General features: G+C 46.3%; 2 protein-coding genes across 2 annotated transcripts; both read right to left on the minus strand.

The window, feature by feature from the left end:
* Window positions 1-213: 213 nt before the first annotated feature.
* CLEC19A (C-type lectin domain containing 19A) lies at window positions 214-23,091 on the minus strand. Its single transcript, XM_065920304.1, has 5 exons — window positions 23,004-23,091; window positions 10,451-10,616; window positions 4,840-4,933; window positions 1,502-1,634; window positions 214-293 (listed from the first exon to the last, which is right to left on the minus strand). The coding sequence occupies exons 1-5, from the start codon at window positions 23,089-23,091 to the stop codon at window positions 214-216; spliced, it is 561 nt and encodes a 186-aa protein (XP_065776376.1).
* Window positions 23,092-31,922: 8,831 nt separating this feature from the next.
* SYT17 (synaptotagmin 17) lies at window positions 31,923-114,087 on the minus strand. Its single transcript, XM_065920305.1, has 8 exons — window positions 113,679-114,087; window positions 110,120-110,137; window positions 109,341-109,489; window positions 102,994-103,142; window positions 99,158-99,777; window positions 64,503-64,623; window positions 62,167-62,322; window positions 31,923-33,351 (listed from the first exon to the last, which is right to left on the minus strand). The coding sequence occupies exons 1-8, from the start codon at window positions 113,691-113,693 to the stop codon at window positions 33,155-33,157; spliced, it is 1,425 nt and encodes a 474-aa protein (XP_065776377.1). The 5' UTR covers window positions 113,694-114,087; the 3' UTR covers window positions 31,923-33,154.
* Between the last annotated feature and the right edge of the window lie 30,092 nt (window positions 114,088-144,179).

A 144,179-nucleotide genomic window follows, 5' to 3' on the forward strand; every position in this document is an offset into this window, starting at 1 on the left:
ATCGACCATCCTTCATGTATCAGGCCAGTCTGAGTTGGGTTTCCTGTCACTCATGACCAACTGATTACATTGTATCTTAAGATGTGCTTGTATAAAATCTCTGGGATATTTGTCTTCACTGTGTGTTTGACATTTATTGAGTGTTGACTTTACATCAGGTAGAGCTACAAGTCAATGCTGGAGCTGGGCTCGCGCAGTGAGGGCGAGAATGCATCAGTGAATGGTCAGAGCTGCGATCTTGCAGACAAAAGGGAACTTCCGGCTGCAGGTGTTATCATTCCATGACCTCAGAGCTGTGGTGGGAAAAAGCAGACTCTGTGTGAAGGTACACCTACCACAGTAAAAGTCACCCCACCATCCCGCCAAAGTAAAAGTCCTCTCCCATAAGCCTGGTGTCTACACTGGCATCCCTTTCTTGCTGATGCTTGATGCGGCTGCTGTCCAGCCTTACTCTCTCCTAAGACTAGTGTTGACTTGTTATTGCGGAGAGGCAGGACAAGCCTCACTCAGAGGCTTGACCCAGCTCTGACTCCAAGGCGGCTCCCAGAATAGCAATTTGCTCCCCTAATCAGAAGAAGAAAAAGGAGCCGATCAGTCTTTGGATCTGGAGTAGATATCGAAACCCAGCTCCATAGTTGCTTGCTGTGCAAACTCAAACAAATCACTTAACTTCTCCGAGCCTCAGTTTCTTCATCTATAAAATGGAAATATTAATTTTTATCTCTCATGATTTTTACGAGCAGCGATGATGCTCATGGTGATGGTGATGACTGCTGATAGCACATGCAAACCACTGTAGTCACTTTATGTCCCTTATCTTCTTTTTCCTTCCCATCAACCCTGTGAGTTAAGTGTGACTAGTCCCATTTTATGGATGAAGAATCTGAGGCACCAAGAAGTTGGCTACTCAATTTACAAGCGGTGGAGCTGGAGTTCAGACAAGGATACTCAACTCCAGAGTCCATGCTCTTGCCACTGGGCATATCAGCTGTACCTCCTTCAGGGCTCAGAACAGCCCTGTGGGTGGGACCGATGATTATAGATGAGGAAAGTGCATCTCAGAGAGAATAAGCTATTGCCTCAGGACACAGAGTTAGAACGCAGCAGGACCAGGACTTCAGCCTGGCTGGGTACTCTTCACTACTGCGCCTGCGCACTCTTCCTGGCTTCCTTTGTTCTAATGTCCACGAGCGCAAGCCACATTCAGTGCGTTGCTGAGCTGACATAAAAGCACCATCCTTTGGTCTCTATACAAGTTTCTTGCTTTCTTTCTTTTCATGCTTCTGTCTCTAATGTCTTTTCATCCAAATCACAGTTTGCATGTCAACAACACACCATTAGATATTATTTAAAATGCATCCACCACAGAGAATGGCCACGTCCCTAACACCTCCAAGGGGCCTCTGGCCACTCTCCAAGGTGTTGAATAACTTACAGTGCCTCAACCGTCCCTGGTGCCTTCCAGCACCCCTGCAAGAGCCCTGGTCTCAGGGGCACCTACCGCTGGTGGGCCGGTACCATATCTGCACGCAGTCCTCCTCTTCTGGGTCTGCATGGACGCCGTCGTCCGGCTGGCTCCCATCCCAGTAGCTGTAATCATAGGGTGAGCCATCTGTCCATTCAAACTTCCCTTCCTGGGGGGTCGCACCCAGAGGCAAGGAGCAAGCCAAGGAGAGAAAGATCAGACATGCAAGCCATCTCCAGCTTGGAGTAACATCTAACACCTTCATACCTAACAGTGCAGAAGCCCTCACTTTTATCTGATATACTATTATTACCACCATAACTGGTAAAGGTGAAACCCTGTGGCACAAAAGCCCCTCCATGTCCCCTGCCTCTTGCTTGTAGAAAACCTGTAGTCTCCCAGGCCTCCCGTGAGCCACAAAAGAGCAGGTTCAAACAGTTAATGATTAGGACACTGGAATCACAGAATCTGTAGTTCCCCCCTGAAGATATCGATGACAGTGTCCCATGCACATTCCTGAGTTGTTTTGCGACTACTGTGATTGGCACAGAGGGGAAAAGCTGACTGCATGAATGACCAGACTGCATCCCTGACATAAGCTGCTTCATCTTGTGCAGCACTGGATCTATGCTGGCATAGTACCCAGAACTGGCTTCAAGGAAATGAGGACAAACTGATCCTGGAGTTGAAGGATCAAGATGATGCTGATCTGACCACCGCATGACAAGTTTCATAATGACTGTGGGAGCTGGCTGTGCTGTTCTGCATATATCCCCCTGCCTGTGCACCCCTGAAACTCCCCTTTAAAACCTTTGCCTCCTAACCAGCAACTGGGAGACAGTTTGGGGGACCCATCCACCATCTCCCCAGGTTTTCAAAATGCAGCATCTTTCTTATTCCTTCAACCCTGTCTCTCAAACACTGTCTTTTGAGTTTGGTTCCAGCTCTGGCTGGCAATATTACTAGCTGTTGTTTGTTGAGGGCTTACTATATATCATGCCAGGTGGGCATTTTGTCCTCACCATCCTGCAAAGCAGAAATTGTCATCTCCATTTTATAGATGAAACAACTGAGACTTAGATTAGTCTACCCAAATTCACACAGTTAATAAAGCATTAGTGCCAGGATTTAAACCCAGGTCTATCTGACTCCAGTACTCAAGACCCTAACTATTACATTAAAAATTTTTTTTCTACCAGTGAGTGGAAATCATTCTTCATCTTTTTCTATCTGTCCAAATAGTGTGTATTTTTCTTGCCTGCTGTGGAACCACTCTGACCAATTACAAGAAAAGTCCTGTTGGGAATTTGATCGGTGTTGCAATAAATGTGCAAATTAACTGTGGAAAGAATGACTTCTTTGCAATGCCCTGGAACAGAAGTCATTTCTCCATTTATTCAAGTTTTTAGAAGAGTCTCTCTGGAAGCATCGATGATTATGGAAGCCACGTTGTATAATGGAAATTGAACGCACCTTCTGGGAGAGAGACTAGAGCCTGGGATTCCAGCTCCTCTCACTTCCTAGCTCTGGAGTCTAGACAACTTACTTAACTTCCCTGAGCCTCAGTTTCCACACCTGTAAAATGGAGTGAATATCTCCCTCAGAAGAATTATTGTGAGAATTTAATAAGTTGACAGCACTAGCAGACTTAGCTAGTGCCTTGCATGTGGTACCTAGGACTGAAAAGAAAAGTATAAAAGCAAGTCCTTTTACTGTATCATTTGTTATTATTATTCTTAAGTCTTATGAGTTCCTTAACTAACTGTATTCATAAGCCAATTTTAAAATTACTACTATAATGGGACATTTTGGTTCTTTTTTTAAGTTACAGCTTCTATATAAGTTCTTGCCAGATGAATTCTGCTGATTGTTGTTAAACTATCTTTATTGAGCCTGGCCACTATTGTTACTTCTGCTTCACTAATAGCAAGTTCGACCACACTAAATGAGCTTTCACCGTGTGCCAAGCACAGGCTAAATCCTTCACATATATTGGCCCATTTACTTTGTACAACCAGGCACCATTATGATCACTCCATTTCACAGCTGAGAAAACTGAAGCTCAGAGGTGTAAAAAAAAAAAAAAAATTGTCTCAAAGTCACCTGTGTGTGTGTGCTAAGTTGCTTCAGTCGTGTCTGACTCTTTGTGATGCTGTGGACTCTAACTCACCAGGCTCTTCTGTCCATGGGATTCGCCAGGCAATAATATTTAGTGGGTGGCCAAGCCCTCCTCCAGGGGATCTTCCCAATTCAGGCATTGAGCCCGTGTCTCTTACATCTCCTGCATTGGCAGGTGGGTTCTTTACCACTAGCGCCACCTGGGAAGGCCCCAGAGTCAGCTATTAAAGTAAATGGTAGAACAGGTGCTGGAAATGGAATCCTATTCCCTGCAGTGCTCTGAGGCAGGGTTGGAGGTGTACATATAGGAGAGATGCTCAGGACGCAGCTTGCCTGGGGTAAGTCAGCGGACAAAATCTCCAGGTGGAGTCTGCTGAGATATTGCCAGGTATGAGATCTGGCCCAAGCCAGCCCTCTTTGGCCTTGTTCTCCCACCATCATTCCACCAACTCCTTCCCCACTGCCTCCCAGACACACTGGTCTTTAGTGTTCTTGAGTGTGCTGTGACTCTCGCGCCTCAAGACCTTTGCCCACGCTGTGCTCTCTGCCTGGAATGTTCTTCCTCTGACTGACTCCTATTTGTCCACTGGACATCAGCTTAAATGTCTCTTACTCAGGGAGGCTGAGGCAGCTGTAGATGTGCCCTGCTCAGAGCTCCTTCAGCAGGACCTGCTGGGGGAGCAGGGCTGACTGACAGCTCGTTGGACCCAGAGCTGCATCCACAGGGAGAACGTGCTTCCTCCATGATCACGGGTATTAGTTCTGGACCACTCCTGCACAAGTGGGAGTCCTGGAATGGGCATCCTCTGCCAGGGGATGCCCCATTGGCTTAGCCAAGACTTTCCAGAGTGTTCTGCAATCTGAGGCTCTCCCCATCCCACCCACCCCCATCTCCTTTCACCAGGCTCATTATGGGCTGAAGGTCTTCCCTCCTGCCATATATACCTGCCTTCTTTTTTTCCTTTGCAGATATTTTCCCTCAAAAGCCTCTTACCCATCTAATCAAGTTTTTGTGTCTGTTTTTTGAGAATCCAAACCTAAACAGAGCCCATCACTGGCCATCTGATATGTTTCCATCCTCATCTCTTTCACAACATTTATCATATTCTAACTGGAGTGTCTTGGTGTCTGATTTCTCTGTATGCTGGGCGTGTGGCAGGGACCTGGCACATAGGTCCCATGTGAAAAGCTGGTTAAATCAAAGTGGAACCTTGGCTGGAGCTTCCAAGAGGGCGTGATGGCCAGCACTTGCTCACCTGCCTGTGATCGTGAAGCCCTGTCCAGATGTCAGCTGGAATCCCAGGAACACAGCTGTTCACAAGGTCGTACACAAAGACATTCTCCTCCCAGCTGCAAAGGTAAGAAACCCAGGTGCACATTACTCCTTGCCTCTTGGCGCAGGATTAAGTTGCAAATCAACAGCAACCTTTGCTAATCCTCCTGGATCAAAGTAAATAGAGAATGTGATGCAATCTGGCTTTCTCCTTTTTCTTTTTTGCCTAGGGCACCCACATGGCCTGTCCTGTCAGGGGCATTTCTGCATTTTTTCCATGCCAGTGCAAAGCAGGACTCAGCACTGCTATTTATCCTATAAACTTAAGTCTATCTCAAAAACACTAGCAAATAAGATGGATTATATTGAAGAGACAAAAAAAAAAAAAAAAAAAAAAAAGGAATTGGCATTGTATTGCACACACCAAATAACAAAAATCTCCACTGGATGTTCTTGCTCTTTCTCAAAAGCCCCCCCCCCCCCGACCCCCGCCCCTCTACAGTGCTAGTCCTTACATAGCCTCCTCTCTCCTAATTTTTTTTTCTCACAGAACATCTTCAAAACCTTTGGCTTTGCTGGAAAACTCAACTAGAGGCTTGAACTTGCATAGTCAACTCAGCAAAACCAAATCCTGAAATTAATTATCCACCTTCTTCAACAGGTGTCTTAGGCCATTCAGGCTGCTACAACAAAATACCACAGTCTGGGTGGTTTATGAACTATAGGAATTTATTTCTCACAGTTCTGGAGGCTGGGAAATGCAGGATCAGGGTGCCAGCATGGCCAGGTGAGTGCACCTTCTGGGTGCATACTTCTTGCTGTGCCCTCACATGGCAACAGGGGGCAGGGGGGCTCTGTGGAGCTCCTTTTATAAAGGCACTAATCCTATCCATGAGGGCATCACCCTCAGAGCTTAAGCATCTCCCAAAGGCCCCACTTCCTATCACCATCACATGGGGCATTAGAATTTCAACATATGAATCTTGTGGGGACCAAAACATTCAAAACACAGCAGAAAGCATTAGTGGGATTCTCACCTCCTACTTCAAAGAACTTATAAAGTAATTTACCTAACAAAAGAAATTGGTGGAGGGCCCTGGAAGTAGTCTGCTGCCTAAAAGAACACTTAATCCATAACTCCTTTCGAAACAGGATTATGTTGAGGTATCCTTTATGTTGAAAGAGATTACATCTGCTCCTGATGGCTTCTTCTAAATGACCACTCTATAGACTGCCACCTTGTCTAGAACACCTGCCCATCAATTTCATTTTGCTTAAGGTGTTGGTAGCAAGTCAAAGCACACATAATGCTGTGCCATGCTGTGTGTGTTAAGTTATGTCCGACTCTTGCAACCCCATAGACTGTAGCCCGCCAGGCTCCTCTGTCCATGGGATTCTCCAGGCAAGAATACTGGAGTGGGTTGTCGTGCCCTCCTCCAGGGGATCTTCCTGACCCAGGAGCTGAACCCGGGTCTCCTGCATTGCAGGCAGATTCTTTACCGACTGAGCTATAAAGGAAGCCCTAAGCACACATAATAACTCTCCTTAATTATGTGTTTGTGGAAGACATTACCAACCCATCCCAGAAGCACTCAGAACTCTGGTTCTCAGAATCTTTCTCAACACAGTGCTCTAGGCAGTCACACACTAGGAGTTGCTAATCAAAACTGTTATAAATTGAATGCTTGTGCCCCTCCCTCAAATTCATATATTGAAATGCTAACTCCCGATGTCACTGTATTAAGAGGTGGGGCCCTTGGGAGGTGATTAGTTCATGAGGGTGAAGCCCTCATGAATGGGATTAGTGCCCTTATAAAAGAGGCCCTAGAGAGCGCCCTGGCCCCTTCTGCCTTGTGAGGATACAGCGTGAAGATGACCATCTGCAGACTGGGGGTGAGCCCTCACCAGGACTTTACAACACAAGGCACTCTGATCTTGGGCTCCAGAACCGTGAGAAACACATTTCTGTTGTATATCAGCCACCCAGTCTGATATTTTTGTAACAGCAGCCTAAATGGACCAAGATAGATATTATTAGAAGCAGTGGAGAGGAAAGATGGCGGGTGGGGCAAGGCTTACTTGCCCTCAGAAAGAAGATCTGACATGGGCACACTAAGTGAGTGCTGACCTCTTGAGACACCCATGATTATAATTAATAAAAATAATTAAGAACTCTCACTATGAAGCATTATGTTACCTGAGTGCTTGTGTAAGAACTTCAGATCCATTATCTCCTCTAAAATCCTCAATCTTAAAAAGCTTAGTGTAACTATTGATGTTTCCCAGCTGAGGACTCTGACTCGGAGAGTTTATGTGACTTGGGTAAGATCACCAGGTAGGAAGTGGTGGAGTGGGGACTAGCCTATGGCTGCCTGACTCTAAAGTGCTCTTAATTTCCTCCTTTATAACATCTGCTGTCCCCATCCCCTAAGTTTCCCAAACCTTCAAGATCCTGATCCAGGACTAGTTCTTCCAGGAAACATTCTGTGAGCACCCTCTATATAATCCTTGAACATCTGTAACAGAAAGTTTCCGTGCTCCCCAGGGTGGCTGCTAGGCTTCATTTTCTGCTTCTCAAGATTGTGTGTGCATGCTAAGTCACTTCAGTCCTGTCTGACTCTTTGTGACACTGTGGACTATAGCCTGCCTGGCTCCTCGGTCCATAGGATTCTCCAGGCAAGAATACCGGAGTGGGTTGCCATACCTTCCTCCAGGGGATCTTCCCAAAAGCAGGGATTATACCTGTGCCTCTTATGTCTCCTGCATTGGCAGGCGGGTTCTTTACCTCTAGCGCCACATGGGAAGCCATTTCTCAAGTCTCCTCTCTAAATGGGCTGCAAGGACCACATGGACCAACCTCACACCTTATTTCTATGTGGCATCTCATCTCACACCATCGCCAGGTTCTGTTCAGTGTTGATGTTCCAAGACCATGTGTTTTATCTAACATTAGAGTGGTATGATTTGGTGGGGGGGACAAAGTATTCTCCAGTCCAATGTGTCTTTGCTGTTGGTCCTATCCAGCGAAGCACTGGCATTCCCATGTGCCCCCTCATGCACAATTCGGAATGTCCTACATTAACTACTGAACATGCATGGTGCACGATCGTCTAGGGGAGTGGCTGCCCTGCCATTAAAATGGCACTAGAGTCACCTTTATTCAATGGCACCTGCTTGGAAAACCATTTCAATATTTCATCGTGTTTTCCCCATATGTGGTCAAAATAACTGGGAAATAGAAATGCCCGAGGTGCTACTGTAAGTAATAAGGAGTGAAAATCAAATGAACTTAATTCAATTCAACTGTCACTTGAAGCAAAGATGGAAATTATTAGGTAAGCGGAAAGGCTGAGAAACTTAAACTTTAATTAGATGCTCCATGAACATAAGTTGATTGTGCGTTTAATTATGAAGGAAAAGAACAAAATTACAAAGCATGAAAAAAATGCCAGAATTAGAGAACTGGATTGTGTCTCAGAGACAAGATGTAATTAGAGATTTTATAATATCGTCTAGCTTTATGGGAACTGAACTTGGTTTATAACAGATGAATGTGTTGTGTAAATTCAACTTTCCTACATGTTTTTGGGAAAGTGTCACATGCCAGAGTAGAAAAATACCTGTATAAGAGAGGAGATGCTAGCATAACATTTGGGGAACATTTGTATAAGAGAGAAAAAGAGGGATGTCAGGAGTTGAGAAGAGAAAGGAGGTAAGTTGAGGCAGAAAAGAACAGAATTTGAGTCAGGGGCTGCTGGAAAGCCCCCAAATCTACCTGGAATCCTTCCTAGTGCCTATTAAGCCAAGGGCTCCATGGGGCAGGCTGGGCTGTCCTTCCCGTGGACCGCCAAAGGGAAATCTTCATGTGGAATCACCTTTAAATTTCCTCTTTATTACATATATTTAATTTTCCTCTATAGGCCGGGAGTTTTTGAGAACTTATTTTATCCATTTTTATATGTGCCAGTCATATGCTGTGCTGAGCTCTCTATCACAGGGGATTTGACTCTGAAGACTGCCTTGCCCAGGCTTCCACATCAGGTGCCCTCCACGCAAGGGGAGGCAACTGATGGAGGCTGGGAGGGTGAGAGAAACCAGGGTGTTTCTTTCCCTCTCTGTCTGGGGAGGTGCTGGCAGGGGCTGCCTGGCTTCTGTGGCTCCAGCTCCCATCCGACTGACCTGCCCTCCAGTTAGGGGTGGAGCTGGCTTCCTGCTGGTGTGAATCTCTAGAAAATCTACTGCGTCTTTAAGTTCTCAGAGTCCATCCCTTACGTGTGTATGAAACTCCATGTTAAACATTTGGAGTGATTCCTGTTTTCCTGGTTAGATGTTGATTGCATCACTATATACTTCAGCACCACCAAGGATACAGTGGATACATTGCTAGATGAATCAATGTGAGGATTCAAGAGTTGTTGTTGTTGCTTTTAACTAAGATTGAGGACCCCTTCCCCGTTTGTAACAAAACTCAGCGACTCTAAAGCGTAAAGAACCAACCAGCGTCCTAACTTTAAGTCTCTGAGATCCTTGAAAAATCAGGAAAGACTGTAAATTTGTAGCTTAGGGGCAACGGAACACATCACACCTGGCTTCAAAGAACCCACAAATCAGCAAGGAAATCAGATGTGAAAAGAAGTTACTAAAGTGATGAAGAAAGTGCTCTTTGGGAGGTGGATATGTACAGTCAGGTGCCACCAAGTCTGGAGTGACTTCAATGCAGAGATGGCAGAGCTGGGTCTGGAAGGTTAAGAAAGAGTCTACCTGGAGAAGACGGGATGGGAGTTCCCAGTGGAGGGAACAGAATGTGCAAATATGCAAGAGTAAATGGGCTGGACCACACTGGAGAATGTCAAGATGGTCCGTGTGGCTGGGGCTTGGGAGGCATGGAGTAATGTTGAAGGAAGCTTGGTGGGTGGGCTATGGAAGCCACCTGCTCAGGTTCAAATCCTGGCTCTACCACTTCACAGAAAGATACCTTCTTGGAGCCTTAGGTTCCTGTCTGTGACATGAGGGTACCAACCTAATATGGTTTGCAGGAACTTGATGCTTATACATGCATGCATGCTAAGTCACTTCAGTTGTGTCTACTCTCTGCAACCCCATGGAATGTAGCCTGCCAGGCTCTTCTGTCCATGGGATTCTCCAGGCAAGAATACTAGAGTGGGTTGCCATGCCCTCCTCCAGGGGATCTTCTCGACCCAGGGATCGATTCCATATCTCTTGTGTCTCCTGCATTAGCAGGCGGATTCTTTACCACTAGCGCCACCTGGGAAGCCCAACTCTTAGCAAATAAATGTCAGTTATTATGCCTTATGTTATGCGAGTTACATGTATGTTATGAGTTGTTTCATTGGTTCAAACCCCCTGTGATACTGAACAAGGCATGGCATAAGTTTGGCACTTATAAAAATGGACCTTCCAGCCTGCAGTTTGCAACCCTTGCTAAATGCTTTGTCCTCTACCGCCAGGGCCAGTTTCAATGACAGTAACAGCTGAAATTACCAAAGAAAAACACCAGTGGAAGACACCATTCTATACATCCCTTTCCAAAGGGGTGCTTGACTGGGCTACAAAGGACAGAGGAGTTCACTCACCTGTGGATGGAGGCGAGTTTGGCGGACTTCCTGCCGATGGAGAACTCCGAGCAGTAGAAGTCAGCCTCAGCCCAGGTCTTATTGAGAGGGAAAAATCTGTAGCAGTGGCCTTTGAACTCCATCCAGAAGAGGGGGCACAGGGAAGCCTGGGGCAGCTCTGGCATGGCTGGGGACAGACAGAAACGGGCTGGGAAGAAGGCTGGCCAGCAAACACTGATGCTATGGCTTATGACATCTTTTAAAGTATAAAAGTAAAAAGCGATCCCAGTATGATTAACACATGCCTAAAATTTACAAAATAATAAAAGTAATATGTACTCATTATAGAATCCTTGGAAAATGTTACTGCCTTAGTGTTTTTCTTCTTGTCGTGTTGACGGCAATGATTTTTTTAAATGCAATTGTGGTTATATTGTCCATAAACCCCTATCGGTATTCTGATTTCTAAAAATTAGAGTATAAGCATTTTCCCTCATATTATTATAAATTTTTGTAAACATTGTTTCAAACAGCTGTTGAATACTCCCCTGAGTGGCCACCCCCCCCCCACCAGAGTTTATTTAATCTTTCCCCTATTTTGGTCTAATTAGATTGTTTCCTGTTTTTAAAAAAACAATTAGAAAAAGTGCTGAGATGAAGAGCCTTGTGCACAAAGCTTTTGCAACATTTCTGATTTTATGGGGAGAGATTTTTAAGGCTTTGATACAATTTGCTAAATTGCCTCCTGAAAGCAATTTCTACTCCCACAGTGATGTCTGAGAATGCCCATCTCATCGCGCCCTTGCAGGCACTGTTACCACTTTAATGGAAATCTTTGCAAATTTTATAGTCAAAAAAATGGTATCTTATTTCAATCTGCAATTCTGGGCTCTCTGGCGAAAGCGGATATTTCCCTACATGTTTAATGACAAACAACAGCCAAGACTATTTATATCTTTAGCCCATGACTACTGGGGTTCAGGATGTGTTCTTAATTCTGAAAGGGGACAAATGATAGGCTCATGTTTGAGACAGTAAAGTTCTTCAACATCTCAGCCCCTCTGGGGGGCCTCTTAGTGTGGTTTGGAAAACCAGGATTGAAGAAGACCAAGCTGGGGAGAAAGGCATGCTGAGAACCTGCCTGGAACTTGGATGTGTGGCTCAGCTGTGAGAGCAGGTACCAGGCGGTGGTGAAATTGTTAGACTGGAGTCCAGAAGCCTGGGTCCCAGCCCCAGCTCTGCATCTCACATGCTATATAATGCTAGCACCTTCTTTTCCTTCTCAGCGGTCAGGCTAGCACCTCTTGTGGTATCCGGGGTGTGGATCTCTGCCTTCAAAACCACTCTATTAGCTGGCTAGGCTCATGAATAAAGAAGTAGTGGACCACGTTTACCAAGCATTTATGATGTGCCAGACACTTGCTGGGGCTTCCCTGGTGGCTCAGAGGTAAAGAACCTGCCTGCCAATGTGGGAGATGCAGGTTCAATCCCTGGGTGGTGAAGATCCCCCCTGAGAAGGAAATGGCAAGCCAGTCCAGTAGTCTTGCCTGGGAAATACCAGGGACAGAGGAGCCTGGTGGGCTACAGTCCATGGGGTCACAAAGAGCTGGACGTGACTGAAGCTAATGAGCCCAAGCACGATGTCTGTACACATACAACTCTATGGATATTTCTGGGGAAGGAAAGGGACAGTTATTTTAATCAACAGAGCTGAGTTTCCCTGGTGGCTCAGACAGTAAAGAGTATGCCCACAGTTCAGGAGACCCAGTTCAATCCCTGGGTCAGGAAGATCCCCTGGAGAAGGAAATGGCAACCCACTCCAGTACTCTTGCCTGGAAAATCCCATGGATGGAGGAACCTGGTGGGCTATATAGTCCATGGGGTCACAAAGGGTTGGACAGGACTGAGCGTCTAACCCACACACATGTAAGCAGGGAGCTTCCAGCTGGGGCCTGTCTGTCCCTGATGAAAGCCACTGGGCTTTTCTGTTTGACTAGAACCAGCCCTCGTCCCACCCCAGGCTGCTGTGCTGGTCAATCCTGGCTTGTCCCACCCCTCCCCGCCAGTCCTGGCCAATCGTCTTTCAAAAAGTGCCAGTATCCAAACTGGGGTCAGCTGATCCAAAATCTGCTCTCTTAACCCTCCCTTATATGCAAAAGGGGTTATGGGGTTAGTGAGCTCAGTACCTCTGGCCCTTCCCTGCTCCTCTCTGGACCTCGATCTCCTCCTTTCTCAGCCGAGAGCACTGGTCTAGAGGACATTGCCTCATGCTGAGAGGGCTGAGGGACCCCTCGTGAGGCTGGGTGTTGCTGGGCTCCCTGTGGGCACTTTGCCAGTGCCTTACAGAGAGAGGCAGCAGAATCACTCCCAGGGGTCTCCTTTTGGAGCACTTCCCCCTTTGCATGAATGAGAAGCAGCAAGTCATTTCCATCTGCTTTCCACCCATCACTTATAACCAAGGACACACATTGGGAGAATTTGGCTATGTCTGTGCAGGAGTTAACTGGAACAACTGACCCAAGACGATGATATTTGCTGGTGCTAAACAGTTTTCCCCACTCTTACCCATCCTACAATTATTTTACATCTGACTATGCCAAAGCCTTTGACTGTGTGGAGCACAATAAACTGTGGAAAATTCTGAAAGAGATGGGAATACCAGACCACCTGACCTGCCTCTTGAGAAACCTGTATGCAGGTCAGGAAGCAACAGTTAGAACTGGACATGGAACAACAGACTGGTTCCAAATAGGAAAAGGAGTACGTCAAGGCTGTATATTGTCATCCTGCTTATTTAACTTATATGCAGAGTACATCATGAGAAATGCTGGGCTGGATGAAGCACAAGCTGGAATCAAGATTGCTGGGAGAAATATCAATAACCTCAGATATGCAGATGATACCACCCTTATGGCAGAAAGTGAAGAAGAACTAAAGAAACTCTTGATGAAAGTGAAAGAGGAGAGTGAAAAGTTGGCTTAAAGCTCAACATTCAGAAAACTAAGATCATGGCATCCAGTCCCATCACTTCATGGCAAATAGGTGGGAAAACAGTGGCTGACTTTATTTTTCTGGGCTCCAAAATCACTGCAGATGGTGACTGCAGTCATGAAATTAAAAGACACTTACTCCTTGGAAGGAAAGTTATGACCAACCTAGACAGCATATTAAAAAGCAGACACATCACTTTGTCAACAAAGGTTTGTCTAGTCAAGGCTATGGTTTTTCCAGTGGTCGTGTACGGATGTGAGAGTTGGACTATAAAGAAAGTTGAGTGCTGAAGAATTGATGTGGTGTTGGAGAAGACTCTTGAGAGGCCCTTGGACTGCAAGAAGATCCAACTAGTCCATCCTAAAGGAGATCAAGCCTGGGTGTTCACTGGAAGCACTGATGTTGAAGCTGAAACTCCAATACTTTGGCCACCTCATGTGAAGAGTTGACTCATTTGAAAAGACCCTGATGCTGGGAAAGATTGAGGGCAGGAAGAGAAGGGGATGACAGAGGATGAGATGGTTGAATGGCATCACTGACTCAATGGACATGGGTTTGGGTGGACTCTGGGAGTTGGTGATGGACAGGGAGGCCTGGCGTGCTGCAGTTGATGGGGTCGCAAAGAGTTGGACACGACTGAGTGACTGAACTGAAGTATTCATACTAGAGATGGAAGTGGGGGATATAATCATCCCAGTTTGCCCAGGACTGTCCCAGTTCTAAATCTGAAAGTGGCACATCCCATCCCCCACCCCCACCCCTTAGCTGATCTCCTGGAGCAGTGGTTCTCAACCAGGAGTGATTTCAATTCCCAGGGGATAGGAAGCAATGCCCAGAGACATTCTTGGTGGTGGGCCTATTGGTATCCAATGGGTAGAGGCCAGAAATGCTGCTAAGCATCCTACAATGCCTGGACAGTCCCCACAACAAAGCATTTTCTGGCCTGAAATGTCAATGGGGGACTTCCTGGTGGTCCAGGGGCTAAGATTCCACACCCCTAATGCAGGGAGCCTGGGTTCAGTCCCCACATGCCGCAACTAAATATCCTGCATGACGCAAGCAAGAGCGAAGACCTTGCATGCTGCAACTAAGAGCTGGGGCAGTCAAATAAATAAACAAACATTAAAAAAAAACCCAAACCAACAACAAACTGTCAATAGAATTCCTGCCCTAGATGGAAAGCCGAATTCTAAAACATAAAATAACCCCCTGGAGCCACAACACAAAACATCACAGCAAATGTCCACGTTTCTCAACCCATCTGTAGTTTCTTCGCAAAAATTGCACCAGAAAACTGATTAGAAGTAGAGTTCGGGTTCTTTCTCTAATTTTAGAGTTAAAATGTAAAACTGTCACAAACCCGTGGCTTAAAAGCCCCGGGGCTAGAACACCGTGGTTAAATTTAACCGTACAGACTTCATGGAAGGATGGTGCAGAGGGCAAGTCTTGCTTTTCATCCCGAGTCTGAGATAAAGCAGACCAACTTCTTTGTCATCTCTCACACGAAGGAAGGATTCCCCGCTCCTCATCCGGTGTAATCTTCCCCAGAAGGTGGAACTTTTTAACCTTCTCTCTGTTCCGTGAGAGGTCTCTGCTCTATGAGGGGATTCCGCTCTCAATGCTCTGCTTCAAATGGCTCAGCCGTCATTCCCCCCCATCCTGGGTGGAGGCTAACTCCGCATCCAGAGCGCTGCTGCGCATGTGCTCACTGCTTTGGTTTTCTTCTTTTGTTTCCTGCCCCTGGGCGCCCCCAACACTTTCCTGGAAGCCCGGCTTACTTTTCAGTTTTTTTAAGTTTAAGTGAAGTCGCTCAGTCGTGTCCGACTCTTTGCAACCCCATGGACTGTAGCCTACCGGGCTCCTCCGTCCATGGAATTTTCCAGGCAAGAGTACTGGAGTGGGTTTGCCATTCCCTTCTCCAGAGGATCTTCCCAACCCAGGGATCGAACCTGGGCCTCCCACATTGCAGGCAGACGCTTTACCATCTGAGCCACCAGGGAAGCCGCTACTTTTCAGTGGATGTCTGTAAAAGTTTATCTGCATTTCTAGATGTCTATAGTGGAGCCATTTTCTGCTCTCCGATTTACCAGAAGTTCTGATCTGGAAGTTTCCACCCTCGTTGTCCTCTCTTTTCTCTTCCTTCATTAAAAAAAACCACAACTTTTAATTTTGGAATAAATTTAACTTTATGGGTAAGTTGCAAAAATGGTATACAGAGTCCTTGAATCTACTTCTCTGTTTCCCCTAATGTTACCATCTTAACATTTCCATGGTACTTTTGTCACAACTAAGAAATTAGTATAGGTACATACTCTTCGGGGCTTCCCAGGTGGTGCTAGCGGTAAAGAACCTGCCTGTCAATGCAGGAGACGTGAGAGGCTAGGGTTCGATCCCTGGGTGGAGAGGATCCCCTGGAGGAGGGCTATGGCAACTGGCTCCAGTATTCTTGCCTGGAGAATTCATGGACAGAGGAACCTGGTGGGCTACAGTCCATAGGGTGAAAAAGAGTCAGATGTGACTGAAGCAACTTAGCACGCATGCACTCTTCACTAAACTACAGTTTTATTCAGATTTCACCAGATTTTTCCTTACCTGTTCCCAAATCCAGCCTAGGAAACCCCATTATGTTCACTCTACCTTAGTGTTTTATTTAATATCAACTATCTTTGATATCAAATACTATCACTGTCTTGATTAAAACAATTGTTCCTTTCTTTCCCTAGAAAATGCACAGTGATGTGTATACGCATACACACAGACACACATACTTTCCCCCTATTATTTTTGGCCTCACTGTGTGGCATGTGGGATCTTAGATCCTGACCAGGCATTGAACCCTTGCCTCCTCAGTGAAAGCAAGGAGTCTTAACCACTGGACTCCCAGGCAAGTCCTATACACACACACGTTTGATTAGACAAAACTGACAAGAATTGGCTGGAACTGGCCAGAATTGTCTGGCGTTGTTGGATATTTTCCCCAAATCATCTTTACCTCTTCTCTTTCCCCCTCCTCTTATCCAGTCAATTTTTAAGTCTTGTTTATTCCACCTCCCAGTACCTCTGCAATTCCTTTCTCTCTCTGCTTCTTTTTCTTCCTTCCTCCCTTCCTTCCTTCTTTCCTGTCTTCCTCCCTCCTTCTCCTCCCTTCCTCCTCTCTATCTGTGTCTCTCCCTTCCACATTCTTCCTTCCCCCATAGTCTCTCACAGAAACCTTCTCAATTGCCTTTTGGCTGTTCTTTCTGCCTCATCTCGCCTTGCAGATCCAGAGAGATCCTTCCAATGCCCTGAGTTGGTCCTCACCTACGCCCTCCAGGAATGCCCGTCGCCTTTGGGAACAGCACTCCCTCCTGCCCCTGCAGCTTATCCCATCGCTCACAACATGTTCCAGATTTGCTTCAGCTCTTGTGTGTTCAGTTCTGCAGATACTTGCCTTGGCCTGTCTTCAGCTGATCTTAGTTTCTTCCTTGAGTCTTGACTGTGCCGTGGCTTCTTTAGGGAAGACAAGGTAGGAGCCCCTCTGAGAGCCCCTAGAGCCCCCACACCAACCGTTCACGCATCCCCATGAATTCTTGTTCAGTCTGGCCTCCCCCTGCTCAAGGTCTTCTGTGATCACCCCTCTCCCTGGTGCCTGGCACATAGTAGGTGCACAGTAACTAGTTTTGAATGACTAAATGCATGCCAGGGAATCAAACATTGCTCCTTTGGGTCAACTGCCCCTTTGAGGTGGGCAGGACAGTGGTGAGAAGGGTGTGGGCACTCCCTTCTCTCCCATCATGTGTCCTGATGCCTCCAAACTGGTCTCTCTTGCCTCTAGGATGGCATGCCCAGACTTTTCCAGCTGAGCACTGAGGGCATTGACTGACCCTGGGTTTCCATATTGTTCAGCACAATGGCTGCTGTGAGAAGCAGTGTCAGCATCACCAGGAAGCTGTGAGCAATGCAGAGTCTCAGCCCCCACCTTCCCGCCCTCCTCCCCACTCCTGGTCCCTTTGATTTTCTCCACTGAGCAAGTGGTGGTTATGGATGCCTGGGGTGAAACCGACCAGAAAATGGGGCTGTGACAGGTCACTGCTCAATTAATCCCCTTTCCACCTGGACAGGCAAAAGTCTTTAATTGGGAGGACCTGGGAGGCAAAAAGGAGCTGCTTGCCTACACTGGGATGGTAATAAACTCCACCCGCCTGGCATCCCACTCCCCTCATGCCCCCTCCACCTCCTTTACCTCTGGGATTTTAGAAACAAGCATTAGAAGGATCTCAGAGGACTTTCATCAACCTGTAGCTCAGAGTAAACTCAGCTAAGCTGTGTCTCTTTTGTGAAGAGATGTCTATAGCTTTATCGTTTGACAGGTAGTGATGGTAGCATAAGAACCAGGGCCCACCCTACTGAGCTTCCATCTGAGCCACGCAATGTGTCAGGTGTTTTGTACATAACAATTCATTCAGTCTTCATATATCTTATAAGGTAAGTATCATGATCCCCCAACCCCCACTCCGCCCCCCTCCCCCGCCTTTATAGATGAAGAAATCAAAGCACAGAGAATTTGAATAACTTTCCTGAGGTCACAGCACCTAAGTGGCAGACCTGCATGGCTCCAGACCTAATTTAGAGATTCCTGCTATATTGAAGCCTATTTCCCTGTCTCAAACTTGATGGTCTGGTCATTCGTACGTTCGCTTATTTGTTCAGGAAGTCTTATTTGAGCACCTGTTTGGTCCTAGGTAGTTGGTATGTACTAGAGATACTATGGCATCTTATACAGAGGTGACTTCTGGCCTGATGGATCTTACACTCTATGGAGACTGACATTAAGAAAAATAAGCACAGAAATAAAATGTCATTAATACACAGTTAATATGGATTTGTGTCATGCAGGCAAAAGCTTGAGGGAGCATCTCCAAATTATTTCAGAAACTTGTCATTTGTTTGCCCCTTTTCTCTCCCTAGTTGAACTGGGGGCCGCCCCCGGGTGCCCACTGGGGATTACGATGACACCAGAGTGAGTCCCCTTCCCGGATGGGGAAAATGCAGGGTGTTGTATAACACCCGTTATACAGGATACAGGAGCACCTGAAAGTGGTACATAACCCAGATTCAGGGACCCAGAGAGCTTCCTGGAGGGGGTGATGTGAGACCCCTACTGAGATCTGAGGGGTGAGGAAGAGTCAGCAGAAGAGTGTTCCAAGTGGAGGGCATAGCATGTGCAAAGGCCCAGAGGTATCAGAGAGAAGGGAGCATTTGGAGAATTGCAAATGGTTCAGCCTGCCTGGGAATTTGAGAGAGGGATGAAGCTGGAGGTGGTGGAGAGGAGGGGTGGGATGTGGGGGAGGGATGCACAAAGAAGCTTGTTGCTCTGGAAACCAAGAGGCCAAACTACATGGTATTTTACCTCAATTAGCAGCACCAAAGGCCCCCAAAGTCTCCCAGCTGGGGTGGGAGTCAAAGCTTTTGGAAGCTTTGAGCTTGTTAAGGAAAGAGGACACGCCAGCAGTGTTTGGGGCTCATTTTTTAAATCTCTCTCTCTCTTTTTTTTTAAAGAATAAATTGTCACCTTCCCACACGATCTGGCGGTTTGCTCCTCTGGCCCCAATCCAGCCTCCCACAAACACACTACCCTGCTGCCTGCTACCCAGATGAGCCTTGGGAGCCAGCCGGGAGAGAAGGGGGTTCTGGGGGCCACGTGTGCCCCCTTCCACATCACTACTGGGCCCCAGATGTCCCAGGGGGTCAGAAGTGTCTCCCAGTGTCCAGGAAGGTGGCCCCTGGGAGAGCTCAGTCATCTGCAGCACCTCCCTGGTCCATATACCCCACCCCCAGGGCCTTCCCACTGAGCCCTGGCTGTGATGTGCAGAACTACTGGTCCCAGGCCTCTCATGCCTGAGCATTGCTTTCCCTTCTCCAGGGCTGCTCTTGTGGGCTTATGATACAGAGGAGACAGCACTGGGTGGTTTTTTATTTTGCTCATAACAGTGGCCATTCATTGCATGCTAAGTATACCTGTTGAGACCAAACTGAATCAAGTGGGTACCTGATTCATCCCCCCTTTACAGATGCAGAAACTGAGGCTCAAAGAGGTTAAGCTCCCACAGCTAAAAAGTGGCAGTGTCAGGATGAGACTCAGGTCTGAAGCACTCCAGTGCCTCCAGAAAATATCTTTTTTTGGTCTTGTTTTCTCATTTGTAAGACAAACATATTAAACAACAAATTTAACAGTGTAATGGACTGAACGTTTGCGTCCCACCCGCAGGTTCATATGTTGAAATCCTACCCCCAGTGTGATGGTATTGGGAGCTGGGGGCCTCCAGGAAGAAACTAGGGTCATAAGACGTCATAAGGGTGGACCCCCATGATGGGGTTAGTGCCCTTATGAGAAGAGGAGAGACAGCTCTCCTCTCTGTGGCTATTTGCAAAACAGGAAAAGAGCTCTCACCAGGAAGTGAATTGGTCAACACCTCAATTTTGGAGTTCCCAGGCTTTAGAACTGTGAGAAATAAATCCCAGGGGTTTAAGCCTCCCAGTCTATGGTACTAGGTTGCCAAAAAGTTCTTTTGGGTTTTTCCAAAATGTCTTATGGAAAAACATGAATGAACTTTTTTGGCCAGCCCAATATTGTGTGATAGCAGCCTGAGCTGACTAAGAGCATCATAATTAAGCAAATAATTCAATGTTTCCTGGGTGCTTATTTGGCTTGGGGTCTGTGCTCTCAAGTCACAGGCTGGAGGGAAGAACACATAACACACCTGACCATGAGTCCTTACATGCCAAGGAACATTCTAGAAGTGTGTAGAGGGCTCTCTGACCATACAGGAGGGGTAGGGAATAGGCTAGAGTGTCCAGGTCAGGGGGGGTTACTCTAGGATCCAACTCTATGATCCAGACTAGAGGGCGACTCTCCGTTGCCCAAGCCTCTGTGCTCCAGCCTCAGAGCTTAGACTCTGGAGTTAGATTACTCTGGTTAAAAACTCAGCTCTTTGTGCCTCAGTTTTCTTCTCTGTAAAATGGGCATGATGATAGTGCCTACTTCACAGGTAAGCCAGTGCCTGACTCATAGTAGGCGTTCTAGTAAACATGAGATATTATTACAGCAGGAACAGCCTCGGCCCTGGAATATTCCTGGAGCTGAGAATATTCCTGGTGCAGGAGAAGAAGACGAACCAGGCCCACTCTCAATAAGGTTGGGTTTTGGCTGTGTGCCCATCTTCATGGTCTGCACAGGCTCACCAAGACCCCAGCTAAGCACTCTCTAGTCCCACATCAACACACACACACTCACACTTACAAACCCAAACACTTAGCTCACACATTCTCTTCTGAAATCACTTTGCTCTAGTGGATTTGTCCGCTCAGGCTTGAATTGGGCTTTCCGCTGGGCTGGATGGATGAGGACCTTGGTCAGATTACTTGCCTTCCATAGGCCTCAGTGAGCACAACTGTAATGTGGGAGGATCAGGCTGAGTGGACTTCTGGGACCCGTCCTTCCAGCTCCAACTCTGAGGTCTCTAAAGTTGCTGGGTTGGCAGGGATCTCGGTCTCCCCATCTATATAGTGGGGCTGAGGCATGGGGCTAGATGTCTGGAAGTGCCTTTTTGAAGGCATTTTTGTCACAGCAGAAAACGGTGTCTTCTGGCCAATTCTCTCATAACATCAACAACCACAGTGGCAGAAGTGGTAAGGTAATAAGCCATTTTTCAAGCGCTTATTATGTGCTAAACTCTTCACTTGCATGATCTCATTGAAGATTCTCCAAAACCATTATTATCCCCACTTTCCAGAGGAGGAAACTTGAAGCTCTGAGAAAGGTCTCACGGGCACAAACTGGTGAGAGAGTAGGACTTCCCTAGTTGCTCCCACTCTCAAACTCAGCCTCAGGCTTTTCCACTTAATGTTGGGCAGAAAGGCAAGATCTTGGAACACACAAATATCCTTTGAAGATATTCTGTCCGATTTCTCTCCTGTTCACCCATTGCACAGATGAGAAAATTTAGGCACAAGAACAAGGATGCAAAGACACCATTATGGACTGAATGTCTGCATGCCCTCCCAAATTCCCATGTCAAAGCCCTAAACCCCCAGTGTGATGGTGTTTGCAGGTGGAGCCTTTGGAAGATGATAAAGGTTAGATGGAGTCATGGGGTCCCCATGATGGGATTAGTGGCCTGAGGAAGAGAGACCAGAGCACTCTCTCTCTCTCTCTACCATGTGGCCACTTGCAAGCCAGGAAGAACGCCCTCTCGAGGTAACAGATCAAGTGGCATCTTGATCTTGGACACAAAGCTTCCAGAATGCTTCTTGTAGTTGAAGCCACCCAGCCTGTGGTATTTTGTTATGGCAGCCTGAACTGACTAATACAAATACTCAGAGAGTTTATGGCAGACCAGAGCCCCTGATGCTGGCCCAAATGAACTGACCACCCTTTACATCCCCCATCACTAGGGGTGCTAGATTAAAAAGTGCCCAGTAAAATTTGAATTTCAGATAAACAAGTAATTTTTAGTATAAGGTATGTCCCATGCAATATTTGAGACACACTAAAAAAGGATTTATTTTTTACCTAAAATTCAAGTTTACCTGGACATCTATCTGGTGATCCTATCACCCTTCTATTTAAATTCACCCCAACACTGTAACAGCTCAATAATGTGATCTTATGGGGACCTTACAGATGTTTTAATACAGTATTAGTTCTATTTTAATAGGGACAGAAATAGTATCTATGCCATAGAGTTATTGTGAGGATTAAATAAATCCATATATAAAAAGTGCTTAAAACAGTGCCTGGCATATAGTGAGGGCTACACAAGCATCAGTTGTTGTTATTGGTATTATTAACAGTTTTAAAACGATGTTTGGTGACGGGCGAGATCCTCTGCCTTGAAGGGATTAAAGTACTCAGGACTCTTCCTACCCCAGTCAGCGCCCCGACCTCCCTATTGAGTTGAAGCCCAATGTCCTTCAAGTAGGACACTGGGAGGCCACAGGGCTGTGTCTGATGGGTCCCAATCCCAGGGGATCCAGAAAATTTGCAGAGCTGAGTGTCACTAGGCCAGGTGCCAGGGAGGTCACTAGAGGGACCCCTATGTCCTCACGCATACCCAATGCTACGGCACAGCAGCAAGTCTGAAATCTCCCTGGGAACAGCTATCAGAGCCAAGGTGAGGGTGGGGAGCTCAGATGCCAAATCCCTAACAAAAACATTATTTTCAGATCTTCTTATAGTACCAGGCATTTTCCTCACATTATCTCATCTCCCTTGCACAATAGCCCCAGAGAGGGCCATTGTGACCACTGTTTTCTAAAGGCAACTGAGGCTCAGAGAGGTCAAGAAACTTGTGCCAGGTCACACAGCTTTCAAGATGCAATGCTGGGCTTTATCACCAGGTCTCTTTGGGTCTGGCCCTAGGACAATGTCCATCAGCTAGAGGGATAGGAACTGGCGGGGGGCTGTCAGGAAGCTTGGCTTGGCCCCCCAACATTCCTTGGGTCAGGCAGGCCTGCAGCCTAGTCAGTGAGGCCTCAGTGACAACTCAAGTATTTGCAGATGTCCTCCTCTCCACCTGCTCCTGGCCCTGGCCCCAGTGCTCACCTGGGCTGATGTTGATGTCCGTTTGTGGAAAGGCCTGTGCGGAGAGAACGGTCAGGACGGCCATGGTCCACAGCCCCGACTTCTGCATTCTGGGCCCTGAGACAGCCACCTCCCGGCCTGAGCAGGGGAAAGAGACCCTGCCGGGTCCGACGGCTCTCCTGCCCGGATCTCAGGAGGACTGGGTAGAGAGACCCCAGTCTCCGCCCTCTCCCCTCCCCTCCTTCTCCCACCTCCCTCCTCCCCGCACACCGCGGTCAGCTCAGAGTGACTGCTCGAAGGCTGCCCCTGGCTGGCCCTCTTTGGAGAACTAAGAGGAAGCACAGTCCTGCTTCCAAGCCACGAGTGACCTTGGGTGTGGGTTTTCATCCCTTGAGACTGTAAGATGGGACAATAGCAACATGCCCATCCCAGCCTGGCAGAGGAGACAAAGCTTCTTGGTGCCCTCGGACAAAGTGAAAATATAAGCCAGCATCTAGAATCGAGGTCTCCTTGGGCAACTCACCCGTGGATGTGACTTGTTGGATCTGTGCTGCATGGGCAGCATTAGTGGTAAAGAACCCGCCTGCCAATGCAGGAGACGTAAGAGAGGAGGTTTGATCCCTGGGTTGGGAAGGAAGATCCCCTGGAGGAAGGCATGGCAACCCCCTCCAGTATTCTTGCCTGGAGAATCCCATGGACAGAGGAGCCTGGCAGGCTATAGTCCATGGGGTCGCAAAGAGTGGGACACGACTGAATCGACTTAGCATGCACGCATGTGTGGTGTTTTAAAATTTCTAAAAATTTGTTGTCAGGGTATACAATCAGGAGATTTTAAGTGTAAGTCCAGATTTCTGCGCTCTGTTGAGAATCTGAAGATCTGACAAGACTTAAGCCTCATTTGCTCATGGGAACAATTTTGCGGAGCTCAATGGACATGAGTTTGAGTAAACTCCGGGAGTTGGTGATGGACAGGGAGGCCTGGTGTGCTGCACTCAACAGGGTCGCAAAGAGTCGGACACGACTGAGCAACTGAACTGAACTGAATGAGGGCGCCCCCTTCAGGCAGGGCCTCAGCACTTGGGCTCAGCCTGTCCCTACATCGTCTGAGCGGTGCTGAGCACTGGATTCCCTGCAGGGAATCCTGTAGCGAGGAGGAAGGCTGGGCGTGACATCTCCTCCCGGGTCTTTCAGAGGTTAAAGAAGGCACTGGGCTTTCTATTCTGTTCCATTGATCTATATTTCTGTCTTTGTGCCAGTACCATACTGTCTTGATGACTGTGGCTTTGTAGTAGAGTCTGAAGTCAGGCAGGTTGATTCCTCCAGTTCCATTCTTCTTTCTCAAGATTTCTTTGACTATTCGAGGTTTTTTGTATTTCCATACAAATTGTGAAATTATTTGTTCTAGTTCTGTGAAAAATACCGTTGGTAGCTTGATAGGGATTGCATTGAATCTATAGATTGCTTTGGGTTGTATAGCCATTTTGACAATATTGATTCTTTCAATCCGTGAACACGGTATGTTTCTCCATCTGTTTGTGTCCTCTTTGATTTCTTTCATCAGTGTTTTATAGTTTTCTATGTATAGGTCTTTTGTTTCTTTAGGTAGATATACTCCTAAGTATTTTATTCTTTTTGTTGCAATGGTGAATGGTATTGTTTCCTTAATTTCTCTTTCTGTTTTCTCATTGTTAGTGTATAGGAATCAAGGGATTTCTGTGTGTTATCCTGCAACTTTACTATATTCGTTGACTAGCTGTAGTAATTTTCTGGTAGAGTCTTTAGGGTTTTCTATGTAGAGGATCATGTCATCGGCAAACAGTGAGAGTTTCACTTCTTCTTTTCCTATCTGGATTCCTTTTACTTCTTTTTCTGCTCTGATTGCTGTGGCCAAAACTTCCAAAGCCCAGAGATAAATCCACAAACCTATGGACACCTTATCTTCGACAAAGGAGGCAAGGATATACAATGGAAAAAAGACAACCTCTTTAACAAGTGGTGCTGGGAAAACTGGTCAACCACTTGTAAAAGAATGAAACTAGAACACTTTCTAACACCATACACAAAAATAAACTCAAAATGGATTAAAGATCTAAATGTAAGAATAGAAACTATAAAACTCCTAGAGGAGAACATAGGCAAAACACTCTTCGACATGAATCGCAGCAGGATCCTCTATGACCCACCTCCCAGAATATTGGAAATAAAAGCAAAAATAAACAAATGGGACCTAATGAAACTTAAAAGCTTTTGCACAACAAAGGAAACTAAGCAAAGTGAAAAGATAGCCCTCAGATTGGGAGAAAATAATAGCAAATGAAGAAACAGACAAAGGATTATTCTCAAAAATATACAAGCAACTCCTGAAGCTCAATTCCAGAAAAATAAATGACCCAATCAAAAAATGGGCCAAAGAACTAAACAGACATTTCTCCAAAGAAGACATACAGATGGATAACAAACACATGAAAAGATGCTCCACATCACTCATTATCAGAGAAATGCAAATCAAAACCACAATGAGGTACCATTACACGCCAGTCAGGATGGCTGCTATCCAAAAGTCTACAAGCAATAAATGCTGGAGAGGGTGTGGAGAAAAGGGAACCCTCTTACACTGTTGGTGGGAATGCAAACTAGTACAGCCACTATAGAGAACAGTGTGGAGATTTCTTAAAAAACTGGAAATAAAACTGCCATATGACTCAGCAATACCACTTCTGGGCATACACACTGAGGAATCCAGATCTGAAAGAGACACGTGCACCCCAATGTTCATCGCAGCACTGTTTATAATAGCCAGGACATGGAAGCAACCTAGATGCCCATCAGCAGACGAATGGATAAGGAAGCTGTGGTACATATACACCATGGAATATTACTCAACCGTTAAAAAGAATTCATTTGAATCAGTTCTAATGAGATGGATGAAACTGGAGCCCATCATACAGAGTGAAGTAAGCCAGAAAGATAAAGACCATTACAGCATACTAACACATATATATGGAATTTAGAAAGATGGTAATGATAACCCTATATGCAAAACAGAAAAAGAGACACAGATGTACAGAACAGACTTTTGGACTCTGTGGGAGAAGGTGAGGGTGGGATGTTTCAAGAGAACAGCATCAAAACATGTATATTATCTATAGTGAAACAGATCACCAGCCCAGGTTGGATGCATGAGACAAGTGCTCGGGCCTGGTGCACTGGGAAGACCCAGAGGAATCGGGTGGAGAGGGAGGTGGGGGGGGGATTGGGATGGGGAATACATGTAACTCCATGGCTGAATCATGTCAATGTATGACAAAATCCACTGCAATGTTGTGAAGTAATTAGCCTCCAACTAATAAAAATAAATGAAAAAAAAAAAAGAAGGCACTGGTAGAAGGTTCTTGATGTAGAGGAATTGTTCAACAAAGAGAAGCAAACGTTGTCGTTAGTGTACGGTTCTAGTGTGGTCAAACTTAAAAATGATGGTGTTTCATTGGAATCTCATTGCATTTATGAATGGATACCTCTAAAAATCGGAGTCTTCTTGTATCCTCAGGCAAGTCCCTCTGCCTCTCTGAGCCTCTCTTTCCTCCTTTATAAAATAGGGGATAATAACAGTACCTGAAAGTGTTAGTCGCTCAGTTGTGTCCGACTCTCTGCCACCTTAGGGACTGTAGCCCCCAGGCTCCTCTGTCCATGGGATTCTCCAGGCAAGAATACCGGAGCGGGTTGCCATTTTCTTCTCCAGGGGATCTTTCCGACCCAGGGATCGAACCCAGGTCTCCTGCACTGGCAGGCAGATAATCTTGACCCTCTGAGCCACCAGGGAAGCCCCCAATAACAGTGCCTACCTCACCAAGTTTAAATGTAATCATTTGTCTGTAATACTCACCATAGAAGCTGGCAAATAGCAGGTGTTGAATGCATGATAGCAAATTTTGCTGTGATTGTCATTGCTCCTGTGCAGGTCTTTACCTGGCCTTCTTTGAACACTTCGCCATTTCTCTCCCGAAATACTCAGCCAGGTGCCTTGACATTTCGTGTGGCTGGCATTCACAGGGCAAAAACGTGTCCCAATCGCTCACTTTCTCTCTGCAACAGCCGGCTGTGCCTGCGAGGAATAACTTAACTCGTGCCCACATAGCGTGCTTTGCCAGCCCACGCGGGGCTGAAAGCCTGCCAAGGCCTGACTCATGCTCGGAGCACAGCCCAGGCCCATTTTCAGCCACAGCAGAACTCTACCCCTTGCCTCAAAGCTTTGTGGGGGTGTGCCCCAGAGCATGCACATTTATTCATTTAGAAATGACATGTTTATTATATGTGATATGCACATACAACTTACTGTACTAATATACCGTGTCTGTTACAAAACAGCCCTCCCCCAAATTGACTTATTTAAAAAGTTCATACAAAAATTATAAAAATGGAAGACAGGTGGGAGGCTTTCTTCCCACTCTCCATCATCTGGTGTGCTGACTGTCCTTCAGGGGCCTCTGCTGTTGTGTCAAACACCCTCTGTGTGAATGGACCGGGTGGAGAAGGAGGGTCATCAGACATAGGCCACTGGAAATGCTTTTGAAACGTGGAGGGTCCTTTGATTTGGAAAAAAACCTCCTAGATGATCCGTGTTGATAATAGGTGATGGCTGGAGATTTTGGTAAATGAGATCATGACCCCGCTCTGATGGAAACACGACAAGTATTTGTGACATGCTCGGTCCAGAGTGTGGTTCATGGACGAGCAGCGGCGGCATCTCCTGGGAGCTCATTAAAAGTGCATAATCTCAGGCCCCAACCCTGACCTGCTGAATTGGAATCTGCATTTTGACTAGATCCCCAGGGAATCATATGTACATTCACGTTACCTTGCTCTAGACAGGGGTAAGCAAACTTTCTTAAAAATTCCATTTTTAAGAATTAAGAATTCTTTTAAGAAGAATATATACAAGGTGTACAACATGATGATGTGATATATATGTATATATACACACACATATATATATAGTGAAATGATATGGCAAACTAATTAACGTATCATCTCCTTTTGTGTGTGCTGAGTGCACCTGAAATCTACCCTTTGCAAATTTCCAGCATTCAATACTGTGTTATTAATTATAACTATCATGCTGTACCTTTGATCTCTAGACTTTTTCATCCTACATAACTGCAACTTAATTTTTTTTCTGTAAAGAGCCAGATAGTAGTGGCTTTGCAGGCCACAACTCTGAATCTCAGGAATGAGCCTGACTGGGTTCCAGTAAAACTGTATTTACAAAAAAGAGCAGTGGGTTGGATTTGACCTGCAGGCTATAGTTTGCACCCCCTTGCTCCAGACTTCAAGTTTCCTGTTTAGAACATATACAATTTATTCACTTAACGTATAGGATCTTTGCTGCCATTTGGAGGTTGTAGAGGTCTCTTTGTAACACAATATATATTTTCTGGTTTCTTAGAGACATTACTCTCCTCTCGACCCTATACATGCACACAGACAGCCACTGTGCTCATGGTGGCCTGTGGGTTCAGCAAAGATCTATTTTTTCTTCCTATCATCTATCTATCATCTCCTTTAGTTTCTTACCTTTTAAAAATTGTCATTTATTTACTAGTAAGTAAAATAAAGTTCCCTGTCCCTCACCACTATTATAAAAGGGACAGTAGAGGCTAGTTTATTTCATACTTTCCAATTCAGGCATATCTGTATCTGTGTTCAAATTTCAGACCTGTTTCTGTGTGACCACACACTGATTATTTAATCCCTCTTAACTCCAGTTTCCTCATCTGAAAAATGGGAACAAATCAATACCTTCCCTCATACAAGTGCTTAGAGCAATGCCTGACACTTAAATGTACGACATATGTTAAACTACCATGAGATCACTATAGCACCCTCCAAAACGCTGAATTGGAAGGTATAAAATTGAGTAGCAAAATGACTTCCCAAGAGATAACCCCTGCGACCTTCAGGGCAATGTCTTCCAGTCTTTTTTCTAGGCATAAGTTTAAAACTTTTGCTTAGTGGTGCTCATTCCTAATTATTTTAAATGGTAGTTTTGACCCTGAAAAAAGGAAAGCGATCCCACTGGCAGTAAAAGACAGGGCACCCAGAAAGGAAAGGAATCAGGAGACGTGGACGCCTGTGACACCTGTGCCTCTGCTGTTCTGTCTATAACCAGCAAACACTGCCCGATGCGTGTCCAGTAGGAACAGCCAGCAAGCGTGGTGTGTTAACACCTTGCCGGCACTACCCTCACTCATCCTCACACCACCTGCAGGCTTGCGGGGTAGAAACTGTCATCCTATTTTCAGATGAGACAGTCTAGCACAGTGGTCAGCCACACCGGCTCTGAATAAGTGTGTTAGGGCTGCTGCAACAAAGTTCCTGAGATGGGGTGGCTCAAATAGCACAGTTTCACTGCCTCACAGATCTGGAGGCCGGAAGTCCCAATTCCGGGTGTTGGCAGAAGCGGTTCCTGGGAAGGCGCTGTCCTCGGCCTGGGTCTCCAGGCCTCTCTCCTTGACTTGTAGGTGCCATCTTCTCCCCACGTCTCGGCACGTCATCTTCCCTCAGTGCGTATCTGTCTCTGTGTCCTCCCCTCCCCTTAATGTAAGGACACCAGTTGTATTGGATCAGGGCCCACCCTGATGACTTCATTTAACCTGAATCACCTTTAAAGAGCCCCATCTCTCAACACAGCCACATGCTGAGGTCGTGGGGGTTAAGGCTTCAGTACACGAGCTTGGGGGAGATGCAGTTTAGCTCCCACCAGGCTCTAGAGTCAGCCAGGCCTGGGCTGGCATTCTAGTGCCACTGCTTACTCACCACTTAATCTCATGAAGCCTCAGCTTCCTCATTTATAAGAAGGAACTGACAACATCTCCCACGTGGGTTGCTGCAGGAGGATGAAATGAGACATTTAGCACTTGGCACGGTGCTTGGTCAGCCTTCTGGTTATTGGGAACGAGGGCGCAGTTTCTGGGGATGCCCCACTTGCAACCCTCAGTCACCCGAGTACCCAGGAGGCTGCTGTGGGCTGGACCGCACATGGGGACAGTTCACCTGCTCAAGCACACCCTCCTTCTCTGCCCGGGGAGTTCTCTATGCTACCCAAGTTGGCTCAGCCCAAAAGGACAGTGAGTGCTAAAGTGTTCAACAGTGAATGCCAACGGGGGCACCCCTCAGGCCCTGAGCAATAAGATGCAATAGTTAAAAAGTCCAGTTTCCCTGTAGCAGTCACTCTCAAGTGTATTCTATTAATATGTGGGTCCCCAGCATGACTGAGCCCTAGCTGCCCACAATGCCAGTTAAAGCAGGCTTTGATGGTGTTCCTCCTGCCCCTGACTTATCCTTCTGTTTATGATTTCTGGGGTCACCTCCCAAATAAACCATCACACCTAAGTCCTTGCACCCAAGTCAATCCTAAAGGAAATCAGTCCTGAATATTCATTGGAAGGACTGATGCTGAAGCTGAAACTCTAATACTTTGGTCACCTGATGGGAAGAGCTGCCTCGTTTGAAAAGACCCTGATGCTGGGGAAGATTGAAGGCAGGAGGAAAAGGGGATGACAAAGGACGAGATGGTTGGATGGCATCATAGACTCAATGGACATGAGTTTGAGTAAGCTCCGGGAATTGATGATGGACAGGGAAGCCTGGTGTGCTGCAGTCCATGGGATCGCAGTCAGACACGACTGAGCGATTGAACTGCACTGAACTGAACCCAAGTTGTTGCTTCAACATCAGCTTCTGAAGTGCCCCATGTAAGATAATGAGGAAACTGGGGCCCAGACCAATCACCATGTAACCTCATCTCTAGTCCTGTCTTCCCTCATTCTGTTTATTCTCTCATATTTCTCTCCTCTTCTGTGCAATCATGGGCAGGAAGCCGTTTTAAAAAGTAGGAAAAGCTTCTCCTTTTCTCTCCTTAGAAACATAACCTAAGGCAACCTCCCTATCTATCCTCCTTGACCTTCACGCCACCTCCACTCCAGAGTGGGAGGCACCAGAGGACTCACAAGGGGACTCTGGAAAGCCCAATGAGGCCAGGAGTGGGTCCATCTCAGTCCACAAGGTTTACCTAGGTCAAGCCCCTTTTACTGGGCATGGCCAATAGAAAGCTAAGGAGCCATGGCTCTTGTCCTGAACAGTTTTATAAAAAAAAAAAACCCTCTTACTTTCCACACCTGGAAAATGGAGATAATAATAGCTCCTTTGTCAAGAGGTTGTTGTGAGAATTAAATAAGGCTATGCCAGCATTGGGCTTAGCATGCAGTGAGGCTTCAATTAGAGGTAGTTGTTGTTATAAAAGTTAAACAGAAATAAAAGCTTCTTGTGGGGAGGACAGGAAGGAGATATTATTTCTGTCTTGGCAACTGAAGCTGGGTCTTAATGATGAGTATGAGTTGGAATTATTAAGGTGCTGGTAACCATGATGCTCCCTGAATGGGGAGAGCCTGTCCAGGAGACAGAGTGATAAACAGCCCTGATTACTTCATTTGAGCCCCTGGATCCAGCTATGCCTAAAGCCAGGACTTCCTTTGTTGCTTAAACAATTTGGTGTTAATTTCCTGTTGCTTGCAACAGGAGGGACCTAACATAAATCCTTATCTTCTTTTATACAAGTTCTCCTGTCAGTTGTCAGACGAATATACCTTAACATTTTAACTGTTCTTCCTGCCCAGACTACACACGAGTCTTACCAACAATGTCCAGCATGACTGGCTGTCTGGTTCTACCCACTGTGGCCCTCGAGTGTTGCAGCTGAGACCCTAGGTATCATGGGGCAGGGACAAGCCATCCCTGTGCCTGGTCTGAATTCTGGACGCATGAGATCTGTGAGCACGATAAACACCAGTGCTTTGAGTTTTTACACAGAGATAGTAACTGAAACACCCTCCTACCCTCCATGCCCGTGTTCATGAAGAAAAAGATAACTCAAATGCATGGCACAAATAAATAATCTTTAATTTCAATAAATAGCTCCCCATTATACCAGACAATACACTGTGGGAAAAGATACAGAAGCATCCAACAGAGAGAGAGAGAGAGAGAAAGAGATCTATTCTAACTACACTAATTTCTTAGCACGAGAGAAGTGACTTTGGTTCACACACGAAACACAGCGAGACCCTCAGAGTGACAAGGAGGGAGACTCTTGGAGTGGGGCGTGGTGGGCGTGGTGGCCATTTTATTCCACGTAACCTTCTTCTGCAGGTCTTCTGGGAGTCACAGTCACCATGATTCGGTCAAAAAATGTTACTTCTGCTCTATCATATTCTATTAGCTTGCTATTCACACACGCTACGGTTACTGAGGGTGGGGTCTTGACACACAAGATGTCACTGACAAGCAAGGCAGACAGAAGGAGTGCTCAGGCCTGAGGTCCCGGCCAGCGCCTTGCTCACCAAGGGGACACACAGGTGTGCACACACACACACACGCTCACGTGAGGGCACACACGCCAGAGCATCCACACACACCCCGACGGGGAGTCCCCAGGGAGAAGCTAACACAAGGACGGCTTCAGTGAGGCCAGGAGAGGCTTCTGACACTGGGGTATTTTTTGTTGCCATTTGGTTTCTTCCAATAGTCTAATCTATGTATCACACCCACTAAAGAGAAGACAAAGTACTTACACGTTGGGGGAAAGGTAGCAGGTCTGAGGAACCTCTGGGAACAGCAGACGGTTCGGGAGTCACCCAGTGGGTGTGCATTTTGGGTTTGGGGGGGTCAGGCCTCCCAACACTGGCCAAAGTGAAAGTGAAGTGAAAGTGTCAGTCACTCAGTCGTGTCCGACTCTGAGACACTGGCCAGACTCTTGGAAAATTTCATCTCAGTGGAGGCTGGCACCCTTGGGGAGGTCTTTTCTCTGGCCTGAGGGTTGAAAGTGCATTTTGGGGCGGGAGGATCCACGAGAGCAAGCACTGTCCATAAGTCTCACGGCAGAGCCTGCTCAGCTCGAGGCTGATGGATGGAGGGGGCTTCTGGAAAGTTCTCAGGCCTCGCTCCTCAAGGGCGGCCAGTATGTGATCAACAGTCCGCGTCCTCTCAGTTCTGAGAGGAGTTGGGTGTGTATGGGTGTGTGTTTGTGTGGATGGAACAGTATACACATTGGGCATGTTTTTTTTGTCCTAGGTTTTCTTCCTTTTCTCCACAGACGGCAGCTGCCGTCCCCGCGGCCCTCAGGTCACCTCCAGCGAGGCAGGGGACACGCGGTCGCACTCGGCCCGGGACCGCAGGCTGTGCCACTGCTCCACGGCCGTGCGGTGGGCGCTGAGCATCCGCCGCCAGTGGTTCGATTCCGAGGGGCCGGAGGAGTACTGGCCGATGACGACCCTCCCGATGAAGTCGTTGCTGCTCTTCATGTTGTGGCCGAACACTAGAGGGGCGGGGGGGCAGGACAGAGGCGTTAGTCTCCACACGCCTCCACGGCAGGCGCGAGTCCTTGTTTCCAGGCCACTGTTTCCTTTAACCCGAGAAGCCCCGATTCCCTCCTCCCCCACCCACGAGTCCCTCAGCCTCACCACGCTGCCCTCAGGGCACGACAGCCCGGAAGGCCCGGCAGAACCGCCAGCGGTGGCTGGCGTCCGGCTGAGTGCTTGAACCAGGTTCTGAAGGCCGCACTGCTGACGTGGGGGGCTGGCTAATTCTCTGTGGGGGCAGCCTGTGCGCTGGAGGCTGTCCAGCAGCACCTCAGGCCTCCACCCACCAGCTGCCATTTGCACCCCCAGCCCAGCGGTCACAATCCCCAAATCTCCACACATGGCCCAGTATCTCCGGGGGCTCAATTCACCCCAGATAAGGACCACCCGGTTAAGCTGTAGGCCATGAGAACAGACATCCTAGGTGAATCCGAGGGCTTCCCTCATAGCTCAGTCGGTAAAGAGTCAGCCTGCAATGCAGGAGACCCTGGTTCGATTCCTGGGTTGGGAAGATCCCCTGGAGAAGGGATAGGCTACCCACTCCAGTATTCTTGGGCTTCCCGTGTGGCTCAGCTGGTAAAGAATCCGCCTGCAATGTGGGAGATCTGGGTTCGATCCCTGGGTCAGGAAGATCCCCCGGAGAAGGGAAAGGCTACCCACTCTAGTATTATGGCCTGGAGAATTCCATGGACTATAGAGTCCATGGGGTCGCCAAGAGTGAATCCTGGCTCTCATTCGACAGCTCTCAGACCCCTGAGACAAGCCCCTCATCCTCTGCCACCCTCTTCTTAGTAAGTGCAGCCTTGGGACTTAATACGTGCTCAACAAACACTACACTGCTCTTTCAATCCTCAATTTCTACCTGTTGACCTTTACGAAAGAGACAGGCTGCGGAGGCAAGGTTCCTGAGAGAAAGGGCTCTGGCAATTTCTTCTCCCTTTGTTGCACTGTATGTCCCTTCAGAAGGCTGTTAATTCCCATGCAAGCTTACTTCGTGTCTTTCAAGCCTAATGAGATAGCTTGATTTATCTTCCCAGCCGAGTTCTGCCTAATTCCTTATCTGCATGTGGGGAGTCAGGGCATGCCATCTCGCTGACGGGAAAGCAGGCTGTGTTTGTCTGTGTTATAAATGAAGGGCTACGGAATGGGGACTATCAAAGATTCACCCAGCGTGAGCAGAACGCAGGCGGGCAGATCCCAGAAGGGGTGCCCATTATCAAACAAACCAGCTAAAATATGCAACCCAAAACAGAGACTGAATGCTAACAAATCTCTGTTCTCCTCTGTGGGATTCACATCAAGAATTTCAAATGATAAAAATAAGGGGAAAAAAAGAAAAGTGGAAAAACAAAAACTCTATCCATTGTTTTAAGCCACAAAAGATGAAGAGTGAACTGGGCTAAGTGACCTCTCCATCAACAGTGTCCCATACCTATCAGCTCCGTGAACAAAAACTGGACCATGTTCATTTTTTGTACATCTGATAAAGTGGTCACTATGCATAGGTAGACCTTATTTATAGGGAAACCCCCTACAGAAGAGAAAAATTAGGAATAGAATCTTTGCTTAATAAAGGATTGCTGAGAAGCTGATGCATCTGAATAAACAAAGAAGCACAACTTTTTTGAATAGGCAACATGCAGGACTCTTGAACCACACCTCGTGGAGAATGGAAGGTTAAATTTTCACCAAATGAGAACACGTTACCAGTGTCCCTTTCCCTGTAGGTCTCACATCTAAAGCAAGATATCAGGAGACCATTTCAGACCCCATTTGGAATTTCTCCTTGGGGATAAAATGTTCTATCTTCCTCTGCCTCTCCAAAACTTAAGAATGAAAATGGAGAAACAGCCTAGTAAGTGAGTATTGGTTTTGCTTCTTTGGGAAGTGGTTTTAAGAAAAGAAATCTCAAATGTTCTCAGGTACTGTTGGTGAAAGAGGAAGCAGTTTCATCTTTTGGGCAGAGTATCTGCTCAAAATAAGAATGTCATTGCTTAAGACCCAGCAATTCTACCTCCAGAGATCTGTCCTGTAGAATTACCTGCATGAAGGGATAAAGATACACATAAAAGAATTATCCACCATACGAGCCCTCAAGCCAAACCTGGTCTGTACCTGTTTTCTGTAAATAAAGTTTTACTGGAACCCAGTCAAATCCGTTTGTTCACACAATGCCTGCAGCTGCTTTTGTGCTATCGCAGCAGAGTTGAGTAGCTGCAAGAGGGACTGTGTGGCCTTCAAAGCTGAAAATACTTACTAACTGGTCCTTTACAAAGATGTTTGCCAACCCCTCTTCTAGAACATCATTTGTGAGCATGAAAAATGGAAACAACAAAAACATTTCATGAGGAAATATGACTGAGGCTGTTGATATCCTGCCCACCCTGGAGGCTACCCGTAGCCTTTGTTGCTGGCATCCTACCATAAGCACCCACGGCTCTCTGCCTGGGACATGCCAGTGTATGCTGACCACGTGACTTTTGTAGGGGCCTTGGGCCACACAAGAGCAACTTGACCTCAGAAAAGGCTGGGGACTAGGGTCAGCCACCCAGACTGTCAGCCATGCTTGCACGACTGAGCCCTAATCCAAATTCTAGACACGGAGGCTTCAGTGAGCCTCCCTGGTTGGTGATCCTCCGAGCATGTTGCCACATGTCATTATTGGGAGGATGAAATGCTGTCCACTGACATTTGTAACTCATGCCTGGTCTCTCCTGGACTCTGCCTTTTGCTGATTTGAGTCTGTATCTTTTCACTGCAATGAACTGTAACCATGAGTGTAAAAGCCTTTCCGAGTTCTGTGAGTCCTGGAGAATCGGTGAACCTGATGGTGGTCCTGCCTCCCAAGCTCCAGTTACCCACTCATGGACCATCCTTCACTGGCCTGCCTCCCTTTCTGGTCTCACTTGCCCAATCTCTTACAGTATTTCCTGGGATCACCTTCCTAGTAGCCTGCTTGCATCCAAGTCTTGTCTTAGGATCAGCTTTGGGAGCACCCAGCCGAAGAATGGAGAAGACTAATTAAATAATTTCTGATGTGACAATACCATGGAAACCAGCACCATGGTTAAAAATGAGATAGACCTATATATACAAGATGGAAACGTCTCCAAGACATATTGCTAGGAGACAAACCTAGTTGCAAAACAGTATATATAAACACAATCTCTTTTTGCTTTAAAAAAAAAAAAAAAAAAAAAAAAAAGTGATACTGGGTTGGCCAAAAAGTTCTTTCAGCTTTTTCCATAAGATCGTATGGAAAAACCCAAATGAACATTTTGGTCAACCCAATATACAGACTAGAAAACAATATCTGGAAGACTATTCACAAAATTGTTAAGAGTAGCTCTCTCTAGGGAGGGGAAACAGAGAGAACTTTCTACTTTCTGTATTTATTATATAAGTGTGTATAGTTTGAGCTTCTAACAAGAATATATACTTTTGGGGAAAAGAAATAAAGGAAAAAATAAGCCTCTATTAGAGAATCTACAGCAAAATCAGCAGAAGGGGCAGAAGTATGAACGGAAATCTGATAGCCTACGCTTCTTATCCCAATGTGCAAAGTAGTTTGGCTTGGTGAATCATTCAGCTCCTGAAGGGTGGTCGTTCCTCAGTGATTCAGCCTTTCTGACGGGAAGCAGTCGTTGCTTCGGCCATCTGAGCTAATTGGCAGACTTCGGGACTTGCAAATCACTTGGAAAAGTTATGGCAATCTTACCAGTCTTTTAAAAGCCAAACATTTAAAATGCAAATTATAATACCCTGAATAAAACTAATGACTTCTATCATAAACGTTGCCTGGGAGAACATCAAGTTTGCCATCTCTGTCAATCTAGGGATTGTGTCGGTGGAGAGCATAGGGAATTATACTGGATATTGACTAAATCCAGAGAGCAGCTCAGAGACAGGAGGCTAGATATCCCTGCCCCCCTCCACCCTGTACATAAGGAAGCCAAGTCACTGAATGAGCTGGTGGTAACATGCAGTATTTGCAGTACAAAAAACCAAAAACCAAAAAAAAACCACCCTGTACGTGAAGTGCATTCCTCATAACTAGATCCCCATATTTCTCCTTTTCAGAAACAATAACATCTAGAAATTTTATTGTGAGGCACCCCAAATATCCACACTGACTGTTATGGGGGACTCATTTTTAGTGCCATCATTAGTATACATCTGCACAATGGATATGCTCTAATTTATCCTCATCGTCTGGAGGGATTTTCTGAACAACCTGAATAATCCAAAGAGTGACAGACAGGCACAGATGTCAACAAGGACCTATTGTATAGCACAGGGAACTATACTCAATATCTTGTAATAACCTATAACAGAAAATAATCGAAATGAATGTGTATGTGTATAACTGAATCACTTTGCTATACACTTGAAATTAACACAATATTGCAAATTAACTATATTCAATTTTTAAAAAGGTATAGATGTCACAAAGTCCTTGCACAAAACCTGTGCAGAGGGGGCCTCACGTTTTCTCTTAGATCTTATTTACTACTCATGAATTTAGACATAATTCAAATATATTTGGTCATCTGCTTTCCCCATCTGGAGTAATTTTAATCAATTTAGTGGACTGTGACTATCAGACAGACACCAGAACTTAAAAAAGTACAGAACAGGACCATTTGGTGAAGGCGCAAACAATCCTTTCCTCCTTCATAGAGCCTGGGGATGGTCACTGTGTGATCATTTATTTATTTATTCGAACTTTTTATTTTGTATTGGGGTATAGCCAATTAACAATGTTGTAGCAGTTTCAGGTGAATAAGGAATAGACTTAGTCATACATATACATGTATCCATTCTCCCCCAAACCCACCTCCCATCCAGGCTGCCACGTAACACTAAGCAGAGTTCCATGTGCTATATTAATATAATATGTCCTTGTTGGTTATCCATTTTAAATACAGCTGTGTGTACATGTCCATCCCAAACTCTCTAACCATCCCTTCCACCTGGAAACTGTAAGTTCATTTTCTAAGTTTGTGAGTCTATTTCTGTTTCATTTTCTGTAAGTTCATTTGTATCACTTTTTAGATTTCACAGATAAGGGATGTCCTGTGATATTTCTCCTTCTCTGTTTGACTTACTTCACTCAGTATGACGCTCTCTGATGGTTCGTTGTTATGGGGGGCTGCTCTGAGCCCCTAGGGCCATCCATGTTGCTGCAAATGGTGTTATTTCATTCCTTTTAATGGCTAAGTAATATTCCATTGAAAGTCTTCCTAAGAGAACAATGCAAAGAAATAGAGGAAAACAATAGAATGGGAAGGACTAGAGATCTCGTCAAGGAAATTAGAGATACCAAGGGAACACTTCACATAAAAATGTGCACAATAAAGGACAAAAATGGTATGGACCTAACAGAAGCAAAAGATATTAAGAAGAGGTGGAAAGGATACCCAGAAGAACTATACAAAAAAGATCTTAATGACCCAGATAACCACGATGGTGTGATTACTCACATAAAGCCAGACATCCTGGAGTGTGAAGTCACATTAGGCCTTAGGAAGCATCACTATGAACAAAAGCTAATGGAGGTGATAGCATTCCAGCTGAGCTATTCCAGAATCCTAAAAGATGATTCTTTTAAAGTGCTGTAGTTAATATGTCAGCAAATTTTGAAAACTTAGCAGTAGCCACAGAACTGGAAAAGGTCAGTTTTCAATCCAATCTCAAAGAAAGGCAATGCCAAAGAATGTTCAGACTACTGCACAATTGCACTTATTTCACATGCTAGCAAGGTCATGCTCAAAATCCTCCAAGCCAGGCTTCAACAGTATGTGAACAGAGAAATTCCAGATGTACAAGCTGGGTTTAGAAAAGGCGGAGGAACCAGAGATCAAATTGCCAACATCTGTTCGATCATAGAAAAAGCAAGAGATTCCAGAAAAACATCTGCTTCATTGACTGTGCTAAAGCCTTTAATGGTGTGAATCACAACAAACTGTGGAAAATTCTCCAAGAGATGAGAGTACTAGACCACTTTATCTGTCTCCTGAGAAACCTGTATGCAGGTTAAGAAGCAACAGTTAGAACCGAACATGGAACAGCTGACTAGTTCAAAACTGGGAAAGAAGTACGTCAAGGCTGTATATTGTCATTCTGTTTATTTAACTTACATGCATATAGTACATTTTGTAAAATGCTGGGCTGGATGAAGCACAAGCTGGAATCAAGATTTCTGGGAGAAATATCAATAAGCTCAGATATGCAGATGACACCACCCTGTGGCAGAAAGTAAGAGGAACTAAAGAGCCTCTTGATGAAAGTGAAAGAGGAGAGTGAAAAAGTTGGCCTAAAACTCAACATTCAGAAAACTAATATCATGGCATCTGGTCCCATCACTTCATGGCAAATAGATGGGGAAACAATGGAAACAGTGACAGACTTTATTTTCTGGGGCTCCAAAATCACTGCAGATGGTGACTGCAGCCATGAAATTAAAAGATGCTTGTTCCTTGGAAGAAAAGCTATGACAATCCTAGACAGCACATTAAAAGGCAGAGATGTTATTTTGCCAATAAAAGTCCATATAGTCCAAGCTATGGTTTTTCCAGTAGTCATGTATGGACCATAAAGAAGGCCGAGCATCGAAGAATTGATGCTTTTGAACTGTGGTGTTGGAGAAGAGTCTTGAGAGTCCCTTGGACTGCAAGATCATACCAGTCAATCCTAAAGGAGATCAGTCCTGGGTGTTCATTGGAAGGACTGATGCTGAATCTGAAGCTCCAACACTTTGCCCACCTGATGCAAAGAGCTGACTCTTTTGAAAAGACCCTGATGCTGGGAAAGATTGAGGGCAGGAGGAGAAGAGGACGACAGAGGACGAGATGGTTGGATGGCATCATCGACTCAATGGAAAAAAGTTTGAGCAAGCTCCAGGACATGATGAAGGACAGGGAGGCCTGGCGTGCTGCAGTCCATGGGGTCGCAAAGAGTTGGACATGACTGAGCAACTGAACAACAACAAATATTCCACTGTATATATATGTGCTACATCATCTTTACCCATCCCTCTGTTGATGGACATCTAGGCTGCTTCCATGTCTTGGCTATTGTAAACAGTGCTGCAATGAGCATTGAGATGCCTGTATCCTTTCAGATCATGTTTTTCTCTGACATATGCCCAGGAGTATGGTAGCACTGTTTTTAGTTTTTTAGGAAACCTTCATGCTGTTCTCCATAGTGGCTGTACCAGTTTACACTCCCACCAACAGTGAAGGAGGGTTCCCTTCTGTCCACACCCTCTCCAGCATTTATAATTTGTGGCTTTTTTAATGTTAGCCACTCGTGCTTGTGTGAGGTGATATCTCATTGTAGCTCTGATTTGCATTTCTCTAATAATTAGCGATGTTAACATTTTTTTCCTGTGCCTATTGGTCATCTGTATGTCTTCTTTGGAGAAATATCTGTTTATGTCTTCTGCCCACTTTCTGAGTGGGTTATTTGTTTTAATGATGTTAAGCATCATGTGATCATTTATTTTTATAATTTAAGATTCTGAATCTGTAAGAAAGCTCAGTGTGCGGGTTAATGGGTCAAATGAAGTACAAACAGTTTTCTATCAAACAGTTAAAATTTTAAAACCTTTTTTAAAGTGTAAATGGAAAGCATTTGGGAAGTAGAAAATTTACTCAAACCCCTTTACTTCTCCTCCCTGCCTGATTACAGGAGAGCACCAGCTGTGCCAGGAACACGCTCTGAGCTATGACACTTTTCTCCCTCCAACCTCAACAGACCTCCAACACTCTGACAGCCACAGTCTCTGAGCATCGCCCTCTGTGTGGACCGGTGAGTCACTCAAGTCCATCTCTCTCCATCCTCAGATGGGGAGTGGACACAAACGGCACATTACACTTTCTGGAATTTCTCTCTACAAAATCACCAACACATGTGCCTCTGTGGTGCCAGTCACCACGGCCATGCAGGTGAGGAAGTCCCAAGAGGCAAAACCAAAGCAGGATGAGAGGCTCAAGGCTCTGAAGGAGCGTGGAGAGCACCACTCCTCTACGAAGCACCTACTATGTATACGGCCCAGGACTAAGCACATCACCTGGATTAACTCACTTAAGCTTCACACCAACCCTCTAGGGTGGCATTTCTCATCCTGTGCACTGCTGACATTTGGGGCCAGATCACTCTCTGTGATGGGGGCTGTTCTGAGCATGGCAGGATGCCCTGGAGTGCCCCGGCCACTGCCCACTGGACACCACTAGCAGTCCTCTCCCAGGTGTGACAACCCAAAGCAACTCCAGACACGGCCAAACGTAATCCACCCCCTCCCCTTCCACTGAGAACCACTGCTCTAAGGCAGCTGCTGTCATCAGCCCATTTTACAGCTGGGGAGACTGAGGCCCAGAGGTGTAGGGAGATTCCTGCTCCAATCAACATCTAGGTGCCCCGAGTGAGTCAGGGGCAAGATGAGGCTTGCACATGCTGATATTTGCTATAAAAATGACTTTGTTCTTTCCTGAAAGAGCTAAACTCTTGGTTGCTAATTTAGTTTGCCAAGGCAGACGGTTCTGGAAGGGAAGCTGGATGACTTAAGAGTGTAGGTGTGATAAACACTGCAAATGGAAAAAAAAAAAAAAAACTTTTTTGATCTTTTACCAGCAGGAGCAGGCTTGGCCGCTCCCCACTTCGCATGCTTGGTTCACAAGGTGATGCCCCCATAAGCTGGGAGGGCCCCACTCATGGAACCTCATCTGTCACTGTTCCCTGAAAGCCACCTCTTGGGTGCTGAGTGGAGTTGCTCCCCCGTTTTTGAAAAAACTGCACTAAGCGACCAAAACCCATCCTTGCTGTTCCACAGTCCTCCCAAACTCTTCACTGGAAAGGGATCCCCACGCTTCATCAGGCTGATGTGACTTAGCTCTTGGGGGAACCCAAAGCAGTCTACATGTCCCTGCTTCCTCTCCTTCCCCCTCCTCACAGGGCAGCACTGACACGCCCCAAATGTGGTACCCATTCAGCTTCTGCAAAACCTCCTCAAACTTCAGTTGGTCCCCTGTGTTTGTGGACATGGAGGCTGAGCGTACACCACCATTTGGTATAAGGGGCCTGAGCATCCACACAGTTTGGGATTGGAAGTGAACCTGGAACCAACAGCCTGCAAATACCTCTTTTTTCTTCTCCCTGAGACCTAGAAGCAGTTTCAGGTTTTTCTTTAAAATCAGGTAGATCATATTCTTTTCCAGGGCTTTGGTTTCTCCATTCACACAATAAGTCGGGGTTTAAGGTCCCTTTCAGCTTTGAGATGTCTTTGGTTCGAAGATGTTTCATCCATGACTTAAGGATGATGTTTTTTTTTACCATTTCCTGGCTCATTCTGTGATTCACGGCAGCTGCTTGGACAGAACTTTTTCTCCATGTTTTCCCTTCTAACATCATCATGACAATTTAGGTAACAGTATTACAGTAATTTAAAATCAGCAACGCTGAATCCTGACTTCTTTTTACTAGGCACTGAGTAAATATCTATACCTTACTGACATTTCTGACTTAACACCACCATCCTGTTAGGGAAGGTGGTATTTATACCCCCATCTTACAGATGGGGAATTAGAGGCTCAGAGGGCTTAGGAGGTTGGGTGTTCAAGCATGGGCACAGAGGGAAGTGAAACTCAAAGCTCATTTCTTCTCCTCCCATCTCAGAAAGAAGAGACGTCTCACCCATTCCTCCCTTCCACGGACCCTGACACAAGATAAACACAAGATGAGGAGTAAAAATATTCACAACAGGTCCTCAAGCCAGCATGTCAAGGCCAGAGGTGCTGAGAGTCAGAATGGCCCTAAATCCCCTCGTGATGGTGCCTGGTTGGAGACCTTCATACTGCCTCTCCGAGGCCCAGCAGGGCCAGGTTCATCTCCAACATCTGAATGGATGGCTGCTTCTTCAGGGGCACAGAAGCCAAGGAAGTTGTCTCATGCTTAGGGACTACTGAAAAGTATAATAGCAGTTAACGCTTATATAGAGCTTATCATGGGCCAACCCTGTTCTACAGACTATCGATACACTAAATTATTTTGTCCACACAACTCTAGTTACAAAGAAAGGACTATTATTATCTGCTCGGGTCTAGAGGTCACACACTGGCATCATGGCCTGCCTCCCAGAAGATGGACCTGGAGAAAGCCTTAAGCAGGTTGGGGTCATTTGGGTGCAAAATTCGGGGATACCAGTACTCTGAATTGATCTAGAAAGGGAGATGTAGATACCAGGTGGGGACATCTCCTGGACTTCTTAGACTCCTTGCCTTCATACCTGTCACCCCATTTAAAGTACAAGGCCTAGGAGAGAGGCTCCTTTTGCCCAGGTCTGCAGGCGATGCTGGCTTGAAGTGTTGGATTCCTTTAATGCAGCTGTTCTCAGCTGAGGCCAATTCTGTCCCCCAAATTTGGCACTGTCAGGAGACATCCGGTTGTCACAATTAGGGGTGAGGGGTAGCCGCTGGCATCTAGAGGGTAGAAGCCAGGGATGCTCCTAACCATCCTACAGTGCACAGGACAACCCCCCAACAAAGAATTCTGGGCCAGAAGCTGGCCCAAAATGTCAACAAGTGCAGGGGTTAAGAAACTCTGCCTTAAGGGAAAAGCATGTGTTTTGGGTTTCTTTTCTTTAAGACCGAATCCATCAACATCAAAGGAAAGTCACTGAGACCCAAGAAGCTACAGAGATCTGCAGGTAAAAAGAGCTGGGAGCAGAGATGGAGGGAGAGAAGCCACCTCACTGAGCTCAAGAGGCTTTGGGAGCTCAGCAGGGAAGAAATTTCAGACTAAATTCAGGGAAAGAGGAAACTGGGGTGAAGGGGAAGATGCTGCTGAGAATGTCGCCGTGGCTTATGAATCAGATCATCCTCCTTTCCCAAGAGAAAGAAGTCAAGATTGAGACTTGTTTTACAATTCCGTCCGACCACGGCTGGACCACTTCTTTGTGCCTATGTGGAAACTGAGCCATGCGGAGTCTGCATTTACAGGGACAACACATGGGTTGAAGAATCACATTCAGATCTGTGTGTGAATCACACCGTCTAGGAGGAAGCATTTAAAAGTGTGACTATAATGTAATGTGCTTGTTTTTACATGAACAACCAAAACTTACACATCTGAATGAGGATCATTTTTGTACATTTGTCTCAGAGATGCTGGCCCTGCTTTGGGAGAAAATGTTCTCGGCAAACTGTCTTCTGAGCTAGTTACAAGACACCTGTTAAAGCTTTAGAAGATGCTCCTTGTCTTCTAAAATAATTGAGGAAATAAAAGGAGAAATACCATGAACATGGTAATCACTTGGAAGACTTTTAAAGAGACCAGTGCCTGGGCCTCACCCCAAGAGATTCTGTTGACTGGTTCAGGGGTAGGAGACTGGATGCCTGTGTTCTAGAACTGCTCCCCAGGGAATTCCCATGTGTGGTCAGATTAGACACTCTGCATTAGAAGCAGATCAAAATATCCATTGGATTGGTAGCTGAACTGGGAAAAAAAAAATCCCACATGTTTGGTGTCAGAAATGTTGTAAGTAGTGAAAGACAGATTTTTGTTTTCACTGTGTTCCAATAAAACTTTATTTATAAGAGCAGGAAGTGGGCCAGATTTGACCTAGGGCCTGTGATTTGCCCATTCCTGATCTATATGAAACAGTGATGCTCAAAGTATGGTCCCCGGACCAGCAGCTTCATCATCACCTGGAGCCTGTTAAAAATGCAAGTTCTGAATCGGGTGGAGAGGGAGGTGGGATGGGGGAACGGGATGGGGAATACGTGTAACTCTATGGCTGATTCATATCAATGTATGACAAAACCCACTGAAAAATAAAAGATTTTTTAAAAAAAAGAACAAAAAGCAAGTTCTCAGGCCCCATCATGGATCTACTGCATCAGACCCTTGTCCTATATAATTTTTCTTATTTCCCAACAGGCAGTTGTCCTTAACCTGCAATGTGGGTCAATGCAGCACGTGTCTTAAATCCTAGAGCAAGACAAGGTATCAAATCTTAGTGACAGGTAGAGGCCCAGGTGGGATCCAGCCATCATGACTGTGGTAGAGCTGGGGGTGAACTCAGGTTCTAATGACCTCCTGGGTCTCTACTCTTAACTTCTCTTGGCACTTAAACAACATCCCAAATTATGCTTTGAAAGCCATGACATTAATTTGAATAGGCACATTCCTTTTTGTGCCACATCCTGGCATGTGGGATCTTAAGTTTTCTGACCAGGGATTGAAGACACGCCCCCTATATTGGAAGCACAGAGTCTTATCCACTGGACCACCAGGGAAGTCCTAAGGGCACATTCTAGGATGTTTAAATATCACTCTACTTTTAGGATAAATATATAAATTGTTGTATAGTTACACACTGAACTACTATATTGAAAATGTGATAAAAAGCTATAAGTACACATAATTATATGAATAAATTTCATAAGGATAATGCTGAGTGAAAGAAGTGGTATGATTCCATTTCCATAAGCATCAAAAAGAAGCAAAATGAATGTATGGTAAGAGAAGTCAGCACAGTGGTTCCCCTGGGGGAGGAAGCAGTAACTGAAAGGGGCCCAAGAAAATGTCTGGGAATGTTCTCTTTCTTGGTCTGAGAGCCAGTCACATGGGTGTGTTCATTTTACAAAAATTCATGAATTGCATGCTTAAGACTGATGCACTTGGAGGGAGCAGGACAAGACGCCCTGGGGAGGCCGGGAAGAGCCCCCAGTGGGTCCTGCCAGCTGGTCCCAAAGACCACAGTAACCAGACCACACTCTGCCAGAAACACTGTCCTGCGCCTGAAATGAGGGTCTCGCCCCCTAAGGATCTGTCCGCTCACACCACCAAACAAAATTCAGGTCGACTCTGGACCACGGACCACAGGGCACACCCCTGCCTTCAGTGTCCTCCTCCTTCCACATGGAAAGCTGATCCACACCATGCGTCACTGGGGAACTGCAAATTAAAATCACAGCCACTTGTTTCATTCAAAAAAATTACCTATGTAGAATAAAATTCATCCATTTTAAGTATGTCAAGTTTTCTCCCCAGCACTTAACATCATTTCTACTTGGCATAATTCAGACATTTTGTTTACTGCCTGTTTTGTTTACAACATTCAAGCATTCACCTGGTGAAACTCAGATTATATGTATGTATAAATGTATATATGTATGTATAAATGTATTATATGTATGTATAAATGTATACAGACATATATTATATGTATGCATAATACATATGTGTATATAATACAAACATACAGGAGAGAATAGAATAAAAAATGAAAATCCCTCAGTCCCCTTACTTAAAGGTCACAACTCTTAACAACTTATTGTAGCCTTCTTTCCAGGAATGTGTGCACCTATGTGTGTGTGTATGTGATATGTGTGCACGTGTGTGTGTACAGATCTCCATCCTCTATTGTTAACATCCAATATATATAAATATATTTCTGTCTGACCCAGTGCTGATGGGCAGAAACAGGAAAGCTGTTTGCAACTGCACAGATGAGCATGAATTCGGCCAACATGCTCTGCCTCGGCACTCTTCACACTCAGATGGCTAAAGCAAAAGCTCTAAGAATGATGGGAGGCCACAAGGCTGTAAGGAGAAGAAACACGCCCCAAACAGGTGCATTACAGGAGTGGACCGGCTCCGAGTCCATGCCAACCTGCCCTTCATAGCTCCTGGATGCCACGACCCCACCCACAAACCCCAAGGAGACCCACAGAGTCACTGCCCTTCGCTCAGGGTGTCCCAACCTCAGCACCCCTGATGTCCTCCTCTGTTCTGGGCACTCTAGGATGTTGAGAAGAATCCATGGCCTCTGCCCCCTAGATGCCAACAGCTTCCCCCAAGTTATGACCACCAAAACTGCCTCTGGACAGCACCACAAGTCCCCTCAGTGACAAAAATTAGCTCAGCTGAGAACCACCAATCTAACTGCTTTTCTATGTCAGCAGGTGCCCAGGGCTAGCCAACCAAAATGTATTTGGTGAATTCAGTGCAAGAACTGCTGCTCTTGTTAGGCTGAATTCCCCAAGGCTGGAACTTGGTGGTGTGAGATCTCCTGCTGACAGTGACCCTGAACCTAGAAGTAACATGTGCTTAGGGAGGCAGAGGAGCAGCTGGTTCAGGGTCTGGCTCGCTCTGTTGTTTGCCTCTTGGGCGCCTGTGGCAGAGACAGCCGTGTGGTCTCCAAAGCCTTTTCTTCCTGGACAAGCAACTGGACTACATTTCCCAGACCCCTCTGCAGGGAGCTGCAGCCAAAAGAGTCTGAGTGGAAGTGGAAGTGATAGTCGTAACTTCCAGGTCAGCCTCATAAAAACGTCCCACGCAAAGCGCAATCCTCAATTCTCTCTCCGTCAACCACCAGCTGGAGATGAAACCCTCCAAGGCCTGAGAAGATGGCAGAGCCACAAGATGGAAGGGGTCTGGGTTGCTGAATCACTGCATGGAAGGCCACGTGAGAGAAGACCCACAAAGGACTTGCAAGCGAGAAATAAGGATCACAAAACCTTGGCGGCTGATCTATTGCAGCTGTTGCCTGTAAGTAATAACGGCGCCTTTTGAGCAGGTCACTTGAGCTCTCCAAGCTTCAGTTTCCTCCTCTGTAAAATGTGGATAATACCAGTACCTTCCTCATTTGGTTGTTGTGAAGATCAGCTGAGACAGCACTTGGGGCAGTGCCTGGAGCACAATAAGCCTTGATGGGTGCGTGCTCAGTCGTGTCCGATTCTTTGCAACCCCAAGGACTGTAGCCCGCCAGGCTCCTCTGTTCATGGGGATTTCCCAGGCAAGAATACCATAGTGGGTTGCCATGCCTCCTCCAGGGGATATTCCCAATCCAGCGATCAAACCCATGTCTCCTGTGGCTCCTGCATTGGCAGATGAATTCTTTACCACTAAGCCACCTGGGAAGCCTGAGTCTAATGATTAGTGCGGAGAAGAGCCACAACTGAATTCTTGCCCCTTGCATTATCCCTTCCAGGACTTCTTTTCCAAGTCACACCCCAGATCACTGGAGAATGATCTGCCCCATCTTCAAACACCTTAGGGACACTTTGGCATTTTAGGGATAATCCTTGGGCTTCCCTTGTGACCCAGCTGGTAAAGAATCTGCCTGTAATGCAGGAGACCTGGGTTCAATCCTTGGGTTGGGAAGATCCCTGGGAGAAGGGAAAGGCTACCCACTCCAGTATCCTGGCCTGGAGAATTCAATGGACTGTATAGTCCATGGGGTCACAAAGAGTTGGACATGACTAAGCGACTTTCAGTTTCACTTTTCTTGTAATGAGGCTGTTGCTGCTGCTGCTAAGTCACGTCAGTCATGTCCAACTCTCTGCGACCCCAGAGATGGCAGCCCACCAGGCTCCCCCGTCCCTGGGATTCTCCAGGCAAGAACACTGGAGTGGGTTGCCATTTCCTTCTCCAATGCATGAAAGTGAAAAGTGAAAGTGAAGTCGCTCAGTTGTGTCTGACTCTTACCGACACCATGGCCTGCAGCCCACCAGACTTCTCAAGAGTACTGGAGTGGGGTGCCATCGCCATCTCTGTGTAATGAGGCTGGGGCCCTCATTTTATCCTGTGGTTGTCCAGGCATTTCCTAAGCTTCTTGGCCCTTGTGTACCAAAGGGGCCACTGACAAGTCAACGTGACCCTGAACAAGGATGGAAAAGGATCCCACCCATGAATCATCCACAGGATGTCTCTCCTCTGCTTCTCCAGCCCCAACAAAATAAGGCAGAATAAAATCTGAAAGCAGACACATAATGGGATCTTTGGCACCAAGCCAACGGACACGCTTCCTGGACATCTGTAACTTGGGATCCTAAGGGGAGTGGCTGAGAGTTAAGCCCCAAAGACACCCCTCCCCACTCTGCTCCTCCCCCTCTCCAGCCAGTGTAGACACCAGCTCCTGGAGACAGAGGGAAGGCTGAGCCCTTCTGCCCACTCTGCCTATTCTTCACCCACTTGTGTGAATTTTTTTCTCCTGGTAAATAATGTCCTTGCCTAAGGCCATCTCTAGACATTATGGCCATTATAAGTCAACTACATTCTGTCCTGATTTAATGCAGGGGGTGGGGGGCAGGCAGACACCCAGAGGGGCAGTTTTCATGTCAACTTACAAACAGGGAGAGAAGATTACACCCCCTGTGCATCTGCTGTGTGCTGCGTGTCCTGCACCCATGGCAGCTCACCCATCCTTCGTGAAGGCAGGAGCCATATCTGCCTTGCTCACCTCTGTCTCCAGTGCTACACAGTCTTGGGCAGGCGGGAGGTGGTCAGTAAGTACTTATCCCCTAAGCCCCCTCCCACGGCCCCTACTCATCACTGACCTCACTGCCTGAGTTACTCCCCTCATTAATATGCTCTGGTCACTTTACTTTCCTTCTTTTCCTTGAGCAAGGTCATTGTTACCCCAGGGCCTTTGCATATGCCGTTTCTTCTGCCTAGCATGTCCCTCTCTCCCATCTCTGCAGGGCTGGTCCTCTCTCAGCTTCCCTGGTGGTCTAGTGGCTAAGACTCCGTGGCTTCCAAAACAGGGGGTCCAGCTTCAATTCCTGGTCAGGGAACTAGATCCCACATGTCACAACTAAAGATCCCACTTGCTGCAACTAAGACTCAGCTCAGCCAACTAAATAAAAAGAAATATTAAAAAAATAATAATAAAGTAATGCTCCAGGTCCCCTCTGTTGCCTTCCTTTATTCTTCTTTAGGTGTTTTTTTCCTTGCTTATCTCACCCCAACTAGAATGCCAGCCATGAAAGGATGGACTATTTCTATCCTTCTGTTATTTCTCTTGTAACTAAGTACAGCACCATAGCACCGTAGGGGCTTGATAAATATTTAAGGCTCTATAAGCCGGCAGTGGAGAGCCCAGATTCTGGATCCAGACACCCCGAGTCTGTATGCTGGCTCCAGGGTCTTGAACCCGGTGTCCATCCTATCATTCAGTCTCCTCATTAGCATGATGACGACACCCACATCACAGTGTTACCGTGAGGACCAAATAAGTTAACTCATGTGAAAACAGTTGGAGTAGCTCCTGGCATATAGGAGATGCTATATATGCCATTATCCTTGTTAAAAACTGAACGAACAGGGTGAGGGACGGGAGGGAGCGAGGAAGAAGGCAGCAAAAGGTACAAACTTCCAGCTATAAGATAAATAAGTCCTGGGCATGTAACGGACAACATGATGACTACAGTTAACACAGTATGATACACAGGAAAGTTAAGAGTTCTCTTCACAGGGGGGAACTTTTTGTCTTTTATAAAATTGTATCTGTAGGAGATGATAGATGTTAGAAGCCTATTGTGGCGATCGTTCCACAATTTATATGTAAATCAAACCATCCTGCTGTATGTCTTAAACATGCGCACTGATGTATGTCAATTACTTCCTAATAAAACTGGGGAAAAAAAGAAATTTAAAATAAGAAACCAGAGGGGAAAAACGAACAACTCCAAGATAGTTTCTATATGCGTCTGGAAAATGAAGGATGGAGGCTCAAAGATATTAAAAGTGATACAGCGACCAAACTCTGGAATCTGGTTTTCTGATTTTGAAGACACAGCTATCTCCACTACAGCAAAGGCTTTCCTTGAAATATAGAGAGACAGAGAACACTCCAGCTTGTGCCCTGAAGGCCCTGGCATTTTAAAGGTTAAGCCTTCTCCAGCTGACTGGCAGCTCTGGGTTGGCAGGGCCAGGACGAGGCAATGGACAGAACGGATGTCTGGAAAGGGTGCTCTCGATTTCTGCCTTTTTTCCACACTCAAGCCCGCCCCCTTTCCCAGTTGCTGGCCTCGGCTGCCGAGCCTGACCGCTTGCAGCCAGCACTGATGTACAGGCAAGGCCGAACCTGGCCTCCACTGGCTCCCTTTTCTCACTCCACGTAGCTCGGGCCCTGAGGGACACGAATGGCTGGATAAATCCCCAGCCCCCTGATGGTGGTCCTCACGGGGACTCGCCCAGAATGAGGCTTCATCCAAAGGCACCAAAATCATTAAACAGCCAGGCAAGTGGAATAAAGGTCCCCAGGAACCCGGGCAGCTGGCCTGGTCTTCAAAGGCTGCCACTGCAACCCAAAATGAATGTTTAAGATCCAGCCAAGTTTTACCTGCTGAGTGAACTCTGGCCGCCTTAAAGAGCTCTCTGGAGAAGAGGTGAGGTGGGGGTGCTGCTGGGGGCTCATTATTCTGCCAGGGGAGCCCCACTATGACAGATCTCCATCTCCACCTCCTGATGACTTGGCCTCTGCCTGCATGCAAGGTCAAAGCCACAATCCACAAAACCCCCACCAAACGCTGTGCCAAGCATGTTGCAAACACGATTTCCTTTGGTCCCTGCAACACCCAGTGAGGTGGCCGCTGAGATCTACAAATAAGGAAATCCTAGTTCAGAGTAAAGTAACTTGCCAAGATAGGGAATTGTCCTTTACATCTAATCCACCAGCATGTTTTGTTGTCTCTGCCGACATAATTATATCCCATTGCATCATTTCTCTGAAACCCTTCTGCCACCTCCCTGGCCCAAGCCACCTTCATCTCTCCCCTGGATCACTAGCATACAGCTTCACACATGGACTTCTGACTCCCCTACAGCTCCCTGACAGCCCATTCTCCACTCAACAGTTGCAATGAAACTTTAGAACATTATCCAAATCCCATCACTTCCTGGTCAAACCCCCCCCCCCCCCCCAAAGTGTCTCAAAGCACCTGGAAAAAGTTGCAAGCTTCTGGCCCTACAGGTTCTATTTGATCTGCCCCCTGCTGCTTCTCCAAGTATTGGAGTAACACAGCAGAACAGAATAGCAAGAGGGTCTTCTTGCTATTCAAACTGTGGTCCTCACACCAGCACTGGTGCCATCCAGCATATTAGAAATATAGATGCTCAAGTGTCATCTCAGACTGACTGGGAATCTGCATTTTAACAAGATTCCCCCAGGTGATTCATACACACACATAAGTGTATGCTGAAGAGTCAGTTGGAACCAAACAGACTGAGTGGGAAGCTTGGCTCAGCCACTCACCAGCTGGGTGACTTGGCACAAATGACTAGTTACTTGCTGTGCAATGAAGAATTCACTTACCCAAAGCGAGGTCTAGTGTACACCCTTGGATCCCGGGAGGTGATCTCCAAGACCCTGGAATGTCTGGCAGGCATGCCTTTGTGTGCCTGGGGACTCTGGTCGTGGGACTAACAATGAGATTTATGATGGGAGCTTGCAGTCACTCAGGTCAGTTCAGACCCCTGATGATTGAGGCACAAGTTGGACCTCCAGGCGGCACTGGAGACGGAAGGTTGGCCATTGGACAGAGTGGGATCAAGCCCCAGTCATCACTCCAGCTATCAAAGGCTCCTGGGTTGGCAATACTCTGCGCACACTGTCACCCCCTTGTGACCAGGAGGAGGTACTGCCACCCATGACTCCACAGGAAGAGGATGACCCGACCCTCTGGACTCTGCCCTGAGCGTCTCTTTCCTGGAGGGATTTTAATTTGTATCCTTTCGCTATCATAAAACTGTAGTCATAAGTAGTGTCTTCCTGAGTCCTGTGTGTTGTTCCGGTAAATGATTAAACCTGAGTGTGGTCACAGGGCTTGTGAGTTTGTAGCCAACTGGCCTGAAGTGAAGGTGGTTCTGGGGATCCCCGAGCTGGGTGTCTGAATCCAAGACAGCTTTGTGGGGATGCTCCCTCAGTCTTTGCAGTTGATTCAACTCACTGCATTTCCCTTCTCTGAGCTTCAGTTTCCCCAACTGCAAAACAGCCATCAAAGAGATCATACCTTATACGGTGTTGAAAGATAAGTGAGATAATGAGTACATAGGAGGCTCACGGTAACTGCAAACATTACTGTTCCCATTGTTCAGACAAGAAAACTGAGGCTCGGAGAGGTAAAGCAACTTGCCTGCAGTCACACCGAGTGTGAAGCTAGATCTAGCGGACCTTGTCCGCATGCAATACTGTCTACTCATGATATGTTGATGCTTTCTGGGAAGGGAAGGACAGTACTGGTTCTATTGAGCTGGAGTCATTCACCCCCATCCCAATGCTCCCCACTGTTTCTCTTCTCTCCTGAGATTCATGTGACATGAATATTAGACTTTTTAATATTTCTCCATAGGTCTTTTTTCTATTCTTTCCCTCTCCCCTGCCACCACTCAGAGAATTTTTTCTGTTATTCAGATTGCCTAATTTCTCCTGATCTTGCTTCAAGTTCACAAACTCTTCCCTCTGTTATTTCCATTCTGCTACCGAGTCCATCCAATGAATATTTTATTTCAGTTATTGTACTTTTCAGCTCTAAATTTTCCATTTGGTTCTTTTTTATACCTTCTATTCCTGTATCTGCTGATCTGCTGATCTTCTCTATCTTATCGTTCTTTTCAAGATGGTTCACCCTTACTTTCTGAAGCATGGTTATAATAGCTGTTTTACTGTCTTTGTCTGATAATTTCAATATCTGGGTCATCTTGTGGTTAATGTTTGTTGATTATATTAACTCTAGGAATGTGTCAAATTTTGCTCGGTCTTCATACATCAGCTAATTTGGGATTGCAACCTGGGAATTTCAAATCTTATGACAGCATAGGTCTTGTCCTAATTCTACTGAATATGTTGATCTTTTTTACTTGTAGCAGGTGACTGACCACAGGTTAGGCTCAGAGCACAAGCTCTAAACTGCCTTCATGTGCTGCTACTCCAATGACAGGTCAGTTTTCAAAGTCTTGGCAGTGTTATTACTATCTGCCCATCACATGCATCCCCCAGGGGCCAGCTCAGGACCGGGGTGGTGGTCTACCCTGCGGTTCTGGTTTCAGTCTCTGATACACTGTGTGGGGTCATCTCCACTCCTGCACAGCCTGAGGATGAGTTTAGGAGTTTGCACACAAGCTCACTGGATCCCTTCTGGAGCTGCGTCCTCTCTGCATCTTTCCCACTCTGGCTCCCAGGGATGCACTTTCATGCCCTCTGGCTGGAAAGCCGAGGCTCCAGTTTCCCCACTCTGCTGCTCACTGCCCGTGACCGGGTCTGGATGGAGCCCAGTGCCCGCTGCCAGCTCCTCACATGCTTCTACCCTCAGGGCACCGCAGGCAGCACAAGCCGGCCTGGTTCTGGTGCTGAGTCCACACAGCTTTAGTGTCCAGCCCTGGCTCCCAGACACTGTAGCAGCTGGCAGATGGGGGATGATGGTTTGTAGATGAGGAGTCAGATGCTGGGCTGAGCGGCTAACCTCAAAAGTGTCAACGTTTTGATTCTCATGCACTTTGCAATGATTAGAACAGCAGGTATGAATTTCCAAGCGGTCATTTCTGGATGGACAGGTCCACAAGCTGACCTGTGTTTAATTCCTGTAATAAGAATGATTTGCTAGGTTTTGCACAAGAGAAAGCTGGAATTCAAGGAGGTGGAATAATTCTCTTGAAGTCACACAGTTGGTTCACAGTGGGGCCAAGGTTCAAACCCAAGTCTGGGTCATTCCAGGATCCACTCCTCTATGGCAGGTCCATCTATCTCACCATCATCATCATAATCAATCCAGTATTTAATGGGCACCAACTATGAACATGGCACTGCCCAAAGCTTTTTACCTGAATTGTTGAGACTGGAAGAAACAGGAGGAACCTGAGGCTCAGAAGAGAGATCTCAATCACCCAAGGTCACGTGCACTTGCTGAGTGGTAAAGGTGACATCTGAACCCAATTGCACACTTCAATCCATACTCTGAGCAACTCTCTCTCTAGGAGGCAGCGATGAACCTTCTGCCCATTGAGCAGGTCTGGGAGGGGAAAAGTCAGAGCATGCAGGAGGCTGCAGAGAGGAGGCAGAGCGTAGGCGGGCCAAGGCCAGATGCTGGGGAACATCTGTACCCTGGAACAAATCCACAGCATCTTGATCTCAAGGGAGTTTCTGGCTCTAACAGACTGGTTATGCCCCTCTCAGACTGGCTTGCCCTCCTCTCCTCCGCTGGAAAACCGCTGCTCCAAGTCCCAAACCCTGACATTTTTCCAGCATGTCCTCCAGTGCCCATTCAACTCTGCGGTCTTTCCAGGCAAGAGGCCGGCACACTGTGCCCCAGACCTCCCTTCTCATTCTCCTCCACGCCTCTCTACCCCTCTCATCTCACCAGCAGATTCAATTAACCAATTTGATGCTACAGCCGCAGAAAGCCAAGCAATTATGGAAAACAGACCAGGTGCCTTGGAACTCACTCTCAGAGAGGGGTCTGGGAGGCCTCCAAGCAGACAGCGGGATGGGGAGGGAGGCAGAACAGGAAGGCAAATGCTTGCCAGTCCAGACTGCACGAGAGATCCACTTGGGGCGCTTTGAAAGACATACCCGCCCCCTCCAAGATACAGGTGCTCTGGCTGATGCAGTTGCTCCGAACCTGGGCATCAGGATATTTTTAAGATCCATGTAATACTAACATACAGATGGGGTTAGGAAATCTAATGATGTGTAGAGGTTAGGATCACTGCTGGAGAGTTTGAATCTTTCGAATACAGGCAGAAAGTCTGTCACTCACCCTGGCTGTCACTCATCCTGGGTCTCTAGGTATCCGTTCCCCAAAGCGTGGTCTGCAGACCTCAGCATCTGCATCACTTGGGTGTTGTCAGAACTGCGGGATCCTAGGTCCCACCCCAGACTGAGTCAGTATCTGCATCTTAACAAACCCCTGGGGGATGCCTATGCATGTGAAAGTTTGAGGCACCAAATTTTCTAGTTCTAAAGAGAGACACTGAGAGTTGGAAAAACCTAGGAGTGTCAGTCATTGCCTGGTTTCCCTTCCCACTGCTCTGCAGCTGCTCAGAGCTGGTTATCACTAAAGGCTCCCTTTCTAAGCCTATGCACAGGTCAATTCTTGCAGCAGCTGCCTTGAGAAACTCTAGCAGGTTTGTGGGTTCAGCAGGGCATGGGTCTTCCCTGCTGACCCCTGGCAGCCCTTGAGCACCAGGCTGAAGTCTGAAGTCAGGCTCGGTTTCTCTTCCAGCCCTGCCTGACCTCACCTCCCTCCCTACACCCTTCAGTTCCCAGCCCCCACGTGGCCTCCTCTCACTCCCCAGACTGGCTCCGGCACTCTGCAACAGGCCCTGCTCTCCACCTCATAACCCTCAGACCAATTCACAATTAGTTTGTTACTGCTGTGGAATTTGATCGATGTTCCTCTGCTAGAAGTAAGCTCCGTGAGAACATGTTTCATGAACGTCTGGTGGTCTACTGAGTAAGGAGCATCTAGTGGCAGAGGATGAGATGGTTGGATGGCATCACCGACTCAGTGGACATGAATCTGAGCAAACTCCGGGAGATAGTGAAAGGCAGGGAAGCCTGGTATGCTGCAGTCCATGGGGTCACAAAGAATCGGACGTGATGTACCGACTGAACAACAGTACATAGTATTTGCTCAAAACAAGTCATTCAGTGGGGACTGATGCCTAGTTGGCTCCTGGCCCAGGGAGCTGGACCCTGCCTGCCCCCAGCTCTGCCATCAGAGGCCACCTGTAGGCAGTGATCCCCAGTCCTGTTGCTCCCAGGTGCTGGGAACCTTTTCTAAGCTAACTGCCTCTTGATTACGGTCACCAGATGAGGTCGAGCTTTGAATGCTTTTCAGAAGGCCAAGACGCCCAGGATCCTCAGGTCAGAGGATCAGGACATGAACTTCACTCAGTTCCTTCTAATCTAGCAAGCGCCCTAAAACTTCACCTCCAAGCAGACAGATGGTCTTCTTCTGACACCAGGAAGGAGAGTGACTGGAAGAGGAGAAAATACCCCACCCAGGTAAGTCTATAAAATAAGTGCTTCCCTCCCTTTTCGTGCTTTCCACAAAATCTCACACTACAAACTGACAAAGTGGCTAGAACAAAGTATTTACTTACATATAATAACCCATCTTCCTTCAGAAGCTTTAAGATGGCATCTAGCTGCATAAATTTGGTGTCTGTCTAGTAGTAATAACAGTAGCCAATACTTAAGGAGCACTTTCTCTGAGCCGAGAACCATTCTAAGCCTTCATATATATTAATTCATTTTCAGCTTCACCACAATCTACTGAAGTCAGGACCATTGTCCCCATTTTACAGATAAGGAAGCGAGGCAAAGAGAAGCTGAGAAAAGTGCCAAGATCACGGAGTGAACCCTGGGAATCTTGCTCAAGGATCTGGCCCCTAACCACTGTTCTTAACCCCTCAGAGAGAAAAGTCTGTGAGCGTCCGGCCTCAGCCTCCAGGAACTACTCGGAAACCCTGGGGTTCTATGGAGCTTAAGCTGCATTTCTTCTCTTTCTCTTACTTTTTAAAATTGTGGTAAAATGCATGTGACATAAAATTTACCATTTTAACCATTTTAAGGTATGCGTGCATGCACAGTTGTTTCAGTCAAGTCTGACTCTGTGCAACCCTAAGGACTGCAGCCCAGCAGCCTCCTCTGTTCATGGGATTCTACAGGCAAGAATACTGGAGTGAGTTGCCATGCCCTCATATAAGGGGAATGATACAGTATTTGTCCTTTGGTATCTGGCTTATTACTTAGCATAATGTCCTCTAGGCTCATCCAGGCTGGAGCACGTATCAGTTTCCTTTCTTTTAAGGCTGAGCATCATGCCATTGTATGTATACACCACGTTGTTTATCCATTTATGCATCCATCAGTGGACACTTAGGTTGCCCACTCCTCAACTCCCACCCCTTCTCCTCCACTCTTTTTAGCTGTTATGAATAAGGCTCCTATGAATACAAGTGTGCAAATGTCTTGAATTCTGCTTTCAATTCTTTTGGGCATATACCCAGAAGCAGAAATGCTGGATCATATGGCAATTCTATTTTTAATTTTTCAAAGAGCTGTTATCAAGCTACATTTCTTTTTTTCTTTCCTTTCTTTTTAGTGCCTACTTCCAATAACAGCCCAATAACCTCAGTGGCCAACTCCACTTTACTTTCTAGAAGGTCTCTGGACCGCACGCTGCTGTCTCAGGAATCAAAAAGCCATTTTCCCCCTCTTTTCTTTTAAACTTCAGCTGCAAAAATTACCTGATTGAAAACTGCTGAAGAACCTCATCCCACACAGGAATGAACTGCTCAGAAAGCCCAGCCCACCGGCTAATTACAGGCTTTTACCAGGATTCTCAGCAAATGTTAAATTGCAGATCAACCTTCCCTTTGTTAGGAAGTGTTTGGAAACATGCTAATGGGCTGGGTTTCAGATCCTTAGCCTGGAGGTGACAGCTCTTTCCCCCAGCTGATAAATAAAGCAAGTTAGAACCTCAAGGATTTGAATTCAGGAGAGTCACAGTTTTGCTGAGATAGCTCCCAGCTCAATCCACATTTCTCTATTAATCCAGCCAGTGGTCTTTCTGCAAATGCCACCCCAGCAGGGATTTTCACTCAAAGCTGTGGTTCGGAACCCTGACTGAGCATTAGAAATATCTGGGGTGCTTTAAAATACAGATATTTCTAAAGAGCCCAGGACCCTGGCTAACCGAGCTGAACCAGAGTCTCTGTGGTGGGATCTGGCCACTGGCAGCAGGTAAAAACTCCCAGCTGATTCCAAAGTGCAGCCAGGCTTGAGACTCCCTCGCTTAGGGGGACACAGAAGTCTGCAATCCTTCTTACTCTACAAAGAACATTTTCAATGGGCTTTTAACCTGAAAAACCTGAGCTAAGGCCTTTAAAGGAGAGAAGCAGGTCTTCCACGAATGGAGAGCACAGGCCTTGTCAGATGGCCACAGCCGACAACTGCCCCCTGGAGCTGGGGGTGGGGAGTGTCAAAAGAGGGATGCAGGGTGTGAGCTGGGGTGGGGGATGGGAGTGCCGCTATGGTTTGCGACTTTGGCCATATGGGTTTCACATATGGGATCCAAAGTGGTTCAAAAAATAAATAAGTAAACTCCGAACTCTATGCAATATTTTCTGTCCTGTGTATTTTTCCGGGGAAGGTCCTCCAGAGTTCCTATCATGGGCTCTGATGCTCTGTCACACACTTCCACCCCTGCCCCTTGGCTTTTTATCATAGTCTGCCACATGATGGTATATGATGCAGTTACTAAAAATAAGGACTTAGATCCATCCATTTCTGCATTGACCTGGAGCAACTGAACACATTCACTGTTCCTGAAACAGGAGCAAGTTTCAGAATGATGTCCACAGAATGGTCCAGAAACCTCCACAAGAGAGCAGGGATTGCTACATACACAGTTTTGGAATTAATGAATAGCTCTTTAAAAGAACTGACTCTTCCATATGTGGATGACATTTGTGTGAACAAGGAGAAAAGTGTGGAGTGGGACACACCAGGGCATTCAAGGTGGTGACTTCAGGGAGAAGGGCCTGGAAGGAGGTGGGGAAGACAGAGTAATTTCCTGAGGGCTGGGGGCTTGCTCTGTGCTTGACACAGTGTTCAGCACGATTATGAACGGATTTCTTTTAACCGAGGGAACAGTCCTTTGAGGTCTCCTTGTAGGGCTTCCCTGTTACACAGACCAGAGAACTGAAGCACATGGATCTTGCCCAAGGCCACAAAGTTAGGACCCAGGCTATGCAGTGAACCCCTCTATTCTTCTGATTCTCCAATCATACACTTCCTTCAGTTGTATCACTCACAAGCATGTGACACTTCGGTCATAAAATTTTAAGTAAAACATAAAAGTGTCAGGACTTTCCGCATGGGCTCTCTCAATGCCCCCCTCCCCCAATCCCTTCCTGATCTAAACATGCAATAAGTCCTTTATTCTCAGGGGGGAGGTAGGAATTGTATTCCATGCTTGGATCCAGTCTTGGTTCAATAAGGCTCCCACTGCCTGCCGGCCACCTTTACAGAGCCATTGGAATCCCTGTCTTCTGTCTTGACCTGAAACACTGTGGTGAGCAGGGTCCCTGTCTGCTGGTAACTCAATCTGGACAGAAGCCATCACACGTTCTATCAGAAATCATTACCTCTGCTAGGGTAGGCGGCTCTGATTGGATGCAGACTTTCAGGGTGACAGGTCTTGAGAAACCCCAGACCAGTCTGCCTGGAGGGGTCTTGGAGCATGGAACATCTGCAGTCTTGTGGATGAGAGGCAATAAGGTGTGCAGTGGAAGGAGTGCATGCAAGGATTTTTCAGTTATGGCCTGCTTTCCTGGGAGACCTGTAAGCCAAGGATTCTAGACTTGATCTAAACAGATGGTTTCCAATTGCTCTGGAGCAAGACTCCTCAAAATATGAGGTCAGATCCCTAATGCCATCATGACCTTGGTGCTTGAGAAAATGCAGGTCCCTTGATCTTAGGAGCTAGCAAGACCAGACCTTGAATCCTGTATACCAGCTGGAGCCCCAGGGTCAATTGCTCATGTTTTTCTTTTTTTCCTTTTTTTTTTTTTATTAGTTGGAGGCTAATTATTTTACAATATTGTAATGGGTTTTGTCATACATTGACATGAATCGGCCATGGAGTTACATGTATTCCCCATCCCGATCCCCCCTCCCAACTGCTCATGTTTTAAACCTCAGTCCCTTGCCCTGTAAATTGACGAGGATGATGTTAACTTGACAGGCTGGGCTATGATGAATATTAGCAATAATACAGGTGAAGTCTGTGAAAAGGACACAGGAAATAGTAACCATTACTTCTATTAACTCTATGTTGTGGTGGTAGATGAGGGCAGCTCAAAAAATGGCTTCAGTGATCCTTACTGAAGTATCTACACCCTTGTTTAATCCCCTCCTCTTGAATGTGAGAGCTGGACCTAGTGAGTTGCTTCTAATGAATGGAATATGACAAAAGTGATAGGTTGTCACTTCCAAGACTAGGTTACAAAAGGATTATAGCTTTACTCTTGCTCACTCTCTCTTACCCCCTCATTTGCCCACTTTAAGCCAGTTGCCATATTGTAAGATGCCCTATGAAGCAGTCCAAGTGACAAGTAATTGGGCAAGGTCACTGGCCAACATCCAGGAAGGACCAGAGGCCCCAAGCCAACATTCTGCAAGGAACTGAATCCTGCCAACAACTATGTAAAGAAGATTGAAAACAGATCCCCACCCGACCTTCAGGTGAGCCTTCAGATGAGACTGCAGCCCCAGCCAATACCTTAACTGCAGCCAGAAGCACTTAGCAAGGCTATGCCTGAATTCTTGACCCGTAGCAAATATGAGAATAAATACTGATTGTTTTGAACTGCTAAAGTTTGGGGTGATTTTGCAGCAATAGATAACCAATACATCCTGGAAACAGTAGATTAAATTATACTTTGGAAACAATAGATTCAGCCAGAGTGTGGCACCTGAAGCCTTTACTTAAATACCATGTCCTCTGGGAAGACTTTCAAAATCCTCCTGAGTTAGGTGATCGTATTTTCTTATGTTTCCCTATTAGACCATAAGCTACTTGAATCATCATATCATCAAAGCTCACACAGTACTTAGGATTATCTCAAAGTCATAAGTCACTTCATCTTCACAACAAACCTATGAAACAAGTACTATTATTGCCCACATTTTGCAGATGACAGAAACTGAAGCTCAGAGAGGCTAAGTAACTGCCTAAGTCTTTAGTAATTATGTGGAAGTGCCAGGACATCTGGCTTCAAAATTTGCATTTGTAATGATTATACTTTGTGGTTCTATAAATCTTTTCCAAATTCACAAATGGTAAGTCCAAACCCAGGTAGCTAAATACCAGACAGGAAGTTCTTAAATATCACCCTCTCGAGATCATCTTCTATCCCTAGGACAATACGTTGAATATGTCTCACCTGTAGTTCTCAATGTCTGGAACACTACCTACCTGTAAACACTAGGCTGGCATTTTCCAGTTCTTCTTGGGGAACTTTGAAGCTGAAGGATTCATTGTAAAAGGGATCGATTGTGCCTCTTAAGAAGGATGTCTTCTTTGTTTTCACAAGCTTGAGTCCATGTACCAGCTGAATTTTCACAAATGGGTCTGAGAATAGAGTGTTGGAGATCATGAAACCCAATCCATCTGTTCATCTAACTTTCCAACCATTTGACCATTCTTTCATCTTTCATCAGTCCATCCATTCCAGGTTTTCACTCCTTTTTTCATTCATCCATTTCCCCATCTATCCACATATCTTTTTCTTTTTCCCATCCGGCTTCTTCTCTGCTCACCCTTTCTCTCTTTCTCTAGCCATGCAAGATTTACTGAGCTCCCCACATGTGTCAGGCATTGTGTTAATTTTACAGATGAAGAAACTGAGAACTCAAATAGGAAATGATTTGCTTTAAGATAAGGCTAGTGGAAGAATAGCTAGACCCAGAGCCTGTCCTAGTTTTTCTGCCCTTAGAAGCCCATCATCATGTCAGTGAGCCAAAGCCCATATAGGGGGAAACAGAGATGGCAGAATTATAACTATTATTCTTAGATCACTTTACAGCTTATGAAGAAATTCATGTACATTATCTAATTTTATGTTCATCTAAACAACTCAATGAAATAAATACTGTTATCTCAATTTTTCAGACAGAGAATTGAGGTTTATAGAGGTTAAGTAACTTCCCCAAGGCCACATCATTTATAAGAAGTAGAACTAGGATTTGGTTCCAGGCAGTTTTACTCAGGAGCCCTTAATCATCCTATCATATTGACTCTCCCACTGCAGTGAATCTGAAACTCTCCAGCTTTAATACCATTCCCTCCACTGGTCCCTTCAAAATCTGTTTTTAATATGTGGTTTTTGAGAATACAAGTTGTCTTCTAAATTCAGCTGTCACTTTATAGCAAAAGTAATTTATTTTAGCTATTGCACTTAGAAAAGACTATATTTCTACCACTGAGCTGAAGACATCCCAGCAACCACGACTACTTTCATGATAATATCCTTTGCTGTCATGGGAAAGCTACATAAGGAGGGAATGTAATCTGTTATATTTCATTAAAAGTCACGTTCAAATTGGTGTGTTACAGACACTTGAAATACAGCAGGGTTTTCAGAGCTGGGATTTATAAAGATGTATGCTACAAAAAATTGATGCTTTTGAACTGTGGTGTTGGAGAAGACTCTTGAGAGTCCCTTGGACTGCAAGGAGATCCAACCAGTCCATCCTAAAGGAGATCAGTCCTGGGTGTTCATTGGAAGGACTGATGCTGAAGCTGAAACTCCAATACTCTGGCCACCTCATGCGAAGAGCTGACTCATTGGAAAAGACCCTGATGCTGGGAAAGATTGAGGGCAGGAGGAGAAGGGGACGACAGAGGATGAGATGGCTGGATGGCATCACCGACTCGATGGACATGAGTTTGAGTAAACTCCGGGAGTTGGTGATGGACAGGGAGACCTGTCATGCTGCGATTCATGGGGTCGCAAAGAGTCGGACACGACTGAGCGACTGAACTGAACTGATGCTACACTTGAAATGAGCTAGAAAAAGAACCTCAGGGGGTGTCCACTGGTCTCACGGCTAGAAAGCATCGTCAGTGCACACTACCGCCACCTGGGGCATGGTGTCTCCATTGCAGGCATAGCACCTGGAACGTGAAAGTGAAAGTCACTCACTCATGTCCAAGTCTTTGTGACCCCATGGACTATGCAGTCCATGCAATTCTACAGGCAAGAATACTGGAGTGGGTAGCCGTTCCCTTCTCCAGGGGATCTTCCCAACCCAGGGATCAAACCCAGGTCTCCACATTACAGGCAGATTCTTTACCAGCTGAGCCACGAGGGAAGCCCATGAATACTGGAGTGGGTAGCCTATCCCTTTTTCAGAGGATCTTCTTGACCCAGGAAGTGAACTGGGGTCTGCTGCATCGCAGGCGAATTCTTTACCAGCTAAGCTACCAGGGAAGCATAGCATCCGGACAGGCAAGTAACTTTCTCCAGGCCGCATGTGTACAAGGAGGATTTAGATTTCAATAGTTATCACACCTGGTCTCGATCAAACCCCCACTTCAGAGGGAATGGTATCATTTACCTGCTTCATCCTAAGAGACATCTGATCATTTATCTCTTGAACTAACAGACTAGATCTGGATGCTATTTTATCCTCAGAAGGTCCTATGAGTTAACAGCATCCAGGATGTAGAAAAAGAAAATCAGGTCCCTTGTGTAGAACAAACATAGACGCCTTGCTAAAGCAATGACAGAAGGAGGGGCCACACGGTACCTGAACCTTGGCTCACATCTGTCTGAAGAAGTTGCTTGGCTCGAATGACGTCAACGTTCAGCCTCCCAGCACTCGGGAGATAATTCAGTGACAGAAGCAGCTCCCCGAGTTCTACCTCATTCTGTGGAGAAAGGATATAATCAGGAAGTTGCATTTTTCTTGTATTTCTTTTGCACCTCTCATGCAGGAAATTGATTCCAGCAGCTCACAAACGGACTTCTATGGGTGGATCAGCTGACAGAGGGCACCTCTTTTTCTGACTTCTTTTAGCCTCTTTCCCCAATCATTTTCTTCCTTCCATCTCAGAAAGTTTGTTCTGCTTTTAGAATGTGTAAGAGCAGCAACAACATAGTAAGAACAAAAGCATCAGTAACGATAAGAAATAAATGCCACATGCCAAATACTGTGCTAAGTACTTTACATGAAATTATTAGTTCAATCTTCACATTTAACAGAAGAGGAAACTGAGGCTTGGAGGAGACAGAGGCTGAGAAACAGGTCCAAGGCCACACAGCTAGAAAGTGGTAGTGCTGACACGTGGACCTAGGGAGGCTGATTCCAGACTCTCTGACCACTGTGCGATTCTGCCTTCCAGCAGGATACTGTGGAGGCAGCCCGCCCTGCAGGGAAACCATCCCGCAGGCTCTCAAATTGTTCTGAAGTAATCCCAGATATTATACTATTTTATCTGTAATATTTTAGCAGGTTGAGAAATCTGTTCTCAACTTGCAGGCTGAGCCCACAAAAAGCCTGTGCAAAGCCTGTGTTTCTAGCCTCACCACAAAGCTGGGGCTGTGACATCCCTTGTTGAAGAGTATCCGTTCCTTTGCTGTTAATACAATCAAATTGTGGGAAGTTCACATACGCACCCAGTGCATGACTCCATCCTTCCAACAGTACCTAGAAACAAGAGGCCCTCACTTCTTTATCTCTGTAAACATTTTTTTAATTGTAGAAAATTTCAAATACAAATTAAATAGTCCAGTTTCATTAATCTCCATATACCCATCACCCAATTATACCAATTATCAACACGTCGCAACATGTTTCATCTTGTCTGAGACCACACAGGCTGCTATAACAAAAATACCACAGACTGGGAAGCTTATAAACAATAGGAATTTCTCTCTCACAGTTTTGGACACTGGAAGATCAGGGTGCCTGCATGGTTGGGTGAGGGTCCTCTTCAGGGTCGCAGACTCCTTAGCAGAGGGCTGGGAAGCTCTCTGAGTTTTAATAAGGGCACTAATCCCATTCTTGGGGGGCTCCACCTTCATGACAGTCATCTATCCGCATATCTACTTCCCAAAGGCTGCACATTCTAACACCGTTACATTGCATGTGAGGATTCCAACATGTGAACTTCCCAGGGGGTGGGGGAGTGGACCACAAACATTCAAACCATAGCACATCTATACCCTGACTTGTAAAAAACTTTAGCTGCATATTTTAAACCAAGTCCCAGACATGATGTTATTTTCCCTATGTATCTTTTAGAGTGCCTTTCTGATAAGGACATTAAAACAAATATTTTGGACTTCCATGACTTCCATGGTGATTCAGTGGTTGAGAATCTGCCTGCTCATGCAGGGGACACGGGCTCCATCCCTAGTCCAGGAAGATTCCACATGACACAGAGCAACTAAGCCCAAGCACCACAACTGCTGAAGCCTGCGCCCTAGAGTCTGGGCTCCACAATAAAAGACATCGCAATGAAAAGCCCATGTACTGCAATGAAGAGTAGCCCCCGTCTGTCTAAACTAGAGAAAGCCCACGAGCAGCAACGATGACCCCGCACAGCCAGAAATAAATAAATAAGAGCCCAAACATTTTTAGTATGGGAAATTTCCAATCATATTCAAAAGAAAGCAGAAGCATATAAGGAGCTTCCTCATAGCACCATCACTCAGCTTCAACAATTACCATCACATGGCCAATCTTGATTCACCTAAACACTCATCCAACTCCTCATCTTATTCTGAAGTAATTCCCAAACATCATATTATTTTATCTGTAATAGTCTAGCACATATCTCTAAATGATGAGATTGATCTATCTGTCTATCCATCTATCCATCCTTTGTCCACCCACACACTCGCCCACCCATAATCTCTATTCTCTTCTGGTGTCAGTCATTTGAACGAGTCAATACCAAGTGGCAGCTCTAAGAACAATGCTTGGTACATGCAGATACTCAATAAACATTTGTGGACTGAATGAAGAGTCAAACCAAAATATTTCTGAACCCACTGAGTTAGTCACCAAACACGAAACAACCTTGGAAATCAACTCAGAGGATGCTGACTGGCAGCCTGTAGATACGTTTTGTTTGGTTCACATCATGTTTAAACAGATAATCACTTGCTAATATTTATAAAATTCAAGAATCAAGATTTTTCACACACAAAAAAGCCTAGATATCTTGCCTTTCTTGAAAAACAGGAAGGTCTGGCAAGGCTGAGCCCACATCCCCACCTGGCAACATCTGGCTGCAATGCCCTCCAGACAGGATCTGTCTCTTCCTGTCACGGGCTCCACACTTGTCCTCCTTCACCCTTTACATTCTTGCTGTCCAGCTCTGGGCACACAAGCTTGCAGATTTGTCAAGAAAGAAATGGCCAGCTCAGTGTCTTGAGTAATCAGAGAAGTTCAGAGCCCTTTACACATTTGCTAAGGGTTTCCTTCTTGCTCTCGAAGGCCTGGAATACACGTTTGTCCTCAGGCAAGGAATGCTGTGTATCATGCTGGTGCCCAGGCCAGGGAGAAGTCATTCGAAAGTCCCATGGGCTTCGTATCTCCCAGGTTTGTAAGTCAGAGTGACGCCTTCCCTGCTTCTAAAATGAACCAGCGTCTCATCTCATAATGCAACTGTATAAACAGGGACCAGGATTTGTAATTCAGTCAGCTGAGCTGCATAAACAGGACAAAAAAAAAAAAGCCAGATTCACCAATCTAGTCATCGAGGGTAGTTTGTTTAGAGATGGGCTCAACTGAGGAACAATTTAGGATGGCAAGAAATTAGCCTATATACACAGACTAGTGGTTCTCAACTGGGGACACTTTTGTCCCCAGGGCACATTTGCCAATGTCTGAAGACATCTTGGGTTGTCACAGCTACAGTGGGGGATGCTCCTGGTACCCCTCCCTTTGTAGAACACCCAGATCTAGTGGACAGCCACCACCCCAAATAAAGAATGACCCGACCTCAAATGGCAACAGTGTTGAGGTTGAGAAACACTGGAGAGACAAGAGAAAGGGAGACAGCAGTCTCCTTTGTGATAACAAAAGGAGAGTAAATATTCTTTAAGCCAACAGTTCCATCTCCAGCAGACCCTACAGACATCGTCCCACAAAATGTGTCAGGATGTGACCACACAAGGGTAATGAGTACTTATCATGGCTTCCATTGATTGCTTGTGGCCCTACTATGTGCCTGGACTGAAATGAGATATGATGCCTGAATCATGGAATATACATTCTGGAAGCAGAGACAGTAAACAGACTAAAAAAAAAGTCATGAATGAGGTGATTTCCGATAATGCTGAGTACAAGGAAGAAAACTCCGGCAGGGCAAGGAAGATGCAGGGCCTTTCTGGGGAAGACAGAAATATTCTATATCTTGATTATGGTAGTTGTTTCACAGGTGCACTTGCCCCCAAATTAATAAACTATATATTTTAAATGTATGTGTTTACGGCATATGGGCTTCCCTGGTGGCTCAGATGGTAAAAAATCTGCCTGCAATGCAGGAGGCCGGGGTTCAGTCCCTGAGTTAGGAAGATCCCCTGGAGAAGGAAATGGCAACCCATTCTAGTATTCTAACCTGGAAAACTGCATGGACAGAGAAGCCTGGTGGGCTACAGTCCATGGGGCCACAAAGAATTGGACACAACTGAGTGACTAACACTTCCACTTTTCATTTATTGCATATAAATTATACCTCCATAAAGTAGTGGGCGGAAATCTAAAGCACGCAGAATAGAATATTAGCCCTTGTCAAGTCTGGGAGATGGGCAGGTGGGTATTGTATTGTTTTCTGTTAGAAATATTTCATTTAAAAACACAAATAAAAATAAATAGTGAAAAAGAAAGCAAGAAAATCAGGCAGAGAGTGGTGACTGATGGGGCACACATGGGGGCTGCCATGTCAGCCAGGGTGGCTGGCGGGCAAGGCCTCTCTGTGAGGGGAGATTGTTCAGTTCAGCTCATTTCAATTGCTCAGTCGTGTCCGGCTCTTTGCGACCCCATGAACAACAGAACGCCAGGCCTCCCTGTCCATCACCAACTCCCGGAGTTTACCCAAACTCATGTCCATTGAGTCAGTGATGCCATCCAGCCATCTCATCCTCTGTCGTCCCCTTCTCCTCCTGCCTTCAGTCTTTTCCAGCATCAGGGTCTTTTCAAAAGAGTCAGCTCTTCGCATGAGGTGGCCAAAGCACTGGAGTTTCAGCTTCAACATCAGTCCTTCCAATGAACACCCAGGACTGAGCTCCTTTAGGGTGGACTGGTTGGATCTCCTTGCAGTCCAAGGGACTCTCAAGAGTCTTCTCCAACACCACAGTTCAAAAACATCAATTCTTCGGTGCTCAGCTTTCTTTATAGTCCAACTCTCACATCCATACATGAATACTGGAAAAACCATAGCCTTTACTAGACGGATGTTTGTTGACAAAGTAATGTCTCTGCTTTTTAATATGATGTCTAGGTTGGTCGTAACTTTCCTTCCAAGGAGTAAACGTCTTTTAATTTCATGCAATCACCATCTGCAGTAATTTTGGAGCCCCCCAAAATAAAGTCAGCCACTGTTTCCACTGAGGGGAGACTGGAGGCATGTTAAGTGTGGAGGGGGACATGCCAGGCAGAGAGAAGAACAAGTGAAAAGAGGGAGAAACAAAGCCAGTGGGTTTGAGAGCAGAGGGAAGGCCATGGAGGGTGAGAGGAGGTGGATTCTGGAAGGTTCCATGGAGCCAGAGAAAGCTGCCCCATGGCTGACCTAGTGGAAGCCTGCTCACGCCCCAGCTGCCAGTGCAAAGAGATGGATGAAGACAGAGGGACCCGAGGCCAGCTCCCAGCCCTCAGCTCCTAAGAGGCCCTCAAGCCCTCTCTAAGTAGAGTGCTTCCTGGAGAGGGCTGCTCGCCTCCTCCCCAGGGCCATTGAATGAACCCTCAACAAGGCAGCTTCCCGGTGTCATCACCTTTCTGAGAAGGTTGTTTTTCATCTAAAGGGGAAAAAAAGTGAAGCTCTCTTAGCCTTCACTCCATTAGTAGGATACAAGCTGGCAGCCCTCTCCCGATGCCCCCACCACCACCCTACACAAGCACATCAAGATTTTCATGCGCTGTTTTTCCAGGAAAGCAGGTCCATTGATCTAGCCATGCTTTCTGTCTCAGGAGTGATCAACTTGCAAGACAGTCGTCTGGAATTTGGGGAACAGCTGGTAGAAATAAAAAAGGAGACTAACTGAGCAATATCGAAGACTTGATTTATTTAACATTTATTCAACAGTTACTGGGGCCTGGGCCTGGGAAGTCATGAACATGGTAATTACAGCAAATCTTTACGAAGTAAGCACCCTGGACCAGGCACTGATCCTGGCAAGCTAAGGCTCAATCTCATTTCTTCCCCTAATAGCCTAGAGATTTCCATTCCACAGATGAAGAGATTCTAGCTCAGGGACACCAATGAGGAAGCACAGGAGGCAAGCTCAGTCCCTGTATTAACTCTCATGTCATGTTGCTGCTGATTAAAGCATGATCCCAGCCATCAACAAGTCAGTCGGCTGGGGAAGACTAGGGAAAATATGAAAGAAAAAAAAAAAAAAGAAAAGTATAAGTGTTGGCACAGATGTGGAGACATTGGAACCCTGTACACGCTGCTGGGCATGTAAAATGCTATAGCCACTCTTCTACTAAACAGTTTGGCCATTCTATGAAACATACAGATATGGTTATGACCCAGCAATTTCACTCCTAGGTATATACCCAAGAGAACAGAAAAATGTGCACATGAATTTCACAGTTGCACTATCCATAGTAGCCAAAGGGGGAAACAGTTCAAATGTTCAATGGATGAATGGATTAACAAAATATGATATATTCATACAACGCTGTTATTCAGTCATGAAAATGAACAAAGCAGTGATACGTGCTTCAGTATTGTGTAGATGAGCCTCAGAAACATGATGCTAGGTGAAAGAAGCCAGACACAAAATCACACATTGTGTGGTTCCATTTATGAGATACCCAGAATCAGTAAATCCATAGAGACAAAAATCAGATTAGTGGTTCCCAGGATCTGGGAGGAAGGGAAGATGGGAGTGACTGCTTAGAGGGTACAGGGTCCCCCCTGGAGATAGAAATGTTTTGGAATGAAGGGTGACGGTCTTACAACACCGAGAATGTACTAAGTGCCACTGAAATGTACACTTTCAGATGGTTAAACTGATGTTATGTGAATTTCACCTCAATTAAAAAAATATAATATGTCCTAGGTGTTAATAAGCCATATGAACCAGACTGAGTATAAGACTGAAGCACAATCCATTCTGGGAAGGGCTGTGATCAGGGAAGACTTCTTCACTCAGGATGCATTTGAAAATTAATCCCTAACAGACAGGTAGGATGTGTTGATTCAGCTGATCATGGCAGTCACTTCAAAACACATACAAAATACATACAAAATTCTATATATGTCATCACATTGTATACCTTAAACTTACACAGTGTTAGATGTCAATTATATCTCAATAAAGTTAGAAAAAAGAGAAGTAAGATTTTGTCCAGCAAATGTTGCAGGAAGCGGCACCTCTTGCAGATAAAACAGAATGAAGGAGTCCTTCACTGCAGCTGTGGCACCCTTTGCTCCTCTGGTCCTGAACAATCTTGATGTTACTAACATAAAGTCCTGAGTTGTTGCTGTTGTTTCGTTGTTAAGAAGTGTCCAACTCTTTTGCAACCCCATGGACTATGGCCCACCAGGCTCCTCTGTCCTTGGATTTTCAAGTAACTTGCTATTAATAACAAAGTAGCCAAAGAGGATTAATCATTTATATTTCTCAAATAAATTAGTGAGGATTCTCTTTACAAATAAGGGCTTCCCAGGTGGCTCAGTGGGTAAAGAATCCACATGCAATGCAGGAGACAAAGAAGATGCAGGTTTGATCCCTGGGTTGGGAAGATCCTTGGAGAATGAAATAGCAACCCACTCCAGTATTCTTGCCTGGGAAATCTCATAGACAGAAGAGCCTGGCGGGCTACAGCCCATGGGGTCACAAAGAGTTGAACACGACTAAAGCAAATGAGCATTTGTTAGGGCTCATTACAGGTAATATTATCTTCAGTCATTTGCATTCTTGGTTTTTGTCTGTTTCTGTTTTTTAAGTGGGAAAGACAATGCTGGCAGAAGAGGTATACTCTGAGCCCCTACAAGTGGGGAATGCCCCCCATCTCCACTCCAAATAAAAAAGACAAATATATTTTTTGGCAAGAATTTGATATTTCAGAAGTTATCCTGAAGTGCCCCTTGTGGGGAATTTGGACCACTGCTGGGATAAACAGTTGAGAATAACCATGTTGAACAACAAATAATGAGAGGCTCTGTCATTATCTCAAGGTCAAGCCTTAATCCAGCCCTGAAAGTGGAGGGTCTTTACTAGCCTGGGGGCCTCTGCCCGTGAATGTGCCCACATATGGACAACACGTACTGGATGTCAAGACCAAGGGCGGAATGTTCTTGGAGGATTCCTGGAGCCAGTGTCCCCTTAGTCCCTCTTCCCTAGAAGAATAAGTCAGTCAGTCAGTCAGTTCAGTCATTCAGTTGTGTCCGACTCTTTGCGACCCCATGAACTGCAGCACGCCAGGCCTCCCTGTCCATCATCAACTCCCGGAGTTTATCCAAACTCATGTCCATTGAGTTGGTGATGCCATCTAACCATCTCATCCTCTGTCAGCCCCTTCTCCTCCTGCCCTCAATCTTTCCCAACATCAGAGTCTTTTCAAATGAGTCAGCTCTTCGCATCAGGCGGCCAAAATATTGGAGTTTCAGCTTCAGCATCAGTTCTTCCAATGAACACCCAGAACTGATTTCCTTTAGGATGGACTGGTTGGACCTCCTTGCAGTCCAAGGGACTCTCAAGAGTCTTCTCCAACACCATAGTTCAAAAGCATCAATTCTTCTCCACTCAGCTTTTTTTATAGTCCAACTCTCGCATCCATACATGAATACTGGAAAAACCATAGCCTTGACTAAGTACCTGGTGCTAAATTTAAAAGCTGACCAGCAAAGCTGGTAAGGAGCTCAGAACATGGCCACAGAAAAAACAGGACTACCTACTTCAGTAGCTCCCCAACCTGACCCCTGCCCCAAAGGGTCACGGAATTTATAGTGATCTTTGTGGACACCCGTGACATACTGACTCATTAAACTTTCATCAATCTTGGGCAATTATGCCTTCCCTGCAACCTAATTTTGCCATCCCCACAACCTCCAGAGACATTGGCAGTGTCTGGAGACATTTTTGGTTATCACAATTGGGGAAGGGGTTGCTACTGAAACCTAGTGGGTGGAGGCCAGGGATGCAGCTAAATATCCCACATAACACAAGACACCTCAAAAAAAAATAAAAAACCGAACAACAAAAAAAAGACACCTCCCCCTTCCCCTTACCCCAACAAACACACACACACAACACAAAATGATCTGGACCAAAATATCAATAGTGCTGAGGCTGAGAAATTGTAATAAAACCTATGAATCTTGTACTGGTTCAGATTCTTCTCTTATACGCGATTCTAGCCTGAACAAATGTTAATAGCAACTAAAGACTTTGAATTTTACTCCAATGACTAGGAGGAAAGTCCATTCACTGTCTCCACTGAACTTGTCTTGGGCAGTCTCTCCGGACTGGAAGACACCACAGCACCAGCTGTAAGTCAAAGATCAAGCTACAATTCCCATTCTTTTCTTCACTGCAAGCAGAAACCCAAGCACCAGACACCAACTCCTTCTGGGAGATGTGTTCAACCAGCCCAAGGAGAATGGATTGCTTACTGTGAGGGGATCTCCAAGGCTATGGAGTCTTCTTTCTCCAACCCAAATTTCATCTGATGAGGTTGGCATGTCAGAGCTGGAAGAACTGGATTCAGCATTCTAGGTTTATAAAAGAAAAGAGCCAGGCCATTCTCTCACTTCCCTGCTAAATACCCTCCATCACTCTTAAAATGAAATTCAAAATCCTTAGCCTAGTCTTCAACATGATTTGTCAACCTTGGCACTACTACTGCCATTTGGGGAAGGATCATTCTGTGTTGATCTCCAATGCTTTGGCCGCCGCATGCAAAAAGCCGACTCATTGGGAAAGACCCTGATGCTGGGAAAGATCGAGAGCAGGAGGAGAAGAGGATGAGCTGGATGGATGGCATCATCGACTCAATGGACACGAGTGTGAGCAAACTCCGGGAGGTGGTGAAGGACACGGAAGTCTGGCATGCTGCATCCATGGGGTCGCAAAGCGTTGGACGCAACTTAGCAATTCAACAACAACAACATTCTGTGTTGTGGGGCTGTCCCGGCGACTGTAGGATATTTATCAGCATCCCTGGTCCCTACCCTCTAGATGCCAGCGGCACCACCCCTAACTGTGACAACCCGGAATGTCTCTAGATGTTGCCAAAGGTTCCCTTGGGGCAAAATCACCCAGTTGAGGACCTCTTATCTACCAGGATCTAAATAATCCAACCCCTGCTTCCATCTCAGACCTCATCCAGCTACCATGACTGCCTCTGCTCTATTCCTTGAAAACACAAGGCCATTCCTACCCCAAGGCTTGTTGTTCCCTCAGCCTGGGAATATCAACTAAAATGTCACCTCCTCCTCTGGGCTTTCTACGACCACCCAGTGGACAAGAGCCCCTGCCTACACCACTTTCTACCACATCACCTTGCTCTTCATGGCGCTCACCCACGACCATCTCTCCACCACTATCTGCAGAGCACCAGGAAGAACTTCAGGCCGGAGGCCATGAGAACAAGCTATGTGGCCCCAACGGGGAGGCCCCCTGCACCACATCCCGGACAAGAGGGGTCATCGTCACAACGTCTGTCACCGGCCCTACCCAAGAAAATTGAAGCTGAGGTGGGAGAAGGACCGGTGACTGGCACCACACCTGCCTTCTCCCGTTTCAGGGCAACATCACAAACAGGTCTCATTTCCTTTATAAAGGGCCCGATGAACATCATTTGGTTGAACCACGTGGGGTGGGCTTAGGAAAACGGAAATAGTTCATCTGCAAATTACTCAAATGAATCCAGAAGCCACCCTGCCAGCAGCCCTGCTTTCCACCCAGAGAAAAACTCTGCCTGCCTGCAACCTCTGAACACAGCTAAGTCTTCATCAATAAAAGGGAAATCAAAGAAAACCATTTGGGACAAAAGACACTTTCTGGGAAAAAAACAGCAGGCTCTCCTCCTGACAGACTTCCTTTGAAGTGCTTTGAGGGCACCCTTGCTCTCACTCACCTAGCAGAGGGTTTCAGATGTGTGCACACACTTTTAATGATGCCCAAACACAGCTGCTGTGTGCTCATGTCTTTGTTCCCATGAGTCAGGAGAAACCTTTTGTCTCTTAATTTACTGCACGAACAATATTAAATTAGGAATGGATTTTTTCTAAAAAAGCAAAATTCAGCCACAATCCCAGCACATTACACATTTCATCAAAAGCTTTCTTTTCTCCACCGCCACCCTTTCAGATTCTTCTTCCAGTCGCTGTCAATAATCAAAACAATATTTGCATAGTTACATTGACAACACGGGTGAATTCTGAAATATCGTCCCTGGCCTTTTTAAAACTTAAATAGACACACACGTTTTCCAAGTTACTACCTAGACATCACAAATATCCTTTGTAATGTCTACTTAGAATATTCCATTAGGCTGAAACACTGTAATTTACTTTAACCATTTTCTATTGCTAGGTACTTAGGTTATTTTTAACGACCTAAAATAGGGCACTTTGGCACTTTTCCTCTTTTAGATTACATCCCTCTAATAAAACCCAAGGGTGATATCACTGGGTCAAAGAATATATTAAAACATGAAAAACGTCCAGATATTTGTCTGCTGTTCAGTATGAACCACCAGACCGTTTGTCAAAAGGGCTGAACTAACTTCACAGCCACCGGGAAAGGGGGAGGACAGAAGTGTCTCCACAGTATCACCAGCACCGGGTATTAACATGTGACAGTAGTGTGCGGGATCAGTGTGGGGCTAAAACACTTTTTATTTGCGTTTCTTTGAATGAATATCTAGCCACATATTGAATTACATTTCCTTCTCTGCATGGAAACCCTGACTTTCTTTCTGTGTGAGTTCAATGCTCCTCCTTGATACGTTCAAGGCATGATTGACAGCACACATTTTACACTGGATTGCATCTGTTACTGTCAGGCTTCCTAATTATTCCTGTCCACGGGATAGCTTATGATGGATTCGGTCTGTATTTCTCTGCCTGCTAAAAGGACTGAGCATCTTTTCATGTTCATCAGCGAGTCATCTTTTTTTTCCCTCTTCTATGAAGGCTCTGTTCATTTCTTTTGGCCCATTTTTCTATTGGCCACCTACTGATTTATAAGAAGGCCTTCAGATATTTGGAAAACTCAGCAGTGGCAACAGGAATGGAAAAGGTCAGCTTTCATTCCAATCCCAAAGAAAGGCAATGCCAAAGAATGTTCAAACTGCCGCACAATTACACTCATCTCACACGTTAGCAGAGTAATGCTCAAAATTCTCCAAGACAGGCTTCAACAGTATGTGAACCGTAAACTTCCAGATGTTCAACTGGATTTAGAAAAGGCAGAGGAACCAGAGATCAAATTGCCAACATCTGTTCGATCATAGAAAAAGCAAGAAAGAGAGTTCCAGAAAAACATCTACATCTGCTTTATTGACTACACCAAAGCCTTTGACTATGTGGATCACAACAAACTGTGGAAAATTCTTCAAGAGAAGGGAATAGCAGACCACTTTACCTGCCTCCTGAGAAATCTGTATGCAGGTCAAGAAGCAACAGTTAGAACCAGACATGGAATAGCGGACTGGTTCCAAATTGGGAAAGGAGCACATCAAGTCTGTATACTGTCAGCCTGCTTATTTAACTTCTATGCAGAGTACATCATGTGAAAAGTCGGGCTGGCTGAAGCACAAGCTGGAATCAAGATTGCTGGGAGAAATATCAATAACCTCGGATATGCAGATGACACCACCCTTATGGCAGAAAGCAGAGAGGAACTAAAGAGCCTCTTGATGAAGGTGAAAGAAGAGAGTGAAAAAGCTGGCTTAAAACTCAACATTCAAAAAACGAAAATCATGGCATCTGGTTCCATCACTTCATGGCAAATAGATGGGGAAACAATGGAAACAGTGACAGACTTTATTTTCTTGGGCTTCAAAATCACTGCAGATGGTGACTGCAGCCATGAAATTAAAAGACGCTTGCTCCTTGGAAGAAAAGTTATGACCAACCTAGACAGCATATTAAAAAGCAGAGACATTACTTTGCCAACAAAGGTCCATCTAGTCAAAGCTATGGTTGTTCCAGTAATCATGTACGGATGTAAGAGTTGGACCATAAAGAAAGCTGAGTGCCAAAGAATTGATGCTTTTGAACTGTGGTGTTGGAGAAGACTCTTGAAAGTCCCTTGGACTGCAAGGAGATCAAATCAGTCAATCCTAAAGGAAATCAGTCCTGAATACTCATTGGAAGGACTGATGCTGAAACTGAAGCTCCAATACTTTGGCCACCTGATGTGAAGAACTGATTCATTTGAAAAAGACCCTGATGCTGGGAAAGATTGAAGGCAGGAGAAGAAGGGGACAACAGAGGATGAAGTGGTTGGATGGCATCAGCGACTTGATGGACATGAGTTTGAACAAGCTCCAGGAATTGGTGATGGAGAGGAAAGTCTGGCATGCTGCAGTCCATGGCGTCGCAAAGAGTCAGACATGACTGAACGACTGAACTTCACATATTATGATTACAAAATTATTCACCAGTTATGGGTTGAACCATGTCCCTTCCCAAATTCATATGCTTAAGTTCCACTTCTGAGAGCCTGAGAATGTGACATTATTTGAGAATAAAGTGTGAAAGTGTTAGTCTCTCAGCCATGTCCAACTCTGTAACCCACCTGTACCCTGCCAGGCTCCTCCCTCCATGGAACTCTCCAGGCAAGAATACTGGAGTGGGAAGCCAGTCCCTTCTCCAGAGGGTCCTCCCAACCCAGAGATCGAACCCAGGTCTCTTGTGCTGCAGGCAGATCCTTTACCATCTGAATCACAAGAGGAGAACACGGTCACTGCAGAAGTCATTCGTTAAGATGAGGTCGAACAGGAGTAGGGTGGGCCTTTAACCCAATATGACTGGTGTTCTTACAAGGAGGGGAAAGTCTGGACACTGATATGCACACAGGGAGAATGCCACAATTCTCAAGGAACTACCATGAGCCAGGAGAGAGATCTGGAGGAGATCCTTCCTAGAACCTCCAGAGGGAGTGACCCTGTCGACCTCTGGATCTTGAGAACCGTGCTATGGTAAATTTCTATTGTTTAAGCCAGTGCGTGGCACTTTGTTACAACAGCCTTAGCCAACTAATGCATGTGTATAGTTCTCCCAGTTTGTGGTTTGTTTTTAAATTTTTTTCTACCACATTTTCTGATGAGCAGAAGTTCACAGCTCTCAAGTGGCAGAATGCAGTCACCCTTCTCCTCTATGGTTTATACTCTAGGACCTTTTCAGAAATGCTTTGCTCTATGAGGTCATAAAGATACTCTCCTTTTTTTCCTTCTAAAACTTGAAGTTTGGCTTTTCAGAAGTAAGTGCTGGGACCACCTGGACTTGGCTTTGGTGTGTGGTGTGAGGTAAGGCTCTGTTTTCATTTCTGAGGAACTGCCCCTCTTTTCTCCTCTCTCTCTTCCTATGAGGCTGTAAGTTCCTCGAAGGCAGTGATTTTATGTTACCTCCAGTCATCTCCCCAGGTACAGAACAGACCCTGGGTGAATGCGAGCCAAGAGAAACATCTGTTTATATCCTGTGTGTGAAGCTAAACCTTTCAGGGAAGATGAGAGAGAGGCTTAATCTTTTGATGTCTGAAGAATTTAAGGCTCAATGGCCATCCAAATTAGATCAACCTACTTCAGATCCATTCAGGCATCTTGAAAGAATGAGATGCTGACTCTCTTCTAAATTGGGCCCCCAGTGAGTGTCTTGTAGCAGGGACAGCTATTCTAGCAGAGATGGTTCCAGAACATGTAACACTATCAACCCAAACCTGCATGGCAGGCATGAGGCTACCCAGTGTCTATAATGAAGGACCAACAGTGGACAGTTAGGGAGAATGGCCTGTAGTAGAAGCAGCGGCAGCAGCCAGGATAGGCCAGGACACTTAGAAGGAAGTGGCTCTGCCAGCTAGTGGAGGGCCTCCGAGTCAGCAGGGTCCAGCCCCTAGACCTTTCTTCCGTGAATTCATCCCACTTCTGCATAGAAAGCCCCCCTTCGGCTTCTCTGCATCTTAGTCACCTGATTAGACCACCCCTTACCCAACCATCCAGTCCACAGATATTTATAGTGTCGGGCACAGGGCGTGCATACAGTAGGTGCTCAGTAATGACCTGTTGATTGGGTGGTTGTGCTAGACACAAGGGACACAGCAGTAAGCAAGACGTTTAGGTCACTGTAGTTCCTGATACTAAACATTCTTCAACGAATTATTATGTAGAACTAATTCATTATAAGATGATTTAATTAGCAGTGTGGTGAGTGTCATGAAGAATAATAAGGTGCTGTGGGAACCAACCTTCCTAAAACTCTCTGGCAGAAGCAGACAGAGGGCCAAGGGGCAGGCCCACTGAACAGTGGAGAAGGCCAGCATGGACAAGTAAAGGGGGTCCAGGGGAGGCTTGGGGCTGGGGCAAAAACAGGTCAGCTCATGCCTTGCAGACAGGTAAAGAGTCTGGACTTACTCCAAGAAATAGGGAGGCATGGAAGGCTTTAGACAGTCACCTAATTAGATGGAAGATTGCCTGGAGAAGGAAATGGCAACCCACTCCAGTATTCTTGCCTGGAAAATTCCATGGACAGAGGAGCCTGGTAGGCTACAGTCCATGGGGTCACAAAGAGTCAGACACGACTGAGCGACTTCACTTTCACTTTTAAAAAGATCTCTCTGGGGAGCTTCCCTGGTGATCTAGTGGTTAAGACTCCATATTTTCACTGCAGGGCGTGGGTTTACATGCCCCACGGAATGGTCAAAAAAATAATAATAATAATAAAATAAAATACAAGTTCTTTCTGGCTGCACTTCCTGCTTCTTCCAAGAGAAGCTGTTTCTCCTTCTGACTCCCCTTTCCACTCATGCTGTAATTAGTTACTTCTCCGCATCTCCGTAACAAACTCTCTTGTGAGGCTCTTTTACTTTTCATCTGCTATCATTTCTCCAGTGCAAAGACTACACCTTCTATGTTCTCAGTTACTTCTCTTTCCTACTCCAGTATCTGGAGGTACCAGGATTGTAACATGTTTAACTGTATCCCTCCAAAAGATCACAGAACCAAATCTTCCTCAAGGCCTCCAGAAGCAATCTGACTCTGCCGACACCTTGACTTTGGACTTCCAGCCTCCAGAACCAGGGGAGAACACATTCCTCTTGTTTTAAGCTACATGATTTGCTGTCATTTGTCACAGCAGCCTCAGGAGACTGATGCCGTGGTGTGCTAAGCGGACTGAGTCACAGTCCTACATCCCAACGTCCGCTCCATCGTGGACTCACTGTGTGTTCAGACACGCTGCTGAACCCCTCTGAGCCTCATTTCCTTCCCTCCTGGGGAAAATGGTGGGACAAACCACAAAGTTCTAGGGAGAACAGCTCTTCTTTTTTTTCCTTTCCTTATAAACTTTCTTTTTTTGTTTGCTTTAGAGAAATCAACCTGATGGAGTTAATCAGTCACTCCAACAAATTCTCATTTGAAATGTATTTTGAGTAACTGACATAAGCTTGTGATCATTAAATTTCAATCGAGCTTTTTTTGGGCTGTTTAAGTTCTTACAAATTGTCCTTATATTTTTAACCTTGATGACTCACATTTTTTATTTTTATTTTTTAAAGTTTCTATTGGAGTATAGAGACCAGCTCTTCTTGCACTTCTGTTGCCATGCATGACAGGGTTCTCGCCCACCTTCCCTCGCAGTCTAGCTTCTGTCTCCTGGTCCTCGTCGTTCCTAATCCTTTTCCCCTGCCTGCAAATGCAGTTTTTCCAATCAACTTGTGGTCCCCTTTTCTTCTCACATTATATATACAGTGTTTCTTATAAAAGAATACTGTTGATGCCTAGGGTTTCAACTATCACACTTTCTGTGTGTCCCAAACATGCTGATTTCTTTAGAGCTCTAGTCCTGCCTAAGCCTTATATGTTTTCTTTCCTCCTTCTCCTTTTCTTTCTCCCTTACTTGATTCTCTTCTATAAATGCTTTTATTGAACATTTATTATGTACCAGGCACTGAAGAACCAGCAGTGAACAAGACAGAAAAAAAAAAAAATCTCCATCCTCTTGATCTTCACATTGTAGTAGAAGAAAGAGACAATAAAGAAACCAACTGGTAATGTCTGCTAGTGGCAGGTATTGTGAAGAAAAATAAAGCTGCCTAAGGGGATAGAAAGTGACAGGGCTGCTCCTAAAGAGGGAAGTCAATGAGGGCCTCTCTGAGATGGTGACACTGAGGCCAGAACTGAATGAAGAAAGGCGGGAGCCACGCAGGTATCTGGAGAGAGCGCATTCCAGGCAGAGACAGCAAGTGCAAAGGCCCTGAGGCAGGCTCATGCTTGGTGTGCTTAAGAAACCCAACCAAGCTGGTATGGCTGGAGCAGAGTGAAGGAGGCCACCAGTGGGGTTAAAAGGCTGGAGGGAGAAGGGATTGGGCCTTGTTTACATTTTTATCTTCAATGAGATGGGAAACCACGGGAAAGTTAGAAGCAGGAGAAAGACCTAAGCTGATACTCACTTTACTGGCTTCCCCTGGCTGCTGTGTTGTGGATATATGGAGGGAGGCAAAGGGGTGAAGCAGAAAAACTCATAAGGAGAGTTACGATAACCCAGTGAGAGGCGACGGTGGCTTGGACCAGGCGATCGGAGTGGAGGGGACTGGAGTGCTGGGGAGGGCTGGCATGGTTTGCTGATGGGGAGAAGATAAGACTTCTAGGTTTGACAGTAAATGGTGATATCACTGATGGATATGGAGAACATGTAGGCAGAGCAACTTGGGGAGAAATCAACAGCTCAATCTTGAATGTGTTCTGAGTGAGGCACCAGCTACCATCCAGGCAGGGGACAGGCCTATGGTTCCACGTTTCCATAGCCACCCTCCTCAGAAGCATCTCTGAGGATGCTTATAAAACACAGGTATGAGGGGCCTCCTCAACCCTACTTGATCAGATTCTTCAGAGGAGGAGACTGGGAATTCATATTTTAAACAAGTGCTCAAGAAAAGGTGATAACATGGGTATTTCTAGTGATGGGATCAGACCTAAATCAAATCTCTTATGATTATACAGTGGAGGCGACAAATTGATTCAAGGGATTAGATCTGGTAGACGGAGTACTTGAAGAAATATGGACAGAGGTTCATAACATTGTACAGGAGGCGGTGACCAAAACCATCCCAAAGGAAAAGAAATGCAAGAAGGCAAAGCGGTTGTCTATTGAGGCTTTACAAATAGCTGAGGAAAGAAGAGACGTGAAAAGCAAGGAAGAAAGGAAAAGATATACCCAACTGAATGCAGAGTTTCAGAGAATAGCAAGGAGAGATAAGAAGGTTTTTTAAATAACAATGCAAAGAAATAGAGGAAAATGATAGCAAGGGAAAGACTAGAGATCTCTTGAAGAAAACTGGAGTATCAAGGGAATATTACATGCAAGAATGGGCACAGTAAAGGACAGAAATATCAAGGACCTAACAGAAGCAGAAGAGACTAAAAAGAGGTAGCAAGATTACACAGAAGAACTTTGCAAAATAAGGGCCTAATGACTAGAATAACCACGAAGGCATGGTCACTCACCTAGAATCAGAATTCCTGGAGTATGAAGTCAGCTGGGCCTTAGGAAGCATTACTATGTACAAAGCTAGTGAAGGTAATGGAATTCCAGCTGAGCTGTTTAAAATCCTAAAAGATGATTCTCTTAAAGTGCTGAGCTTAATATGTCAGCAGATTTGGAAAACTCAGCAGTAGCCACAGAACTAGAAAAGGTCAGTTTTCATTCCAATCCCAAAGAAGGGCAATGCCAAAGAATGTTCAATCTACCATATAATTGCACTTATTTCACATGTTACTAACGTGCTCCAAATTCTTCAAGATAGGCTTTAGTAGTATGTGAACTGAGAACTTCTAGATGTACAAGCTGGGTTTAGAAAAGGCAGAGGGACCAGAAATCAAATTGCCAACACTCGCTGGATCATAGAGAAAGCAAGGGAATTCCAGAAAAACATCTACTTCTGCTTCATTGGCTATGCTAAAGCCTTTGACTATGTGGATCACAACAAACTGGAAAATTCTTAGAGAGATGGGAATACCTGACCACCTTATCTGTCTCCTGAGAAACCTGTATGCAGGTCAAGAAGCAACAGTTAAAACCAGACATGGAACAACAGACTGGTTCAAAATTGGGAAAGGAATATGTCAAGGCTGTAAATTGTCACCCTGTTTATTTAACTTATATGCAGAGTACATCATGAGAAATGCTGGGCTGGATGAGTCACAGGCTGGAATTAAGATCACCAGGAAAAACATCAACAACCTCAGATATGCAGATGATACCACGCTAAAGGTAGAAAGTGAAGAGGAACTAAAGAGCTTCCTGATATGGATGAAAGAGGAGAGTGAAAAAGTTGGCTTAAAACTCAGCATTCAAAAACCTAAGATTATGGCATCCAACCTCATCATTTCATGGCAAAAAGATGAGGAAAATTCGAAGCAGTAACAGATTTTCCTCTCTTGCGCTTCAAAATCACTGCAGATGGTGCCTGCAGCCATGAAATTAAAAGACGCTTGCTCCTTGGAATAAAAGCTATGACAAACCTAGAGAGAATATTAAAGAGCACAGGCATTACTTTGCTGACAAAGATCTGTATAGTCTAAGCTATGGTTTTTCCAGTAGTTATGTATGGATGTGACAGTTGGACATTAAAGTAGGCTGAACCCTGAAGAATTCATGTTTTTGAATTGTGGTGCTGGAAAAGACTTTTGAGAGTCCCTTTGGACAGCAAGATTAAGCCAGTCAATCCCAAAGGAAATCAACCAGAGTATTCATTGGAAGGACTGATGCTAAAGCTGAAGCTCCAATATTTTGACCACCTGATGCGAGGAGCCAATTCACTGGAAAAGACTCTGATGCTGGGAAAGATTGAGCGCAGCAGGAGAAGGGAGCGACAGAGGATGAGATGGCTGGCATCACTGACTCAATGGACATGAGTTTGAACAAACTCCAGGAGACAGTGAAGGACAAGGAAGCCTGGCATGCTGCAGCCCACAGGGTCACAAAAAGCTGGACAGGACTTAGTGGCTGAACAACAGCAATGGAGTACAGAAAACGAATACCGGGTACCAGGCGGGAGCTGGTGAGTGGTTGTCTAACAATAGTAAGAGTCTATCTGAGTGATGCAGAAAGTGAGAAAGCAGGCCTGAGACAAGGCTTGAGTCCTTGCATCCAGTTGTGCCTGAAGCTCAGGAGACTCCCGGGGTTCTTAGTTCCCTGAACCAGAATCTCTCCTCTCATCTCCTAGAAAGGACACCTGAGTTGGGATTGTGTCCCTGGTGGTCCAAAGGGTCTCAACACACTCCAACAATGTCACAGCAGGCAAGTCCCAGCCCCCATTCCTGCCAGAAGATGGCGGGTGGCTGGTCTCTCTGTGCTGCAGATAAGCAGCCTCCATTAGCACTGTGTTGCCAGTCAGAAATCAATTTCCCGTTTCATGCAAGCTTGAAGTGCAGGTTGTATGGTTACCTGGATCATCCAGGGGTGGTCAGGGCCACGGTGGGCCTGGTGCTGAAGGGGACCTCTGCCATGGGCCCTGAGAACACGGGAGGGGTCAACGAGGGAGCCCTGGATGGTGGGAGTCAGAGCTCTTCTCCAGTGGGTTCCCCCACTGGGATGTGCAGCCTTTCAACCAGATGTTTGCGAGCTGATCTGACCTTCAGCCTCCACAAACTGCCCCATCTGCCTGCCAGTATAGAGCCAAAGGAGCTGGAGCTACCAGCATAGGCAGAAACGCTTCAGGAAGTGAATCATGTGTCCCATCTCTCCTTCCTCCCCAGCACTGGGATGACACACGTCTTGAGGCCAACGCCAGGAGTAACTTTCCAGATCAAACAGGACCATGCCTTCTGGGGGCGGCTGAGCCTCCCCGTATATCAAATGGTGCAGTACAGCTGGGCTCCCGTATCCATGGCTTCTCATCCACAGATTCAACCAAGGGGATCTGGATTCAGAATTCATGTATACGGAGAGTTCACTGTATGGAGTCTTCAAGGCAGGGACCAGGTCTCACTCACATTGGTAGCCCTAGACCCTGACAACCAATTGGGACAGTCATGGAAATTTTCAGCCTCTCCCGCTTTGAACAGAGTCCCAGCATCCTCACTCATCCTCTCTGGAGCTCACCGCCAGATGCCTAGACCACCCACCCTGCTGGCCACTCAGAGCGAGAGCCTCATCTTCTCAACGCCAGCTGGAGAGGATGGATTGTTTGGTTGGCAACAGTTGCTTTAATTTCCTTGGTCAATCTGAGTTGCAGCCCTTTGGCTGGGAAAGTTTTAGCACAGTCTTCATGGTCACAATGGACAGCGACATTCACTCAGTGTTAACCAGCAGTAAATGCCAATTAACCGAGGCCCTGCTGTGTGTGAGCCTGTGTAGACAGCACAGGCGTTATCACATGCCACAATCTCTGAGCTGGGGGTTGCTGTTCCTGCCATATTCCAAAAAAGGAAGGTGAACCTCAATGAGACAGGGTGGCGGCCAAGAGCAGATGCTGGCTTCGGAACGGAGCCTCCTTCCTTCACTAACTGCATGGCCTTGGGCAAGTTACTCAAATTTTGTGTCTTACTTGCTTTAACTGTTAAATGGGGATACTGATAGTCTCTGGTGGTGGTTTTCAAACTTAGATGGAAAGCCCTAGAATGGTATCTGGTCTATGGGAAGCACTCAGGAAGAGTCAGCAATTTCATTACCAGTGACCCTGAGTAACTGCCCAAGGTAACCCCACTGGAAGTGGCGGGACTGACTCCAGCCTGGAGATTTTGGGGACTGCAGGATTGTGCTCTTGACCACAACATGGCACCACTGTATACATATGTCAGCCTCTGTGGTTTGAATCCCACATGAACTAGCTTTTTCGCTGCCCATTAAAACATAGAAGTATTACTATGATCAGTGGTATGCTGGTAAATGTTTAATTCTTTGGGGAGGGGAGTGTGGGGGGGAGGTTCTGATTAAGATGCTACAGTATTTTTCAATTTCATACACAATAGCTGATTTTCAATCTACCAACATGAAGTCAGCTGGCTTGCAAAATTCCTGAAAATTCCTCTATAAGCCAGTGCAGACTAGTTCCAGCATACCACACAATCCCCATTTTATAGACAAAGAAACTGAGGCTTAGAAATGATAAGTTAACTTTCCCAGGCCCCTATCTGTGGAAGGTGGCAAAGATAGGACTTGAACCCAGGTCTGTATGACCTGGGTCTTTATGGCCTGTACTCTTAGCTACCATCTCTTCTCTTTTGGGGTAAAGCAGTATGTGCCGGTGCTAAGACCTCCTGCCTGGTGATCAGGTGACCTAACTCTAGTTTCCTTTCTGTCACTGAGAGCTGTGTGACCTTGGACAAGTCACTTAACCTCTCTGGGCTGCAGTTTTCTCATCTTAAACTAGGATTGGTTCAAATCATCTCTGGCTCCCCTTCTAATTCACATAATAACTAGGAATCAAAAGCTTGTGTTACGGCCTGAAATGTAACCTACATTTCTCTTTTAGGAGGAAGGAACAAGAAGGACCACACAGACAGAAACTTCTAGTTAATGCTACCTTGTAAGGCTCTGGACTGGGCCTAGCCCTGGCTATACAGTGTTGCCAAAATACAGCTGATCACCAAACCTGGGCAGGAAACCCTTTTAACAAACCCACAGAGGCCAGGATTACGCCAAGAGAATCAAGACTGACAATAGCTCCGGGCAAGTTAAAGATGGATTCTCACTAAAAACCTGACATCCGCTTTGTTGAGGGCCTTGCCTGTTAAGATATCAGGCCGTGTGTGTGTGTGTGTGTGTGTGTGTGTGTGTGTGTGTGTGTGTGTGTGTGTGTGTGTGTGTGTGTGTGTGTGTGTGTGTGTGTGTGTGTGTGTGTGTGTGTGTGTGTTCAGTCGTGTCTGACTCTTTGTGACCTCATGGACTGTAGCCCGCCAGGCTCCTCTGTCTATGGGATTCTCCAGGCAAGAATACTGGAGTGGGTTGCCATGCCCTCCTCCAGGGGATCTTTCCGACCCAGGGATCAAACTCTCGTCTTTTATGTCTCCTACATTGGCAGACAGGTTCTTTACCGCTCGCATCATCTGGGAAGCCCCATCAGTGGGTGAGTGATCACCAAATACAGTATGCGACCAGGGGAGGCAGGGGCATGCATGGCCCCCAAGCAGATTCCAGGTACTAGGCCCAATCAACACATGACTCTGGGTGCTTCAAATCATCACCATTTTTGCTATTAAAAGATGTGCTAAATTGGCTGGAACATGGTTAAGACCAAAGTAAATTATATACTGAAACACCAGTTGGGTTCTATGGCCAATTCCTCACAGCTCAATCTCAATTGCTTCCCAACCTCTTCTCCCTCTTGTTTGGCCTGCTCCCTCCCCAGTTCCCTCTCCCAGCCTTCTGGTGCCTGAGTTCCTGGTCACTACTATCCAGTGCAATAATATGTGCCAGGTGCTTTGCCAGCCATATCTTGGTTTATTAAGAGGCAACGTAGTAGAGTAGTTAGGAGCACAGCCTCTGAAGCTGAACCAGCATGGGTTCAAATCCCATTTCTTTGGCCTTGGGCATGTTACTTAATGCATGCCTCAGTTTCCACATCCATAAAATGGGATGACGATAATAGTGACTACAACAGAAGCTTTAGCACTGTGCCTAGCACATAATGAGTGCTCTGGAAGTCAACTCAAATTACTTTTATCTTCATAATACGCCCCCAACTCCCCTCGCAGTAGAATTATTATTCCTAATTTACTGGTGAGAAGCAGGACCCAGGTTTACGCAGCTGGTAAATGGTGAAGCCAGGACTGTAACCAGGTCAGTCTAACTCAAAAGCTAGTACTCTTTACACGATGATATTTATTCAATTCAAAAAACACCTATCGAGTTCCTTCTAAAAAGTGACAAAGATACAAAGAATAAATCACAAAAGCTGATGTTACAGAGGATCTGGCTAAGCCTTTAGCTATACATGGACAGAATGCAGTGGGGGGGTGGATGGACTTTGCCTGCTGAGCACAGAGCTGGCTGCCTGGGCCCAAAGCTGGGGACCAGAGAGAGGCAATGACAGGGCATCAGCTGGACCCAGTGCCTCCCTTTGGGATTTGTAAGAGACAGAGACGGAGTCTAGCAGTTTTCAGAACCATCCCTCTTCCCCACCTCTATGAGCAGAGGGGAGACACTGGCCAAGTGGGGAGGGCTGGTGAATGTCCCTGACCACCCACTCAAAATGGAGAGAGATGGCTGCCAGGAGGGTCATGTGCAAAGGTCAGGTGCCTCCTCAAGGAGGGGAGACCAGAGCCTTTTCCTCCACGGGCATCTGCTTAGCCAGTGGTCTTGCTCACCTGCTTTGCACCTTCCTGCCCAGGGCAAAGGAGAATGGAGAGGGAAGGGGGGACGTGGAAGACCCTACACTCGGAGCCCTCAACATGACAAGGTCAGGTGTGGTGATGCTGTGGGTGCACCATGGCCTCCAGTCCTGACCAGCCCTCAGACTCCCTGCCCGGAGTCTCAGGATGCCACGGACGTCTTGAGACTGAGTCCCCCCTAAAACTGAGTTCCTCTGCTGAGTTTATGATTAACCTCTCTATCCAAAACTTTACTTCCTTTCTTTTCCTGAGCCTGCTCCCCTCAAGATTGTGGGGTGTCAAAGAAAAGGTACTGAAACCACACAGAAGACCCTGTGTCCTTGTCCACTGAAGTCAAAGTCCCTTGCTTTAGTCTACCAGGCCTCCCCTGAGTCTCTAAAGACTGGCTCAGAAGTTGATATAAGGAAACTGAAGATGTAGAAACAAAGAATAGCTACTGGACTCGGAAACTGGTAACAATTTAGACTATAAATCCACAGATCAAAAAACTCCCAATTCCCTGAAAGATATGTAACAGATAAAGATTTGACACACATTCTTAAGTTGTTTTTATGGGAAGTAGACCTCTCCCCACAATAGATGGAAAAAGCTGACCGCAAGAACATAGTTCCTAGACTGGTTGAAACCAGAAGGCCTGATGATGCCTGAAACTTCACCTTGATGCTAACCTATCTGAGAATCGTGCACAAGCTGATTGTGTACCCTGAAGCCCCCTCCTTCACAGCGCCTTTAAAACTCCTTTCCTGAAAGTCATTGGGAAATTTGGGTCTATTGAGCATGAGCTGCCTGTTCTCCTTGTTTCGTGTCCTGAAATAAAGGCTGTACTTTCCTTCACCACAACCTGATGGTAGTAGGCTGGCTTTACTGCTTGAGGGCAAGTGGACCCTAGTTTGGTTCAATAACACACTCTCCTTGGGTATATGGGTTCCTGGAAGCATCCTTCAACCTGTGACTATTGGGCGCCGGTGAACATATGCTCCATCACTCCCACCCCAGGACAACCTATACCAAGAGCCCAAGGATCATGTTCCAGATGCCCACAGTGGTAACTTGCCTGAAAACACTGGTTTTTCCTGACAAGACCCCTCAAATAAAATACTTGCACTTAAAATCTTGGTCACAGGGTCTACTTCTAGGGAACCCAACCTAGCCAACAGATGACTCTCGTAGTGGGTAGTGAGCCCCAGAGAAGGTAGTTGGGATTGGACCATCTGACCAGCGCCCACCTTCCAGGGCTGCCCTTCTAGAGAAGGGAACCCAATAGTAAGAGGCCAGAGGAGACACTCCGAGGGCTAGGAGTCTATCCACTGCCAGGACCTTCCAAACAGCTGACAAGTGCCTGCCATCAGGGCCAGCCTGCCAAGGTCCTTCAGTGGGGACATCGGTCTGAGAAGAGGCAACAATAACAAAGAGAAAACTGTGGTCATGGTTGCAAAGTAAGGAGACAGTCATGCTCCTTCTCTGAAACCACAGTCCTTCTCACTTCAAGGCCTCTAAGGGTTGTGATGAGCCAGCCTCCACTGTGCATGAGGAGGGTGGGGTGAGGGGAGCCAGGCCCCTGAGAATCCTTCCTGGGACTTCTGGAACTTTACACAATTACTGCCTAGCTGGCAGGAGGTAAGCCCGGGGCAACTCAGGGCCACTTTTGCATCCCCAGGGGAAGCGCCTTCCTGAGAAGAAAGACATCAAAGGGCGGCAGGCTGAGGAACATTCCAGCTGTGGGCTCCCAGGACAACCAGACCCCTCAGACTCGGTGGCAGCTGGAGCTCACACAACCAGACTTTCGTCTTTGGCGGAAAGAAGTTTGAGACGGCGTACTGTCAGTTGTAACCAAGATCTGGGGCCACATGAGAAAGTAAATTTACTTACTCCAGAGTCATGCAATTTTGCTTCTATTGCTCAACTGAAACAGAAGTCCCCACACTAGTATTTCTCTCGGTTACCAAATCAGACTGTCCTTCGGCCACTTCCAAAGATCCAATCAGTTTGGTGCCCCTAAGGACGGCCACCAGCTCACTCCTTAGACTCTGAAGACACTTAAGAGGTTCCAAGCAAACACAGAATTTCTTTAAGAAAGAAGCCAGATACATACTGAGATAAAAATCTGGGTATACTTACGAGGAATACAGTCTTATCACATTCAAGTTACACTTATCAAGTTAAGTCAGTTTTGAAAGTCCTCAGCCAGGATTTTCCCCTTAAATAGATTAATTTGTAGTGGTTATGCAAGTGGGCTTGGAGTCAGTCTCAGGTTCAAGTCCCTGCTACAGCTGTGCAATTTGGGGTAAGTTTCTCAATCTCCCCGAGGCCCAGAGAAATGAAAGTAGAAATCGCTCAGTCATGTCCGACTCTTGGTGACCCCATGGACTACACAGTCCATGGAATTCTCCAGGCCAGGATACTGGAGTGGGTAGCCTTTCTCTTCTCCAGGGGATCTTCCCAACCCAGGGAACAAACCCAGGTCTCCCGCATTGCAGGTGGATTCTTTACCAGCTGAGCCATAAGGGAAGCCCTCCCAAGGCTCAGCGCCCCCATCTATAACATGCAGGTGCCAATGGCATCTATCTGGAGGGATAGCATAAGAGTCACACTGAGCCCAGGGTCTGGCACGTGGCAAGAACCAGAACACACTTATTGCTACCACCTCTGACTTTTCTAAGCTCCAATACTTTGGCCACCTAATGAAACTGATTTATTGGAAAAGACCCTGATGCTGGGAAAGATTGAAGGCAGGAGGAGAAAGGGACGACAGAGGATGAGATGGTTGGATGGCATCACCAACTCGATGGACACGAATTTGAGCAAGCTCTGGGAGTTGGTGATGGACAGGAAAGCCTGGCATGCTGCAGCTCATGGGGTCACAAAGAGTCAGACACAACTGAGCGACTGAACTGAACTGAACTGAACTGACTTTTCTGCAGCAAAGGAAACACACACAGACTTCACTTCCAAGGCCATGGGGCTCTGAGTTTAAGGCATCGAAGATCTAAGAAGTGTTCCTTTGGATAAGATAAGTCTCACATTAAAGTAGTTTTCAAAACATAAACACCCAGCGGCCAGGTGTGCAAATATCACTTTTCACTAAGTACATTTTCTTCTGGGCTCAAAGCAAACATTCTTCCTCAGCAGGCAATCTGGCTTCCTAATAAAAGATACCACACCCCACACGAGTCAGAATTATCTCCCAAGAGTGTCTAAGAGCACATCACCCTGAGCCTGCTCGAATGGCTCCATAAAATACAATAGTAACAGCAGCCAGACTGGCTCATTAAACCATCATAGCAGCTGACCAACAAGACCACATGTCAGACATGTCAGTCCAGCTCCAATAGCCAAACCCTTTCTGCCTTTCACCAGCCACCCAAGTGCTTCCCAGAACGAGGTCCGCAGTTCACCTGCATCAGAATCTCCCAGCATGTTCACTCAAGAGCAGGTTCACTCAAGTCTTAGGAAATTGGAATCTGGGAGGCTGAGATCTGGGAGCCCCAGGGCCACAGCTCCTGACTGATTCTGATTGCTTGTGAAGACAACAGTGGCATCCCCTGTTTGAAAATCCCTCCTCTGCTTGAAAGCCCTCAGTAACAGCACCCCTGAAGCTGGAGTGTAAAATCTAAGGGCTGGTTCTGGACATCAAAGATTTTGCCTTCAAACTGTCTCCCAAGCTGGCCACTTGCCTACTCCTCCCTCTGCCCAGGTCCAGCCAGCACCACCTCCCGCCTGGAAGCCCGCAGCATATTACTCTTAACTGGTGCTCCCCAACATTTTCTTATGAACTTTATCAAATACAGAGAAGCTGCAATAACTATACAATGGACCTGTTTAAATACATCACCAAGACACTAAAATGAACAGTTATTAATGTTAATTCTGCAACTAATATTTTAAAAGCATGCTGTAATTGCTTTACTACATATCTATTGATCTTTTTTGAGTGTATTTTAAGGTAAGTTGCAGGCACTAGTGCCCTAAACACTTCAGCAGGCATATCATTAACCAAAATGCAATGTTTATGGCTCTTTCATTTTCCAGATAAAATTTATATGCAACGAAGTCTGCAAACCTTAAGTGACGAGTTTGAAAGTGCATACACCTGTGTATCCAATGCCCTGTCACTATGAATCCAGAAATTCCCCTTTGGCTCCTTTCCAGTCAACCCCCTTCTCTAGTCACAACTACAGTTTGAATTTTTCACCATAGATTAATTTTGTGATTCTTGAACTTTCTATATATGCAACTTTATATATATGCAGTTCTTAAACTTTATATATTTGCAAGTCATACTCTCTTGGGTCTGGCTTCTATTTTGCATAATGGTTGTCAGCAGGATGTTCTACTTAGCATAATGTTTGTGACATTCATCCATGCTGTGTGTATCAATACCTGTGTGTATCCTTTTTCCTTTATTGCTGAATAATTTCCATTATATGAATAAACAATATATTTGTTATCCCTTACTCTGTTGATGAGCACCTGGGCAATTTCTAGTTTGGGGCTATCACATGTAGAGTTTTTCTGAATATGCCTGTACAAGTTTTTGTGTAGATGTAACATTTTCATTTCTCTTCGGAGTGGCACTGCTGGTTCATGGGGTAGATTTCTGTTTAGTTTTACAAGCAACTACTAGAATTTCTTCCTAAGGGGTGACATCACGTGATGCGCCCACAACACTGTCTGGGAGTTCCAGTGGCTCCGCGTGCTCACCAACACTGGATGATGTCAGTCTGTGATTTTCGTCATTCTGATAGGTGTGGTCTCACGAAGGTTTTAACCGGCATCTCTCTAACGGATAATGAAGTTGAGCACTTCTCCATGTGCTTTTAGATCATTTGCATGTGTCTTCCGTGAAACATCTGTTCAAAACTATTGCCCATTTAAAAACTGAATTTTGTCTTCTATTTATGAGTCATTGGAGTACTTTATATATTTTGCAAATAAGTATGGTATCTCCCCCAGTGACAGTTCTCTCCAGGCAGCCTGGCTGGGTCACCCCTCCTTCTCAAAACACTCCAGGGCTTCTCACATCCACGGGAATAAAATCCAAGTCTTTACCTCAGCCTACAAGGTCGATGTGATGTGGCCTTTTTTCCCAGTTCAACCTCACCTCCTGCTGCTCTCCCCTCACTCACTCTCCAGCCTCACACCCTGCCTCACGGCCTTGCACTTTCTGTATTCACTGTTTAAACGCTCTTCCCTGAACATCCCCCAGGCTCACTCCCTCAACCCTCCTGGCTCTCTGCTTAAATGCCATCTCCTCACCCACCTGGAACAGCTTCCCCACTCTCACCACCTGGCCACCCCTCTCCAGCCCCTAACCCTGCTTTACTTTCCTCTTGGCAGAGACAATGCTAAGAGGCATGATGTGTTAACTCATTCGCTCATTGCCTGCCTCCGTGCACTAGAACATAAGCTCCCTAAGGTCAGCAGCTTTGCTTCGCTTTTGCTGCAGAGAACCAGTCTAATGTCTTGGTTATGACACACCCTTTTTTAAGCCAAAGGGCCTCAGTTCTACTACTGAGCATGGACAAATCACTTAACTTTTCTCTGCCCTAAGGGGCTGAGAGAACTTGCTGAGGTCTGGGAGACCCACAGCCCATTTTCCCCTTCTGTAAAATGAATGCTTGTGAGATAAACAAGTGAGCATGTGTGGAACATTGCTTAGCTCATAGCAGACACTCACGAGTGTAGAGTGAAATTAGAAAATGACAAGCCCCTAGAAAATGACAAGCACCCAACAAATACTCATTGACTAAATATATGGATGGTTTGTGTATGTACAATATTTTTACTGCATATTTATAAAGTACAGTCTATTTATAATTTCCCTTAATTTGAGGGGCTTTCACAGTCAGAAGTTGATTTCTCTTGAGAAGAGTTTACATCCTGAGAGATGCACTGCAAGGGAGGGGGGAGTAGGTACCGAGTCTCTACTTGACACGAGCAAACCAAGATCCACGAGGTTACATGACGCCAGCCCCAGTGGAACTAGTGAAAGGGCTGGAACAAGAACTCTGGTTCCTCCCAATGCTCTGTGAGTTTCCAGCACATCCACGGGGCCTCTGTTCTCTCCACCTCCCTCCTCCTTCCTTCCCCAAACAACAAGATCTCTGTAGAAATGAATATCCTTCATCCTGAATTTTTTTCTGACTTAAAAAAACATTAAAGAAATAACTGCACATCCATGTTCAGAGGAGCATTAATCACAGTAACCAAAAGGTAGAAACAACCAAGTTTCCATCAATGGATGTATGAGCAAATAATATGTGATCTAGCCACACAATGGAATACTACTCTGCCTTCAAAAGAAAGGAAATCCTGCCGCAGGTGACAACATGGATGAATCTTGCGAACATTATGCTAAGCGAAATAAGCCAGCCTCAAACAGAAAATATTGTGTCATTCCACTTATAAGAAGTACTCAGAGTAGTCAAACAGAAAGTTGAGTGCTGGCTGCCAGGGGCTGGGGCCAGCGGGGTGTGGGGAGCTGCTGCTTAATGAAGACACAGCTTTGTTTTGTGAGATGAAGAGAGTCCGGATGTGAATGGGGATGACGATGTACGTGTATGTACTCAATACCACTGAACTGTACACTTAAAAATGGATAAGATGGTTAATTTCATGTTACGTGTGTTTTGTCACAATTCTTAACAATTTTTTAAAAATGAGTTGAGACTACCTGGATTTCACCTCTAAATGGCCAAAGCATCAATTCACTTCAATCCACTCGGATGAGAGAATTTCTCTTGGCATCCAGTATAACTTCATACCACATCAATCATCCCACACACTTCATATTCCTATGTCTTCATTTCCACTATCTTTTGAGCCAACCTTCTCAATGAGGCCCAGTCTGCAGAAGTTCCATTAGCTGCTGAGTTCCTGAATGCCAAGATCAAAGACACACTCATGTCTTGTGTTCAAAGGCACAAAACAGCTGAGACATTCTGCCATGAGCCAGAGGATGCCTACATGCTGGTCCTACAACCAGCAACCTATGTCCTCACGGGGCCTCCACAGTGGATACTGCAGGACTAACAGATCCTAGAAGTCACTCTGACCCACAAACTGTCAGGTTGAAACCGAGAAACTGCTTCCACCCCACACACATCTGCATCCTCAAAGCACTTTGTTGAAGACAGACGCCCGCCTCCAGTGGAAATCAGCGGTGATGGCCGTGTGACCGCCTGGGCGCACTGTGTGTGGATTTTAGTTTCTGTCTCCAATGCAGGCCTATTTTGCCTGATGTGGATTTTTGTTCAAAACCAGTATCTCCTTTTCCACATTTGGAATGAAAAGCAAAGCAGCTCCCTGGAGCTCTGCCCTGTGGCCTGACCCTGACCACTGTCTCTCCCTGGAAAACCCTCCTTCTCCAACAGGGAACAGCCCAGCTCCTGTCTCACCTTCTCATGGCAGACCCTGTTCTGTACTCCACCCTCCACCCTCCCCTTCACCACACAACCAGCTTTCTTACCCTCGGCACTATGGACCATCTGGGGCAGATCTTCTGTGTTGTGGGGTCTGTCTTGGGCATTGCAGGCTGTTTAGCAGCATTCCTAATCTCTATCCACCAGAACTATCCCATCCACCAAATCCCAAATTTTTCCCAGCACTGCCAAATGTCCTGGGACCAAAACCATCTCTGTTTAGAACCACTGTTTCAAAGAAACAGAGGCTTCAGGGAGGCCCAGGGCTGACCAGCTAAAAATCAGATTTCCCAGTCTGGTCCCCGCCAAAGATCTGTGATCAGGGCTGGTTGGCTCCCTTGTCTAAAGGAAGAAATGCTGCAGTGAAGTCCAGGATCCAGAGTCCCCTCCCAACCACATACCAGGCAGAGGCTGAGCCTCGATGGGTGGTCACCCTCACCTAGACCACTTCACAGCCTGCCTTGCAGGGTTTTCTCCTGCATCCCCTTGTGGGTTGAATTCTGTCCCCCAAAGGTGACCTGACATCCCAGCCCCCAGGACCTCAGAATGTGACCTTCTTTCAAAACAGAGTTGCTGCAGATGTGATTAGATGAGGTCATCCTGGAGCAGGGTGGCCCCTAATCCAACATGACTGATGTCCTTATAAGAAAAGACACAGAAACACACAGAGAGAAGGCCATGGGAGGAGGGAGGCAGAGCTCAGAGTGATGCAACTGTAATCCAAGATGGCCAACAACCACTAGAAGCTGGAAAGAGACAAGGAAGGATCTCCTCCAGGCTTCAGAGGAAGCACAGCCCCACCAGAACCTTGATCTTGGACTCAGAACCTCCAAATTGTAAGACGATAAACTACAGTTCTAAGCCACCCACTTTGTGGTACTTTATCACAGCAACCCTAAGGAAACCAAGCCACCTCGAAATTTTATCTCAAGCTCTGCTTCTTGACACCCCAACAGACAGCTGACGTGCCCACTCAAAGAGCATATACTCCAGAGCAAGCTTGAGATGGGAGTTGAGACTCTTGCCTCGATTTCCACGAGCCTCTCATTACAAGAGAAGGAAGAAGAAGAAGGAAGGAAGGGAGGAAAGAGGGAGGGAGGGAAGAAGGAAATTCACTTTGGGGATCCTTCCATTCTCCACTCTTTCAGTAAATATTACTGAGCACCATCACCTGCTAGTCACTGGTCACTGTTCCAGGAGCAGGGGAGAAAGTGAACAAAACAGACAAAAGTCACTGCCCTCACTGGGTTCACAAACCAGCAGGGGAGACAGACCATGAAATACACAGTCTGTGGGATGGTAAGTGCCACTGTGGAGAAAATCAAAGCAGGAGAAGGGGACAGCGAGTGTCCAGGCGGGGGTGAAGCGACAGATGCTCCCACAGTCCAGGCTCAGCTCAGGCAGGGAGCAGCACAGCTGGGCTCCTTCTCTTTTCTGCCCCAGCCCTTCTGTGAGGTTTGGGCAGCCCACCTGGCCCCTGGGGCAGGATGGAGTCCACGCCCACCCCTGTGCCAGAATGGCGACCTTCAGAACCACCACTGGCTTTGATGTCCCTCCTCTGTCTCCTCCTCAACCCTTCCTCTTGCTTCCTGGGATCACCTCCTAAATTAACGACCTGCACCCACACCCCCACCCTGGCCCCAGCTTTCAGGAGAACCGCAGCAGGGCAGGTGCACCAGGAACTTTCCATTTCAGCCAAGATAACACTTCAGCCAAGACCTAGAGGGGCCAACCTGTGGGCACATCCAGATCCTCCACCTCCAGGGCTCTGCCCTGACACAAAGAGTGGAATCTGGAATTTATCGTGTTTGGTAGGTCTTCCTTTGGCATCTGTGGATGTCAAGGGTCTCTGTACTCACCAGTGTCACAAGCCAGAAATACCAGGAAATGAACCTCCCCATCCCCCAGCCCTCGTTCAGTGACTGACAGGAGGTGGTGTATTAATACCCCACTCCCTCGCCTCTTGGGAGGAAAGGCTTTTGGGCCTATGTCTGATACTGCCTCCTGGTTCCCCTCGCAGGTTTCTGCTCCAGTCACCACAGCGGTGGCTGGCCTGATATCTGCATCTTTTAAGTGACATTCCTACCTGCTCCTGGTATTTCCTCTGGTCTCACCTCCCTATTAAATGACTCCCTTGCCTGAGGGTACTAAGAGAGTGATAGCTTTGAAGACGTGCTACACACACAGGGTAGCAGCCCCTCCAGTCCTCATGTTTAACATGTGCATCCCAAATGTGATGCTGGATCATCAAATCCCTGACCAGCAAAGTTCAGCTTTAGAAACACCTTGGTGTATTTGATGCAAAGTAATCCCATTTGCATTACAAGGATCACTGTCTGTCACCAACGGTCTTGACCAGCCTCCAACTGGGTCTTTATCCCCTGGACTCCCCCCACATCTTTCCACCCACAGTGGGTGCACTGCTGTCCTCCAGCCCACAGAATGCCCCAGGAAGGGACCCTAAAAGCCCACTGGGGAGAGGGCTTGGTCCATGGGTAGCTCCCCAGGCAGCCCACTGCATGTCACTGGGCTGGAAGAGGGAAGGAAGCTAATCTTACAATTCACCTGAAAAACAACATCCATCATCCCAGTCTTCAGGCCTCATCTTATTTTTCCCAGATCAATTTCTGAAAGTCAAAATGACAGATAGCTTCATACTCTGGACAATAATTCTCCTTAGTAAATAACCCAGCATCAATGACAAAAAGCTCCCAGGGCAGTGCTCGTTACCTGAATCCATACACAATTTCATAGAACCACACACACACACACACATACACACACACACACGCATGCACATGGACACAGAGGATGCTGGTGAAGGGACTTCCCTGGTGGTCCAGTGGCTAGGTCTGCACTCCCAACGCAGGGGACCTGGGTTTGACCCTGGTCAGGGAACTAGATCCCACATGCCACAACTAAAGATCCTGCATGATGTAACAAAGAGTCAAGATCTTGTGTTCCGCAACTAACAGCCAGTGTAGCCAAATTAAAAAAAAAAAAAAAAACTGGTGAAAATTGCATAAGGTCTAGTTTAGCTACCAACAGCAGTTTCTTGGTATCCAAGTGTACACGGATCGTATGAGATTTACCATCCAGGAAGCTGGATGAAGAACACACAGGACCCCCTGTACTGTTCTTGCAACTTCTTGGGAGTCAAAAAATTCTTTCAAAATCAAAAGTTTTTAAAATGCAAAAACACACACACAAAACTTAAATACTGAGATTAAAACTAATAATAATAATAACAATCGTTTTTTACAAAGCTCCCCCAGAAAACACTGCCAACCCACCCCTTACCTGAGAACTGGGAATCAGCGCCTTCCACCAGTGTCCGCCCTTCACCAGGTCGACCTCGCACAAAGGCACAGCCACCTTGCCGATGACGCAGTGGCGCGAGAACTTATCGAAGTCCAGCACGGTCAGGAGCAGGGTCCTCCTCTGAGCCTCCAGGAAGGGGATCTCGAAGGTGTAGCGCTCCTCGAACACGGGCTTCTGGGTCTTGCGTTTGACTCCGGTCTGCTTGGAGTTCTTCTGGTCCGGCAGGAGGCAGATCTTGACGTAAGGGTTGGAGTGCGCCATGTCCTGGCGCGCGCCGTCGTGGGAGATGGGGGGCGGCAGGTCCCTGGCCTCGATCACCCGCACCGTCAGGTGGTTATGCAGCAGGTCGTATTGCGTGCTGAAGTGCAGCATGCCCAGCTGGTACTTGGACAGGATCTCCGCGTCCGTCAGGAAGTCCACGTCGTCACTGTTGGAATCCAGGGAGTACAGGCGGGGCTCGAACTTCCTGAAGTAGTCATCCGGCGTATAGGTCCGTCTGAGCACCGAGGGCTGGATGGGTTCCTTTTTGGCGCTGAGAACGCCAAACTCGATGGGCTTAATATCAATCAGTGGGGAGCTGGGCCGTCTGGAGTCGAGACCTGCACGCCCAGCAGGAATAACAATTAACACCACCAAGTACTGGACTGGATCTGGGCCCATGCGTGAGATCAAGGACCATTTGTGGATTCTCACATTGTTTGCTCTGCTTCATAATGCTCTTTCCACATGCTCTCCACTCCTGGAAATCCTCTTATTTACTCTATGAGAGGAAGGGCAGTGGCACAAACATCCCCATCTCCACGGCGGCTAATTGCCAGGCACTGCTCTAAATGCCCTGCATACATGGAGAAGGGAATGGCTACCCACTCCAGTATTCTGGTCTGGAGAATTCCATGGACAGAGAAGCCTTGCAGGCCACAGTCCATGGGCTTGCAAAGAGCTGGACATTTTGGAGGGCTTCCCTGGTAGCTCAGATGGTAAAGAATCCGCCTGCAATGCAGGAGACCCAGGTTTGATCCCTGGGTTGGGAAGATCCCCTGGAGAAGGGAATAGCTACCCACTCCAGTATTCTTGCCTGGAGAATTCCATGGACAGAGAAGCTTGGCGGGCTACAGTCCATGGGATTGCAAAGAGTTGGACATAACTGAGTGACTAACACTTTCACACTCACAACCTTCACAAGGTATTAGCCAGTGACTATTACCTTCACTTTACAGATGAGGAAACAGAAATTCTAAGTAACTCACCAAAGGGCACAAAACTAGCAAGAGGAGGAGCCAGGATTCGAGCCCCACCTCTCTGGCCCCAGAGTCTAATCATTCCCCCATACTGCCTCCACTTTCAAAGAATGGGCTCTGGGGTCAGTGTCTGGATCAAATTCCAACCCAGCTACTTCCTCGTGAACCACATGAGTCCCTAGTAACGAGCCAAGTGACTCCAGGCACATTTTATACACTCGGTTTTCCCATCTGTAACATGGAGCCAATCATAGCAACCACATTAAAGACGGTGCTGAAAACTCACTGAGCGATGCATGAAGAAGGCTCAGTACAGAACGTGCATGTGGTGGGAGGCACTGAATGGTAACTGTTATACGTCTTCAAGGATCACATTCACAGCTCATCACTTTCGGGGTGCCTCTCCTCTCCGCATTAAGCAGAAGAGTTCACCGCTCCCAGGTTCATTGTCACCATCTTTGCTCATCTCTCTATTCTAGCAATAACCTCATGGCATTCTTTTCTCTTTTAAAGCACTTAATTGAGGTATGACTGACACACAAAAATTGTCCATATTCAATCTACACAACTTGATGACTTGGGTGATAAGTATGCACCCGTGAATCCATCGCCACAATCTATGCCATAAACTATCCATCACTTTCAAAAACTTCCTCCTGCCTTCTTTATTTACTTACTTTTGTATGTTTGTTAAGATCTACTCTCTTAGCAAATATTTAAGTACTCCACATAGTACTGTTAATTTTACACACTCTGCTGCAGTGGATTTCTAGAACTTACTCATCTGGCATAAGTGAAACCAACACCTGCCTGGTTCGAGCTCCCCCAGTAACCATGTCCTACTCTATAGATGCTCAGGAGTCTGACTGTGAGATTCCTCATGTTGGGAAAATTACATAGTATTTGTTCTTTCATGGCATCTTGTTGACGGCCCAAATACCTGCCTGTTGGCTAAAACCATGAGCCTTTGCAGTGCATGGCTGCACTCTGATAACTGTGTGCTAAATGTGATCATCTCTGTATAGAGCTGGAGGTAACATTTAGGAATCATCTAGACCAGCGCTATCCAAGAGAAAATAAAACGTGAACCAGCTACAGACATACAAGCCCACAGTTGAGTCACTCAGTTGTGCCCGACTCTTTGTGACCCCATGGCCTGCAACATGCCAGGCTTCCCTGTCCATCACCAACTCCCCAAGCGTGCTCAAACTCATGTCCATTGAAGCCCACAAAGGTAACTTAAAATTTTCTTGTAGCCAAATTATGTAAAAGTACAAAGAAGCAGGTGAAATTAATTTTTATATTTTATTTAAACCAATATATCCAAAATATAATCATTTCAACATGTAATCAATATAAAAACATTTTAGTGAGACATTCTAAACTCTTTTTTCATACTGGCTTCAAAATTCAGTGGGTATGTAACACGTACAGTGCATCTCAATTCAGCTACATGCCTGTGGTGGCCGCTGTATTGGACAGCGGTCTGCAAAGGGCAGACAGGCCCTCTTATTCTACAGATGAAAAGACAGAGGCTACAGAAGCCAGACTATTTCACTATTTCAAGCTCTTGAAATCTACTTCTTTCTTCTTCCCCATCCACTCCCAGAAAAGATCAGAGATCTCAATCATTTCCAGCTGAGTGGATTAGTTTCATGAATTTAAGCCTTTTCCCTCTGCTAAGTGAATTTCAGACATCAGCTGCATGAGACAGAGGAGACACACTTGGCTAGTGACAAGAGGCTGGGAGACTCTAGGCTTTATCCCCCTTTCTCTTCCCCACCCAAATCACGCCCTCTGGTCTATACCCAGGCTATAGTGTGTGTGTGTGCAGAGCGGCCCACTCTAGAGGCCAAATTCAACCCAGAGATACATTCTGTTTGGGTTTAAAAGTAAGGAAGTTTCATATAAAAACCCAGACTGCCAGTTTCTCTTTAGAAAGGTCAGGCAATACAATCCCTCATGGCTACCGCTGAGTAGCAGCTGCTCCCCTTCAATAAGACACTGGCTTCCCACTGGCCCCAGTCCCCACCCTGCCCTAGTGCCAGGCCAAGAGTCGGCTGCCATTTGTCACTCACTAGGGTGATATTTATCTCCCGTCAGCCCTTGGCACTCAGCCACTGACACAATCCACCTGGCCCCTCAAGTCACTTGAATTTGCAGGCCCTGCTGTGTAACATGGCAACTAACACTTGCCTTTCGGGGTCTGAAATGATATATGCTGACAACGTCATCAACGGAGCCAATTCAATGAAACGTGTGATCAGTATAAACAAAAATCAGTCAAAATGATTGCTCCTGCCTGGACTTGGCAGAAATCAGGTATGATGCCGTCCTCTGTCACACTGCCATTCCCTCTCTGTCATCCTGTCTCCTGGACTGTCACACCACACTCCACTCCCTCACCAGAGGTGACCCTGTCCTTCGTGTCTCTCGCTGGGGGTGCTGTTGAGCACCTGGGAATGCCAGCTCTTTCCCTTTGTCCTGGGGACCCAGACAACAGGGCTGTGCTTCATGGACCCCGAGGGGCAGCTGACTTGAGCCAGGGCCCCCGACAGTCAGAGCAGAGAGGCTTACTTGAAATCCTCCGGGTCAGGCTGTATGTAGACTTAGACGTGTCTGAGGATGAGCATCTCCGATCTGGGGAGTTGGTCCGTGGGGTCAGCGGGACGTCACTGGCTGTGTGCACAGAGTCCCCGTCCTTGTCACTGCTCCGGCTGGCCAACCTGTAGGAGGGAAGAGGTCTCAGTGACTGTCAGAGAATCCCCAGGGGCTGGCACCTCTGTCCCGTGGGGGACAGATCAAGGACGAAATTGCTCTCAGGCCCAGTCTATGCAACTCGGAATAATACAAATTTGAAATAAACTCTCAATAGCCCTTAATTCTCAATAATGTCTTGCTTTTTGCACAAAATGTGATGTGAAATAAATGAATATATTTCCCAGTTAGAACAATCTGCCAAGAATTTGCATAATTTCAAAGCCGAGGCTGGGGTGGGGGAAGGGATATGTAAACTTATTCAGGATATTGCCACAGAGGCACCACCTTATTAAACCAAGATCAGTTCAGTTCAGTTGCTCAGTCATGTCTGACTCTTTACGACCCCATAGACTGCAGCACACCAGGCCTCCCTGTCCATTACCAACTCCCAGAGTTCACTCAAACTCATGTCCATTGAGTTGGTGATGCCATCAAGATGGGACCTGTCAGTCTTCAGTCTGGAAGGAACCACGTGGCTGTTTAAATGCATTAGAACTTCTGCAAGTAGTTCTGGGTAAGAATTGCCCTGTTATTTCAATAGTCACCATGTCTATAACATCTTTAAAAAATATCCTGTAGCAATGTCACTCAAAAGTTTCTTGGGACTTTCCTGGTGGTCTAGCAGCTAAGACTCTGTGCTACAAAATGGATCTGAGAATCAATGATTTAAGAACAACAGTTCAATGCGGAGAAACACCAGTAAAATAGCAGCAACCACAACTCAATGTTCTCCCAATAAAGATTAGAAATGCTGAAAAAATAGAAAGCACACTCTTTGCGGGTTGGGATACAAGGTAGTACTTAAGGGCTGGCTCAAGGCAAGTCCCTCTCTCTCCCTCCATCTCCCCGTCTGTAAAATGGGACTAATAATAGTACCTGCCTTACATGGTTACTTTGAAGATCGAGCTAACATATACAAAATGATTAGAACAGTGTTTGGTATGTTCTAGGTAGGCGCTCAATACATTTTAGCTGATGTTAGCAATATTACAGCAGAGGTGGCTTTAAGATCCCCCAAAACTCACACAGCTAGTGAGGATGCTGGGTGTGGGGGTAAGGGGAGGGGAGAGAGATGGCAAAGTGGCCGTGAGATTGCTGCTGCTGCTAATAAGCCCCTCAGCCATCACAGCCATAGACCAATACTTTCCAAGACTGCATCCCCCAAGTTGACATTTAAACCTGTGGAGAAACCAATCTTGAAAAATGCAACTTTCAAGTTCTGTGAGGTCAGACACATCCTGTGCATGACATGAAATGGATCTGACGTTCTTCCAAAACTAGGGTCACAGCTGGGACAAGCAGGCACATTACGGGGGCAACGCCCCGTGCCTGCCACTCCTGGTCAAGAATAGGAGGACATAGCAGGTGAAACGAGGGGCCGGCGGGGGGATGGAAGGGAGACGGGATCACACTAGATCAATCTGTCTCCCCCGAAAAGGAATGCAGCTGCATCTCCCCAGGAAGGCGGCCCCCACTGGGGCCCTCCACCTGCATGGCCTGTTTCCTGGCTGTCACACCTCGTGGCGGCCGCTGCCTCCAGCTGCGAACTCCCATCAGTCTTCAAGGGTCAGCTTAAATGCCATCGCTTCCTGAAGCCTTGGCTGCCTCCTCTCAGACAGAGTACCGGCGTATACCTGGGCTACCCCTGCCTCCTCTGCCACCACCAAGCCTCCACGCCCCCTGTCCCTTCTACCTGGATGGGGCTCGTCCTGCCCCATCACCTGTCTCATTCCTCCTTATCATTCAGGTCTCAGCTGCAGCAGCACCTCCTCAGAGAGGACCCACCCATCCCGTCGCCTCCTCCCAGCCTGTCAGCCCTTACCCCTGCACCTATTTTCCCCTCCTCCAGCACATGCCTCTTTTCCAATGTGGCCTGCCTGCTTCTCCTCTGCATCTGACACTAAGCCAGAGGCCCATGCGGGCAGAGGGAGGCAGTGTCTTCTTCATTCACCACTGCCCTCTTTGCACGGCACCTGGCACGTGTTGGGTGCTCTGATTTATTTTTTCAGTGAATGAATGAATACACATTTCCGGTGGCTTTTATCTGACTTATCTTGTGTCACAATCACTTGAGTGCACGACTTGTCACCCCTCCCATAACAGGCTACAAATCTTAATGTTGGCATCTGATTTATTAAGATCAAAGGTAGCAGCTACTGAGCCCCTACTATGTGCCAGGCACTGTGCTAAATGCTCTGTATGAACCATCGTTTCAGGCTTGAAGCAATCCAGGAGTTAGTTGTTATGAACCACCCCTACCCCTTTTACAGACAGGGAAACGGAGCTGGCCAGGTAGTGGGAGGGAAGGAGAATGGATCTGCAACACTAGATTGCAGAACCCCAGTGGAGTCCAGCAGTACCAGACTCCGGACTACATGCCCCAAACTGCCGAGCTGGGCATCCCCTAGGAGGCCTGAAAGAACCTTGCACAGAGTAGGTACCCAACACATGCTTCTTGGACAAAGAAATAACCTAATTCACTCTTCAGTGGGGGTCTTTCTGGCACAGCCACAGAAGGAGCCAGTCAGATGGTACCATGTGGTGAGCTGGTTTTCCTGACTCTCATCAGCCCAGTCCAGCCCAGGAAAGCTGCGAGACAGACCCACGTGACAAAAGCATAAGTGACGATTAATGGTGTGTCCCCTCCGATCACACAGGCAAAGACCCAGCTCATCTGCCACATGCCACCCCACAGAGAGGCCCATTCTGTGGCTCCTGGCTCAAACGGCACAGTAGGAATGGTACTGCAAAGCCTGTACACTTGACATTTCTGCTCCCTGCCTGTTTGATAACATGCAACTGCCCGCTTGGTAAATAAATCTGGGGAAAGCACAAGCTGTAAATTCTCTTTCTGGAGGATTTAACCTGCCTCCTCTTTACAGATTTCTCTTAACATTTGGTTTGATGTTGACTATCAAAAATGTCCTCAGTGCGATCTAAGATTCAAAGAAGACCTGGGTCATCTTGGGAAGCACACAGGTCATGTACAGCTGTTCAGACGGTACACTGCGCAAGTCTAGGTGGTCTTGTGCATAATGACCACCATGTGAAGGGCGCCCCCTGAAGCTATGTGGTGAGTTGGCTGCTGGAAGTTTCCAGCTCACTTTTCTGCTTGTAGCATAACCAAAACAAGTGTCTTCCCTGAGAATCCCATCCCAGAAAGCACCCCCTGCTTGCACAAAGGGTCAGCGACCTGAGCAAAATGCAACTGTCTCCAGCTTCGTGGCCATACATCTCTAACACTCAACATCTGAGGCAAACAGGCTGTGATTTTCAACGTCTATCAGGGGTCTCCTCTGGTTCAGAAGAAAATCCAAGTTCCTTAATCTGGCATTTGAGATCCCACACAACCTGAACTTGCAGGCTCATTTTCTGATTCCCCCAACTCTTCCAAGACGCAGTGTCCCATTTGTGGTGTTTGTCTACCCTGGATCCAGTCGCAACATCCAAATTGTTGATTAACCAGGTCAGCAAACTTGAGGCCTACTGCCTGATTTTTTAGAAGTGTTATTGGAGCATAGCCACGCCCATTCAATAGTGAATTGCCTATGGTTGCTTTCACACTACAAGGATGGGAGTGGCTGCAATAAAAACTAGTCCATGAGGCTAAAATATTTACTCTCTGGCCCTTTATAGGAGAAGTCTGCCAACTCCTGTTCGACTAGCTTAGTTCATGTGTTTCAGGTGGAATAACCCTTTCCCTGGTTTCAGGTCAGAAAACCCAGACATTATCCCAGTACTTTTTCCTCCAGGCAAGTGACTGGATCAAGTGATTGGCATGTGACCTAAACCAGAACAATGAGAGCCTTTCCTGATATTTTGCTGCTGTCAAACATAATGCAAAGAAAAAAGAAGGCTTAAGAATGAGGCCAATACAGAAGAAACAGAAAGAGAGAGAGAGAGCACATACACGCACACCCATGACATCATTTGAGCCCCTGGATCCAGTTATGCCTGAAACCATTTTCCCAGACTTTTTCCATAACAAAATTCTATGCAGAACTGTCATGTGTGTGCAGGATGTGAATACACAACTAATTTATTTACCTGCTTTTTATCTCCTATAGTGAAGTGAAAGAAAGTGAAAGTCACTCTGTTGTGTCCGACTTGTGATCCCAAGGACTGTACAGTCTGTGGAATTATCCAGGCCAGCATACGGGAGTGGGTAGCCGTTCCTTTCTCCAAGGGATCTTCCCAACCCAGGGATCCAACCCAGGTCTCCCACACTGCATGTGGATTCTTTACCAGCTGAGCCACAAGGGAAGTCCAAGAATACTGGAGCGGGTAACTTATCCCTTCTCCAGCAGATCTTCCTGACCCAGGAATCAAACTGGGATCTCCTGCATCACAGGTGGATTCTTTACCAGCTGAGCTACCAGGGAAGCCCTTATCTTCTATACCAGATATTAAATGCCCTGAGCATGGGAACAGGACTCCATCTAGTCTTGTGCCTCCCACCGTGCCTGCTACATAGGGCAACCTCAAGAAATAACTACCAAAAAAACCAAGCTTAACTTTTCAACAGCATAATTGACACTTTCAGGACTCAATTTCTGCCTTCAGGTTAATCAGCTGGTCGATAACTATTTTTTGGAATGAAAAAAGACAGATAATAGCCATGCCATCACAGAACTGGAATTCTTCTGAGCATGGCTTTAAGGACACCAGATGGGCTGAGCCAACCTCCATCACTGGAAAATGGGAACAATCCCGTGATTAATGAGCTGGTTTCACCAAACATCTCAACTCTATGCACAACTGCAGGGTTCAGGCTACAATCTGTGAGTCAGGGAAGGTTCCTCCACATAGTCTTTACATCAGTTTCAAGAATCTCTTAATAACTAATAATGATAGAGATGAATACTTACTACTGTGCTAAGCATGTTACATGCATGTATCACTATTATTAATAGTAACCCTATAAAATAAGTTCTATTACTTCCTCTACTTTACAGATGAGGAAACCCAGACCAAAATAGGGTAAAAAGAATCACTTATGTTTATGATTGCCAACAAGGTATTTTTCCATAAACTAATTCATGCAATCATCACAACTCTATAAGATAAATACTATTCTTTTTATCATCCCCATTTGACAAATGGGAAATCAAGGCACCGAGAGATCAAGCAACTTGCCTGAGGTCACAGAACCGGAAAAAATTAGGAGAAGTAGGATTTGAACTCACAGATTGTGACCCAGAGCCATTCTGCTATGAAAATATTTGATACTTGCTTCTGAAAAAACAATCAGAGGATTGAGGCATGACCCCCAAGGAAAGATGGGGTACCAGAGGCTTCTGGAATCTTAGGCCAAGGGTTTATCTGAGCCAGCACAGGATCCCCACTGAGGCTCCAGCTGTGGGCCCTCACACTGTCTTCCTACCTCCCTGGGCGTCCTTCTCTACATCATGGGAAGCTGCACTGGACGATTCTCAGGCCCCGGCCCTCTAGATTCAACCCAGACTCTCTGGCCACGCTCTTCTCCCAGCCACAGAGAGGTGGCCCAGACACGTGGCTAAAAAGCTTCAAAACTGCATTCCCAAAATATCTGAGCGACTGGCAGATGGAGATGTTGTATGCAGGCGCGGGAGGAGAACAAATTGGAAATAAAACGAAAGATGCCAGAGAGAGCATAAACAGCGTTGGAGGACACGATGGAGCCTGGAGGTGTGTTCTGCTTCCCTGTTTCTGAAGTTCTTGCTCAGATCAGCAAAGAGGCACTTGTGTGTTCATGTCATCCACACCAAATACTCACTGAGTGTCTAGCATGGGCCAGGCGCTAGGATGGTTCATCACACTGACTTGGATGGAAAACCTTTAGGATCTGGACATTCTTGAAGAATAGAGATGCTCACAGATCTCTTTTTCCACTTGGAACGACACTCAACAAGATTAAAAGCGCCCACATGCTTAGCATTACACAGTTCGTATCTCAGAAGGCCGGTTGTGAAAATCAGCAGAACTGAAGCCCCACCCCCAGCTGGTCTCACCAGCTTGCCAAACGCAACGAGGCACAGAGTGCATCTCATCAGCGACTAAGAGGTCAATGGAAACTCAGCCTTTCCCCCCTCCATAACCCTAAGCTGTCCCAGACCCCTTGCAGAAACAGAGGAAAGAAAGGTCTTAAGGTGGCTTTCCAGGAAGTTCAAAGCAGGTTTACTTACAGCCAGGGTGGAGTCTGGGCAGGAAAAGGTCCCAGAATCTCAACTTCATCCTCACTCGACTGGCAACAGCTGGACTCATAGCACTTCTGACAGCAGTGCCGGCAAGTCCATCTGCAGAGCAGGAGGTCGGAGATTCTAGAAAGGAAACCCTGAACCCATGGGGGGAGGTGGGCAGAGGAGATGGGAAGGGGAGGAAGAAGAGGAAAAACACCCACAATTACAAGCAGCCGATCCCTGATGAGAAATAACGACATTCAGGAGGTCTGTCTCCACAGCTGATCTCTTAGAACAAAATGTTTTCCATTCCTATTTACCAACTGCAGGTACAAAGATGGCAAACACCAACCGGCTCAAGCCGTTAATAGCAAGCAAAACGTTTGCAGGTATTTTCCTTTGTATATGAACGTCTTTCCTGACATGTGGGTGGTTTATTCAACATCATGAGGGCTATGCAATATGTTCGCAAAACACAATGATTATTACTCTGTCTTCTTGAAAGCAAAGCACAAATATTTTTTTAAGATAATTTCATGACATTAAAGTAAACAGAGATAATCAAATGGAATAAGTAGAGGGGGGGAAGGGAAACCTGGCCTCATTAACTAGTATCTTTTCACCGGGATCTCCCTTCCCTAGAATGGCATCGAAACCGAGCTATTATCAACATCTGGTTGTTGTTTAATATTCAGCATCCCCACAGCCCCACAAAAGGCTCCAAAATGAAAAGCAAGCATTTCTTGATTAGAAGCCAGACCAAACAAATCACCAAATTCACTCACCTCATTTAAAGGTTCCAACTGCCCTTTTAGAGATCCACATGAAGCCAAGGGACACAGGGGGCGAGGGGTGACAGAGAGAGAGAGACAAGACCAGTTTAGCAATATTCCTGCAACTCAAAAAAAGAAAAAAAAACAAAACAAAACCAAGCCCTGCTTCTTTCCACTTACCATCCTGGGAAGGGAGCTGACCTCCTAACAAGGTGCTGCTACCTTCAGGGCTGCTGGTAGCCTCCTGGCTAACCAACACCGAATAAATGGGAAACTTTAGCATTTCGATTTGATTTGCACCGTATGCTGTTATGAATCAGAGCGGGTGGATAGATAGTCATGCTATCCAATGCAGCCACACTTCAGGAGAGGAGCAAACCTTCCTATACAGAAATAGCCATGAAGCCAACCCAGAAGGACATGATTAGCTAACTTGCAAGCAGGCACAGCATAGATGTCACTTGGCTCCCCCGCCCTCCCAGAGGCCCTACCTTCCAATTCTGGTCCAATGGTGGGGAGCTTCATATGACCACCCACAAATAGAGGGAGCGGAAAAGAAAGCCATAGTCTAGTCCCCGGGAAGAAGGGAGGGGCTCCCTTCCATCTTCAGCCCCACCCCCACCCCAGCCTCTTCTAACCAGTTCCCAAGGCACAGGCTCCCCCCACCCCCTTTCTGGGAAGGGTGTTCACAGTTTTCCAAAAGGCCAAGTAAACCTGATAGGTTAGGAGGAGTCTCCCATGGAACTCAGAACTTTGAATCAAGAGGGAGAAAGCCAATCATCTTTCTCAATTCTTTTGCTAGGTGAAGAAGGTCTTAATTTGGTATCACTGTATGTAACATCTTTCTAACAGTTGCAAATCCCACCCTTGCCTTCCTTTTTAAACAGACAGCAGACCCCAGCTCAGAGCCTTGCAGACAGACTATCTAGCTAGAATCCAAGAATGTGGCATTATTCTCATTGTATTTTTCCTATTGCCTTCAGTTTCTATCAGGTGACCCTGGTTTTCTATTACGGTAGCGACATGACGTTTCCTTTTCATATTAAAGTTAAAATAAAGCACAAGCCCATTTATAGAAAAGAAATTAAGTAAATAACATCACAGGTAGTACATAGCTCATGAAAAACTCAAAATCCTTGAAGTGATAAGGGATTTACTGCAGTTAATTGGGGGGAAAAGTCAAGGACACCAATCACAAGGGGCGAGAGAGGCCCTAGTCCTGGCCTCACCAGCGGCCAGCCACGTGACTCAGGCAAGCTGGGAGTCTGAGGCTCAGTCCTCTTCTTTAATGAAAGGGCTAAGCTAGGACACTATGGAAAGGCTCTGTGCTGCCTAGATTCTGCATGCTTTCTGTGGCTTATGAGAACCAGACGGTTTGTCAAGTCCAATTGGATCCTTCCAGGCACCGGGGACTGTCCTGTGGTGAGGCGAAGAAAGCAGCAAACAGCTATGCCCTCACGGGGCTTGCATGAGAAAGTACTTTAACATGCTTACAGTAAAGTGCAGGGATAAAGGGGTGCTTTTTTCACAATGATCCAGGCTCACAGGAAGGCATTTCCTGAGTATATAGTGATCAAAAGAGAACCATTTCTTAAACCATGATGAGCAGAGGCAAGGCTACCTTAGGGGTCCCGCCTAGAACAACCACGCAGCTTTCACAAGGCCCCTGTGCAAGGTGAGTGTTAGGGGGCAGAGAAACCAAGCAAGATGAAGAGGAAAGGGGAGATGCGCTAAGGCTCCCAAGCGTGCTGAGTCTTTGGGACTCCGGCTCATGTGTTTGACCCGATGGAGGAGAACTGATTCAAGCCAGAAAAAAAAAAAAAAAAAGAGGAGGAAGGAAAGCCCAGATATTCTAGAACAGGGGGTGCAAGCTATGACTCAAAGACCAAATTCAGCCTGCAGCCTGTTTTTCTATGGCCCTCCAGCTAGGAAGGGTTTGTACATTTTTAATTGGTTGAAAAAACTTTCAAGATGAATACTTCTTGACTTGTACAAAGTATATGAAATTCAGTTTCAGTGTCCACGAATAAAGTTTTATTTAAACATAGCCATGCCCATTCATTTACTGGTGTCTCTGTGTAGTGTCATAATCAAGAGGTGAAGTGTGACACAGACCACTCAGCCCTCGAAGAAAAACAAATATTTACTATATAGGCCTTTACAGGAAAAGTTAAACTCCTTGTTCTAGAAGAAAAGTCACCATCACCAGGCCATCCTCATACCACACGCTTAACAAATCACTCACCAATCCCCATCCCACCCCCCTGTAGGTCTCACCACTACCTCTTAGCCCCTGGGTGGCCTTGGGCAAGTCACTTCATTACTGGGTGCCGAAGACAGTCATTAAGAACTGTAGAAGCCCGTTCTAACATGGTTCATGCTTCGAGGTCCCTGATGGGCAGGGACCATGCCGCCTTCTCAGCTGTGTTCCTGATGCCCATACATATTACATGTCACCCAAGTGTTCCGGAACGTGTTCAGTGGCCACTCCCCCCAACAACATCCTCACAGTAGGTGAACAGTAAATGTGACCTTCATTGAACTTGAAAAGATGACCTAAGGATTCCATGAAAGGGAAGTCAATGGAGCGAATCTGAGCCAGGAGAGGGATGGGGCGGCTATGGGCAGATGGCAGGGCAGAGTTCCTGGCAGGTGGAGAAGTCTAAGGACAGGATGAGGGGGTGTGTGAGCCAAAGGGGGAGGAGGGACCAGAAGCCCCTCCAGTGGTGGGCGAGGGCAGAAGCCAGCCCAGAGGCACCCTGAATGTAGGAGCCCGTGGGTATCACTGAAAGGGGCAACGGAGCCAGTGCCAGAAGGAAGCAGCTCCACGGGTCTGACCGCATGACCTTGGCGCTGCCCAGTCGCCGCTTCCCCCCTCGTACTGAGGAGACAGGTCTCTTAGTCAAGCATGCCCTCCCCAAGAAAAGGTGCCTGGAAATTATTTCAGCCTAAGGATTCTTGCGGGGTGTCCCCAAGATGAAGCGGGGGGGCGGGGGGTCCACAACTCCTAAGGCAATGGCCCAAAGTAATCGGCTGCCCCCCAACACGACCAACGCGCCTCCGGGGTGTCCCCCACCCCTCAGCACCCAGTGCCCGGGAGAGACGATGTCCTTGTCCCTCCCGGCCGGAACAGCTGCCTCCGGCTCGCTCCGCTGGCCAATTAGCCGGAGTCGTCACCAAGGCAACGGCGGCTGGCGGGCCGGGCGGCTGGCGCGCCCCGGGCCGCCCTCCCCGCGGCCCCTCCCCTGGGGTGGGGTGCCCGAGGGACGGGGTGGGGGGAGGGGGGAAGAAAAGTCCGCCCCACCCCCATTCCTTCCCCAGGAGGCGAGGGCGCTCGTGCGGAGTCCACTTGGGGCCCTTCATCCCAGGGTGTGGGGGGGTCCCCAGCCTCTTCTCCTGGGGCGCACCCCCGCTGCTGCACAGGTTGCCTTGCGCTCGGGCACCCTTTTTCTCGAGGCAAGTTTGTGGCAGCCCAGCCGTGTGCCCTCCCTTCCGCGCGCTCACAGTCGGAGGGGGCGCGGCACCCCCCTCACCCCACATCGCGGACCTGGCCCCCCGGCCTCAGCCCTACCTGGATGTACGCCATTTTCGCCCGCGCGCACTCACTCCGGCCCGGGCATGGCGCCGCCACGGCCACTTTGCCCTCGCCAACCGGAGAGAGGGGAGAAAGCAAAGGGGGAAAGGAAGAAAAAGGCAGCCGGGTGGCCCCAGACGTGACTGGCGTGGCTGATGAGCGGCGCCCGCCCCTCCGCCGGCCGCCCCGTCCTTGCCTTCCCCTGCGTTCCGGCTCCGGGAGTCGGGGCCGCCTCCCAGGTTGGGAGAGCTCGGGCGCCCAGGGCCCCCGCCTCGGCCTCCCTCGCCGTCCCGCGCTCCCCCCGAGGCGCTCCCCAGGCGGGATTAAGGCCGGGCCGCCTGGGGAGGGAGCCCGGGGCAGCCGCGGGGACTGCAGCGACCCCAGCGCAGGCGGGGCTGGAGACGCTGGGGCCCGGGCGCGCCAGAGGCGGGGGAGGGGACCGGGACGGGCAAGGAGGTGGGAGGGGGCGGTGCGCGGGTCAGCCCATCCGGTCGGCACCGGGGCTGGCACCTACCGAGAGCAGGGCCCCCGGGGCGGCCGTGAAGCTGAAAGGGCACGGTCCAGCCCGCCGCAGAGTCTGGAGCCGGGAGGATCCTCCCCATCCAGCCCTTTCCTAGACCGGGATGGAAAAACTTTATTCCCGCCCCACCCGACGCGCCTAGAACTGTTGCGGTGAGGAACGCAGAGGCCAAGCGAATGGAAGCCTCAAGTTAAGATGGGGCCTTGGGCGCCCCGAGGGAGATGCACTGGCGAGGACGGCAGCGGCGCGCGGAGAGACCGGAGCGCCCCTTTACCCTAAACCTGCTCGACTAGCGCCCTGGGCGCAACAGGTCTGGCGCGGGGCGGCCCAGCAGCGCCACCCAGCGTCGCGCCCGGCGTCCTGCGCGTCTCAGCCCGCGGGAAGCTCCGCGCCAGCGAGCGTGCGCCCCCGGGCGTGTCCACCAGCCAGCTTGCCTGCCCACGTGGCAGGGGCGCCCTGGGCCTGGAGGCTTCCCCCAAACCGGCCCTCCCACCCCAAGGCCACAGAGCTGGGGCTGGCTCCCCTGAGGTGGAACATTGCCCTCCGCAGGTTCTCTTAAATGTCCAGACATCTTCAGTTGCCAGGTACCAGTTTACCAACCATGTAACCTTCCAGCGACTGTCTTTTCATCAATAAAAACAGCATAAAATCTCTGCCCTGCCTGTCCTCCAGGACTGTTTTTTTGTGGGAGTAAATGAGGAAATGAACGCGGAAGTTATGAACAAAAGGTGTAATACACATATGTGTAAATATTTCGTGTAAATATTGGGCAGACATATACATTTCTAAGTATGATAATATTTCATTTGTAGCACATGGCATGTAACGTATGTCGGGTGCTTATAATTTCGCAGGCATCTCGCTCAAGCATTTCGTCTTGTCCTTCACTGCCTTGCTCATTCCTCTATGTCTGGCAGAGTGCTAGTGAGTGTGGATGCTCAGTCCTCTGTCCATGGGACTCTCCAGGCAAGAATACTGGAGTGGGCTGCCGTTCCCTCCTCCAAGGGATCCTCCAGACCCAGGGATCGGACCAGGTCTCTTGTGTATCCTGCATTGCAGGTGGAATCTTTACCACTGAACCCACCTAGGAAGCCCAGCAGACTGCCTGACTCCTCTTAGCTTTCTGAGGGGGCACAGCAGCTCTCCCCAGGTTACGGATGGGGACGTTGAGATGCTCAGAGGGACAGTCACTACCAAGGCAGGACAGCTGGCAGCTGGTGGCTCTGGCATGTGAACCCACGTGGCCTGCACTCCTAAAACTTCGTGTACATCCGCGATGTTTCTTTTGTAGTGATGGGAAGTGATGCTTGGTGGGGTGAGGGCTTCACAGAGGAGGGGTTCCTCCTGGGATGGGTGCTCCCCCTGGGGACTTTAGGGAAGTGGAGGAGTTTCCCAGGTGTTCCCGTGAGGATTAGCTAAACTTTTTGAGACTGTGTGCCAGGCAGGGCTTTACACCTTTTAAAACCTTTCACAACAAATTCAATCCTTTAATTCTCTGATAGGCTTGAGGTGGGTACTGTTACTGTTCCACTCTTTTAGATGAGAAAAAAAAGGAGGCGCAGAGCTGTGAAGTTTCCCAGGGGCTGTACATATAGTGTCAAGAAGCTGGAATTCAAGCCTAGACTCCCTAAACCCAAATCCTTTCCTAGCCACTGCCGGATATTGGGGGCAGGGGGGTGAAATCCTTAGGGTTAGTTTGATTCTTTAATCTGTAAAAATTTAAAGCTGTCTCAGAATATCAAACACCTCTCCTCCAATGAAGAAGGTTATTTGAAATGGGGATAAGAGAACATACCCCTAGAATTACATCAATAAAACACTTTCATGTATGTCAAGCACCTGGCAGGCAATGGGTGCGTAATAAATGCTTGTTGAATAAATACATGATAGTATTATTAGCTAATGTGGGTGCCTCCAATTCATTCACATATGTTCTTGTATAATCCTCACCAGAGCCCTGCTAAGTGGGTGCTGTCATCACCCCATTTTTCAAGTGAAGAAGTTAAAGTTCCTAGATGGGAAGGGAGTCACCCACAGTAAACAGGGAGAAACTGATGGAGACAGGAGAAAACTGCAGATCTGGTTGACTGGAAAGGTCCAACCGTTTAGGGCTGCACCATCCTGCTTCCAGTGAAAGAAGGAACATGACATGGGTCCTGTGTCATTCACCAGGGGAGTGCTAGAAGTCACTGCAGGGTCTCCAGCTCTGCGAGCCGCTCCCTGCCCTACAGGGCATGCAGTCCAGCTTTGAGGTGTAGCCTGGACTCAGACCAAGGCTGCGCCTGTTTGCACAAGGCAGCTGGCACCTTCACGGATCTCAGGATAGAAGCCCCAGGCCAGGACAAATGTGTGGAATTGCATGTGACCTGTGGTGTGATAAAGGGAGGTTCAGGGGGCTGTCAGGGTACCAAGTAGGGGCCCCAAGCTAGTGTGGTGAGAGTCAGAGAATTCTTGAGGGGTGACCTTAAGTGTGAAGTGTTAGTCGCTCAATCATGTCTGACTCTTTGCAACCCCATGGACTGTAGCCCTCCAGGCTCCTCTGTCCATGGAATTCTCCAGGCAAGAATACTGGAGTGGGTGCCATTTCCTTCTCCAGGGGAATCTTTCTGACCCAGGAATTGAACCCTGGTCTCCTGCATTGCAGGCAGACTCTTTACCATCTGAGGGTGATCTTAAGCTGAATCCCAAAGAACCGAAAATGGAGAGATTATTCTAGACCTCAGAGGTGCTTAATTGGGATGGGGGAGTCCATAAACTTATAGAAAGGCATAAAGTTAAATCTTCATGGTCCCTTTAAAGTGAAAGTCGCTCAGTCATGCCCAACTCTTTGCGACCCCATGGACTATCTAGTCCATGGAATTTTCCAGGCCAGAATACTGGAGTTGGTAGCCTTTCCCTTCTCCAGGGGATCTTCCCAACCCAGGGATTGAACCAGATCTCCCACACTGCAGGTGGATTCTTTACCAGCTGAGCCATAAGGGAAGCCCAAGAATACTGGATCAGGTAGCCTATCCCTTCTCCAGCAGATCTTCACAACCCAGGAATCGAACTGGGGTTTCCTGAATTGCAGGCGGATTCTTTAGCAGCCAAGCTACCAGGGAAGCCCTACCCGAGACTTTGTCACCAACAGAAATCATGTATATTCCTATCACATTACAGCTGTTGCAAATAACTTGACATTTCACTGACACTCTTTACTGTTTGAAAATTACACCCATTATTGGGCCTCCATGCTAGATCTTTCTGTTTAATGCACTAATGAAGAAGCTGTGCTTTGTCGCTCGGTTGTGTCTGATTCTTTGTGATCCCCCGGACTGTGCCCTCCAGTCTCCTCTGTCCATGGGATTCTCCAGGCAAGAAAACTGGAGTGGTTTGCCATGCCCTCCTCCAGGGAATCTCCCCAACCCGGGGATCGAACCCAGGTCTCCTGCAATGCAGGCAGATTCCTTACCATCTGAGCCACCAGGGAAGCCCAAGAATACTGGAGTGGCTAGCCTGTCCCTTTTCCAGGGGATCGAACCAGGGTCACCTGCATTGCAGGTGGCTTCTTTACCAGCTGAGCTACCAGGGAAGCCTGAAGAAGCACATACATTACCATATTTAAATTTAAATTTGGTTTTAATATTTTGATAAATGTATATCAGTATAATTTCACTATACTCTTATACATCCTACTCTATGTTGAAAAGACATTATTCCAAGATGGGGTCTATAGGCTTCAAAAGACTGGCAGGAAGTCCCTGGCAGAGAAAGGATTAAGAACCCCTGGAGGTTGCTTAGAGGTCAGAGTGGCAACTCCAGGTAGCTAGGGGTAACTAAAGGTTAAAGTGAGGGGAGGGAGGTGCCAGGTGAGATTTAATAAGTAGGAGGGGCCAGATATCTGGTAGCCTTCTAAGTTCCCCAGTAGAAGATCAGTAGAGTGAGGTTGAGAAAGATTTTGGCATGAGTGTGTGTGGGGGTGTGTGTGGGGGTGTCTGTGGGCAGGGAGTAGACAAGCCTGAAGGCAGAGAGACTGATGCAGCAAACCAGGTAAGAAGCAGTGGGAGTCTAAACCAAGGTCATGGCAATGATCAATGGCTGCGAGTGAATAAGCAATGATAAGGGTGTGGAAGGCAGGAGAGGCTGGAGGAGGGCAGGTTTGCAGGGAGAGGAATTCAGGTTTTGTGTTTGAATATGTTGAACCTCAGATATGTATTGTCTAGGGTTCCTGAAAGAAACCCAGTTCAATTCAACTTGAGCCAAAAAGAACTTATGGGCTCATTAACTTGGAAGGCCAAGGGCAAATCCCAGTCACAGCTGGATTTAGGGCTGCAATGAAATCACTTTCTCTCCATATCTCACCTCTTCACAGGTTCTCTTGGAACACTGGATTTTTTGCCCCCTGAAGTAGGTTTGATTCACATGGCAGAAAAATGGCCACTAGTGCCTTGAGCTTATATTTTGACAGTTTATGCTCCAAAGGGAAAAGAGACTTTGTACATAATCATAGGGAAAAATTCTAATTGGTCCTGCTTAGGTCACGTGCCTACCTCTGGACCAAGCACCGTGTCCAGGGGATCCAGCGCTGTGTCTGAGTCAGCCTGGGCCAGGTGACCAGATACATGTGGGTATCATGAGCCAGCATGACCTCACAAGGACCCAGAGAGGAGGAGAAGCAATTCTCTAAGAAAGGTTCTGGGAGACAAAGCAATAACCAAAAATACCCATAATGATATGGCAGTGGAACACTCAGATGGAGATGCCAATGGGCAGGAGATGTCAATGGCTCATGTTCAGCCCCTCCTAACACAGAAGGACAGAGTTGAAGATCAGGAGATAAGGCTTCAGTCACCTCCTGGTAGCACTCCTGGGCTCATCTCTATCTACAGGGTCTAAAAAGAACCTGGCCTCTCACCTTCTTCCCTCAGAGACCCAGCCCTGGATGGCAGAGGCAGGCACATAATAATGATTTTCTTTTTATGATCCCTAAGAAGGTAGTGAGAGGAGGCTCTGCAAACCACAGACCTCAGGATACCTATTATAATCAAAAGCACCAGAACAAAAGCAGTCGGTGGCATCCATATGGGCAACACACATTCTGGTTAGGTGACTTTCTATTTCTGCCCTACGGGCTGACAGCATCGTCTCCCAAGTCAGTTTTAATTATACAGCTTCCAGAGCGCATGCCATTTAGCGCCAACCCTGGGCAGTGTTTCTGAACACCGTGGAAATAAGAAGTCTCTGGGCTAATTAAACAGCTGGTCTGGAAATAGGAAGGGCGGCCCCAGGGCTGACATCCCAGAGTAACCCTCTGAGGAACCCTGCGTAGGAGTCAGACCTCTTTCGTCCCCATCCTCACCAGGGGCAGTATGGTCTGAAAGCTTTGAGGCCAACCTCACCCACAAAATAACTGTGTGGCCTCAGGCAATCCATTTAATCCCTAGGGAACCTTAGTTTTCCTCACCTGCAGAATGGTATAATGCTTCTCTCCCAGGGAAGGTATGAGATGAGGCCAATGAGAAAAATGCATGTGAAATGCTAGCACGTAATTCAAAGCTAATGGCTTCTTTCCCCCATAGCATATGCTTAATCTGCAACTATAGCGCCTCTTCCTGTTTTACAATCAGAAGGGAAGAGTGTGTTAGGGAGGAGGAAGGGATAACTTGGAGGTTAAAGTCCTCACCTCCGGGGGCAGTTGGACCTGGGTCTAAGTCATGCCACCTGCTACTTAGCAGCTGTGTGATTTCACACCTTCTGAGCACCTCCACTCCCTCCTCTGTGAATGGGATGCTAAGAGTCACTGTTTCCTGGAGATGAGGATTCTACAGGCCACCATCTATTGATTCCTTAGTACAATGCCTGCCACTGAGGAAGGCCACTCAAGAATGCTATTACTACTTTTTACTTCCAAAATATATACACACCACCCAAACAAGTCACTCTGTTATTACTAATTGCTATAGTAGATGTTTCATTTACCCTGAACCATTGTCCTTTTCTGTTCATGGCCAAGAAAGGGAAGAGAGAGAGCCGTATCACACACTGGGATTTTCATCCTCAAACCTGACTGCACAGAAGAGTCGGGGATGGGCTGTCTTGTTAATTTCCCCATTCTTAAACTCCTCACCCGAAATTCTGGTGCAGTGGGGTCTGGGGAATGTGCATTTCCTAACAAGCCTCCTAGGGTACACTGATGCAGGTGGTCCAAATGTTGACCTTGACCTCTGCACAGTAGAACATCATCTTTATGAAGGTCACACACTCCCACCGAGGAAGATGATCACCACCAGCCAGGCTATCCCGGGAGTATCATTAACACTGGCTTCAAAGGATCAGATGGGAGGTTGCATGGAGGCCTGATGGTGCCCATAAGCCCTGAAGATGTTTGACTCACCAGTGATGCTTGACCTCCAGCTGATCCCTGCATCCCACTGAACATCTCCTTATCTTGCCTGCTGTCTGCTGGCATCACTTCTCAGGCTCTTGCTCAGATGAAGGAGTCTGAAGATCTAGCCTTTGAAATCCTGCTGAAGCTCCCACCCCGTATCACCTCCAGCCCCTACACAGGTTCAAGAATTTCTACCACATACACTCCTGACTGAGGCTGGTAGCTATCGTCAGCCCAACCCTCTCCGCCCTGTGATTCAGAGAAGGGTAGATAATTATTTAGCCTTCAAGAAGGAAAATCTGAGGGCGATTTAATAACGGGCTGCAAACATATGAAGAGTTATTAGCAGGGAGCTGGTGACCACCTGTTCCCTCTCTCCACTGTGACTAGGAGACACAGAGATGGGATTTAACTACAGAAATGAAACAGGACACCAGGGTAAGCAAGAGACCACATCAGTGATGTGATTTCAAGGGGCAGCATATAAAACCTACCTTCTTGGAATTTATGGCAGGGAAGGAGCTTCGGATCTGATGTGTGATCTCCCCCACAGAGGCTGGAGAAAGGCCTGAGGCTGTGAGCCACGTCAAGATAGGGATTTTCTCTTACTTGGCCCTGGGCCCTGGCATGGGGCACATGTAGACCAGCGGTTCTAAAGAAGGGCCCCAGACCCAGCAGCATCAGCATCATCTGGGCTCTTGCTACAAGTGCAGAATTGCAGACCCCACCCCCATCTACTAAATCAGAAACTCGGGGAGTTAGGGGGACCAGCGAGTTGTAGTTCAACAACCACTCAAGGTGATTCTGATGCCACTTACTATGCATTCCACTCACCTGGGGCTCTTGTTAAATACAGTTTCTGATGCAGTTGGTCTGGGGTGGGGCCTGAGATTCTGCATCTCTAGTGAGCTTTAGTGGGCTTCCCTGATGGCTCAGGGGTAGGGACCCCGCCTGCCAATGTGGGAGACTCAGGTTTGATCCCTGGGTTGGGAAGATCCCCCTGGAGAAGGAAATGGCAACCTGATTCAGTATTCCTGCCTGGGAAATCTCACGGACAGAGGAGCCTGGTGGGCTACAGTCCACGGGGTCGGACATGACTGAACGACTAAACAACAACAGTGCAATGAGCTTTAAGTGATGCCGATGCTACTAATCCCTGGACCAAAGTTTTGAATATTGAGGATCCAGAACAATGCCAGCTCATGTCATTGCTCTGCTGCAAATCCTCCAGTGATTCCCTTCTCATTGAAAGTAAAAGTCAAGAGGTCCCATGTAACCTGGCCCCCATTATCTACCCTGCTCGGCTCATCTCTCTTCCCCTACACTTTTCTCAGTATACTTCAGCCACACTAGCCTCCTTGCTGTTCCTTGAACACTCCAGCAAGCTCCCACCCAGGACTTTTGCATTTATTCCTTCTGCCTGTAACACTCCACCTGGGCTCTGCCATGGCTCACTCTTTCACCTCTATGACAGGAGCTTCTCGGATGGTTCATTGTTATTCTGCCTCCTGCTATTGACCCCTTCTCCTCATCTCCTAACCATTGAGTGTGAGTGGGATCTATCATAGGCCTGGAGATGTCAACTCTGTGATTGGGTTATATAAAGCAGTAATTTCTACCTTGGTAGCAGATGCTTTCCCTTGCTGGCTTTGAAGGCAAAAGTTCCCATTCGAGGACTGATGCTGAAGCTCCAATAATTTGCCCACCTGATACGAAGAGCAGATTCATTGGAAAAGACCCTGATGCTGGCAAAGACTGAGGGCAGGAGAAGGGGGCAACAGAGGATGGTGGTTGGATGTGACTACATTGACTCAATGGACATGAGTTTGAGCAAACTCCAGAAGATAGTGAAGGACAGGGAAGCCTGGCGTGCTGCAGTCCACGGGGTCGTAAAGAGTCAGACAAAATTGAGCAACTGGACAATGACAACAACCTATGTCAGAGAGACCCACATGACAAGGAAATAACGGGTGATTAAATAGGAATTAAGACCCTCAGTCAAATGCCGAAGAGGAACTGAAATTCTGACAACAACCATGTTAGCTTTGAAGCAGATCCTTCCCCAGCTGAGCTTCTGAGTGAGACCCCCAACCCCATGAGACATTTTGATTAAAGACTTGTAAGAGACCCTGAAGCAGAGGGTCCAGCTAAGCCATGCTCAGCCCCCTGACACACAGAAACTGTGAGATTAAAAATAAATGTTGCTTGAAAGCAGCTTAAGGCTGTGGTGATCTGTTAGACTGCATTAGATACCTTCAGATTTGGCTCAGGTGTCTCCATTTCAGTTGAATCTTCCTGACTTTCCTCTTTAAAATAGCAACCTCCACCTTCTGCCAAGAACACCCTATTTCTTTTCTCCACTTATTTTTCCACCATAATATATATCACCATGTGATATAGCTTATAGTTTTCATATTTTTACGGCCTGTCTCTCCAACTGGAAGTAAGCTTTCTGATCTCAATCTTGGTTTTTTGTTTGCTTTTTGTCTTTTTCTCCCATGCCTGTATCCCTATATCCATGGCACCTAGAGTAGTGCCAAGCATGTAGAAAGCACTCAGTAATATTGTTGAGAGAATGAATGAATTCAGCTGACCGTCTTCCTCCACACAGTGGGTAAATAGCCCTTATGGGCACGAGCATTGTAGCAACCTAGTAAAGAAGGAGGTTTTTCCAGACATTTGTACACAGTAGTCCTTCCTTATCTGCGGTTTCAGTTACAGGGGTCAACTGTGTTTCAAAAATATTAAGTGAAAAATTCCAGAAATAAACAATCCATCTGTTTTCAATTGTCTGCTCTTCCGAGAAGCGTGATGAAATCTTGTGCCGTCACGCTCTGTCCTCCTGGGCCAAGAACCATCCCTTTGCCCAGAATGTCCCACCCACTGGTCATGTAGTGGCAGCTCAGTTATCAGGTGGGCTGTCGCTGCATAGGTGCTTGTGTTCCAGTAACTCTTCTTTTACTTAATAATAATCCCCAAAGCCCCCTTCAAGCCCACAAAGACCTGTTGTGGTGAAAGGGCTTGCGTAACTCAGTGAAGCTATGAGCCATGCCATGCGGGGTCAGCCAAAATAGACAGATCATAGTGAAGAGTTCTGACCAACTGTGGTCCACTGGAGGAGGAAGTGGCAACCCACCCCAGTATTCTTGCCTGGAGAACTCCAAGAACAGTATGAAAGGCAAAAAGATCTGACACCAGAAGATGAGCCCCCCAGGTTGGAAGATGTCCAGTGCTACTGAGAAAGGATGGAGGGCAATTACTAATAACTCCAGAAAGAATGAAGTGGCTGAGCCAAAGTAGAAACAAGGCTCAGTTATGGATGTGTCTGGTGGTGAAAGTAAAGCCCGATGCTATAAAGAACAACATTGCATAGGAACCAGGAATTTTAGGTCCATGAATCAATTTTAGGTCCATGAATCAATTTTAGGTCCATGATATAGTCAAGTAGGAGATGGTAACGTTGAATATCAGCATTTTAGCAATCAGTGAACTAAAACGGACTGGAATGGGTGAATTTAATTCAGATGACCATTGTATCTACTACTGTGGGCAAGAATCCCTTAGAAGAAATGGAGTAGCCCTCATCATCAACAAAAGAGTCTGAAATGTGAAATGTAGTACTTGGGTGCAATCTCAAAAATAACAGAATCATCTCAGTTCCTTTCCAAGGCAAACCAGTCAACATCACAGTAATCCATGCCCCAACCACTGATGTCAAAGAAGCTGAAGCTGGCCTTGGAGTACAAAATGAAGTAGGGCAAAGGCTAACAGAGTTCTGTCAAGAGAACATGCTGGTCATAGTAAACACCATTTTCAAACAACACACAGGACAACTCTACACACGGACATCACCACATGGCCAATACCAAAAGCAGATTATGTCTTTGCTGCTGAAGATGGAAAAGTTCTGTATAGTCAGTAAAATGCAAGACCTGGGGCTGACTATAGCTCAGACCATGAGCTCCTTATCGCAAAATATTGGCTTAAATTGAAGAAAGTAGGGAAAACCACAAGGTCATTCAGATGTGACCTAAGTCAAATCTCTTATGATTATACAGTGGAGGGGAAGAATAGATTCAAGGGATTAGATCTGGTAGACAGAGTGCCTGAAGAACTGTGGACAGAGTTTTGTAACATTGTACAGGAGGCAGTGACCAAAACCACCCCAAAGTAAAAGAAATACAAGAATGCAAAGTGGTTGTCATAAGATGGTTGGATGGCATCACCGACTTGATGGGCATGAGTTTGAGCAAGCTCTGCGAGTTGCTGATGGACAGGGAAGCCTGGAGTGCAACCATGGGGTTGCAAAGAGTTGGACGCGACTGAGCGATTGAACTGAACTGATACCCAAATGAGTGCACAGTTCCAGAGAATAGCAAGGAGTGACGAGAAGGTCTTCTTAAATGAATAGTGCAAATAAATAGAGGGAAATGATAGAATGGGAACGACTAGAGATCTCCTCAAGAAAATTGGAGATAACCAAGGAAACATTTCATGCAAAGATTAACATAATAAAGGACAGAAACAGCATGGACCTAACAAAAGCAGAAGATATTAAGAAGAAGTGACAAGAATATGTAGAAGAACTGTACAAAAAAGGTCTTAATGACCTGAATGACCATGATGGTGTGATCACTCACCTAGAGCCAGACATCCTGGAGTATGAAGCCAAGTGGGCCTTAGGAAGCATTACTATGAACAAAGATAGTGAAGGCAATGGAATTCCAGCTGAGCAATTTCAAATCCTAAAAAAATGCTGCTGTGAAAGTGCTGCAAATTAGGAAAACTCAGCAGTGGCCATAGGACTGGAAAAGGTCAGTTTTCATTCCAATCCCAAAGAAGGGCAATGCCAAAGAATATTCAATCTACTGTGAAATTTCATTCATTTCACAAGCTAGCAAGGTCATGCTTAAAATTCTTCAAGCTAGGCTTCAACAGTGTGTGAACCGAGAACTTTCAGATGTACAAACTGGTTGTACAGTTGGCAACATAGAAACTGTATGGATCATAGAAAAAGCAAGAGAATTCCAGAAAAAATATCTACTGCTGCTTCATTGACTACACTAAAGCCTTTGACTGTGTGGATCACAACAAACTGTGGAAAATTCTTAAAGAGATGGGAGTACCAGACCACATTATCTGTCTCCTGAAAAACCTGTATGCAGGTCAAGAAGCAACAGTTAGAACCAGAGATGGAAAAACAGACTGGTTCCAAATCAGGAAAGGAGTACGTCAAGGCTGTATATTGTCACCCTGCTTATTTAACTTCTATGCAGAGTACATCATGTGAAATGCCAGGCTGGATGAAGCACAAGATGGAATCAAGACTGCTAGGAGAAATACCAATAACCTCAGATATGCAGATAACACCACCCTTATGGCAGAAAACAAAGAACTAAAGAGCCTCTTGATGAAAGTGAAGGAGGAGAGTGAAAGAGCTGGCTTATAATTCAGCATTCAGTAAACTAAAATCTTCACCAACTCGATGGACATGAGTTTGAGTAAACTCTGGGAGTTGGTGATGGACAGGGAGGCCTGGCATGCTGCGATTCATGGGGTCGCAAAGAGTCGGACACAACTGAGCGACTGAACTGAACTGAACTGAAAGTAAAATCCTGGCATCTGGTCCCATCACTTCATGGCAAATAGATGGGGAAATAATGGAAACCGTGAGAGACTTTATTTTGGGGGGCTCCAAAATCACTACAGATGGTGACTGCAGCCATGAAATTAAAAGACGCTTGCTTCTTGGAAGAAAAGCTATGACCAACTTTGACAGCATATCACAAAGTAGAGACATCACTTTGTCGACAAAGGTCTGTCTAGTCAAAGGTATGGTTTTTCTAATAGTCATGTATGGATGTGACAGTTGGACATTTAAGAAGGCTGAACACCGAAGAATTCATGTTTTTGAGTTGTGGTGCTGGAGAAGACTTTTGAGAGTCCCTTGTATCCAGGAGATCAAATCAGTCAAACCTAAGAGAAGTCAACCCTGAATGTTGGAAGGACTGTTGCTGAAGCTGAAACTCCAATACTTTGGCCACCTAATGTGAAGAGCTGACTCATTGGAAAAGACCCTGATGTTGTGAAAGATTGAAGGCAGGAGGAGAACGGGATGACAGAGGATGAGATGGTTGGATGGCATCATTGACTTGATGGACATGAGCTTGAGTAAGCTCCCGGAGTTGGTGATGGACAGGGAAGCCTGGTGTGCTGCAGTACATGGGGTTGCAAAGAGTCAGACGCCACTGAGCAACTGAACTGAACTGATCTGGTCCCATCACTTCATGGCTAATAGAAGTGGAAGCAGTGACAGATTTTCTTTGGTTGGGGTCCCGAATCACTGTGGACAGTGACTGCAGGCATGAAATTCAAAGACACTTGCTCCTTGAAGGGAAAGATATGACAAACCTAGACAGCATATTAAAAAGCAGAGACATCACATTGCTGACAAAGATCTGTATAGTCAGAGCTATGTTTTTCCAGTAGTCATGTATAGATGTGAGAGTTGGACCATAAAGAAGGCTGAGTGCTGAAGAATTCATGCTTTTGAACTGTAGTGCTGGAGAAAACTCTTGAGAGTCCCTTGATCTTGAGAGATCAAATTAGTCAATCCTAAAGAAAATCAACCCTGATTATTCATTGGAAGGACTGTTGCTGAAGGTGAAACGCCAACACTTTGGCCATCTGATGCAAAGTGCTGACTCATCAGAAAAGACCCTGATGGTGGCAAAGATTGAGGGCAAAAAGAGAAGGCAGAGGATGAGATGGTTAGATAGCATCACTGACTCAAACAAAATGAATCTGCGCAAACTCTGGGAGATTTGAAGGACAGGGAAGCCTGGAATGCTGCAGTCCACAGGGCCGCAAAGAGTTGGACATGACTTAGCAAGTGGACAACAACCACAAATCCCCAAAGAACAATTAATGATGTCGGGACTGGGATATGCCAAAGAGCAGATCTAAGTGCTTCTTTTAAGAGGAAAGGTGAAAATCCTTGACTTAACAAGAGAAGGAAAAAAAAAATCGTATGGCTAGATTGTTAAGATCCACAGTAAGAATGAATCTTCTCTTCATGAAATTGTAAAGAAGGAAACAAAAGTCTGCTAGTTTTGCTGTTGCACCCCAAACTAAAAAAGTTATACCACAATGCATAAAAAGTGCTTAATTAAGATGGAAAAGGCATTATATTTGTACAGTAAGGTATTTTGAGAGAGAGTAACCACATTCATATGACTCATTATACTATATTGTTAAACTTTTTTGTTTCATTATGACTGTTATTAATCTCTTACTATGCCTGATTCATAAATTATTTATCATATGTACCCATAGAAAAAACAGTATACAAAGGATTTGGTGCTGTGGTTTCAGGCATCCACTCGGGGTCTTGGAATGTACCCCTCATCCTGCTGACAAGAAGGGACCACTGTGTATTGATCCAGGAAAGGACTAACTGGACCCACCTGGCTTTTGTCCCACCTTGTTGAAGGGAAACAGAATCTCCTATACAGTGTCTAAGACCTTCTGACATCTCATGTACCGTGTATCAGTCTGCCTTCTCAGAAGTAGGGGATAATAACACTCTGCCCATCATTGTCGAGCAAGGTTCACCCAGAGGCCTGTGTATGTTCTCTTCCGAAAAAGAGCTTGCGTCTCTGAGGTGAGGCAGGAGAGCTCGCATTGTCTACAGAGCCCTTGTCCTGCACGAAGACTTGTAGGTTAACACTGAGAGCAATGCTCTTCATAATTGCCCCAAAATGGGAACAATCTGAATGTCCCTTAATGGCTGAACAGAGAAGCCAAGTGAGGGTTAGCCATATGATGGCTAACCTTATGGCAATAAAAAGAAGAGCAGACTACAACATGGGTCACCTCGAAAGCATTTTGCTAAGCAAAACGACCATGTACCGCCTGACTCCATTTATATGAGATGTCCAGAGAGGCCACACCTGCAGAGACAGGAGGGAGATCAGAGGCTGCCTGGGGCTGGCGGTGGGGATGGAGAATGAATGCAGATGAGGGGGGCGTGTGGGGCAGCAGTGATGGAAATGTTCTCAAACCATATTGTGGTGATAGTTACATGACTCAGTGAATTCCTAGAAATCATTGAACTTATCCTTAAAAATGAATGAATTTTATAGCATGTCCATCAACAAAGCTTTTTTTTTTTGGCTGAACTGCATCTTCGATATGGCACATGGTCTTAGCTGCTCCTTGGCATGTGGGATCTTCGTTCCCCGAGTGGGGATGGAACTCACGTGCCCTGTATTGAAAGGTGGATTCTCAACCACTGGGCCTCCAAGGAAGTCCCAGCAAAGTCATTTTTTAAAAAGAAAATAAAATGAAAAGCCCTCGAGAACAATCTTTTTTTGGTTCAATCTCTAAAGGACCTCCTCTTAAATTCTCTTTGAGAATTATACTTCCCTCACTTTTTAGATGACCGTTTCTATGAAAGGTCAGTGAAAAATCCCCCACTGGTGTCCTAAGTCATATAAATGAAAATAATAAATAATCAGGCCTTGTTTCTGCCCTGAGGCAATAAAAAGGTCGTAACATTTCAGACCCTTTGAAGTGGTTTTCTGGTCATGTGTGCAGACATTTGTCGGCTGACCCTGTCACTGGGTGAACCGTGCCAGTTCCAGGGATCTGTGCCAATAGAGCAACTGAAGAATCCACATTCACGTAGAAACAGGAACAGTACAATAAAGTCTTGCATTGTGATTGCAGGAGATTGATGAGAAAGTGAAATACTCTGATTAGTCTGTCTTGGTGACCTGCATTTGCATCGCAATGCAATCAGAGGACAGAGGTACCTTTGACTTTGGCAGCAAGTGCAGATACAAGGGGGATGTAGCCCTAGGTCTGGCCCAGCCTGGGTCCAGTGCCCATGCCTGCCCTGGGGACAGCTCACCACGAAAGGCAGCCCCCTGGAAACACATGGAAAAGTGAAGGGACATTCCCACAAAGGAAATAAAGATGGTGAGAAGGTAGAAACACCACATAGCCAATGTATTCCTCCCATGTGCAGAAAAATTGTCATAGAGCAAGATGTCCTTTGGGCAGGGGAAGCCAGTGCAGATTTCAGAGAGCACAGGTCTAACAGCTGCTCACTGGGAAATGCCCTCCTGGTTATCTTCAGATCCACCTCCATCAGGGGCAGCTAGATTTTCCTTTCTTAGAGCCAGTCCCGTTTGCATCCAGGTCCTCTCTCACCATTCAAGGGACTTACAAGTGTTGAGGATTCTGGGATAGCCTGTGGTCCAGAGGTGGTGGTCACTGGATGATCCACACGGGCAGTGTGAAAACAGAAACCCACATTAAAGCATATATAAGGAATCTAGTGAAAACAGAATAGGGTGGGACGAACTAAGAAATTAGCACTGATGTATATATACACTACCATGTGTAAAATAGACAGCTACAGAACACGGGGAGCCCGGCCCTAGTTATGACTGATTCATGATATTGTAGGGCAGAAACCAGCACTACATTGTAAACCGATTATCCTCCGATTAAAAATTTAAAAAACAAATAAAATAAAATCGAGAGGCCAGAAGGGGGCGCTCTCATGCCCTGCTGCTCCGTGTCAATTGCCTGCCCCACAGGAAGAAGGCACCTTGCTCTCTGCAGCAGGCGACTTCAAGGAAGAATTTCTCCTTGCTCAGCAACAGCCCAGCCAGTGAGAAGTGTTGCGGCTCAGCTAATGAAAAGCATTGCCGCCCTGAACTCCTTAAAGTGAAAGTGTTAGTCGTGTCCAACTCTTTGCAACGCCATGGACTGTGGCCCGCCAGGCTCCTCTGTCCATGGGATTTTCCAGGCAAGAATACTAGAGTGGGTTGCCAGAACTCCTAGTTTTCCTCCAGTGAATTTTACTTAGAACAGCCCCTTCCAACTCCCCCTCCCCCCATTTCCCCTTATTTTGTTTTTTGGACATATTTATGGTTTACTGAAGATTGCATGTCCCCAATCACAATTCTCTGCTGTTCCCAGATAAAGTCACTTTGCTGGTAAAATAACTTGCTGTTTTAATAATTTAATCTCAAAGATTTTCAAGGTCCACAACAGGCAGCTCAGTGTCTGCTGAGTCCCTTCCACCTTTACAGTTATGCAGGACTGGCTATGCATACTTTTCAGGGCTCAGTGCGAAATGAAAATGAGGGGCCCCTTGACCAAAAATATTAACAATTTAAGACAATGACCAGCAGAACATGAACGCAAGCACAGTGTCTTTCTGAGCATGGGATCTGTGCCACTGTCACTAAAGCTGGCCCTGTCCTTATGACATAAATGTCTTCTTCTTTGTCCTGCTTTAGAAGACTCCAGTACTTCCCCACCCCACCAGACCCACTCCTCCTAGTTACTTGTGACCCCCCTCCTCCTCTACCCCAGCCTCACTGTTATCTAGTATTGAAAACATAGTAAAAAAAACAACAAAAACAAAACCAAAAACCCACCTTTCCAGCAAGCTTAAATCCAAGTATCTCTGAGGCTAGAGAGTTCTGCCAAGAGAAAGAGTTTTGCATGCTGAGTACTCTAAGTGTGTGTGTCTTACAGTGTTTTTCCTCATCCTTGCCCAGAAACAGCCCTAGCATTTTTTGTGGGCCTCAGGTTGAAGTTGAGTAGCTGCCTGAATGGAATCCCAATCAGCAGGGCTGTCACCACTTGGTGATGTTTAATAACTACTTCCAGGCTTGCCTGGTGGCTCAGTGGTAAAGAATCTGCTTGCCAATGTAAGAGACATGTGTTTGATCCCTGATCCAGGAAGATCCCACATGTAGCAGAGCAATTAAACCCATGCACCACAACTGTACACTGTCCAGGAGACCACCTTTTGCATTCCTGACCGCCAGAGCCACAGACCTCCCTGATGAGATCAGATGCCCCATCACAGCCTCAGAGTGGATGATGTCTGACACACAAGCCTAAGTACCCCTTGTCTGGGGGTGTATGATCCGGCCACCCAAGTTGGCCACTCCCCTGTTCTCCTTACATCCCCTGCTTGATCAGTCCCTGCTTCACCTACACCCCACTCACAGGACTGACTTTCCCTCTTAACCATGGAGCCTAATCAGAAGATGCCAGCATCCTTGCTCTGACCTCAGCTTGTAATCGTTCTGATCTTCAGATGAGAGCTGTCTCCACTATGATAGTTCATCAAAGAGGCGTGTCCCCTCTGCCAGTTTCCCTGGCAACTGATGAGCCAAGCTGGTTCCAATTCCCTCTATAATGGTAACCACCTCCCTCCCCTCCGCCGCCCCTATTGCAAAGGCTGCTGCCACGTCCTGACCACTGTGCACCACACGTGGTGGGCTGTCACTCCAGGCCCTTGCTTCAGACCTGTATGATCCCCCATCCATTAAACCACTGAGGTCTCTGTCACTGACTCTGGGCTCTTTCTTCAGTCTTGAGGCTGGGCAAGAACAGTAATGTTCAGTCCGTAACCCTAGGCTTTTCCCTGGATCTGGCAAGACCCAGAGATTGTCCATGCTGCTGAGGGGCCCTCCCTCTCCAAAGAAAATGCTGCTGACTGAGTGAGTAATCAAGTAGTTCCTGAGAGGGCTGGTCTACTTAATCCCAGACCTGCTCTCACACTGTCGGTTCAGCCAGTTTCTCAGAGAGGCGTGTGCACCCACCTATCGCCCCACCTTGCTCAGGCATGTCTGAGCCTCCCAGCAAACCCCTTACCCAAGTCTTCTGAGGATCAAACTCTTTCTTGCCTCAAACAAATTTTCATTTGTCAAAACCTGTTTTTGCAATTATGAAACATTTTTTAAATTGAAGTATCATTGACTTGGGCTTCTCAGCTGGCACTAGTGGTAAAGAACCCGCCTGCCAATGCAGGAGAAGGTAAGAGACTCAGGTTCAGTCCCTGGGTGGGAAAGATCCCCTGGAAGAGGGCATGGCAACCCACTCCAGTATTCTTTCCTGGAGAATCCCATGGAATGAGGAGGCTGGCAGGCTACAGTCCATACCATCCCAAAGAGTTGGACACGACTAAAGCAACTAAGCATGCATGCACACATAACTGTCTTACAGTGCTGCAGCTGTGGGACCTCAGTTTAGAAGGGGTCTCACCTTCCCCCTTGTGTTTGTGTGGGAACTGGGGTTACAGTGAGCGCTGACCCTGCACTTGAACTACCCTTGACTTTGGATGCTAAAGTGCCTCCCTTGCTTGACTCATCTTAGCCCTGCTTTGCTCATCAGCCTCTCTCCTTGCTGCTGTCCGCTGAGGCAAAGCCCATCTACACTGGCCTGGACTGTGCTGTTTCCTAGATTTTGTGCTTCTGTTTCCATCATCCTGTCCCTGTGATTGCATCTTTACAATCCCAAGCTTTGTCAACCACAGTGGGTGGGGGAGGGTGTTGTAAACCTTTAAAATGGAGGGAGTTTCTGCAGTGGTCCAGACCCTGGGAGGCCACCTTCAAGTTCACTTTCAGCCCAAGTCCTCCTCAATCTTTGTCAATCTACCATTCCTGAGCCACCTTGAATTCGATGCCCTGTGCCAAAGCAGGTTTCTCTTTGGAGACTTACTATCTCCCTAGGCTGTGTCACGGAAAGCTGGTTTCTCTCAGATCCCCCACAGCCTTTCTGGAGACCTCAACAGCTCACTGGCCTTTGCCACTTCCTCCAGGAAGTGAGGAGTGAGAACTCTTTGTTCTCCTACCTCACTTCCTCTCTCTCTGTCCCTTCCTCCTCCCAGCCGATTCTACTTCTCCATTCTGTCTGGTAGGAATCTTCTTTCATCATTACCTCATAGTTGTTTTCTTCCTGTGGTCCCAGACCAGCAACAGCATCTAGGAACTTGTAAAAAACAAAACAAAACAAAAAAAGCAAGTGATTAGGACCCAAACCAAACCTTCTAAATCATAAACTCTGAGAGTGGGACCCAGCAATCTATATTTTAATATGCCCTCCAGGGAAATCTGCTGCATGCTCAAGTCTGAGAAGTACTACTTTAGGGTCTAAATCAATAGTTCTCCATCCTGGTTGCATTAGGATCTCTAAGCCCCATCTGCAGGCCAACTGAATCCCAGGCCTATAAAAAGACCAGATCAAAATCAGCCCAGCCAGGTGTAAATCAACAGAACTGCCCAACTGACCCACAAACAATAATAACAGGTGTCAGCATTAATAATGGGTCTTGTTTTAGGCAACTAGGTTTGGGAGTCGTTTGTTATGCAGCAGTAGCTAACTGACACACAGAACATTGTGATCTTCTGGTGGAAAGGTGATTGAGCTCCTTACTTCCCCTGATCCAGCCTTCATTTTGTTCCTATTTTCCTAGCTGCCCCAGTCACTGGGATGATACCCTGTCCTACACCCCAAGTCAGACCTCCCCACACCCTGCCCCAGTCTCAACAAGGCAATCAATCAGGACAAGATGGAGGCTCCAAACCAATAAAAATGTAACGTAAGACACACTTAACTTTCTATTTCCTACTAGCCACTTTCCTACTTTTAGTTTTTCTTTTCTTTTTTTTTTTTTTGCTGTGCTGGGTCTTTGCTGTGGCATGTGGGCTCTTCATCGGGGTGCACAGGCTTTTTCATTGTGGCACTTGGGCTTAGTTCCAAGTGGGATCTCAGTTCCCCCTGAACCTGTGTCCCTTGCATTGGAAGGCAGATTCTTCCCACTGGACCACCAGGGAAGTCCCTAGCCACATTTTCTAAGATGGTAAAAAGAAACAGTGAAATTAATTTTAATAATGTACCTTGTTACATATTTTCTTAAATAGTTCCTTTAACCCAGTGTATTCAAAATGTTGTCATTTCAACATGTGGCACTAGGCATTTTGCAAATGCTGACTAGCCACATACACCTAGTGTTTTGGACAGAGCAGCTCCATGCTGACCCCTACACATGTCCCTTCCAGAGCAACAGTGACAGCAGGAATGAATAAGAAGCAGAGGGAGTAGAAAGAGCAGAACCTCCACTAATCCTACAACACTCTGAATCTTGACCAAAGAACAGTTGTGCCCAGCACATTGCCATGTGTAAGACATCTGCTCGTGCTATCCCCCTGCTCTATCCTTCCCATTCTGCCCAACAGCTCAAATGTCCCCATCTCTGTGAAGCCTTCCTTGAATGCTCATAGCTCTAACTTCAGAATTCTAAAACAGTTCTTAAAGATATACAAATGGCCAACAGGCACATGAAAATTACACTCAACATTGCTAATTATTAGAGAAATGCAAATCAAAGCTACAATGAGGTACAACCTCACACTGGTCAGAATGGTCATCATTAAAAAGTCTGGAGCTGGAGCAGAGCTCTCCTATACTGTCAGTGGGAAAGCAAATTGGTGCAGCCGCTATGGAGAACAGTATGGAGGTTCCTCAAAAAAACTGAAAACAGAGTTGCCGTATGATGCAGCAATCCCATTCCTGGGCATATATCCAGTCAAAACTGTAATTTAGAAAGATACATGCACCCATATGCTCATAGTAACTCTACTCACAATAGCCAAGACCTGGAAACAACCTAGACATCCATCAACAGATGAACAGATAAAGATGTGGCACAAATATATCATGGAATATTACTCAGCCATAAAAAAGAATGGAATAATGCTCTTTGTAGCAACATGTATGGATCTAGACTTTATCATACTAAGTGAAATAAACCAGACAAAGACAAATACCATACAATGCTATATGTGGAAACTAAAATATGACACAAATTAACTTGTCTATGAAAGAGAAACAGACTCACAGACATAGAAAACAGATTTGTGGTTGCCAAGGGGAAGAGCAGTACTAGAGGGATGGACTGGGAGTTTGGGGTTAGCAGATGCAAACTGTTACATATAGAATGGATAAACTACTGTATGACACAGGGAACTATACTCAGTATTCTGTGATAAACCATAATGAAAAAGATGAGATATATATATATGTATGTATGTATAACTGAGTGACTTTGCTCTACAGCAGAGATTAATGCAACATAATAAATCAACTATATTTCAATAAAATGACTTAAAAATTAAGAATTCTACAAAATGCACAGAAAATTAATTAATTAAAGAATTCCTAATCGCCTTTCCCAATAACAGCTACAATTTAGTGAGTGCTTTTTTGTTGTCGTTCAGTTGCTCAGTGATGTCTGACTCCTTGCGGCCCCATAGACTGCAGCATGCCAGGCTTCCCTGTCTCTCACTATCACCCAGAGTTTGCCCAAACTCGTGTCCATTGAGTCAATGATGCCATCCAACCATCTCATGCTCTGTCATTCCCTTCTCCTCCAGCCCTCAATCTTCCCCAGCATCAGGGTGTTTTCCAGTGAGTCAGCTCTTTGCATCAGGTGGCCAAAATATTGGAGCTTCCGCATCAGTCCTTCCAATGAATATTCAGGACTGATTTCCTTTAGGATTGACTAGTCTGATCTCCTTACAGTCCAAGGGACTCTCAAGAGTCTTCTCCAGCACCACAGTACAAAAACATCAATTCTTCAGTGCTCAGTTTTCTTTATGGCCCAACTCTCACATCCACACACACTGCTGGAAAAACCATAGCTTTGACTAGATGGACCTTTGTTGGCAAAGTAATGTCTCTGCTTTGTAATATGCTATCTAGTTTGTCATAGCGTTTCGTCCAAGGAGCAAGTGTCTTTTAAATTTCATGGCTGCAGTCACTGTCTGCAGTAATTTTGGAGCCCAAGAAAATAAAATCTGTCACTGTTTCTACTTTTCCCCATCTATTTGCCATGAAGTGATGGGAATGGATGCCATGACCTTAAGTTTTTGAGTGCTGAGTTTTAAGCTAACTTTTTCACTCTCCTCTTTCACCTTCATCAAGAGGCTCTTTTAGTTCCTCTTTGCTTTCTGTGCTTACTGTGTACCAGGTCTGTGCTGTGCACTTAACCTGAATTATATCATTTGACGCTGATACACCCTGAGTAGGAAGCATCATCTTCATACAGAAGAAGAAACTGAGGTTCAGAGAGCTAAAGGAACTTCCCAAACTCACTCAGCTGGTAAGTGGAGGGGTCAGGATTTGAATCCATTTGAATTAGGCTCCAGACATCATGCTTCAAGCACCTGACCTCTTGCTAATCAAAGTGTGGTCTTTAGATTGGCAGCAGCAGGAGCATCACCTGGGAGCATGTGAGAAATGCAGATCTCAGGCTCTTTCCCAAATTTACTTCTCAGCGTCTGCATTTTCTGACGAACCCAGGTAGTTCATGTGAATGTTAAATTATGAGAGGCGCTGGCCAAAGCTAGTCAGTGCTTTAGGTACTTGTTTTTATGTCTGTTTCATCCCTAGGCCACCAGCCCTGAAAGGACAAAACTACACCTCTCCCACTTCTGTTTCCTGAACACCTGTTACAAATCTTGGCACAGTAACCTGCTGGGACCAGCTACTTTCTATTAAGTAGATTGTGCATGCTCAGTCATGTCCAGCTCTTTGTGACCTCTTGGATTAGGGGACCCTGGCAGGCTCCTCTGTCCATAGAATTTTTCAGGCAAGAATACTGCGAATGGTTCTCCATTTCCTTCTCCAGGGATCTTTGCCACCCAAGGACTGAACCCACATCTCCTTCCTTATAGGTAGATTCTTGAGCCTCCTGGGGTGCTATTTCCTTTTTTTTTTTCTTTAAATCCTGCCCAGGGAAAAAGAAGAAGAATCCACATCACAGGGCCAATTTACAACATCTACTTGTGTCCTCAACAATAGCCTGTTCCACTTTAAAAAGCATGACAATGCCCTGGGGTCCCTGGTTGCAAAGCTCACCCCTCCCCACCCCCCACCCCCACCAAAGTTGTTGGAAGGCAAGACTCAGCTGTGCCACTTGGATGTTTGCTTTTGAGGAAAGTAGTTTTTCAGAATGGAACCCATTCTGCTATTTTCAGAGGTGAAAATCTTTGTAGACTACTCAGCAGAGGTAGCCCCAGAATTTTTATGTAAGGAGAGGAGTTGGGACTCTGGTCGAAAGGAGGTTTGAAGATAAGGATGTTGAAAAGCACATCAGATTAAGAAAATGTCAACTGCCCAGATTAAAGAGTGGTGAACTGATGGAAACTGAAGGATGGGAAAAACTAAACTCCGCCCAATACACAGACACACACACACACACACATAACACTGTCCCCTGGAAACCACCAACGGTACTTGGGTCTTAGGAATGGAAACCACAAACCTCTGGAAGGATAGCTATTTGGGGCTCAGTGCTGATCTCAAATCAATGTAGTAGAGTTTTAGGATCTCGAAATATCAGAGCTGGCTGTGAAACGGCACAAGATAAGTGTTTCAGAAATATTTCTTTAAAGTTCAGCAGTGTTTGTGAGACTCAGCCTCTGTTTACCGATGCTGAATAGAAACGCGGAGACAGAGTTTTGGATGAAGTAGAAAAGAACAGCTTTATTGCGTTGCCAGGCAAAGGGGGCCACAGTGGGCTAATGCCCTCAAAACTGTGTGTCCCCTCCTGGAGGGAGTAGTGAAGAGCGTTACAGTGTTCAAGGGGCAGGGTGTGATCAGTTCGTGGACATTCTTCTGATTGGTTAGTGGTGAGGTCATCAGGAGTCAGCATTATCAACCTTCTAGTTCCGACCGGTCATGAGTCTACGTGCCTGTGGGCAACATACGGTTAACATACCGAATCTGGTGGGGGATTCAGTATCTAGAAAACAGCTCAAAGGACGTGGCTCAGAATATTATCTATTGTTCTTGAGGGAGAACTAAAGGTCCTTGACTTGGTTTAATGGCTAAAGTATTATTATTTTGTCTTGCTTGACAATTTTCCTTTCTTTCTGCATTTTCTCGCTTCTCTGATTGAAGTTGTTCTTTGACTAAAGTCTTCCTACAGACAAAACACAGGCAGTGGACATGGGTGGGGGTATATTCTGGGAAGGCCTCATAGGGTCCTACTTGGTCACAGTAAGGATCAGCCTGAGTTGAGATTTTGCTCATCTTTTAGATGCTACCCAGGGATGCAGGAAAGCCTGAATCTCCCCCTGTCAATCTCCTTTTACCCCCATCTTCTCCTCCCCCTCCCTCTCAAAGTTACTTAGGGAGCCACAGTGAAAGTGTTAGCCCCTCAGTCATGTTCGACTCTGCGACCCCATGGACTGTACCCCACCAGGCCCCTCTGTCCATGGATTTCTCCAGGCAAGAATACTGGAATGGGTAGCCATTCCCTTCTCCAGGGGATCTTCCCAACCCAGGGACTGAACCTGGGTCTCCCACATTGCAGGCAGATTATTTAGTGTTTGAGGCACCAGGAAAACCCAGCACTTCTTTACTATAGAGAGTCACAAACACTTCTTTATTAATAGCAGACCTAATAATCATCAATGTAAAATTTCCTTTAAATATGGCACAAATAAACCTACCTACAAAAGAGAAACAGACTCACAGACATAGAGAATAGACTTGTGATGGCCAAGGCGGGGGAGAGGGGAGAGGGGAGGGATGGACTGAGAATCTGGGGGTGGTAGATGCAACCTATTACATTTTGAATGGATATGCAACAAGGTCCTACTGTGTAGCAGAGGGAATTATATCCAATCACTTGGGATAAACCGTAATGAAAAAGAATATTAAAAAGAATGTATATCTGTGTATAACACTTGGTACAGCAGAAATTAGCACAACATTGTAAATCAACAATGTACTTCAATTTTTAAAAAAAGGAATAAAAAATTTCCTTCTAACATTTAGATTAGAGCACTCAGTTTAAGCTCTAGAATAAAACGGGCTTCTTAATCACCTACCCACATTCATGAATGTAAATCTTGGAGCTGGCTCAGACTCAGGGGGCGGGCAGAACTGCAGCCGTTGCCCCATGGTGACCTCTCCCACTAGTGACACGTGGCCCAGGCAGTCCTGGATTCCCGGGGAGCTGGCTAGCACCTTCCCCTCATAGAGGGACTGAAAGGGTGATGGGCAGTAGGGCCAGCATGAAGTCTAAAGACTGCTCTCTGAAATGAAGTGAAGTCAAAGTTGCTCAGTCATGTCCGACTCTCTGCGAACCCCCCTGGGCTATACAGTCCACGGAATTCTCCAGGCAGGAATACTGGAGTGGGTAGCCTTTCCCTTCTCCAGGGGATCTTCCCAACCTTAGGATCGAGCCGAGGTCTCCTTCATTGCAGGCGAATCCTTTACCAGCTAAGCCACAAGGGAAGCCTGTTCTCTGAAGACTTAAATAAATCAATAACCTCTCAGGCACCACCTTCACGTTGCATGAGAAAACCGAGATCCCCAAAGGAAAAGTGGCTAGCCCAGGGTCACACAACAGGACCGCTGGCACAGCTGGAGTGAGAACATGGGTTTCTGATTTCTGATTCAGAGCTTGGCAGATGGATTCTCTTCCCAGCTGGCCACAGCCTCCGAGGCCTATCAAGTCTGTGAAAGAATGAAAGGGCCTCAAGTGTCATCGAATCCCCTGGAAATGAACGCTGCCCTCTCCTTGGCCAAAACAGAATCACACAGATACCCCTGGGTGCAAAGGAGTCTGGGACAGCAGAAAGTAGCAGTTCCTGATTGATTTAGTTTAAGGTGAGCCCACTCCTACCTGGAACAAAGTCGGAGTAGGCAAGAAAGTCGAGGGATGGATAACTTGTAGGTAACCTAGCCCATATTACAAATGAGTAGCCTAATATTAGAGAAGTTTTCATAAATTGATTTGCCTAAGGTCACAGCTAATTAATGGTCAAATTACATTTCTCCCTTGATTCCTGAGTCTGAGCTCTTAGTTGCAATGGGATACTGACTTTCAGATAGAAAACAAAAATAATGAGACTCTTTAAAAGTTTGAGATTCTAGTCACCTTTAAATCATGTCAGTTCAAAGATACCTGAAATTTACACATTATTTTTTTCATTCAGAGCAACAGGAGACCATTTTTTCCTCACGATGGAAGGATGTAGGACAAAGGGACCACACACCTCCAGGAGGCGCTACTCATGGGGCCTGCATCATTAACAGTCTAAGTTGTGCAGTGCACAGTCTGCCCAGCCACAGATATTAAATGTTGCTAAGTTCAGTCTGGGCTCCAATTTCCTCATCTGTAAATTAAGCTGGTCATTCTAGAATGATTCTGAGGCCCCTTCTGAGGCCTTACGATACTGTGACAAACCATGTGCCATCACACGGGAGAATAACAAATAGGCCAACACTGGGAAGGGGTCTTATGTTTTCCCGGGAGGCCTCCCTGGTGCTTGGCCAAAGGGTAGTGCAGAGATGTTTCTGACTTCCCCATATTGCCCATAATACAGCCTGTTTGCTTGTAAAACACCCTCATCAACAACCCAGAACTCTCTGGAGTTTAATTTATCAGAAACAAAGTAAGTCCCTATAGTCACATAAAAGTGATGCTTCTTCCTCATCAGACCAGCAGTGAGTAGGATACTGATTCCTAAAGGTACGGTGCCCTCTATGAATTGGCATGACCTTTCCCCCTCATTTCTGTCGAGTCCGCAGAGGGACAGGCCCTCTTATTACATTTTCTCAGCCTGGAGTTTAGCTCCACAGGCAATCTCCTGTGATTTGTTTGTTTGATGGGTATTGTCTCTTCTAAAAATCTAGCTGGGATCTTTTTAAAGGGTTCAGCCTGGGTGTGAGGGAATTAAGTATGACTCAGATTGTGTGCTTTCCAAAGCCAGGTGAAAAGTTAGATGATCATTCGCTTGATTTATTCATATATTTATTCAGTCCACAAGCCCTGACAATGCACCTTTCATTGTACCAGCCTCTGCTGGGAGTTCAGGCAAGTAGATAAAAGTGAATAATTTGTCTCCACCTCAGCACTACTTAGCCACATATGACAAGTACACTCCGCTTAAAGGAAGCTGATTTAAACGCATGGCACATAATTCCACGGATCCACCAAATTGTCTCTCTGTTCCCTCTTTTTGGACAGATAAAGGAAGTTAGCATTTCACAGCCTCTCTGCAGCTAAGAGAGGCAATGTAATTATTTCTAGCCAAAACACGTAAAAGAAATAACCAGTGTCTTTAAGAAGCAGGGTGCAACCTTCCTTTCTCTCATTCTCTGGCTTGGGGACCAAGAATGCAGAGATGGGATCTGAACATTGGTCAGCCTGAGCCTCTATTGCGTGACTGAATGGAGCAGAGCCACACCCCTGCCTTCTCTACCCTAATTCAGATACGGAGCAGGAATGAGAAAGAAACACTCACTTTCTTAAGCTACTGAGATTCAGGGATTCACTTATTACCCCGACATAACTTAGCCTCACTTGACTAATTTAAAATCTAAACTTTAAAACCAGCTAAACTGGTGGTGAGGGATTTGGGGAGAACATGACATACTCCCTTTATTTGGTAAATGTTTACAGCGCACAGAATATATGCCAGATACTGTGTCGTGGTCCCAAAAACAAGTAAAGGATTGTCTCTGTCCTCGTGGGGCTCATGATTTGATCATAATCATAACATCACAGTTGTTCAGTCACTCAGTGATGTCCGACTCTTTGCGACCGCATGGACTGCAGCAAGCCAGGCCTCCTTGTCCAACACCAACTCTTGGAGCTTGTTCAAACTCTTGTCCATTGAGTCAGTGATGCCATCCAACCAACTTATCCTCTGTCATACCTTTCTCCTCCTGCCTTCCATCTTTCCCAGCTTCAGGGTCTTTTCCAATGAGTCAGTTCTTTGCATCAGGTGGCCAAAGTATTGAAGTTTCAGCTTCAGCATCAGTCCTTCCAATGAATATTTGGATTTATTTCCTTTAGGATTGACTGGTTTTATCTCCTTGCTATCCAAGGGACTCTCAAGAGTCTTCTCCAACACCACAGTTGAAAAGTATCAGCTCTAAAAAAAAAAAAAAAAGAAAAAAAAAAAAGAAAAGTATCAGCTCTTCAGCACTCAGCCTTCTTTATGGTCCAACTCTTACATCTGTACATGACTATTGGAAAAACCATAGCTTGGACTAGACGGATCTTTGTTGGCAAAGTAATATTTCTGCTTTTTAATATTCTGTCTAGGTTTGTCATAGCTTTTCTTCCAAGGAGCACATAGTAATTGCTCAATAAATAATATTCTTACTATTAATATAATTGAAGCTCAGATGTAAAGAGATTCACTCATGCAATGTACTCCCACCAGCATGCCCAGATTGTAACCAAATGAAAATGTACGAGGAAGTAATCTAGGCCTTAGATTATGTTCTTACTTCAAAGAAAAAAAAATTTTATTTATTTGGCTGAGCCAGGTCTTAGCTGCGGCATGCAGGATCTTTAGTTGCGGCATGTTGGATCTAGTTTCCTGACCGGGGATCAAACCTGGACCCCAGGCATTGGGAGTGGGGAGTCTTAGCCACTGGACCACCAGGGAAGTCCCCTATCCTTCTCTTTGCTGTGTTTCTCCTAGACACATTTTGTCAGCCTGTGAAAACTTAACCATTTTTTTAAAATCATAGATAGTTGCCCTTATATAAGTAAAGGTAGATAAACACATTCAACCTCACTTCCAAAAACATGGAACTTTAAAAGAAAATCAGAGTTATTAAATACGATGTGTTACACTTGATTGGATCCTGGAACAGCAAAGAAACATCAGTGGAAAACTCAGTAAAATCTGAATAAAGTCTGGAGGTTAGTGAATACCACTGTGCCAATGTGAATTTTTCAGTTGACAAATGCACTATGATTTTGGAAAATTTAATACTGGGGAACTAGGTGAAGGGTATACTGAAACTTACTATGCTGCCTTTGCAGCTTTCCATAAATATACAACTATTACAAAAGATTTTTTAAAACAAGTGATGTTTCCCCAGGTTTGTATTTTACAGGTGATAAAAGCAAGGTGAGTCTGTTGTGTAGGGTAGCCAGGAAAAAAAATGCAGAAAGCTCAGCTAAACTTTAATTTCAGTAAAACACTGATTTTTAGTATAAATACGCCCCCAAACATTGCATGGGGCAATAAATACATTTTTGAAGTATTCTTTTCATCTGAAATTCAAATTCACCTGAATTTTTCTTTGCTAAATCTGGCAACGATATCCAGATTTAACATTGATAAAGACATAGAAATAAACCTTATTATTAAAATGTGCATATGTACTCAGTTGTGTCCAACTCTTTGCAAACCCATCCATAGACTATAGCCTGCCAGGCTTCTCTGTCCATAGGCTTCTCCAGGCAAGAACACTGGAGTGGGTTGCCATTTCCTTCTCCAACTATTTAAAATGATAGCACATAAACTGTAGATTCTAACACATGATTATTAAAAAGAATTATTTCTTGTTTCATTGTCTGATATTAATTATAACAGTGAAGCATTCTATGTGAATGGGTGATTAAAGGAGTTAGTCAAAGAAAGACTGGAAGGAGGAAGGAAGGAAAGAGGTGAGAAGGAGACAAAAATGGGTGAATAAAATAAGTAAATGAGTGAGTGAGTGGATTGAGTGGGGAGTATGTGTCAATTTTTAAATTGACAAATTTCTAAAGAGAAAAGTTTATAGATTTTAAAAATATGATAGGGTTTTCTAAGATATTTAATAACTGCAATCCATTTTATAAATTGGGAGAGAGTGGGATGAATCGGGAGTCACAGTTCCATTTACAATGGCACCAATGTTCCAACAGTTCACTTAAGAAGGAAAAAGAAGGGCTTCCCTGGTGGTCCAGTGGTTTAGAATCCACCTGTCAATG

This window comes from Muntiacus reevesi, chromosome 2 (genome assembly GCF_963930625.1).
Source record: "Muntiacus reevesi chromosome 2, mMunRee1.1, whole genome shotgun sequence".
Classification (NCBI taxonomy): Eukaryota; Metazoa; Chordata; class Mammalia; order Artiodactyla; family Cervidae; genus Muntiacus; species Muntiacus reevesi.

Excerpts from the sequence above, each read along its gene's own strand:
- SYT17 (XM_065920305.1), bottom strand. Across the intron at positions 103,143-109,340 it reads GCCCAGACTCCACCCTGGCT|GTTGGCCAGCCGGAGCAGTG; the intron begins GTAAGTAAACCT and ends TCCCTCCTACAG. Across the intron at positions 64,624-99,157 it reads CGCTGATTCCCAGTTCTCAG|AATGAGGTAGAACTCGGGGA; the intron begins GTAAGGGGTGGG and ends CTTTCTCCACAG.
- CLEC19A (XM_065920304.1), bottom strand. The coding sequence starts at position 23,091 with ATGCAGAAGTCGGGGCTGTGGACCATGGCCGTCCTGACCGTTCTCTCC. Across the intron at positions 10,617-23,003 it reads GGACATCAACATCAGCCCAG|CCATGCCAGAGCTGCCCCAG; the intron begins GTGAGCACTGGG and ends GTCTGTCCCCAG. Across the intron at positions 294-1,501 it reads ATGGTACCGGCCCACCAGCG|CTCTGAGGTCATGGAATGAT; the intron begins GTAGGTGCCCCT and ends TTCCCACCACAG.